We start from the raw sequence: 144,179 nt of genomic DNA, 5'->3' as shown, positions 1-144,179 counted from the left end.
TTGTTCTTTTTCGTCTTCCCGCAAAGTTGACTTCCGCACAGTTCTTTATGATGCTTTAGTTTTGTAAATGTTCATATAGCACCAACATCTCTTCTTCACATAACGATGGTTCATAAAAACGAGTTCTGTTTATTTTAACGAATGTTTATAGAACACAGACATATCTTCTTCACTTGACAAATGTTCATAAAACACCAACACATCTTCTTCTCATTACGAAAGTTCATAAAATACGAGTTTGCTTATTTTAACAAATGTTTATATAGAGCACTGACAAATCTTCTTAACTTGACGTTCTAGACGAATGTTCATTAAGCAGCAACACTTCTACTTCGCGTTATGCATGTTCTCACATCAGAAATAATTCTGTGTATTTTGACAAATGTTTATTGAGAATCATCAAATATTCTCAGCGGGACGAATGTTCATAGAGCACTATTGTACAAATAATTTTCCTGAAAACAATTTACATATTACACAACTGAACAATCAATAAATGTTTACAATACCAATAAAAATCTGAAATAAATTGTCATTTAATTAAAAAAAAACTCTTTCCCTTATCCAATATATATATATACATGGACTTTTATCTATAAAAATCAAACTCAATAATCATTGATACAAGTATATCTATGTCAGCAATAATGAGACACGATACCGAGTATTTATTAGACTGTTTTGGTAATACAACAGTCTCCATCGGCATAACTACGCTTCAATTAGTCATGCAGGGGTATCCCACTACGTGTATTGGTTAACACTGTCTTCACAATCTTGGACATGGTATTATTCATGGATGAATAACAAATAATAAAAAAACTACCCACATACAATGGACCTGGTATCAATCAAACAATTTAATTCTATGTCAAAAACATTGACAATTACATATAAACTATAAGAATATATTTATCTGACTGAATTTCTCAAAATTATTGGACTCTTCAAAATCATAATTAGACTCAGCTAAAACTTGGTACTCGGTTTCAGCTACTAATAGTTTCCCCGACCAGTCATTTGGTCTGCCACTTTTCTTGGAGTTAAATTGTTATTTCTGTTATATGGAATTTTTGAAAGACGACCTGAAATGTCATCATATTGTTCAGACAAATAAATTTCCCTATTTAGATCAAAGTTATTATATTTATTTATAGCACGGACTGGCTTAGTGTCGTAATTTACGTCTATTGTTTTGGAAGGCTTCATACTCAAGAGCTACTTGAATGGCGTTATCAATATTTTTTGCTTTGGCCTGGAAAATAGCCCATTCCATGTCAGCATCATTTAGAGAATCAATAAAACAATCACGTGCTAAATAATCCCTAACTTCCATTGGAGCTGATGGATACGCTAATCTTACTAGACGTTTTATGTCTTGGCCTAATACAGGTATTTGTTCCGTGCGTCCGCGTATTTTACTTTTCATTAGCGCCCTGTACATTTCTGCTTGGTTTCCTGGTTGAAAACGTGACGCTAAAGCGGCAGTCAGTTGTACAAAATCAGTCCGCATCTCTGGTCTTAAATTGGTTAAAATACTTTGGGCGGAACCTCTTAAGCTAGTAGCTAATTCTAAAGCTTTCTCTAGGTCAGACCATTTATTAATTGCTGCAATTAATTCAAACTGAACTAAATAGTCTTCCCAATTAGTCTCTCCATCATAAAGCACTGGTTTCTTTTTGTAAAAGTTTTTATTTGGTAAGTTTATATCATAATCATGGTCAAAAATTGGTTTATTGCTAATGCCAGAATAATTTAAATTACTGGTCATTTCATCCTGAGTACGGTGTTCATGGTCGGTCCTGTTAACCCCAACTCTGAATCGTCCGCGGGACGTCAAAGGTAATGCTTGGTACGTTGCCCCCATATTATGGAGTACGCCCCGGTCCAAAGTCCTAGGTATATCTCCCGAATCCCTTCTGGATTCACAAGACGTCGCGACTCGTCTTGTTTTCCCGGAGTCTCCCTCAGCAGAACCCTTTGCCTCGGCAGTTCCCTCTGCTCCAGCATAACCCTCTGCTATAGCAGTACCCTCTGCTATAGTAGAACCCTCTGCTTTCTGACTCCAAAACCCATACCTAGACCTGGCAGCATGGTTATAAAGAGTGCTTGACTCTTCACCAAGATTCTGTTTTACCGGCCACGTCGCATTTGGTTCCAAATGCACAACCGTTGCCCTATTTGAAACTTCCTTATTTTTCGCTTGGTCAATGGTCACTTTCGTTGATGGTGATAGACCTCCTGACAATGGCCTTTTGTCAGTATGATGTATACCATCCTTTTCGTATCTATCTGTATTCTCTTGTGAGGGCCATTGATCTTGGTTCACTCTTGAGCTTATCTCTCCGGTCGGCGTCAGATCATGGAATATTTCACAGGACCGAGATCGGGGGAGTACTGGTCTACCCTGGGCAGTTAACCTAGGTGTTTCAAATTTATTTTCCGCGCTATCCATTTTACTTATTTTCATTTATGCCTTATCTTAAATATTATTAAACTTATTGTAAGAATATAAAATTTCAGGTACGTGCCTCCGCTGCCACCACTGTAACGATAACCGAGCGGTCAGGCTTTGGTGTTAACTATAAATATTGGAACCCTTAGTGTGTTGCTATAAGAATGGAATATATGAACTAAAGTTATAACTGGCGACTCTTCTTTGGTAACGTGGATCTCTGGTATCGTGGTATTCGGGTAGATCTACAGTTGGTTCTGTATAGGTTTTGTGGTACGTTGTGGTATTCTGATAGATCTTGATTTGGTTCCGTTTAGGTTTTTGTAAGAATAACAGACTCGTCGAATAAAAATCAACTTGTATTTACGTACAATAAATATCAGCAATTCGTACACATAATAAATAACTTAAGTAACAATATTCTAGTTTAACAAATAAATACCTTACTCTATTAGAATATCGTAAAGAAAATGGATAGCGGAACTATAAAACATAAATACCTAGAAAGTTTACGAACAAGATACTAGTAGTTTGGTAATCGGCAAATGGTAACGGAAATTCAATGTCAAAAGATAACGTTTCTCTCGAGAAGTTATTCTCTAAATACAACTTGTTATGGAACTAACAAGCCAACATTCTACGGAAAAAGTCTGGTTATTACTTAATCGCTTGTGTCACTTGCCCAGGGTAAAGTCGTACTGAAGCCTTTTTGGCTTACTCCACTGTATTTATACTTTGGTAAACCATTACCAAAATGGTTTAACATTTACCATTTCGGCTTACCATTTCCGCTTACCATTTACCTAAATTACCAAACCCAGAGCCGACGTCATAGAAAAATTAGGCTATGACGTCATTGGTGTACTTAAAATGAAGTAAACAATTCACAGCTGTTCCGATAGTAAAAACATGGACGTTAAGAATAATAAAAAGTTAACAATGTTTACACAAAGTTGTACAAAAAATATAAAATAAACACAGTCATTTAACGGTAAGGTTTTAACAACATCATCACACAATTTTAGGGAAAACAAGTTCCATTTCAAGGAACCCCCATTTTGTTACAGTATCATACCATCATAACATATATGAGAAGAACATAACCCGTGTCATGCCAACAACTGGTTTTTGAATAAATGTGTGTAGTTCCGATGCAAAGACCCTATAAGTGAATCAATATTAACGCCAAAATATGCAATTTTTAATGACCTGACAACAGTATCGTAACTATATCCCTTCTTAATAAGTCTATTCAAAGGTTTTGAGGTGAATACTGACACATTTGTGCTTTATAAAGAATATTTCCATAAAAAAATGGATGTGAAATACCTAAACGTATAAGAAGTCTGCATGTTGAGCTATATTTACGAATGATGTCCTTATACCGATGATAAAATTTAGTAAATGTTTTGACTGGTTTGTGATATCGAAAACCCTGGTGTAATAATTTTTCAGTAATACATAAATTTCTCTCTTTAAAATATAAAACATTGTTACATACACGAGCGAATCGTACAAGTTGAGTTATATTCTAATTCGTCAGCTCAAACGCATATAAAGTATTTATAAAATAAAAACAAACACTTGTTACATAGGAATAGCTCGCCAGCATGTGCAGCTTACTGTTAAATTTTATTAAAATAGTGAGTCCCGATGTCATGATATCGGCAACACCGCTGCGTAGTACACGACGGCCTACAAAATAGAACAACAAAATCAGAAATCATATATACATATAAATATTAATAATCAAACAAACAATGTCCTACTGATAGTATAAATATCTATCTATCTATGCGTGAAAACATTTCAAATATACAAGCATCTTAATCCGGGTTGGGGAGGGGGTCTTTAACCTAAACTAAGCTGCCTTACTGAACGGTATACGAGCTTCGAATGACCATATATCTTAAATCACTTAAACAAGACAACTATTCGCGCTTTAAAAATCCCGTGCTATTTACATAACAAATATCATACTCAATATACTTACGCAATGCGACAAATATTGACCAATCCGAAATATCATATATTTAAAAACACAAACCTGTTCATCCAATATAAACACCAATAGATGACCACTATGCGGACACACAATCACGTGTGATTGTTTACATGATAGAAAACACGTGTATGTTCAACTTTAATAAATACATATATATAAACACCGTAAGATGGTGACAAGGGAACGTAACCATCTAAAAATGGATAATTAACGATAGGAAATGAAAAATCATCTCTTTTATCATAAATTTTAGTATTCAGCTTTCCGTTAGTGATATAGATATCAAGATCGAGGAAAGGGAAGTGGTCTTTGTTAGTAATAGCTTTATTTAAAGTAAGTTCAACAGGATAAATTTCTTTAATATACATACTGAAGTCGTCATTATTGAGAGCCAAAATATCATCCAAATATCGAAAAGTATTATTAAATTTGTTTATCAGATGTTGTTTCGATGGGTATTTGCTTATTTTTGTCATAAATTGTAACTCATAACAATACAAAAACAGGTCCGCAATAAGTGGTGCACAGTTAGTCCCCATTGGAATTCCGATAATCTGACGATATACGGAATCCCCAAAGCGAACAAAAATGTTATCTAGTAAAAATTCAAGGGCATATATAGTATCAAAGCATGTCCAATTGACATAGTTTTTTTGTTTATTGCTACTAAAAAATGACCTAAAAGAGTTTGAACATATATATTCACATTCTGACTTTTTAAATGCCCAGTTAATAAAGTGTGTGAATTTTTTCTTAATGAGAATGTGAGGCAATGTGGTATACAGGGTAGAAAAATCAAAACTTTGAACAGATTTAAAATCACCAATATAAGCATGCAATTTATCAAGTACTTCCAACGAGTTCTTTACACTCCAAAAGTAATTAATTCCACTATTTTCGAAGGCCTTATTTGAACAATTTATTATCAGGTTTTTAATTGTACAAAATGTGCTGGTAAGAAGAATAGACAATTTAGTAGTGGAACAATGGCTTGAAGACGAAATAAATCTATATTTGTAAGGTGTTTTGTGTAGCTTCGGAAGCCAGTACATAGTTGGGACTTTCATTGTATTTGGCTCTGCTTGTAAAGCGGTAGCTAAAAGTTTATGTTTGTTACAGATGTGGTTATCTGAAAATGGAGTCAGTTGGAATGTTGGTGAATTGGTGAATTCTTTTTTCAGAACCTCAATGTAAAATTTACGTCAAACAATAATAATATTATTATCAGCTTTATCGGCCGGGACAAAAACAAATTTCTTGGCTAGTTCTTTTAGTTTATGTTTGATACGAGAAATAGGTTTTTTGTGGTTATTGTTAATAGTAAAATGTTCTTTAAAATGATGAATACGTATATCAACTATCTTCATTACTGCATTAAAAAAAGAGTCCAAAGATTTTTTTGTCAGCTTTTTCCCGTTTTATCCATTTCATACAGTAAGTATGGAGTGAGTCGTGGATGATATTACGACACTAATTCCAATTAATAATTGACGGGGGACGATATTTAGGTCCTTTACTGAGGAATGATTTTCACTCTCGGTCTTGAACGATGTTAAGATCTCCTGTTATAACATGGGAAATGAGTCCATAAATATATTCGGAGGTACTACAATTACATGAAGTAGGTGTATTTTTACTGATATTAACATCTTTACACAGTTGACTATAATTAAACACAAATTTCCGGGTAGATTTCTTGTAAATATAACAAAGAAGAGGTAGCTCAGTATTGTCAAAATATCCAGGAATTTGTTCTTTAACAGAATGGTCGTTAAATATACCGGCAATATTTACAAAATCAAAACCTTTATTGACATACTTTATTTTAATAAAATGTATTTATGATCTTCAGGGCGATCAATTTTGGGAAATAGTTCAAAATAACAATATGCCATAATAATTTGAACAATTTCATACTTAGGACTGCTATATGAAATTGTGTTGCAATCCTCCAAAATTTGTTTAACTTATTAACCGGTAATGAACAGAGTTTTGTTAACAGATAATGTCTGCCGTTGTTTTTTGAAATAGAAATTAGGTCCGAAATATTGGTATGATTTGTCCGATATTTTCTCTGATTGCGATTTGTCCTACGACCGTGAGAACGGTTTTTACGAACAGTTTTAGAAACTATATCCAAAATGTTAACGGAATCGGTTCTAGATATATTACCAATTCCCATGATATTATCATTAAGACCGAGAGGGTAGACTGTCTGTAATTTTTTAATCCAATTTAATTCAATTATTTTCCGTGATCGTACAAACTTTGAATGAGATTCACTAGGCTGCTTATTTACTGCTTCTAAAGGTTGAACTGCTAAATATTTAAAAGGATGGTTGTGCTTCTTAAGGTGTTGGTACAATGTAAATGATACTTTTGAGTTTATTGGGTCTTTTAAAACGATACAGATGTTCTTGAGCGCGTTTAGATAAATATCGTCCAGTTTCTCCTACGTACTGAATACCACATCCCGGTTTGTTTCATGTGAGTAAATACATAATACTGTTTGTTTTTTAAGTTATATCAGTTTCAAAATTCAAAGAAAATGTGCGACCATTAAACGTGGACCTAACCGTATTGTTGGTGGAAAGACGGGGACATCTAAGTAATTTTTTTGCATGACACTTATCGATAGAAGAGTAACCATGATTTGTATTGTTAAAAATGTTAGCGATGGTAGTATTTTTAGATAACCGATTTTGAAGATTGAGACGTGTAGATACCCTTTGAACAAGTTTAGTATTTAATATTTTTCCATTTCTAAGCTTCATAATTGTTTTTTGTTAGTGAATTATATTATAAAGGAGCAAAGACTGGCGTCCAGAATATAAACCAGTTTACAATAATTTAAGTTATGTAAAATTGATAAATCTGTTTGGCTAAAAATGTCAAACGCTATCAGTATTAATTACCCGAAAAAGATAGGGTATATCAGGGTAGGACTGATGGCTGACTAAATAGTAGAATGGGGCTGAATATTGAAATACTACTTTTTGATAAATATTCCTAAAGTAATGAACTAGAGCAGTTCTCGCTCGGACACACACTCCATAATCTAGTATGTTATAAGAGGGAAACCTGAAGCGCGGGGAGGCACTCAACTGCCTCCACACGGCTTTAAAGACAAACTCTGTAAAACATAAAATTGAAAATGGAAATGGGGAATGTGCCAAAGAGACAACAACCCGACCATAGAAAAAAACAACAGCAGAAGGTCACCAACAGGTCTTCAATGTAGCGAGAAATTCCCGCACCCGGAGGCGTCCTTCAACTGGCCCCTAAACAAATATATACTAGTTCAGTGATAATGAACGCCATACTAATTTCCAAATTGTACACAAGAAACTAAAATTAAAATAATACAAGACTAACAAATGCCAGAGGCTCCTGACTTGGGACAGGTGCAAAAATGCGGCGGGGTTAAACATGTTTGTGATATCTCAACCCTCTCCCTATACCTCTAGCCAATGTAGAAAAGTTAAAGGCATAACAATACGCACATGAAAATTCAGTTCAAGAGAAGTCCGAGTCTGATGTCAGAAGATGTAACCAAAGAAAATAAACAAAATGACAATAATACATAGATAACAACAGACTACTAGCAGTTAACTGACATGCCAGCTCCAGATTTCAATTAAACTGACTGAAAGATTATAATTTCATCATATGAACATCAGGCACAATCCTTCCCGTTAGGGGTTTAGTATCATACCATCATAGCATATATGAGAAGAACATAACCCGTGTCATGCCAACAACTGGTTTTTGAATAAATGAAGCTTGCTTTATAAACAGACTCATTGCTCCCGAAACTGCTATAATAGTGCATTTACAACTGACTACGAGTCTGTTATACTGATATTTTGTAAATTTTATTTTCAAGTAAATACCTAATGAATTGACTCACTTCGCCTCATGTCTATAATGTTTCTAGCTACAACAAGTTTAGGGACACTATCAATGATAAGAAAGGATTCATTTTTAGCTTTACAGTAAGGCTGTGCCTCATCCCAATATTAAGTTTTGGTCGTGTTAGTAGGAAAGGACAAACATATCTTGTTAGATTCATGATAAGCATATCATGGATCAGAACAGCCATCTGAAAAATAAATAAATTGTATCATATAATTCGGACACGTCCTCCTCTTTAGCCTAGTCTGGACATAAATACAACAAAGCATTATGGCGCATACTATATTGATGTCAGACACGTCCTCCGCTTTAGCCTACGAAAAATACATACAACAAGGGGTTATGGCGCGTAATACATGCATGTCATACACGTCTTCCTCTCTAGCCTACGGGATATACATACAACAAAGGTTAATGGCGCGTTATACCTGTATGTCAGACACGTTCTCCTCTCTAGTCTATGGACATACATACAACAACGGAAAATGGCGCGTAATACATACATGTCAGACACGTCCTTCTCTTTAGCCTACAGGACAAACATACAATAAAAGGTTATGCCGCGTAATACATGCATGTCAGACACGTCCTCCTCTTTAGCCTACAGAACATACATACTATAAAAGGTTATGGCGCGTAATACATGAATGTCAGACACGTCCTCCTCTTTAGACTACTGGACAAAATACAGCACAGAGTTATGGTGCATAATACATGCATGCTATGAAATAATTACCCTACCTACAACAAAGGGTTATAGCGTGTAAACCATGCATGCCATACACGTACTCCTCTCTTGCCCTCGGGACATACATACAACAAAGGGTTATGGCACGTAATACATGCATGTCATACACGTCCTCCTCTCTATTCTTCGGTAAATGCATACATTAAAGGGTTAAAAGCGTATAATACGTGCATACCAGACACGTCCGCCTATCTATGGGACATACATACAACAAAGGGTTATAGCGCGTAATACATTATTGGCATACACCTCCCCTCTCTATTCTTCGGGAAATACATCCAACAAAGGGTTGAAAGCGTGTAATACATGCATACGGGACAAGATACAGCACAGATTTATGGCGCGTAAGACATGCATGCTAGGAACTTCTTACCCTACCAAAATCAAAGGGTTATTGCGTGTAATACATGCATACCAGACACTTCCTACTCTCTAGCCTACGGGACATACATAATGTACATACAATAAAAGGTTATGGCGCGTAATACATGCATGTCATCTCTAGTCTATGGGACACATATACAACAAAGGGTAATAGCCCGTGATACATACATGTCAGACACGTCCTTCTCTCTAGTCTACCTGACATACATACAACAAAGTGTGATGGCGCATTATACAAGGATGACAGACACGTACTCCTCTCTAGACTACGGGACATACATACAACACAGGGCTATGGCGCGTAGTTCATGCATGTCATACACGTCCTCCTCTCTATTCCTCGGAAAATACATACAACACAGAGTTATAGCGCGTAATGCATGCATGCCAGGAACTATTTACCCTACCTACAGCAAAGGGTTATGGCGAGTTATACATGCATGCTGGGAAATACTTACCCTAACTATAGTAAAGGGTTACGGCGCGTAATTTATGCATGTCAGGAAATACTTACTCTTCCTACAGTAGATGTTTATGCCGCGTAATGCATGCATGTAATGAACTACTTACTCTACCTAAAGCAAAGGGTAACGGCGCGTATTACATGCATGCACGAAACTATTTACTCTACCTACAGCAACGGGTTATGCCACGTAATACATGCATACCAGTTACTATTCACTTTACCTACATAAAAGAGTAACTTTTAACTCTAACCATAGCAAAGGGTTATGGCGCGTAATAACTGCATGCCAGGAACTATTTACTCAACATACAGCAAAGGGTTATGGTGCGTAATAACTGCATGCCAAAAACTATTTACTCTACCTACACTAAAGGGTTATTGGGCGTAAAACATGCATGCCAGGAACTATTTACTCTACCTATACTTAAGGGTTATTGGGCGTAAAACATGCATGTCAGGAACTATTTACTCTTCCTACAGCAAAGGGTTACGGCGCGTAATACATGCATGTCAGGAACAACGTACACTACCTAAAGCAAAGGGTTAAGGTGCGTAATACATGCATGTCAGGAACTACTTACTCTTCCTACAGCAAAAGGTTATGCCGCATAATACATGCAAGCCAGGAACTACTTACCCTGGTAAGAGACCAAGTCTCCCACCTTTTGCGGTGCTATTATTGTCAGTTTTTGTCCTTGAATTGAATCTTCTTAAGCACCTCATATCTTAGTTTTCTATCTTATGTCTTGTGTACATTTATATGTCTGTTGTACCCATGACTTGTTTTCTTATCCATGGCGTTATCTGTTTATTTTCGATTTATGAGATTGATTGATTGTCCCTCTAGTATCCATTATATGTTCTTTCAAAAGTTGAATTCTTTGATTTATAGTTATATTCTTTTGATTACATTGGTAATTTTTTTTTTAAATTGAAGTAGAAACAAAATCTTTTTCAACGCATGCAACATTGTGTTTTGTTGCAACGTCTTGGCAACATGGGATGAGTGTAACAAATGAAGACAACAGTAGTATACCGCTGTTCGACATTCATAAATCGTTAGAGAAAAACAAATCCGGGTTACAAACTAAAACTGAGAAAAACACATCAAATGTAAGAGAACTTCGACACAACAGAAACACAACATTAAAATGTAACAAACAATGTAATTTTTCTGACTTGGTACAGGGTATTTTAAGAAAAAATGGTGGTATGAACTTGTTGTTTTGACATGTTAAACTTCCCGCTTTAATGGCAATATTAATTATAAAATTAAAATGACAACATAACATCACTACAAAAGTCTAAAAGTCTGAAAATACCAGTGTTTGTCTTAATGTGCATGAATTTTTACTCGACATTCTCCAATGACTTGTGTCTTAATTTTTCTTGACAAACTCTCATTTATATTAAATTTGTATTCAATTTACCCGACACATTCTTGACATTCTGAATATGGTCTTAAAATTTCTTGACAAATTCTTGACATTTGAATACTGTCTAGAAATTACTCGACATATTCTTGACATTCTTATTTTTTCTCAGGATGGCTTGACATATTCTGAACATTCTGAATTGTGTCTTTAATTTGACAGTTCTGAGCTCTACAATTCATGACCAATATTCATGATATAACTTTAATCTTGATTTCTCTTTATATGATATACTGTTGTTTCAAGCAAGGATGTGTATAGTAAGACAAAAATACTATACAAATCCTGTTTCAAGTTACACTTCTTACAACAAAATTAAAAGTTCGGCATGCAAAGTAATTGAAAATTTAGGTATATGAATATTTTTACAAATGCAAATATGGTTATGCAATCTAAAACATAAAATAATTTAAATGTGGGTTTTTAGATAATTACAAATTTTGATTCCTAAATCTTGTAATTTAATGATTAAAACCAATCATACTGTAGACATATTTCACTTAACATTCATAATTTTCAATGTTAATATGGTAAATAATTATTGTACCAAAATTTGGTTTATATAAATAGCAAATCATGATGATATACAAATCATTCATTTAACAGAAGAAAAACATGTGTAATGTCATCTGTTGAAATACACATGGACAGGATCATGAGGATGTTCCCCATAAAATTAAGGTTTTCCACACCCCAGAGTACACACAACTGTCAAATAGAAATTACTTAGGCTAGCCATACAAGTTATCAGTTGACCGACCATGCCACTACAATTTAAAAAGTTTGTTGATAGATGAAAATGAAATTCATCATTTTGATGAAAAAAAAATTGAATTAAAATTTCACCATAAAAACATAAAAACATAAAAAAGTTGAATAATTCCCAAAGATTAAAAGAAAATTATTATCTACTCAAGGAATAATAAAATAAAAAGGTATTGAAATGGGCCCATCAATGATTTCTATAGAAACATGGTTTCTATAAAACAGACATGCATAATATAGATTTAAACATTTTTTTTTCTTTTCAGGAAGGAGGAAATACCACAAATATTTATCTTGAATAAAAAATTATAAAAAAAAACTCCTTTTTAGTCACGCAAACCCAAAAGATAAATTATGGGATCCAAAAGAGACATATGGTCACATTTTAAAACTGCCTACAAGACACCTATTTTAGTGAAGAAAATTTGACTGGCCGTTTTATGGATGGCAAAAAACTAAATGCTGTTTGTCAGTAACTTCGACTTATATTCCACGTGAAAACAATTAATTAAATGTTTAATAAAAAATAAATCAAAATTAAACTACATGGGGGGTTATTCAGGGTATCCAAACTTAGTTGCACCAAAAGGATTCAGCAAATTTGACAAAATCCGACGAGAACCACAAATACAACATCAAACTAAGCACATAAATTTGGGATAGACAAGTACCGTAACACGTCTTCTAGTAATTCGAATTCACACTCAGCAAAACAGTCACAATTGGGAATAAGTCACGTTCGGTAATTAAAAAATAAGACGACGTAATGACAAACCACAATCTACCATGTGGTAAAAATGTCCTTAGCTAGTTTGGTCAAAGACACATGGTATGGATCAACTAATTCGTGGTGGTGACAATACAATTTAAGGAGTGTCCTCTTCATAACTTTGTTGAAGCAGTTTCTGTGTAAGGAGCACACTCCTGTATATGAAGTCCGTATAGTGTTAACAAGCACGAGAATAACGTATCAATTGTGATATGTAAACACCATACGAAGGGGCAGAGGGTATGTTACTGCTGAGAAATGGGAAATTGATAATTGGGAAGTTGAAATCGTCCCGTTTATCATAGATTTTCTGGTGAAGTCGTCCATCCGTGTCAATAATCAGGTAAAGTTCAAGGTATGGATCAGTACTTCTAGTATCCTTAATTTCAAGCTCACTGAGATATATGAAATGCAGGTATTGGCTGAAATATGTGTCATTCAATGATATGACATCATCAACTTATTGGAATGCAAAAATAAAGAATTTCGCAAGTTGCTTTTTGTGTTTGTATTTTAGAAGGTTTTGAATGCATTCTGCTTCATACGAGTAAAAAAACAAATCAGCTAGTAGGGGTGCACAATTAGCACACATTACTTTACCGACTGTCTGTTGAAGTATGAATCCTCCAACTCAACAAATATGTTGTCGATCAACAGTCCAGCATTTTGATAATATCATCTATAGTATATATTCTGGTAGATTTAGTGTCGTTCTTCACAAAATAGGAATGAATTTGTGTAACCCAAAACAATAAATTTGTATCTACGATTCCTATTTCTATAAAAAAAAAACACAAAAAAACTATGTTTAATGAGATGGTGAAGCATGGGGAAAATAGTGTAAAGCGTAAACAAATTAAAAGTCTTTATGTTGCTTCAAAATTGCAAAGGTTGAGCATGTTGTGATCGAAGATTAAGCAGTAAATTAAGCAGCACTGGTGGAATGTATCTCACCACAAAATGTTTGAAGCCCATCTTTAACTGTAGACAGAGTAGTAGTCGGTACTATATAAAGATGTTCTATCGAATAGTTTGATGATCCAACGTATAACCTTGTGTATTTCACATTTGGAATTATCGCTTCTGATTTTACTGAGACATCAATGTAATTCATTGAAACCAATGACAATGTTAACATATTTTTTTTAGATCACCCCTGTCTTGTTCGTACTCGAATAAGATAACAATATAAATAATGATAATGATAATAATGAGAACAAATGCGTTTAACTAGGGTGTATAGATTTCACAACTGCAACAAGTGTATTACGATATTTCCAAACTCGAGACAGTTAAATTTTAATTTTTAAAGCGCAGCGCAAGGCTTGTCGAGCTTTTTAAATAATTCAAATTTAACTATTGAGAGTGTAAAAATAACGTAATCCACGAGTTACAATGGTTGAATCTATTTCTCTATTTGCTTTTTAACCTTCCTTTTTAAAGTTTGAGGAAAGTTGTGTACTTTCTTATGTAATGCTATCAGGCATGTTCGCTTTTTCATGACGTCACGATAAGAAAATTCACAAGAAAACAAGAAAATTGTAAGTCACAATTAAATTTCAACCAATCATTTGATTTGCCCAGAACAGATTTTTCACAACTCAAGTGAGGAGAAATGTTTTTCTCACACTGGTCAGGAAATGTGAAAAAAGCATAACAATTAGAGAAACAAATATCATATTTCAAAGTAGTGAATACATTCTCACTGGTAAAACATCTTCTATGACTGATTGATTAACAAGTATTTTGAGTATGTACACGGTTTGACTTGGATGGATAAATTATATCATATGCTCTTATTTCTATATATTGTTGTTTATACACATTGTGACTTAATGGATGGAAAGTTGTCCCATATGCACTAATACCGCATCTTCTTATATCTATGATGTGTTGATTACCAAGTATTTTGAGTTTGTATTAATTTTTACTTGAATTGAGAGTTTTCTCATTGGCACTAATACCAAATATTTGATTTTATCTTATTGCTACTCATTTCAAAACCGTATCATCTATTCCTATTTCTATGACTTGGTGATAATACACATTATAATCTGAAGGGAGATATGTCGGATTAGCACACATACAACATCTTTTCATATCTATGGCTGGTTATATAGCAAGTATTTTGAGTGTGTACAAATTGAGACTAGAATGGATGATCATTGCTACTCATATCATATTTACCAAATGCATGTAAAACAGACTATACCTTTCCATCTCCTGTAAGAGTAAACTTTGTTCCCTGTTGTACACGAACTTTCGTTATAACGTGTAATAGGAAAGTTGAAAAGTCTGCATACTGCATTCACCAAGTTATATTCAAAGCTTAAACATCCATCAGTTGTAGTGCAATGACTGGCACAGTACATGGTATCTTTAGTATTATATTTTTTTTTAATCCGACCCTCAATCATTAATATTACATTCTTAACGTTCGTAAATGACACTCCACCTATCAGAAAACCCAGTTGCAAAAATACCTGAAAAAAATGAAAAACATTTTTGCATTTCTTCGCTAATATATATCTATAACATGATGCATGGTGTGTACAAAATAATATATATTATCGTTAACTAATTTATTAAAACTTGTCGGAATTACCTACTACAAGTGCGTTACAGTATTTCCTCACTCGAGACATTTCAATATTTAAAGCACGAGGCTTGTCGAGGTTTATAAATAGTTATTATTTAAATCCTGAGAGTAGAGGAATATCGTAACACACGAGTTATAATAATGGAATCCGCTTCTCTTATGGTTGTTATCCGTCCTTTTCCAAACTTTTGCAAAATGTGGTGTTCTTTATATGTGACGTCATCGGGCATGATCACTTTTTTCATGACGTCAGCATAAATAAATGATAAATTCTAAGCAATCATTTTCAACAAACTGATAGATTATTAGTGAGGAGAAATATTTTCTTACACGGATCAAGAAATGTACAAAAAGAAAAACAATAATAAGAGAAAAATATGTCTTCACAAAAGATCAACACCGAATTATAAAATAATACAAACGTCGAAAACGCCATAGCTGTTGTTATGATGAAAGACAATATAAATATACCAAAAATAATTCGTACTAAACAGTCAAAAACGAACTGATAATATAGACTCAGTGAAACTACTTTGGAATTTCAGCTGCTTCTCATTTATAACTCATAGCCTAATGCGTGATAGAGCAGAATTTCTCCTCTAGAAAACAGCTTCAATTGAAGCGAAGTTGTATGTCATGTATATCTTCTCCTTGCTAGTATATCATGTATATCTTCTCCTCGCTAGTATGTCATGTATATCTTCTCCCCGCTAGTATATCATGTATATCTTCTCCTCGCTAGTATATCATGTATATCTTCTCCTCGCTAGTATATCGTGTATATCTTCTCCTCGCTAGTATATCATGTATATCTCCTCCTTGCTAGTATATCATGTATATCTCCTCCTTGCTAGTATATCATGTATATCTTCTCCTTGCTAGTATATCATGTATATCTTCTCCTCGATAGTATATCATGTATATCTTCTCCTCGCTAGTATATCATGTATATCTTCTCCTTGCTAGTATATCATGTATATCTTCTCCTCGCTAGTATATCATGTATATCTCCTCCTTGCTAGTATATCATGTATATCTTCTCCTTGCTAGTATATCATGTATATCTTCTCCTCGATAGTATATCATGTATATCTCCTCCTTGCTAGTATATCATGTATATCTTCTCCTCGCTAGTATATCATGTATATCTTCTCCTTGCTAGTATATCATGTATATCTTCTCCTCGCTAGTATATCATGTATATCTCCTCCTTGCTAGTATATCATGTATATCTTCTCCTTGCTAGTATATCATGTATATCTTCTCCTCGATAGTATATCATGTATATCTCCTCCTTGCTAGTATATCATGTATATCTTCTCCTCGCTAGTATATCATGTATATCTTCTCCTTGCTAGTATATCATGTATATCTTATCCTCGCTAGTATATCATGTATATCTTCTCCTCTCGCTAGTATATCATGTATATCTCCTCCTTGCTAGTATATCATGTATATCTTCTCCTCTCGCTAGTATATCATGTATATCTTCTCCTCGCTAGTATATCGTGTATATATTCTCCTTGCTAGTATATCATGTACATCTTCTCCTCGCTAGTATATCATGTATATCTTCTCCTCGCTAGTATATCATGTATATTTCCTCCTTGCTAGAATATCATGTATATCTTCTCCTTGCTAGTATATTATGTATATCTTCTCCTCGCTAGTATATTATGTATATCTTCTCCTTGCTAGTATATCATGTATATCTTCTCCTCGCTAGTATATCATGTATATCTTCTCCTCTCGCTAGTATATCATGTATATCTTCTCCTCGCTAGTATATCATGTATATCTTCTCCTTGCTAGTATATCATGTATATCTTCTCCTCGCTAGTATATCATGTATATCTTCTCCTTGCTAGTATATCATGTATATCTTCTCCTCGCTAGTATATCATGTATATCTTCTCCTCTCGCTAGTATATCATGTATATCTTCTCCTCGCTAGTATATCATGTATATCTTCTCCTTGCTAGTATATCATGTATATCTTCTCCTCGCTAGTATATCATGTATATCTCCTCCTTGCTAGTATATCATGTATATCTTCTCCTTGCTAGTATATCATGTATATCTTCTCCTCGATAGTATATCATGTATATCTCCTCCTTGCTAGTATATCATGTATATCTTCTCCTCGCTAGTATATCATGTATATCTTCTCCTTGCTAGTATATCATGTATATCTTATCCTCGCTAGTATATCATGTATATCTTCTCCTCTCGCTAGTATATCATGTATATCTCCTCCTTGCTAGTATATCATGTATATCTTCTCCTCTCGCTAGTATATCATGTATATCTTCTCCTCGCTAGTATATCGTGTATATATTCTCCTTGCTAGTATATCATGTACATCTTCTCCTCGCTAGTATATCATGTATATCTTCTCCTCGCTAGTATATCATGTATATTTCCTCCTTGCTAGAATATCATGTATATCTTCTCCTTGCTAGTATATTATGTATATCTTCTCCTCGCTAGTATATTATGTATATCTTCTCCTTGCTAGTATATCATGTATATCTTCTCCTCGCTAGTATATCATGTATATCTTCTCCTCTCGCTAGTATATCATGTATATCTTCTCCTCGCTAGTATATCATGTATATCTTCTCCTTGCTAGTATATCATGTATATCTTCTCCTCGCTAGTATATCATGTATATCTTCTCCTTGCTAGTATATCATGTATATCTTCTCCTCGCTAGTATATCATGTATATCTTCTCCTCTCGCTAGTATATCATGTATATCTTCTCCTCGCTAGTATATCATGTATATCTTCTCCTCTCGCTAGTATATCATGTATATCTTCTCCTCGCTAGTATATCATGTATATCTCCTCTTCGCTAGTATATCATGTATATCTTCTCCCCGCTAGTATATCATGTATATCTTCTCCTTGCTAGTATATTATGTATATCTTCTCCTCGCTAGTATATCATGTATATCTCCTCCTTGCTAGTATATCATGTATATCTTCTCCTCGCTAGTATATCATGTATATCTTCTCCTTGCTAGTATATCATGTATATCTTCTCCTCGCTAGTATATCATGTATATCTTCTCCTCTCGCTAGTATATCATGTATATCTTCTCCTCGCTAGTATATCATGTATATCTTCTCCTTGCTAGTATATCATGTATATCTTCTCCTCGCTAGTATATCATGTATATCTTCTCCTTGCTAGTATATCATGTATATCTTCTCCTCGCTAGTATATCATGTATATCTTCTCCTCTCGCTAGTATATCATGTATATCTTCTCCTCGCTAGTATATCATGTATATCTTCTCCTTGCTAGTATATCATGTATATCTTCTCCTCGCTAGTATATCATGTATATCTTCTCCTCGCTAGTATATCATGTATATCTTCTCCTCTCGCTAGTATATCATGTATATCTTCTCCTCTCGCTAGTATATCATGTATATCTTCTCCTCGCTAGTATATCATGTATATCTCATCCTTGCTAGTATATCATGTATATCTCCTCCTTGCTAGTATATCATGTATATCTCCTCCTCGCTAGTATATCATGTATATCTTCTCCCCGCTAGTATATCATGTATACCTCCTCCTTGCTAGTATATCATGTATATCTTCTCCTCGCTAGTATATCATGTATATCTTCTCCTTGCTAGTATATCATGTATATCTTCTCCTCGCTAGTATATCATGTATATCTTCTCCTCTCGCTAGTATATTATGAATATCTCCTCCTTGCTAGTATATCATGTATATATTCTCCTCGCGCTAGTATATCATGTATATCTTCTCCTCGCTAGTATATCGTGTATATATTCTCCTTGCTAGTATATCATGTATATCTTTTCCTCGCTAGTATATCATGTATATCTTCTCCTAGCTAGTATATCATGTATATCTCCTCCTTGCTAGTATATCATGTATATCTCCTCCTTGCTAGTATATCATGTATATCTTCTCCTTGCTAGTATATTATGTATATCTTCTCCTCGCTAGTATATCATGTATATCTCCTCCTCGCTAGTATATCATGTATATCTTCTCCTTGCTAGTATATCATGTATATCTTCTCCTCGCTAGTATATCATGTATATCTCCTCCTTGCTAGTATATCATGTATATCTCCTCCTTGCTAGTATATCATGTATATCTTCTCCTTGCTAGTATATCATGTATATCTTCTCCTTGCTAGTATATCATGTATATCTTCTCCTCGCTAGTATATCACGTATATCTCCTCCTCGTTACTCTATCATGTATATCTTCTCCTTGCTAGTATATCATGTATATCTTCTCCTCACTAGTATATCATGTATATCTTCTCCTCGCTAGTATATCATGTATATCTTCTCATCGCTTGTATATCATGTATATCTTCACCTCGCTAGTATATCATGTATATCTTCTCCTCGCTTGTATATCATGTATATATTCGCCTCGCTAGAATATCATGTATATCTTCTCCTCACTAGTATATCATGTATATCTTCTCCTCGCTAGTATATCATGTATATCTTCTCCTCGCTAGTATATCATGTAATTTCTCCTCGCTAGTATATCATGTATATCTTCTCCCCGCTAGTATATCATGTATATCTTCTCCTCGCTAGTATATCATGTATATCTTCTCCTCGCTAGTATATCGTGTATATCTTCTCCTCGCTAGTATATCATGTATATCTCCTCCTTGCTAGTATATCATGTATATCTCCTCCTTGCTAGTATATCATGTATATCTTCTCCTTGCTAGTATATCATGTATATCTTCTCCTCGATAGTATATCATGTATATCTCCTCCTTGCTAGTATATCATGTATATCTTCTCCTCGCTAGTATATCATGTATATCTTCTCCTTGCTAGTATATCATGTATATCTTATCCTCGCTAGTATATCATGTATATCTTCTCCTCTCGCTAGTATATCATGTATATCTCCTCCTTGCTAGTATATCATGTATATCTTCTCCTCTCGCTAGTATATCATGTATATCTTCTCCTCGCTAGTATATCATGTATATCTTCTCCTTGCTAGTATATCATGTATATCTTCTCCTCGCTAGTATATCATGTATATCTCCTCCTTGCTAGTATATCATGTATATCTTCTCCTTGCTAGTATATCATGTATATCTTCTCCTCGATAGTATATCATGTATATCTCCTCCTTGCTAGTATATCATGTATATCTTCTCCTCGCTAGTATATCATGTATATCTTCTCCTTGCTAGTATATCATGTATATCTTATCCTCGCTAGTATATCATGTATATCTTCTCCTCTCGCTAGTATATCATGTATATCTCCTCCTTGCTAGTATATCATGTATATCTTCTCCTCTCGCTAGTATATCATGTATATCTTCTCCTCGCTAGTATATCGTGTATATATTCTCCTTGCTAGTATATCATGTACATCTTCTCCTCGCTAGTATATCATGTATATCTTCTCCTCGCTAGTATATCATGTATATTTCCTCCTTGCTAGAATATCATGTATATCTTCTCCTTGCTAGTATATTATGTATATCTTCTCCTCGCTAGTATATTATGTATATCTTCTCCTTGCTAGTATATCATGTATATCTTCTCCTCGCTAGTATATCATGTATATCTTCTCCTCTCGCTAGTATATCATGTATATCTTCTCCTCGCTAGTATATCATGTATATCTTCTCCTTGCTAGTATATCATGTATATCTTCTCCTCGCTAGTATATCATGTATATCTTCTCCTTGCTAGTATATCATGTATATCTTCTCCTCGCTAGTATATCATGTATATCTTCTCCTCTCGCTAGTATATCATGTATATCTTCTCCTCGCTAGTATATCATGTATATCTTCTCCTCTCGCTAGTATATCATGTATATCTTCTCCTCGCTAGTATATCATGTATATCTCCTCTTCGCTAGTATATCATGTATATCTTCTCCCCGCTAGTATATCATGTATATCTTCTCCTTGCTAGTATATTATGTATATCTTCTCCTCGCTAGTATATCATGTATATCTCCTCCTTGCTAGTATATCATGTATATCTTCTCCTCGCTAGTATATCATGTATATCTTCTCCTTGCTAGTATATCATGTATATCTTCTCCTCGCTAGTATATCATGTATATCTTCTCCTCTCGCTAGTATATCATGTATATCTTCTCCTCGCTAGTATATCATGTATATCTTCTCCTTGCTAGTATATCATGTATATCTTCTCCTCGCTAGTATATCATGTATATCTTCTCCTTGCTAGTATATCATGTATATCTTCTCCTCGCTAGTATATCATGTATATCTTCTCCTCTCGCTAGTATATCATGTATATCTTCTCCTCGCTAGTATATCATGTATATCTTCTCCTTGCTAGTATATCATGTATATCTTCTCCTCGCTAGTATATCATGTATATCTTCTCCTCGCTAGTATATCATGTATATCTTCTCCTCTCGCTAGTATATCATGTATATCTTCTCCTCTCGCTAGTATATCATGTATATCTTCTCCTCGCTAGTATATCATGTATATCTCATCCTTGCTAGTATATCATGTATATCTCCTCCTTGCTAGTATATCATGTATATCTCCTCCTCGCTAGTATATCATGTATATCTTCTCCCCGCTAGTATATCATGTATACCTCCTCCTTGCTAGTATATCATGTATATCTTCTCCTCGCTAGTATATCATGTATATCTTCTCCTTGCTAGTATATCATGTATATCTTCTCCTCGCTAGTATATCATGTATATCTTCTCCTCTCGCTAGTATATTATGAATATCTCCTCCTTGCTAGTATATCATGTATATATTCTCCTCGCGCTAGTATATCATGTATATCTTCTCCTCGCTAGTATATCGTGTATATATTCTCCTTGCTAGTATATCATGTATATCTTTTCCTCGCTAGTATATCATGTATATCTTCTCCTAGCTAGTATATCATGTATATCTCCTCCTTGCTAGTATATCATGTATATCTCCTCCTTGCTAGTATATCATGTATATCTTCTCCTTGCTAGTATATTATGTATATCTTCTCCTCGCTAGTATATCATGTATATCTCCTCCTCGCTAGTATATCATGTATATCTTCTCCTTGCTAGTATATCATGTATATCTTCTCCTCGCTAGTATATCATGTATATCTCCTCCTTGCTAGTATATCATGTATATCTCCTCCTTGCTAGTATATCATGTATATCTTCTCCTTGCTAGTATATCATGTATATCTTCTCCTTGCTAGTATATCATGTATATCTTCTCCTCGCTAGTATATCACGTATATCTCCTCCTCGTTACTCTATCATGTATATCTTCTCCTTGCTAGTATATCATGTATATCTTCTCCTCACTAGTATATCATGTATATCTTCTCCTCGCTAGTATATCATGTATATCTTCTCATCGCTTGTATATCATGTATATCTTCACCTCGCTAGTATATCATGTATATCTTCTCCTCGCTTGTATATCATGTATATATTCGCCTCGCTAGAATATCATGTATATCTTCTCCTCACTAGTATATCATGTATATCTTCTCCTCGCTAGTATATCATGTATATCTTCTCCTCGCTAGTATATCATGTAATTTCTCCTCGCTAGTATATCATGTATATCTTCTCCTCGCTTGTATATCATGTATTCCTCCTCAGTTTTATACAAATAAAATACAAAAAAAAACCTAATTCGTGTTTTTAGACAAAAGATTATTACTGCAATCGATACTAGGTTTATGTAAATTGTATTTGAAAATTGTTTAAGTTCCGATTTCATATATAAATCTTTCTATAAAAGAATTTTGAGTCATCATAAATCTGTATCAAAATAAGAAAGCAGCTTCCGCGGAATATGATAACTCTCCCATATCATGGATATCTATCGCAAAAAATGTGAATTTATAAAAAATTGTAAAGTAAATAGTATCTACTCCTTTATGTCGTTGCATGTGATCCAACTAATGTGACAATTTTCCTGTAATACATTTGTTTCATATACTGACGTCAAATAGTTCTATAATTTTTTCTGAATGCCAAAAAAATTCTAAAATTGTGATACATAATGAAACAAATAAAAAAAAATGATTTTAAGGGAAGTATAAAATCGGCTTTGAAAAGAATGTTTTACAATTTTTAGGCAAAGACATATTCAAAATGAAAACAATTTTGTCAATTTCCACACTTTGTATTGAACTTTCAAAGTAATTAGAGTATACAGATGATCTTTAGAAAAAAAACTTTGTTGAAAATGTCAACTTGATTAAACACTTCCAATACAGATTATCATTTTGTAACGGCCGTTAATGTTGTTTTTATATTCCCAACATATTTAAAACTAATAATACGTTAGTGACAAAATCTAAGACAAATATTTTACTATTCAGACAAACCATTTTGAATCTGTATATCACATATGTACGCTGGCATTTAGAGAAATATTATGTCGTTGATTTACTGAAATATATATATAAAAAACGTTGTGGCATGATTGTCAATTAGACAACTCTCCACAAGAGACCAAACGACTAAGACATGAACAACTACGGGTCACAGTATGGCCCTTATTAATGAGCAAAGCCCATACCTCATAGTCAGCTGTTAAATGCCCCGAAATAACAATGTAAAGAAATTCAAATGAGAAAAAGCACGGCCTTTTTTATGTTCAAAATATGAACGAAAAACTATATGTAACACAGACACAAACGACAATCTTTAAATTAAAGGCTCCTGTCTTATATTTGTCCATCTGATGAGCTAAGCCTTTTTCAAGTGATTTTTATAGTTCGTTCTTATGTTGTACTGTTAAAGTACTGTCCCAGGTTAGGGGAGGGTTGGAATCCCGCTAACATGTCTAACCCCGCCATATTATGAATGTATGTGCCTGCCTTAATTCAGGAGCCTGTAATTCAGTGGTTGTCATTTGTTTATGTGTTACAAATTTGTTTTGCGTTCATTTTTTTATTTATATAAGGCCCGTTAGTTTTCTCGTTTGAATTGTTTGACATTGTCAAATCGGGGCCTTTTATAGCTGACTATGCGGTATGGGCTCTGCACATTGTTGAAGGCCGTACGGTGACCTATAGTTGTTAATGTATGTGTCATATGGGTCTCTTGTGGACATTTGTCTCATTGGCAATCATACCACATGTTCTTTTTTATACATACATAGTACAATTTATGGTGTTTCATTTCCACGTGGTCGAAATGTTATTAACGAGGTATACAAAGTTTAAATAACCAAAAACTAAAACCAAAAAAAAATCCTCCAAAGACTGTGATATTTTTAAATGTTATTCGTTGAACGAGATCGTTACATCTATTTGTTTGAAATTTTAATGGAAAATAACGGGACAAAAAAACGACTTAGGTCCCCATTACGTACCAAAAATATCAACTATATTGTATATTGTTATAAAATATTAAAAACAACACGTTTAATAATTTTATGCGTCCGAAGCGCTTTTCTGGATTGACCTCCATCAGAAACGCTCAAAGCCAAACATTTGAAATCCGAAGATATATAAGAACCAAAACCATTGAAGAGCTATATGATAAAAACAAAATACCTAAAATAAATAGCCAAATTCATCTAAATTTAAAAAAATAAGATGTGGTATGATTGCCAATGAGACAACTGTCCACAAGAGACACAGACATTAACAACTATAGATCACCGTACGGCCTTCAACAATGAGCAAAGCCCATACCGCATAGTCATCTGAAGTTAACTTTTCCTGAGGAAGTTGAAACTTTAGTTTCGTAACAATTTCAAAATTTATAATCGGACAATTATAATTAAGTTTATTAAATCATGTATAAAAAAGGAAGATGTTTGTGATTGAGAAAGAGACCACCATCAACTGCCAGATGTAAAATTTGATCAGGAGGGAATGTTATTAGATATTGTTATATCAGTCTGTTCTACGGTAAATAGTGCAGACTGAAAAGCGGCTACATTTAGCAGCTACAAGCATTTGTCCGTTGACGCTTTCACGTAACGTTGACATTTTATATTTAACTTAATTAAGATATCGAAATGATCACGTGGTTTGTTGTATAGTCAAATCCTCTTGGTACGTATTATTTTTTGGCTTACGTTTGAATTTTTCTTTTATATCTCCAAACCCGTTTAAAGCCAACAAGACAAAGAAAAAAACAAATGTAGATATTTGACATTAAAAGCCAGACGTGTAATTTAGTTTTACCTACTATCGTTGAACCTTCTGAGCAGATCTCTTCGGGGAACCTTTGTTTTTGGTTTGATGTCGTCCTATTGGTGACCATACATTGAATCTTTTTATCAATTTAGTTTTGTTAGAAAATGACATATTTGTAGGCAATTCTTTACATCTGAAGGACGAAACTGTTTTGAAGATTATTTCAAAGGCAGCGACACAGCTTATATTAAGCGTTATATCATTGATAAAAATGAAGAAAAAACAAATTGAAAAAAAAAGGATAATAAAAAGCCGTTGAAAGACATTTGTATAATAATCAACATATTAGCAACTACAACATTGTATTCCTGCAGACAAAATTACTTTCTGAACTATATTCATTGATATTTGTACTGACTGATAAGTTGAACTCGAATCGTAGGCTTGATTCTGTATATTTAGTTCCGTCCCTATCTATTGAATATCTGGCAGCAATACTTGTTAACTTGTCCTTTACAAAAGATATTTGTTTAATTACTTTTAACAATAATCTACTTTTATAAGATGATGACGAACATTTTCAAGTCAATTTTTCAGAATATAATGTAAACTTTTTCTTTCATAAAATGAAATGAAGTTTATCAATAATCTACTTTTATAAACCTAAGATGAAAATGAACATTTTAATTCATTTATTCTAAATATATTTCCTGTCGAGCTGTCATATCGTTAAAGAAGTGGTGCATTAAAATTGTATATCCTGGTTGAAGGTTGGAGTCTTTAGTTAACTTAAACACCATGCATGTAAAAATAGTGTATATATAATATAGATTCTCAGAAAAGACTTTAATAGTACATTCAATAGAACAATTCAAGGCTTGCCTGAAGAAAAATGTAAACAAAATCGTTTGGTTTTCATGTCAGCGTGTTTATTTGTTAAACATGTAGCGTATGTATAAAGAAAAATCACAAAAAATCTGAACACCGACTAAAATTTAAAACAGAAAGTCTTTAATTAAATGGCAAACTCAATAAGAAATATACCCTAATGCCAATATTATTGCGTAATAAACAGTAATATTTCGATTTTTCCATTTCAGTCTTTACGGGGTTGCAAATTAATCAGATACCAGGATTAAAATTTTATATATACGCTAGATGCGCGTTTCGTCTACGAAAGACTCATCAGTGACGCTCGAATACAAATATGTTTAAAAGGCCAAATAAAGTAGTAAGTTGAAGAGCATTGAGGACCAAAAATTCCTAAAAGTTTTGCCAAATACAGCTAAGGTAATCTATTCCTGAGGTAGATAAGCCTCAGAAATTCAAAATTTAAAAGTGTTGTTAACAGTTAATTTATAAATATGAACATTTCAATGCGATATGATGACTCAAATCAACACAAAAATGCTGACTACTTGGCTGGTGATGGTTAATGAACTCATTATTTGGAACGAGATAATTGTTGTCAGATATTTTCCATTAATCGTAATAACTTCTTGTCTTTGAAAGTGACATAACTAAACTATCACCAAGGTTGCGCTTACAGGATCCACACGATGGGTGCAGCTTTTGGCGAGGTTTGTTTACTCAGTAATCAGTTAGCTTTGTGTGTTTTACTATTGATCTTTTTTATTATTTTTTTTCTATTTTTGCAATGGTGTAATTTTCAAAAACTCTTTACACAGTCATCAATACTCTAGGGGCATTAACGTTCATTCAAACACGATTTTATTGATTGAATTGTCAGCTAAAGTGAAAACAAAACCTGTTTCAGAATCAAATGCATTCTCGCTTATATCTTAACTAAAACTTGTGATTGACAAATCAGTTCTTTAACAAGGGGAATTCAAACACACGTTTGGAAGTAGGAACATTGACATAATTAGATTCTGAGAGGATTGGTAATTTGTATATGTTAGATTGGTTGAAGTTTGTCCGTTAAATTGTTTCCCTATAAAACGAAATATAACACAAAAATGGTTTTTTGTTCTTAAAACTTTACAATATATCTTCATCGTTAGAAAGAACGTCATAGAGCTTTAATGTCACAACCAAGTTGCGTTAGTTGATGCGCATGTACAATAGGCTGCTTGTCTTTAATAGATTGTAAGGAATATTTATTGATATATTTATTTTGTATTTTATATAAATATTAAGTTGTTGATATTCTGCTATGTAACCTCTTTATACATGTTTCTATTCACACCTTCAAACTAATAAATGTTAAAAATGTCCATCTGATTCAAAATGACTTCAATATCATTCCTAATATTAATTACATCTCTTTATGAATGGGACAATCACAAAAATACTTGAATTTTCTCCCTGGGTTTATACTATTACAGGACAATTCTGCTGTTAGACAATTACTGGTACCCGAATGTATTATCAGCTCAGTTGTCAGATATTCAGCACTTGACACTATAAATATTTCATATTTGGTATATCATTCTGACCTTTGACTTTTAATGCTCAGTTACTTCGGGTTGATGTTGCCCTCCAATTGCTTTGAATCGAGCGCAACTATCAAGACAAAACATGACTCTTTTTACTGAATGATAAACCTTGTGTTATTAGCCTGATACATTTAGACATAGTTTATTATGCTAGAATGATAAACTAATACATGTAATAACACAAATGAAAAAAAGATGAAAACCAAAAAAGAAGAAAAATCCCGCATTCTAAAAGCAAAATTGACCATTGAAAACTAATAATTATAAAAAAGATATGATGACTTCTTATTGTTATTTTTTTGAGATCCATTTTGAGGATAAAACAATGTTGATATAATGCCTGTACATTTGGTTCAATATACAATACATGTATGAGAATGATCAACTGTTATACAATAAACACTGATCACAATTTATCAGTGAATATGAGATACACATTATTATAAGTTACCTCTGTGTTATTTAATTTATTTAATTCATTTAATTGTTCTCTGTATTCTAGCATATTTGTCATATATGTACTGATCACAATTTATCAGTGAAAAAGAAATACACATTATTATAAGTTACCTCTGTGTTATTTAACTTATTTAATTCATTTAATTGTTCTCTGTATTCTATCATATTTGTCATATATATACCTTGTAATATGCTATAGCCATGTTGATGCTAATGCAATACGGATTCATTCATTCATTCATTATCCTGGTAAATATATATTGTTTTACTTTACTTGTAAATGTACAAATATTTGTTTTTGTATTTCTATTCCACGTGGATTAAACGGTATAGTTAGAATAATTATTTACGTTAAAATCTAGATTCACTTCGGTCCGTGTAACACTTATCAATTCAAAATTTATTAAGTTATATAAGAGATTTAAATCAACTTATTTGATGCCGGTTTGAATAGGTTTAAATATATTTTTTTAAGAGATGCACAACCGTAAAATTTCTGGATACTGTTATCCCATATAATCAGTGTCTTCTTTTACTTATCTATTTTGTAATTTAAAATGATTTGACATATGTCATTCTATTTGTTCCTAGCTAAGAATGATTATAATAAGAGCCGTGTTTACAGGTACCCCTCTTTTCGCCCCTTTTCTATTTTTGATATCGTAATCAAAACTTTCAAAAAGTGAAAAAATAAAAAAAAAGATTTAGTATTTTCAAATTTCTATCAAACTATCAAATATTTAAAACGATATTTATAATTTTAACATTTTAATTATTTGGTTAAAATTTTTAAATCTCAAAACTTTTACACAATTTGGAATTTTAAAACTTTGATCAAAATTCCAAAATTTTAAAATTTCATAACGTTTTAAAACTTTGAATTAATAGGTATTACAAGGCCCAACTTCCATTATATAAAAATATGAGAACCATAGATCAAATGTGTCTTAAAATAATGATTTTTTAAGACATGATGATAGAAGAACCCAATAAGAAAAGGAAAAGTCATTTTAAGATAGAGAATACCATGGCAAAAAGAACCCAATAAGAAAAGGAAAAGTTATTTCAAAATAGAGAATACCATGGCCAAAAGAACCCAATAAGAAAAGGAAAAGTCATTTTAAAATAGAGAATACCATGGCAAAAGGAACCCAATAAGAAAAGAAAAGCCATTTTAAAATAGAGAATACCATGGCAAAAGGAACCCAATAAGAAAAGGAAAAGTCATTTTAAAATAGAAAATACCATGGCAAAAAGAACCCAATAAGAAAAGGAAAAGTCATTTTAAAATAGAAAATACCATGGCAAAAAGAACCCAATAAGAAAAGGAAAAGTCATTTTAAAATAGAGAATACCATGACAAAAGGAACCCAATAAAAAAAGGAATAGTAATTTTTAAATAGAAAATACCATGGCAAAAGGAAAGTCATTTTACAATAGAGAATACCATGGCAAAAAGAACCCAATAAGAAAAGGAATAGACATTTTAAAAAGAGAATACCATGACAAAAGGAATAGTCATTTTAAAACAGAGAATACCATGGCAAAAAGAACCCAATAAGAAAAGGAAAAGTCATTTTAAAATAGAGAATACCATGACAAAAGGAATAGTCATTTTAAAATAGAGAAGACCATGGCAAAAAGAACCCAATAAGAAAAGGAATAGTCATTTTAAAATAGAGAATACCATGACAAAAGGAAAAGTCATTTTAAAATAGAGAATATCATGACAAAAGGAATAGTCATTTAAAAATAGAGAATACCATGACAAAAAAAGGAAAACATAGAAAATGTAAGTAAGGTATGCTGTTAATAGTGTCATGTGCCGAATAACTGACCACTGAAAAAAACTAAAACCTCCACCGAATATAACGAGTTAACCAGCAGCAGTACTGACACCGGAAATGGAAGAAGATCAAAATAAAACATTTTTTAAAAGAGCATTCATAATGGGATCGGCACGCGTTTTTTTATCCGTTGTTTTAAGATGTGGAAAAATAAAATATGAAATAAGGGAACTGTAATTAGTATCATATCATTTCATCCTTTTTCACTAGTTTTTCTGCTGGTTCTTGTACTCATGAAATATTTTTTGTTTTGTTAAACACACAGACAATCTTTATCTAAGAAATAAATGGCAAGAGGGAAAAAAAATCAGTTTTCCTTTGACACAGAGAGTATAAAAGATAAAAATACAACATTTTATAAATAGGCATTCCCAATGAGGTTGGCTCGCGGCAATTGTGCCGTTCTTTCTAATCCTTGTACATGAATCGTTTGATTTTTTCAATGTTAGATAGAAAAAAAAACTATTTTTTTCTATTGAAAAAATGTAGAAAAAATGTTCTTTTAACCAAATTTAAATTGAAAGTCTATGTTACTGACCTTGTAGTAATACAGCAGCGATAAAAACTGAAAATGTTAATACCATTTCCATCAGCTTTTCCATAATACAAATCTCAAACAAAACGTGAATTCACTTCTTTATATTATCAAATGACTTTCTTTTATTCCTTAATTATTCTGTTTCAAAAACTGAATTGAGAGACATTAATTCAACTGTAAGCATCAATTAAAAATATGTTGAAAAATTTTCTATTTAAATAGTACGTAGCTTATAATAAGACTAAATCAGATGATATTGTTAAACTGTAAGGTAATGAAACACATAATTATAAAATCCATCATTCTATCGACATTATCAACCAATAACTATATCACGATGTATGATAACTCATCAAACTACATTGAGAGTGTAGGTAAAGGTAGAATCTTTGGTCAGCTGGCCTGTCAGCTGAACCATGATGTTATTATTAGGTGAGGTATACTACACTCCTGTCGGAGTAGTCACACCCGTCTCTATTGTTTGTCTTTGTCTTTTTTATTTTAAGGCATGGCGTTGTCAGTTTATTTTCAATTTATGAGTGTGACTGTCCCTCTGGTATCATTCGTCCCTCTTCTACAGATAGCTAGAGTGCAATAAAATATATTATCCACGTTAAAAAAAAATAGATTTGTTATCTGTCCGACTAGTCTACTCTTAAATGAAGGTAGTTTACCTAACTTATAATGACTTAGCAGTTGAGCTAGCAAGCAAACTAACCAAAGATATTACCTTTTCTTACATACTCAATGAATTCAGCTGTATTTATGATTATATTAGAAAGTCGTATTTTTGGTTTGAGGCGAATTTTATTATGTCTATTTATTGTTGGCTCATCGTTGTCAATATAAATAGAATATACCGTTTGTTTCCGCTTTGAAAGGTTTTACACTTGTAATGTCTTGGGGCCCTTTATAGCTTATTGTTCGGTGCGAGCCAAAGCTCCATGCTGAAGGCCGTAACATGACCTAAAATGGTTTACTTTTATGAATTATTACTTGCATGGAGAGTTGTCCCATTGGCAATCATACCACATCTTCCTATATCTATATATAATGTGATTGTTATACACGTGACAGGTGTAACTAGCTTTAAAACAAGGTTAAATCGACCATTTTGTACATAAGGAAATGCCCCAACCGGGAATATGATAGCTGCTGTCCGTTTGTTCATGTTGATGTGTTTGATGTATTGATGTTGCCATTTGATAAGTTTCGTTTCGTTTAAAATTGTCCTCGGATGTAAGCATTTTTGTTTTAAAATTTTTACACAAGAAACTAGTGACACACTTACCAATTATAAATTCATGAGTTCCTTGTCTTTATTTTGATATAAAGTACAAGAGGGTGGCATAACAGTGGAAGGTTTTGCTAGGTATAGAACAACATTTAATCCATCATGTTGTTTGCAAAGTGCTCGTCTGGAATATGACAGTTGTTTACCATTCGTTGCGCTAATTGATAAAGCAAGTGAATTCTAACCTTTGTCAGCTTTAATCAAAGGACTTCCTATGTAAGAATTTATCTTAGAGTTTGCAATTTTTGACTGACCTTTTTATATAAAAACTGTATTCCATCTTCCTGATTTTCATAAATACTATTCAATATTTACGTTTGATGTATTATTTTTACAAACAAAGCTGTTGTGACATAATAGGTTCATCAAAATATTCATCTGTTGAAACTGTTTGCGTATTAACTCGGTAAAGCGTTCTTTCTTATTTAGAAAGAAAAATATTTTAATCCGTTACGTAATGGTTATACACAAGGTCCTGTAATAGGGGTCGACCGGGACGAAGACTAGGTATATGGCCTGCAACCGGGAAACGAGGGTGAATAAACTATGTCCTCGTTACTTATACATACCGTCTTTATGGTATTTTGTTACATATTTTTGTAAACATGTCTTTTACTTTTGCTTATGCGATTTGGCTATATTTCATTTTGGTTTTTTCCTATAATGGAATATCTGTTTATTGTGATTGATGACTTGTGTCTCCATTTGTTTCTATTGTATTTGTTTGCTTTGTACACACTTTGTTGTCAATAACATGGAGTTTTATGCGAATGTCATTGAGTGAGAAGTTTTGCTAACTATAAAACAAGTTGAATCTAACATTTTCTAAATAAGTAATTTTTTTTATTTTTATTTTGACTTTGGACATACAAGACTGAGAATGATTATGTTCACAGTAGAAGCGCTAAAGGTTCCAGAAGGTCAATCAAACTTATAGATAACAAATAAACCTACAAAGCCATTGCTAAAAAAAGACAAACAGACAAATAATTATACAAAGGACACAGCATTGAAAACTAAATTCTAAACAATGACTCCACCAAAATTTAAGGAAGGCACATTTTTATTAATATATATCTGAGGTAAAATGATTGAAATGTACAATTGTGTCAACTACGTAGATAGGTCCTTTCAAATTCCATAACGACAGTAGTATTAATGAAATACCCTAGCCGTTTTAATTACATTACCTATATTACCTTATTTTTCCAGTTTCCAATAAAAGAGGGGCGAAATATACCAAAGGATCATTCACAAAAGTAGAAAACTGACAACGTCAATGCTTAAAGCAATTCTATTTGCATTTTATTATGGTTGAAGCATTAGTTTTTGAATAAATCGAATCAAATGTGTGTTGATCTGCAATATTGTTTTATTTTTTTCAGCTACTTACTTTAGCTGATCTTCAAATGTTTATGACTAGAACATCACTAATATGGCTAATGTAAAATTAACGCCCATCTATCATACCCGAGAATATATTTAATATATGTAATTACCAACACCTTTTACAACAGAGCACAGTACGGTAAAATAAGACATTATACGCCTAAGATCATGGATTTTTGCTATGCGTTATAGACTGATTGACAAATTGCAATGTTAGTGTTTAAATTAATCACTTTTTTTCAAGAAAAAACATACCATTTAGTTACCATTAAAATTTGATACCAAAGAGATTAAGCAAGATATCAAGTCTTATAATTTGGCTTATTATAGCCCATATTCGTATAAGGCCTAATTTACATACTGATAATTTTGTAAATATGAGGCCTTCATTGTTATCTTCATTAATTATGCTAGTTAAAAAATGCATTTCATGGATTTTTTTATAGAATCAGATTGATAACAAGCTCGAAAACATTGTTTAAAAAGTATTGCTTGCTTTGTAGAGTCATATGTTGTATGATTGCTAATAAGACATTTTTTCACAGGATATCAAAATGACACATTCATTAACAACTTAAGGTCACCGTACGGCTTTTAACAATGAGCAAAGCACATACCGAATAGTCAGCTGTAACAGGCCAAGAACAGGTTTCTATAGTTTTATATTGTAGAAATTATTTACTTTCGTCTTTGATTTTTAACTTTAGAGTTGACGATTAAGCTTAAGTCATGAAAATTAAAGAATAAAAAAGAATGTGGAAAAATGTCCTATAACCGAATAGTATTAATTTCAGATTAAAAGTTTTAAAACGTGAAACCTACACACGGATTACTTGATACCATCTCTAGTTTTAGTGGGAATCCTGTAACGTGTTGTGAATGATGAGATTGTAGGTCCACTAGTATATTTCGTATGTCCTTAACTAACAAAAGCATTTCATTTTATTTACCTCATGATATACACAAACAAAAATACCATGTAATTAAAACTTATGAAACAATCAATAGTGTTATGAAGACTTCACTGCTCTAAGGGGAAAAATCCACATTTTTTACAAATCTTTTGTGAAAACTTTCCTTTAAATAAAATGGCAGATTGCTGGATTTATATAAAACGTTTGGACAAAAACAGTAAATACTTGTGTATGATTCTTTTAACAACACTAAAACAGGTCGTGTCCCTTTTTTGTCCTAAGGGAACATGTTCCACCTATTTTCGTATTCACTGTTAAATATTTTGAAGACATGTCACATCCTCTCAAGGACATATTTGATGAGTGTGTTCCTGAATGATTTGCTGGCTTCATGTAGACAAATATATTATATTTACTTGTTTCTGGCGACATGAAAATAGAGGACCATATACTAAATGTGTGAAAACTATGCAGATTTTAAATGAATTCAAAACATTTAATTGTCAAAGAACTTAGTGTTATGTAAAAGGAGGGATTTGTTGTATCCCCAGGAGGCCCATCACGACAGGAATTTATTTACTAAATCATTAAACTAGTTAAAAAATGTTATAAAAAGGGTAATACCATACTTTGTTTATCGATATCACTTAATAATTTTGTTTACCTTAGTACAAGTTGAGATATTATCAAAATGTTATGTTTATATATGTTTTCAGTTATAGTTAAGTTAAGTTATGTGTTGAGCTGATTTGAAATTCTAAATTATGCAAACGACTCTTTAAGCTACAGTAGTGACGTTGAATAAAACACATCAAACAAACATGAACAGTTTCATGACGAAATTGCTGCATGAAACGTTCTTGTTTGTATTTTTCAATTTAAATTTCATTTGCATGGTCTGAATTAGTTTGTTAAAAAAAGATAATCATCGTTAACGTCTGGAGCTGTTGTATGTGTATAGAGCTTTCAGATAAATTTTAACAGTTCAAAGACTGTACACGTCCAAACCAAATTGATCGTTATTCGATATTTGACTTCACGATATAATGAAATGCAATTATAGAATGTCAAAATTCATTCTATTCAAATAAGTCTGCTTCAAAACATTTATAATAGTAAGTATTAAAAACAAACCATTTAGACAACGAATGAAAAAGACAATGTTGCCATCATAACTTAGATTTTTTGTCAGGTGTTCTATTTATTTATGTTCACAAGACAGAGACAATGATGTTCAGGGTATGCAGAGAGACTGGAAAAAGTAGAACATGCCTATTGAAATTGAAAGGATTAAGTAGTAGTTCATTTAAACTTAACGAGTTACATGTCGGTATCTTTTTTATTAAATGTAAACTAATCGTTTTAGTACATACCAAAATGTTTTGTAAATTGATAACCATTAAGGTGGTATGTGAGTCTAAAACAAAAATGATAGAACTTGTTTATACTTTGCCAAAACGTAAAATCTATTGATACATGTTGAAAAATATAATAAAAAAGATAGGTCACCGCACATTTTCTTAAGCTACAGGACGGGACTAAATGACACATTTTGTATGGATTATACAGGAAAAAACACCCTTTTGTGATTAGAAACTAAACAAAATGTTAGAATTGTTAAATACTTTAGGAAAAGATAGCTTTCAGACACTGCTTTGAGAATATCAAAAGAAAAGATTGGGTCACCGTACGTTTTTTTTCCGGCTAAAATACAAAATAGAAAAATTCCATGTAGAATCCATCAGAAAATCCAGTTAAGAGTTACCTCCCCTTAAAATTCTTATTTAAAAAAAAAAAAATTAAAACAACCAAAAATAATTAACATTTGCAAAAATATTAATATTTATAATTTATATTCTTATAAATTAATTCTTATAAATGAAAATTCACATTAAATATCTGCATTCTTGCATCAAATTTTGCTAACTGGATGGAAAATCTGGACCTTTGGTTCTCTGATTTTTACAATTCAAGATATAACCTTAAGTTGAAAATTGACAGAAAATTATGATATGCAACTGTCTAAACAAACATAAACTAAAAAAACATTACTACATGTGTATCAGTTACTAACATACTAGCTCTAGACCCAACTTACACTGCTTGACACATTATATCTGCATAATTCCTTATGTACAGACAGGGGCATTACTTAAACAAGTAACAATTAAAATTACCTATACAAGTAATGTTGAAAACGAGGCTTATTTAAATATAACTTATATAAGTTATTTTCTGAATATTATTTGTATAGGTGACCAAGAATACAGATTTTTCTAGCTTTAAATAATTTTCACAGTTATCTGGTTATTTTCCCTTGATATATAAAAACTAATTCTTCAGAAACACTAATTAACTTTCCGACGCACTTATCTTTCATACCGAAAATGGGTCAAAGATTGGTCTCTTGGGACTATTAAATTATCATTTTCCTCTAAAATCTTGAAGGTAGACTGATATAAATAGATAGATACTTGTGAATTAATTAAGACAGTTATTTATAATTTGTAACCTAATTCAATTACATATGTGCCTTAGATAAGTGTAATTGCTATTTTTTTCAAAAATGTTTAAATAACTTATTCAAGTAATATTTTTGTCATTATTTTCAAAGTAACCCTTTATCTCTATACTTCTCTCAAATCTGATAAATTCGTTATTTTATGATATAAAATGTTGTTTAAAATCATGAAAACTACATTTAGTCTCTATTTCTTTTGAAAATTAAAATAACTCTATTAAGTAACTTTATTATTTTTAAAATAAAAAATTACTTATATAAGTAATTAAAAAAAATAACTTGTTTAAGTAACGCCCCTGACTGATGTAAGGTGTTAAGTATCATACCCTCATAACATATATAAGAAAAATATAACCTGCATTATGACAACAGCCTATTTAAGATTTCGGAAATTAGATTTTTTGCCCTCATGTATTAAACATATATAAATTGAATCATGCAAGAAAGACACATGCTTATTTTGTAAAAATGATAAATATTTGATTATGCAGACATCAAGGCTCTTACTACCAATGTTATTTCAATTAATCGGGCGGAGCGTACGATTTAAATCGCATTTGACAGTCTATTTGAAGAAGTGTGTGATAAGGATGATGAACGTTATACTTATCAGTGTCACCAAACAGATATACAAATACACCGAGTTTATTATATGGGACGAATAACTGGACACTTCATTTATGAGTTTATCCTGACACACCTGTCCATAAATTGACTGCCTTACATGAGCGAACCGGTTAAACCCCGCCCAGTCAAGTGAAATAAATCAAGTCATACAAATAAAACAAAATTAAAAATTTTGTTATTTTTATATATAAAAAAAGAAAGTTAGGAATATGACAGTTGTTTTTCATTCATTTTATGTCTTTGAGCTCTTGATCACGCCATTTTATAACTGACTATATATCTGATTGTTTTGAAGTTTTTTGGAATCGCTGTGTTCGTTGTATTGTTTTTTAGTGTTTGTTTATGAACAAGGCTGACCTTAGGTTCTCATTAACATTTTTTTAAGTACGTTTATTTACCATGTTTACCGTTGAAAACATCATTTTCAGTTATTAAGTAAAACAGTAGATTTATGCTTACAAATGACTGTTTGGCTGGTAAACCGGTTCTTAATTGTGAATATACAATCAGTGCTGTAGAATCTTTATCAACATTGATAAAGTCAACAATGCTACACAGTGTGACCTTGTCTTTAATTATGTCAGCAGGTTATCTGTGTACATGATTCCAGAACAAATACACTTTCTAGAACCAAGAACTTTACTGGAGACTTGCAGCCAATTCATATTCTCACACTGTATGTTATATAAATATTGATGTGTCTATCACATGCCACAGTACCAAGAAGGATGTGGGTCAACGATGAACGGACGCAAGTTATATCGGATATGTTCCTTACGTCGTAACTACAATCCCCTTCCCTTTCCTGAATGTGACCTACCGAATTAGACTATTTACCGGATTTGTTATCACATAAGCAACACGACGGGTGCCGCATGTGGAGCAGGATCTGCTTACCCTTCCGGAGAACCTGAGATCACCCCTAGTTTTTGGTGGGGTTCGTGCTGTTTATTCTTTAGTTTTCTATGTGTTCTCTTGTTTTTCTGTTTGTCTTTTTCATTTTTAGCCATGGCGATGTCAGTTTGTTTTAGATTTATGAGTTTGACTGTCCCTTTGGTATCTTTCGTCCCTCTTTTATATTTACCAGTGATTGTAACACAATTTGACGTTCCCTTGCATAATGTCAGCAAGTGATATGTAATTTCATGATTTTCAACAAAATCATCACTGTGGTTACTGGCATCAAGAGCATTATATGATATTGCAGAAAAATAACACTCTAACACTGGAAGTTATAAATAGGTATCTGTCGATCACATGCCACAAAATCGAGAAGGAGGTGGTATCAATGGTAAATAGAGGGCACATTTCACAGCCGGAGCTGTATGAAGGTATGTGCCTTGTTCGTTTTATTATCACTTTCCAGCTATGTTTTCTGTTGTTTGTTCGAAATGATTACATTGCAGAATCTCTAGGGAATACTCCGTATAATTGAATATAACTATGTCTAATATTTGTGATGAATAAAGAATATATTACTAAATTTTAGCTTAATGTTACATGCCTTTTTTTTCTACAGGTTCTGTTTTTGTGTATGTGATCAAAACGCGATAAGTGATACTATATGTAATAATGTGTAATTAAATATTGTTAGAGATTACCAAAGTTCCGAAATTCAAAAAGACTTACACAAGAAAGAATAAACTGTAAATGTATTTCTTCTAAAATTGGAATAATCATGTTTACATCACCTGAAAGTCCGATCAGTACACGAATAAGTCGTCTCTAGTCTTTTTATCAGTGGTCAATCTAATTTACCACGATACATAATCCACTATTTTACTAAAACCAACTTGGTTTTGAAGTTTTAAAACAAACTACATTAACAAGTGAAAAGTCTGAACAAATATGGAACATATCTTAATTGATAGCAGGCAAACTGTGTAAACAATAAAATAAATCGACTTGGAAATTTCAGAAAATTTACTGAAATATCTATTTATTGTTTATAGATGTCAACTGTATGACCTCTTAATTAGGCCTTATAGAGATGCTAAATTCAAAATCACGATTAAAGATCAAAATTGGTTTACCACAAATCAGTTGTAATTATTGTATCGATTTCAACATGTTTTGGTCTTGTATGTTTCTTGCATTTAAAGTGCCTTTGTTTTATCAACCTCAGTGTTTATTTGCTTAAAAACAGGAATATATTTCAAAGGTACACCTGAGTCATACACTATCTGTAAATAGTTTTGTAAACATAAAATTTAGAATGGCTTTGGGGAATGTGTCAAAGAGACAACAACCCAACCATAGAACAGACAACAGCAGAAGGTATCAAATATGTCTTCATTGCAAGGAGAAATTTTCGCACCCGGAGTCGTCCTTCAGCTCTACACAATTGTAATTTATTTATTTTTGTTCTTTAAATCGTGAATTGATCGACGATATCGACAGACAAGACCCGAAACTGTTGTCTTGTTCTAGGTCCCGTATATCTTTCCCCAAGTTTCCAGTTGAATACGATCTATAAATATTTTGCATTTATGGGTTCTAAGTTTACTAAAACAATTTAGCGGTCTACAGTGAGTGTTTCCGTGCTGATGGAGAGACTAAAGAAGCCTAAAAGCAATTGATAGAGTAAGTCGAAAGAAACAGATAAGGCTACTGCTAAACCATTAAAAAAGATTGATTGATTGATTGATTGCTTTTGTTGTTTTAACGCCACTTTTAACCACTGCATTTAGGCTTCGTGGCGGCCGTTTTTATTGGCGAAGGAAGCCGGAGAGCATGGAATAAACCACCGACCTTCGATAGAAAAACTGACAGTCCTAGTCAATTGACATTGGAGTCGAGTACACCCGCACGAGCCAGGTTCAAACTCAAAACCTCATTCTAATCAAAACAAACCCAATGATTTCGTTACCATAAAAAACATAAAACCTTAACTAAATTTGTACATATATATACAGATTTGGTTTTGAAGTTAAATTGTACCTTAAGATATAAAATTAAGAATGGAAATGGAAAATGTGTCAAAGAGACAACAACCCGACTATAGAAAAAAAAACAACAACAGAAGGTCACCAAAAGGTCTTCAATGTAGCTAGAAATATCCGCACTCGGAGGCGCCTCTCAGCTGGCCCTTAAACAAATATATACTAATTTATTTATAACTTACTTATAAGGATAACAAATCTTTTTTTTACGGAAGTGTTTTAACCGTGACAGAAAATTTAGAAAAGATCTAGGTAAACTTCCCAATCCTTTAAACAGACTTATCCTCAAAGGTTACCAATTCAACACTGAAATAAAATCATTGAATATTTATTTGGTATACATTTTGATTTTGTTAACAGTAAATTGAAAGCTAACTAATCATTTCTTGTATGTTACATACCTATACACATTCATGGATCTACAATCTGCTGATAGCTGTATCTTGACATTGCACAAAGTCATGTTTTTCTCTGACTGTTTATGACGGTTTTACACGCAATTTATTGCATGTTGGATGTGTATGGATTGATATTTTAGTCTTAGATGCATGACTTATTTATTAGTTGTTAGAGGCTTTGAACTAGCTGCCAGTTAACTTCTCATATCTGTACCTATTGTCCTTTTTTGTTGTTAGAATGTACAAGTGCCCGTCCACGTGCATTTGCTTTTTTTCTATCTGACGAGTTAAGCCTTTTCAACTGATTTTTATAGCTCGTTCTTATGTTGTACTGCTATACCTTTGTCTCAGGTTAGGGGCATGGTTGGGATCACGCATCACATGTTTTACCCAACCACATTCTCTATGTATGTGCCTATTCGCCTTTCCCAAGTCAGGAATCTGTATTCAGTGGTTGTTGTTTGTTGATGTGTTTTAGATTTGTTGTTTTTCGTTCATTTTGTATACATAAATTAGTTTTCTCGTTTGAATTCTTTTACATTGTCATTTCGGGACATTTTATAGCTCACTATGCATCATGGGCCTGGCTCATTGTTGAGGAGTACGGTGACCAATAGTTGTTAATTTCTGTGTCATTTGAGTATCTTGTTGAGAGGTACCTCATTGGTTATCATTCCGCAGCTTCCTTTTTTTCATATCAACCAGAACCATTGGGTGATCGCAGGTGTCTCTGAAGGGTTAGCAGACCTTGCTCATTATCCTGCTGTGTCATTTTGATCATGGAAGTTCTAACCCGGTGATCAGTCTAATTCGATTGTTCATATATTAAAAAAGGGGGCCACGATTGTAGGTCCGACGAATGGAAAATACCCGTTGTCACCATGAAACAGACCATAACGACAAAAAAATGTGTGCGTGTGTCTGTTGAATTACAGAAGGGTGATTTCAACTTCACCACAATTGGACTGAATAGTTTTCTTGTGAGCAGCAACCTCTTTCAATGAAATAAGGCTACGAAATAAAAGCTCCGGTATGTCATAACTTCCGGGAAATAGATACTTCGTAAGCAGATGCTGTTCAAATGTTGCTATCTAGACATGTCACAATAGGGAAGCTGGAAGTATTTCCTCAATTGTAAAAAGTTAAATCACAAAAATACTGAACTCTGTAGAAAATTAAAAAAGGAATGTTGTCCCACAAAATCAAAAGCACAAAACACATTAAACGATTATATAGCAACTGTTATATTCCTGATTGGAACAGATATTACCTTAAATCGGTTAGAGATTAAATAAATCTCCTACTGCAATTTAAGTTATTTAAACGGCGAAAACTTGTCCTTGAAATGGGAAAGGACGAACAAGTAATAGCCTGAACTGTATAATTCAACGGTATGAGAAAGCATTTTTTGAAAAGTGAAGTCTGAACTTAGTTGAAAGTTAATTTCATTTTTTTATAGATTAAAAGCATGCTAATGTATAAGTATAGATTGATAACATCACCACGCACAAAAAACACCTTCACACATTATACTGCAATCAGCTATTTCACTATACAGATAAAGCTATACGTATAAACGTTAGCTTTATACGTCAATGACCTCAACTCACATTTATGCCCCGCCTACTTACAACGTCACGTCAGAACCATGACAACGTGTAGTAACAATGGTCAAACTTTTATGAATTTAAACTTGTTATGTCTTCAAATTGGTAATTTATATACCATGATTTATCAAATGTTATTAATTAGAGTTCATTTTCCCTGTCTTTTTCCTTAAAATGTCAATTTTGTACCGCCTGGACTACGCTCAAAGGGAAATACCCCCAAATAATACCCCAAGAGGGAAATTCTAAACATTTTTTTTTAACAATATTTGTTTCATATTTTTATTATTTTTTTTATTTTTTATCGATTTCGTATAAAACAATATACGTATAATGCCTTGAAATATGAAAATTATTTGTATTCGGCACGAAACGGGAAAATGCTCGGTAGAACCTCGCATTTCCCCCGTTTCTAAGCCTCATACAAATAAATTTCATATTTCAAGACACTATACATATATTGTCTAATTATTATTAAAGGACCCAAAATATAAATGCTACGTTAAGAATATGTGCTTTAAATACATGTTGGATATTCGGGATCTTCTGGGTTTATCCATCATGTCCATGTAATGCAAATTTAATGAAGTTGTTTATTAAAAATATGTTAATTTTTTAAATTTCCACCACCATTGTAGCAATAAACAAACTTCACCCACATATTGGATATACTTTTCTCAACGTAATCGGTATTCAAGAGCTTTCCGTTGCAACTCAGTCTGTTTAACGTCATCAGTGTCTGAGTTGACAGTTGATAAACCAGGGGTATGACAAAGAACGTCTGGTAGTTTTTATAAAAAAATCATCGTAAGAAAGCAAAACCTTGTTAACAAATAAGCAATATAAACTTTACATAAAATACAGTTGTTATCCATTTGTTTGATGTGTTTGAACTATTGATTTTGCCATTTGTTTTTTGGACTTTTCTTTTTGAATTTTCTTCGGAGTTCAGTATTTTTGTTTTTTTTTTACTTTTTACACAATCATATTGAAGTAAATGAGGAATAAAAAGAAAACTAAAATAAGCGATCAGTTTCATTTATTGAAAAAATGTTATATAAGCAGATATAAATCTAAAGTAATCACACAAGCTATATAAATATAAGCATTTAACTTATACAATTCTGCATATAAAAAACTGATTATTCGTATTAGAACAGAATACAATAAGCATGATAAACACTGAATAAGCTGTTTTAAAATAAAATTACATATTTCAAGTTAAAAACAAATATTAGGGACATGCTTTTTCATTAAAATAACAACTTTCAAATCTCTCAATTAAGAATTAACATGCGATATTTTGGCTTGATAAACTTCATTGATTTGAAAAGAATAATACACATTAGTGTTTGTTATGCATTTTATAGTTACTAATTTAAACAATCAAAGACGAATGTTATGATAGGTGCTGCTGTCAAAATAATAAATGTATTATATATAATTAACTATACAAATTTCTAATGTGTTACATTTTAAAGAAAACTACATTTATGACAATTTTGCTGCACATTAAAAAAACAGAACCAACCTTCTGAGGTTTGTCGATGAGATTAGACTGATTTTAGATATATCTTCTTATCATAATACATGTAACATACTACCATTGTTTTTATCCCTAGTCCGTTATCTTTTTTATTGATTCTAGCATCGCTGTAGGCGACTTATTACAGGCAATGTTTTTAATTGCGTTTTCAAACCAAAAGATGCTTTACGCATTGTTAAGGGATGTAGTATACTATTCAGGTGCATCCAAGTTCAATGTGGAGTTGTAATCTGGATTTATTAGACGATTTGTTTACAATGTTAAAGACTTCCATTACAAAACTAAAGACGAAGTAAAATTAAACAATTCTTGAATATTAGAAAAGGAAACTTTACATAATAGTAATAAATAATACATCAATGCATTTGGTTAAATTAATCAATATTGGTTATTATAAAAGCTTATAGAGTTTTAAACTAGAAAAAAACAATAACATAGACAAGATGAAGAAAATGTTCAAAAACAAGAACAGAAAGAGATAACAAAACATTAAATACGAGAACAAATAATACTGAGTACTGTCACATAAGGATAAGAGTCCCACCGAATTTCCTTTACAAAATTCTCGCAATATCATGAATTAGTTATCAAATATTTACAAATGATCAGTGATTCGCAATAATAAATGAGTGAATTTTTTTCTGCATCTAATTAAAATAAAACACATGACGAAATACAGATAATGTACAAAGCAAGTTTTAATCTAGATAAAAAATTAGGAAAAAGTATGGTAAATTGAAAAGGTACATATACTAAATTAGCACAAGTATTGACTCCCTTGTTTGTTCACCAAAACAATACACATCTTACAAATGGAGGGCAGAATTAGCTTATGCTGACCGATCTTGAATGGATCAATAATGAGGTGGTGTTTTATTTAAAAGCGCAGGAAGATCATCCTTTTTATTTGTGTGCAGTTTCAATCATTCGTATTCGTTTTTTCAATATTGGCTCAGCATATTTGAAGAATTGTATTTTCTTTTCAATTTATAAATAAATGGAATAAATTACACAAACAAAATACCAAATCATAAAATTTGTTTTCAATCCTTGTATAGTGAGGGTTGGCTTGTTTCGAATTAAAATGCATGATATAACCGATTGTTTGATGCAAAATATTGAATACATTTTTGTATTTGGTAGTCATTATAACGATATTTACACATAATAATTTCTTAGTGACAAAAGTACAATAATTTGAAAATTTTAATCAATAAAAATAATAGTAAATCTAGGACTCAAACTTTTCGTGTGCATGGTAATTTATGCGTGAAACTATGCGCAGTTAAATGCCCGATCAACCTTAAGCTGTTTACCAAAATTGAAATATAGAAAACGTGGCTGACATTACCAATTAGAAATTTATCCAACAAAGGGCAGATTGAATGGACTTGATAAATTATTGGAAATCGTTCGTGCTGCAATGAAGAGAACAAAACTCATTTTGTTTAGGTGGCTATCGAGGCTTGGATAAGAAAAATAAGAAACAATTGCATGAGAAAAATAACGATATGTTTTCAGTTCTTCCAAAAAATTGGCCACACAAATTTTACCAAATACTTTTTTTAATTTAGAGTATTGCAGTCATCATGAGTAGTACAAAACAAATATCAATATAAACAATTTTCTTTCAGGAAACTTGTGATGAATATCTAGAAGTCTTAGTACATGTAGTATATTATCAGATTTACTGCAAATATGATGTACACTATATATTTGTCTTATACTAAGAGATTTTGTAATTATTATATTTAAGGATAGAATAATATTACCAGAACCAATTTAATCTATTATCATTATTGTAGGATTTGCATATTAAGGAATACGTTGATATGATTGGCCGAAAGGACTTCCGGTAGCTAATCTTGACCTTGGTTATTTTTCGATAGACGCCATTGCCCGAACTTACCAATGTAAACAAGATGGTTGTGATAACTACAGCGACGTTTTTTTAAATTTTCACTGCAAGTTTATCGTTACATAAAATAATACACAAAAACTTTCGTTTGAGTGATAAGAAGAGTTTTTGCAGTTCAATTTTTATCAAATTGTATTGAGCTCATAAACATATGTTACATCAACCAACAAATATATTCATACGCTAGTCATATTCAATGGCATAAATATACAATTAACGTAAAATAGAGGTAGCAAGTATGAAAACAAAAATACATATTGAACATCTCTAATATAAAAGAATTATATGGATTACACGTTTTTAAAAGGAAATTATTAGTGTATAAACTTGACCAAGTCACTCACAAACATATCATACAACTCATTTGGACTTTCAATTGTGTGTGAGTGACTTGGTCGAGTTTATACACCCATAAATTCCATTAAAAAGGCGCCTTATCTTTTTACAAACTTTGCAGTGGCAAGATAAACCCAAATTATCCTAATCGAACAAACTATCATACGAAATGAATATACTACATATATCTGATCAACCCCAATGATATCACGTTTGTACTACATATATTGCAATGCTTGCATTCATTTAATGTAAATTTGTTCTCACTCTTTTGATCTCTCAATGTGAATAAACAGTTTAACTTTAAACAATTTTGACATTCTTAAATTGAGAATGTTTGCACAAAGTTCAAGCAAACAGGATAAAATACAGCTAGAATGGTAGCTAAGTCAAAACAGATCTGATAATGTGTTTTCAACTATGTCTATATGCTTGCCAATGTTACTAAAGGCCTGTGCAATTTTTCGCAAAGTCGGTTTGAGACTGTGCATCTTACAAAACTTGGTTCTCCATTCTTCTAAAATATCTTTGTTTAGTTTTACCAAATCCCTTTCAATCGTGTGCCTGTAACTTATCTGTTCCCAAGTCTTTAACTCCATTTCTAGTTCGATAAGAAATTGAAGAGAGTTGTTTCCAATTATTGGAGCTAATCTGTCAATGTGTTCCTCTGTAGGAACCAAATCCCACTTCTCAGGTTCTTTATCTATAATTTGAAAAATAAAAAAAAGTTTTGATTTTCATTCCAAATAAGATATTTAATATGAAAATAACTAGAAATGTGTTGCCGAAATTAGTGCATACATGCAGCATAAAGGTATTCGATAAGTGTATGTAATGTCAAAATTTAGTTTTAACATAAATAATGTAACCCATTAATTACTAATCTATCTCAAAGTATGAGATTTGTGCATGTATGTTATTAGAACTATTGTGATCTTATATTTTCCAACCCAAGATGGCGGTATATAAGTTAAAAGTAAAATTACAAAAATACTGAACTCAGAGGAAAATCAAATCGGAAAGTCCCTAATCACATAGCACAATCAAATGACAAACCACATAAAAAACGAATGGACAACAACTGTCATATTCCTGACTTGGTACGGACATTTTCTGATGTAGAAAATTGTGGATTAAACCTGGTTTTATAGCGCTAAACTTCTCACTTTGTACGAAAGTCATACCGAATTCATTTATACTTACAATGATGCATAAACTAAACAGACATAATAAATGAAATAGTCGAAATCGGGTACAGCAGTCATCATTGTGTTACAATTTTAAAAGAAACCTTTTCACAGAACACAAAAGCATCTATCAAATTAAAAACACATTCCTTGCTTCGCGTGTCTGACGTCAGAAAATGTATACGTCACATATTGTTGTCGTTCAATGTAGTACTCTAACTATGTATACACTTTAATGAAATATGATTGACGTAATGCGGGGTTCACACATTGCCGATTATTGCTCCCGTTTGTGATCAGACAGCGATACGACACGAAAAGTGAAAAAGTCGGATTAGTATCCTCAATTATCTGGAATGTCCTATTATTGTCTGAACGCAGTCGTTTTAGTTCGTAACAGATTCCTACTGGTCGGGAAGGGTCCGAATAGTTCGGCAAAGCACCCCGACAGTTAGGTGCGTCCCGTAACATTCGGGGAAACTCAGCCGATTTTGTCTAGTCAGATTACAATCGTGCCTATGTCGTGACAGATTCTGCTGTATCGGATCGAATTCCTAACAATGTTCTGTGTATTCGGGACGGTGTCCTGTGGAACGGGAATGATCTGGAGAAGTCCCGACAATAACAGAATACAATACGACTGAGACCAGACAAAGCCGTTTGCAATGCGATAGAGCGGACCGTGAAAGGATTACGTTCTGACAGTACCTGATCATCCCGATTATGCCGACAGTTTTCGAACGGATAACTCCCGTAATGCGGGGTTCACACATTGCCGATTATTGCTCCCGTTTGAGATCAGACAGCGATACGACACGAAAAGTGAAAAAGTCGGATTAGTATCCTCAATCATCTGGGATGTCCTATTATTGTATGAACGCAGTCGTTTTAGTTCGTAACAGATTCCTACTGGTCGGGAAGGGTCCGAATAGTTCGGCAAAGCACCCCGACAGTTAGGTGCGTCCCGTAACATTCGGGGAAACTCAGCCGATTTTTTCTAGTCGGATTACAATCGTCCCTATGTCGTGACAGATTCTGCTGTATCGGATCGAATTCCTAACAATGTTCTGTGTATTCGGGACGGTGTCCTGTGGAACGGGAATGATCTGGAGAAGTCCCGACAATAACATAATACAATACGACTGAGACCAGACAAAGCCGTTTGCAATGCGATAGAGCGGACCGTGATAGGATTACGTTCCGACAGTACCTGATCATCCCGGTTATGCCGACAGTTTTCGAACGGAAAACTTCCGTCAGTGTCGGTTCACTGTCTTGTCACTATCTGATCTCTGTCGGATTACATTCGGTAGAATCGGGACGCGGTCGTGACAGACTCGATCGAATTTTACCTGGCGAAAGATACAAATCGAATTTCCATCCACGATTCGCAGGATCTTGATCAGACTTTTGACAAATTTTAATCGGGAATGGTCCTGTCAAGGACGGCAGTAATATTCGTGAATGTGTGACCCCAGCTTAAGCGTCGGTTCACTGTCTTGTCACTATCTGATCTCTGTCGGATTACATTCGGTAGAATCGGGACGCAGTCGTGACTGACAGACTCGGTCGAATTTTACCTGGCGAAAGATACAAATCGAATTTCCATCCACGATTCACAGGATCTTGATCAGACTTTTGACAAATTTTAATCGGGAATGGTCCTGTCAAGGACGGCAGTAAAAATCGTGAATGTGTGACCCCAGCTTAAACAAATACAACATGTTGTTTAAACTTCGTCAGACACTACTTAATGGCGTGCCATTATCAAATCTATACCGAATAGCACATTGAACCGAACTCATGAAGAAACAACAGATTTTGTTAACAATTTAAATTTTACAATATAAATGCTGTTATTTTGATATATTTAATAACAATGTAATACTATCACAGTTAACTTCGATATGATTTAAAAAAAATAAAAAAAAAATTATTCTTTTGAATTTTTATTTTTAAATTGATTCGATGGTAAACTTATTACATGTAATTAAATTATAAAGCTTTAATTTTAGAAGACTGGTTCGTCACCTGGTATAGTGATTAATTCAGTAATTAAAAATAGACAATGAAGGAGAGCCAATAAACTGTAAACCTTTCTTTATAACATTGAAATCATGTGCTATAATGATTAATATATGATGTTTTTTAAACATTGTGTTAACAAAGGTATCACATATAGGGTTCAAAACATGAATGAATGCTAAATGCACCTAAATGATTTCTACAAGAGGTATGAAAGGAGTTAGGTCGATGTAAAAAAAGAAGGGTGAATCTACAGTTGTTGCACACAAGACCATGTGAATTGCATGATGACACTTGTGTTTTGACAAAAGTTAGCGCTTTTACTTTACATTAGCAAATGATTTATAAAAGCTTTTTATTAATAAAGGGAAACATTATATTATAGAAAAAAAAGGTTTGCATCGAGGTCAACGGGCATTTCCCCTAAAATAACTATAATAATTATAAAGTGCTGACATGAATTATCATTGAAATGGTCATAAATATTAATTAACTGTTTACAAAACTGTTTATCTGTTGAAATACTAAGGCTTTATACCTCAGGAATATATAACCTTAGCTGTATTTGTCATAACTTTTACGAAGTTTAGTCCTCAATGTTCGTCAACCTCGTGCTATATATGGCCTTTTAAACATTTGTTTATTCGAGAATTACTGATGAGTTTTTTTTGTAGACGAAACGCGCGTTTGCCGTATATACAAAATGTAATCCTGATATCTCAGATGAGTTTATTTACATTGATATCACACTCGAGTGAAGTGTTTTTTTTAAACTGTACCTTGTTTTTAGTAAGACACACACCCCATGTGAACAAAAAGAAGATAAGGATGGTACTAAATGTTGGAAGCAAAAATATTCCAGTATACATTGTTATAATAGCTTCACAGGGGAGATGAGTTTATACATTTAGCTCATTAGTTTTTCCCTTTCGCGTCAGATCTTAAGAGATACAAACTTTACGAAGTAGTATCAGTTCATATCCCCGTGCCTGTAAAAAATGCAAATAACATATACTATGTTAAACAGTGTACATATAAACAAACTTAATAAGTGGAGGAATACGTACTCTTACAAGGTTATTTTAAACCAGTAGTATGATCATTGTTGATTTTTGATACAGTTGTAACGAATTGAAATTGCATACTAACAAGGACAGAAAGTGTACTCACATGTAATAAGTATGTTGTCAAATCAGTTTATCAAAATAAATAGTGAATATTTCACCGAACGATATTGCTTATATATGTCAGTTGTACAAACTATTTGAAGGACTCACCAAAATCAATAACATCTCCTTTCACCAGCTGCAAAAAGAATTAAAGACAGCTATAGTGTGGCATACCAAAATCAAAGGTTAACCAGTAAATCGTTCAAGGGCTATAAAGTTGGATCGAGATAATGGTATTGAGTTGAACTAGTTGTTGCATCACTACCTTAGCTGAACCAGCAATGTGTATGTTTTGTAAATGTATTCCATCAACGAATTATTATAAAACAAGTTATACCTTCTGCTTAGTTGCCCTGTTATATAAATAGTGATTCAATTCAAATATCAACAATCAATTCAAGTTAAAACGTGATATAACGAATTTGATTTTATATGTACTTTTTGTGTAATTGATTCATTAATGTTTACCTTGCAAAGTTTATGGATATTTCCAAATTTGCAAGCTTCAGATGCGTCTCTGATATTTCCAAATGTCAATGCAAATGTATCGCGACATTTTTTGAATACTTCAAATTGCCACGTCTCTGAATCGTTACTGAGTAAAAGTTTGTCCAACTCAGTTGTTTCCAATCCTAATTGTAGTGCTAGTTCTCTGGTTGCGTTTATACTGTACACCAATGATAATCGTCGTAGGTGTAGATCTGATGGTCGTTCTTTCAAAAACTCCTCATTTGTAACTGTAATGACAAATGGTATATACTGATATTTATGATACAATTGACTTTCCACCATAAATGTATTTGATTGAAAAAGATGCTCACCGTACACTGTTGAACATAGCGTAATTTGCAAATTTAGTTCTACAGGAGTTTTAGTATGTGCAAATTGTAATAACACTTTTTCATTCAATTACAATTTGTTAGGCTACTTTTGAGTGAAACAGTTCGTAATTGATCTATAATTCAAATTTTAAAAGACACAAATTATAGAAATCATTCATAATTTTACTTATCACGAATAACATTTGTAACTACTATGGAAAAGAAGTACACATTTTCTTACAAATGCTATGTTGTAATTATATTACATAAACAGAACGAATTCGGTGGATTATTGTCTTATTTATTCAAAACAAAAGTACACACAGAGTTTCTCTTGAAGACGATCTATTGGATTTGAGTGCATAACTTCACATGTTGCAGCAAAGCAATAAGGGTAAGATGGTTGAAACGTAATATTGATTTTTCTCTAATTCTTCCACAATTTATCCCTTTCTGCGCCCACTGTATAAAAAAAATAATCAACGTGTGATTCGTTTGATCTCAGTACTTCATTTGTTAAAATCCAATTTTGACGAAGATTTTCTTGTTTCCTCTGAATTTCCCTTTGTGACGGCATGAACAAAGGCGACAATGTCTGGTGAGTTTATAAACAACGCATCACACTCGATGCAGTGGTAGGATCTATATTTAACATTAAAAAAAAAAACAATTCAGTCGGAACATTACAAAACTCAAATTACGATCGCAAATTATGCAAAAAAATATGAGAACATACAAATATGGTTTAGAATCAGAATACAATACCTGGACACCCTGGTTCACAACTGTCTTCCTCCTGATAAAAATAAAAAAATAAAAAACAATAAGTATTTCAGGACGGTCTACTGGAAATCATTAATGTGTTACTTGTATATCCCGGAAAATATATATCAATATATAAGAAGATAAGATTAACAGGCATCTAGGAATAAATACATAACTTTGAATGATGGAATCATTAAGAATGTAATCATAATTTTACACTGGCTTGTGTTTTACGATTCATTCTATTGTATTTGAATTATTTTAGAACTTGACTACCCTTTGCTTACCATCGTTATATTGTTTCATATTACACTGTCTTATGAATTATTTTAGAAAATCAAACCAATTATCAGATTTATTTTTGTTTTCGTTTTCTAGAGTACTTTTGAGGTGACTCTTACCTTTCCTGGTATCCACGATTTGATCATGTGTATGTTGTGTTCAATATCATGTGTAGGACAGTTCCAATATTTGCCTATATTTGCAAGACTTTCGAATGGTAGGATGCATGGCTTATCTGGTGAGTTACAACATACCCTGGTCACAAAGGATGCGTCACTGTTATCACTCTGATCACAGCTGGTTCTTATATACAGCTGACTAATTTTTTCCAAGGCAGATGTTAAACATTCATTGATACTGGAAGCAAGATCCCTCATTATGAGTGCGTTTGTTTTAGCATGAACAAGACGGACAGTTATCTTGTCATCTTCGCAAAGAATATACATATCCAAGAAAGGATCAATTGTGAACACTCCTGACCTGTGGAACAGCATTTCCCTATTGGTCTCTCTGTATCTCTTCACCGACCAGACAGATAAGCAGTAACTTATAAATCGGAAGGATAATGCAGGAGGTATCATCAATGATGTCGATTGAAAAGCTATGGCGATATTTCGTTGTGTGATGTCGGCTGAATGGAGGTATCCGGAATCATCACTACCTCGTACCATACTTGCAACATAGTAAAAGTCTGCATGTATACGCATTCGGCTAGTATCGTATCTCTTTGGTTCTACCAATATGTCCAGATGGGTCATAACAGTTAACAGATAATCTTTGTCTGTGTTGAATTTTGCATATTTCTTTCTCTTCCAAACGCCGTCTATTGCGTATTTTGAAACCACGCCATTCGTTCCCATTACATCCCACATTTCTTCTCTTTTTTTGTCTCCCTTGCAAAACTGCTTGTCTGTAACAATTGATTTAAAGGCATCAATGAGAAGGGTTGGAGACAAAATAATACGGTCGTCCAATTTAGGTTCATCAAAGTACAGTATTTTGCCAATTGAGTGTTGAAATTTCAGAAAAACCTTCAACTCATCTTCTGACAACGGTCGTATAGGCTGCAATGCATTTATTTTCTTTAGGTGCTCTAGGGTTATCAAGGTACTGTTGCTTCTGATAAGCGATGCAAATTCTAATTCTAAAGGGATAAAGCATTTTGGAAGCAATTCACCCCATGTTGGTTGCCTCTCTGATTCGCTCATGATAATCTTTTTTATCTTCTCCATTTTTGTGTCATTTTCGTCTTGAGCGTTGACAAATATTTGATCCTCAATCACCAAATGCTGCTCTAATGGCGTTTGTTGAAACATCTTGTAAATTTCTGTAAATATTTCATGTCGTCTTTCTTCAACATCATGCTAAAACAATAGAACATTTTTACGTTACACTATATATTTGACCACAACTTCCTTTTGATGCAATTATCATCGGTTTATAAGGAAATGCATAGTTACAATCACACAATTGCCTGTATAAGGACGTTTTAAAATGGTGGTGATGACTACATATGCTTGTGACTAACCAAACAAATACAAAGCCTGCCTCATACAGATGTAGAAATGCAAATTGGTATGTACAAGAAAATGTATGCACTAGCTATAGGAAACCTACATATGGAATGAAACATTTTTGTTAAATGCAATGTTCGTCAGAGACAAAACAACCAACTATGAGTTTGGAATGTTTTGGAATATAATTTCAGATTATATTTGGCTATTTTTTTTTGTCAATTATATGTTAACGTTAAACATTTGCATTAACAATAAGCAGTAAATTAATGACAATAGTAAAGAAATTCTTCTTCTTTCTGTCTTTACATGTTTACGTAACATCAATATAAAACAAAGTCAAAACATGTCACCATTCCCATTGACGGTAAACAACCAAAGCACTGTAACATACTTACAGCTTTAACCTGATCTTTGTGCGTTAAAACCACCATAATTTTAGGAAATCCCTGATTACTTCCCTTGCAGTATGTCACAATGGTGTTGATCCAGAATAGTAGATAATCTGTAATAATAAACAGGAAAAAACGAATAATACATTGGTGAACACTGATCAAGGACGTAATTGCTTTCCATTTCAAATCCAAATTCTCCAATAATGATATATATTCTGAAGATGTTAAAAATGTCAAGTGTTCGTTTATATATTTATGAAAAACTAAATTAAAATTTGGTGTTTTAAACTTAACAGCTACTTCATGATAGTGTTTATACAAAAATAAATATATATAAATACCTCTTGCTGTTTTATGTTGACCCTTTCCTGGAAGATACTTTTCATACGGACAGGGATCATCTAGTTTTCTACTTCCATCCAATACTACCATGTAAATAGCTCTGTATGTTAGAAATGTCTGATGAGTTGAATAGAAAACATCTTGCCCTCCAAAATCCCAGATAATTATTGGTGCTATCTTTTTGTTGTGCAACTGCTTTGCCCCAACTTTAGAAGACATTTTTAAAAACTTTTCTTGTGAGATTGACACTTTGACTTCTTTGACTTGTTTTGAAACCCCGAACATATTTTTCAGCCTTCCGATAACTCCAGGTTTAGTAACAGTATGTACATGCATCTCACCACTGAGACTTGACTTCTCTTCAGAACCGTTTGAGTCATCAATTGGTTTGTCATTGATACGGTCTCCGTCATTCGACAAATAAGAAGTGTGTCTAAAATCTAAAAAAAAATCACAAAAACATATATGAAATCAAAAGAACCAAAACAAAAATATATAGGTATCAGACTTGTATTACAACTCCAGTGTCCGGTGCATGTCAAAACATGGAGGGAAACAAAATAGTGCATTTTTTCTGAATTTTTTTCTGATCTTAAATTTTTCTTTTTGATTATAGGTTTATGCTGAATTGAAACATACATATAGACTTTTAAAAAAACCTTGCATCTTTTGGGGGATATCAATCCAGGAAAGTGGAAGGATATCATGTTAACTTGAAGTGGTGCCACCTAGTGAAAACAGCAAACAGAATTTAGAAAATAAATGTTTTGACTTCAGGTTTACGTTTTTATTCTTCGTGGCATGACCCACTCTTTTTTCTCGATTAAATCACAATTTCGCATAAGTACATACATGATATGAACATGGTTTTTTTTCTATGTAGCATTTTTCATTTTTTATTTTCAAAGATCAGCTGTTTTGCATGTAGACCTATGGAGCAGTCAATTATAAGACTGCAACCTATAGGTACGTAATGTTCATTGATTAGAGGTACTGACTTTTCAATGTATAACTATAATACATTTACTGATTGAAAACAAAACTTTACGACAAAAGAGATGATTTCGGCATTCCAATTGTGAACTTTCCATTTCTAAGTAGCAACATTCCAGCAGCACCTGCATACGGTGTATATATCTCTAAATTGATACGATATTCCCGTGCTAGCATTTCCTATCATTATTTTCTTGATATAGGGTTGTTGCTTTCAAGGAAGCTTTTAAATCAAGAGTTCCAAATGGTGAAGTTGAAATTATCTCTTCGTAAATTTTACGGACGCCATCACGAGTTAGTTGACTGTAATGGAATAATCGTTTCCAAATGATATCAGATATGTTCCTTACGTCGTAACTACAATCCCCTCCCCTTTCATGAATGTGAATTACCGAATTAGACTATTTACCGGCTTTGTTATCTCATAAGCAACACGACGGGTGTCACATGTGGAGCAGGATCTGCTTACCCTTCCGGAGCACCTTATATCGCCCCTAGTTTTTGGCGGGTTTCGTGTGTTTTATTCTTTATTTTTCGTTGTTGTGTCGTGTGTACTATTGTTTGTCTGTTTGTCCTTTTCATTTCATGGTTTTGTCAGATAATTTTCGATTTATGATTTTGACTGTCTCTCTGGTATATTTCGTCCCTCTTTCACACAGTATTGTCACTAAACAGGTTTATTTAGTAAGAGGTGTACATGTATAAAACTATGCAATCAGTTTTCACACTAAATTTACCCGTTTTTGAGTTGATACATGTAACGTTTATGGACCGCTATCGCATTCAAAACTCAATGCCACTTATTAAAATTAAACAACAATGCTTTAGGTGGAAGAAGGACAGATATTCTTATATAAATAATTTCTCGCGAAAAACTTTGATTTTTTCTGTCATTAGACCTCTCATAGATTACCTTAGCCGTATTTGGCATAACTTTTTGGAATTTTGGATCCTCAATGCTCTTCAACTTTGTACTTGTTTGGCTTTATAAATATTTTGATATGAGCGTCACTGATGAGTCTTATGTAGACGAAACGCTCGTCTGGCGTACAAAATTATAATCCTGGTACCTTTGATTACTATTAAGTGTATTTTACCTTTTCGTTCTAAAATAAGGTAAAACTTTTAATAAGTTTTAGTTCTGTTTTCTACTTGCATTATTTTCATTCTGCTTTTTGGTTGGGTTGCTGTCCCACCGACGGATTTCCCGTTCCCATTACAAAATTTATATTTGCAATCATAGTTGTTAATTGTAGCAATCGATTAGAGAAATTTAATTTTAATAAGGCAATCATATGTTTTACCAATATGTATTCGAATTTTTTTTATCACCACACAGTAGGTTGCTTTCACCATTTAAATATTACAAGGTTGCATGTGAAAAATTGAAATCCAATTTGACTTTTTTCAAATTGACATGCTGCCGCAATTCAAAATGACTATCTTACAGAAGAAGAGAAAACATTTCCCAAAGACAAAAAGATATTTTCGGGCAAATTCCTATTGAATTATGTATGAAATGAAACATAGATAATGGTCTGTACATCAGTAAAATTCGACCCAACGAAATAAATGACAAAACTACATATACAGGTAATCATACGTAATTTTAGTATATAACAAACCATCATGTTCTGACCATTCTCGTGCTGTGTCGGAAATCAATGTGTCATTTGATTCACGTCTAACGTTTCTACTGCTTTCTGGCAATGATATTATGTGTGCGCCGACTGGTATATCTTGACTGGTTTGTGTTGTATCATCTAACTTATTTTGTTTCGTTATTTTTTCTTCTTTCAAAAGGGATCTACTAATGAGTATTTCTTCTAAGGAGAAATCTGAAATTGATAGTTATAATGGTATCATATTATTAGGATTAAAGAGAATTTTTCCTAGAGGTTATTGATGTTTATCCTATACTTATAAATTATACACTTGACATAAATTGGCTCACATAAATAGACAAAACACAACCATGATGTATTACGTTAAAAATTTATAACAGGATTCAACTATATAGACAGTTAGAATACATCCGTACATTGTATGTCCTGTGTTTGTATAAGAAGTGTTAGTTTTACCTTGCAGTCCACCAAGCCAATCCTTTGATTCACGGTCCATGTATGAAAGACCATTGTATAATTCGATCCCATCGGTTGAAATCCTGAATCTTGTAGGCCGTTTTCCGACAAGATATCTCGCTAAAGTTGTCTTGCCTGTGCCCTGTTCGCCTGCTAGCATAAGTCTTGACTCAAAGTGGGGATAACTTTCTTCTTTCAATAGGCTAGAGAATACCTGGGCTGATTTCTTATCAAATTTTTTAACTTCAGTTGGAAGACCTAAATTTCAATTATCTAAATGTCAGTTCTATACATAAAATAGATATATGAATCTTTTCATGTTCATTCAAAAACTTTCAAAAGATGTTTATACATGATATATAACTGTGATGCAGAAAATAAGTTTGACACAAAGTAAATCATATCTATATCTTTTTTAACACTACTGCTTGAATCATATATCTTGGTAACCATGAAGCGGGGCTCGGCCTATCCGTATCTATGTTAGCTTCAATGGGCTTCAATTTTGTAGTTTATTTAAATCTGACAATTTATTTGATGTTGAAGTACTTGGGAATCTCAAATCATAAGCATTTACTGGTTGCTATAATATCAATTATGATTAGTTCTGCTAATTTTTGTTTTGGCATTTTACTGAGTGTAGTGTCCTATAGAAGATCATGTATTTATACAAAGATGCACTTGCACGTTTGAATCACCCTCTCGTTTCCTTTTTGAAATTTACTGTAAATCTAATTCTCTGTGGGAAATTTTGTCCTGAAGATTTTTCATATCAACTTTTATTATTAAATAAAGTTATAAAATAAATAACAGAGATTTTATAGGATTTAAAAATCGTTTTTTTTTTTTGTATTTTATGAAATAATGACAAGAAAACAAGGTGTTAGAGACACTTCACTTATTAAAGGATTCCGAATATCTAACAAAAAGTCAACAACAAAAATCAGCGAAATCTGTAAAACTTTCATACAAAACATACGAAATAAAATACTTATTTCGTAATGGTATGTTACCAAAGAAATCTATGATTTGTCATATGATTTTATTATCTAAACTATGTTTACTGAACTATAGGAAATCGTCATTCATATTATTTCAATTCACTACATTACGGTTGAAGTATTGTTCTTATTTTGCTCATTCATTTGCCAGCCTTTTATAGAGAACTGAAATATGAAAATGAACGCCTGTTTTAATATGTGCTGATCTTTCAAACATTGTAAATAAATTATTTTTATATCATAACAAATCTTACTTTAATTGTGTTTGTTGGATAAAAATTACTTCCTGTTACAATACAATGTGTATTTGATAGCATACGAATATTGTTTCCCCTGACACTAATCAGCTTTCATTGAAATTTATGAATTAGAAGAGGTAAATGGTAGGATGTTGATAATTGTTTAGTACATAGAAAGGGAACTAACTAAGGTTTGTTATCTTGAAAAGTAAATGGCGTATATGACTTATTTGTATGCTTATAAATGATCGCTTCACATCTTGGTATAAATGATTATTATATGTACACTAAGATCGTTACAAAAGTTTTTTTTTCAAATTTAACAGCTTTTAAGATGAGCGAAATATAGTATTGATGTTTTTGGCATATATTTGTTCAAATGACAACATGTTTAATAATACTGTTTCTTTTTTCGTTATCAACAAAATTAGCAACCCGACGATCAGCATGTGAAAGATTGATAAGATATGAGCATCTAAACAAATATTTTCACTTAATTGTATTTCAAGTACAATTTCATTTAATAATTTAAATCAATTAAACACTTGGAAAACATGTAAGATTGGTGTGCTATTTATAAATAACAGAAAAAAACATATTCAAATTAACCAAGTAACATTATGCTCAACAGAAATAAGAAAAAGATTACAATTGTTTTTATCAACATAATCAAACTAATAAGAGTTGTCAAAATGTTTCAATTTATTCTTACAAGTTCTGTTTACTTAATGTCAAGAGGTATAATGTATGTGAGTTGGGGGGGTAATTTCTTTTAATACCCTTATTGCTGACAATGATTTTGCGATAATTTTATCAGCGCATTGGTCAGTACGTCGGTATTGACATGATTTTAACCATAATTTCTTAAATTGTCCGTTGATAAATTTTAAATAAGAAAAAACATTTTGTATCTCCCCCGTGCACATATTACATAAGGTATTTTCGAGTATATTTTTTCTGTCTTTTTCAACGGTACCGGTTCTTATACATCTTTGGCTTTCAATTAAATAGATTTTAAGCGTTCCTGATGCAGGCTAATCGAAGACGCTCTTCATATGCAGGGCATTTATACAGTGTTGATTTCAATGTGTCATTGTATTATACTTTCTTTATCCTGAATAACCGAGTTGACTTAACAACCCATACGATTCATGGATTTAGAGGTATATGTAACTTACCAGGTAAAAGGGTATTTCCATATTCCTACAAAAGAAGGGTCAGACAAAAATATCCAATTTCAGTTTATTAAGATTAACACACGTTTTCATTGTATTTGTCCTATAGTTAACATTCATTTGTGGATAGTGTTGTCGTTAGTAATCATACTACGTCTTCTTTTAATGTTGCATATGCCACATGTACCTTTTGTACATACATATGGTCAATATTCCTAAAGCACCTCAAACTGAGGAACTAAAGAAGGGCATAAACAAATAATTTCTGTGTATCGAAATTGGACATATTTCATTTTTAAACAGGTGACTGATATTTGACGTTTGTGCTGATTTGGAGAGCAGGGAATCATATACCATAGATGAAAACATACGGAGCTATCAAATATATGTATTGTGTAAATAAGTGTATATCAATCTCGAAAAGTCGCATCACGAATTACAGCTGGTTAAACAATATACAAATAAACAGACAAACTTATTTTTAAAAAATACGTGAATTGCTATATGTTGATGCACAGCTTCAATAAACAAGGATGATTGAACCCTTTACAAACAAACTGTTCAACTTGTCAGCTATACAGATACATATACTGCTTATTTTAAGTGACATGAATCTTGTGAAGCAACAAAGAAGATGCTTTCTCTCTAGAAATAGCTATTAATAATTATCAAGTATTGTTTATGGGCATTGATAGATCCCAAATTTTGGATCATTTTTCTTAAAGTACTTGTGAAACGACAAAGGGATTCTTTACCTTGAAAAGCCGCATGACAATGGTATTATGGATGTGCTACATTATGAAATAAATAGCTCATAATCAAACGAAAAATGGACCAAATTATCAAATGTTTAGGTTTCATCAAATTGCGACTATTTAATTAAGAACAACCTCAAAAACAAGTCTGAAAATAGGGAAAACAATCTGCAAACATCGCCATGAAACATATGCAAAACGTAACATATATGCAATCTTCCAATGAAGTAAAAGGGATCTGTATTGAAAACTGAATGAGTTTCCCCTTTCAAAACATTTAGAAACACAGTTGGTGGAATTTACTTCGCAAAATAGTCATCCGCTTTTTCTTACCCACCGACAATACCAAATGATCTTCGAATAGCAATTTTCTCTGTCTTTGATTTTTAACGTTCGTTCAGAATCAAACTTTTTTATTACATCATATCCTGGAAAAATGGTGTACCTTTCGTTTTTTATTTTATTTTGTATATGGCACAACCCCTCGCGCATTGAAAAGCAAGAATATGGTGTTCAAACAATAATACAGGGAACATGTTTGTTGGCGAGAGTTTGCTGTCATACATTTTGATTTGTTGCCTACTTGCAATGAATAGTACATATGTACCCAACTGTTAAACTGTTTTGTGATGTCAGCAGACTACTCTTAAAAATATCTGTTTTCAAGAAATTAGAAACTACTTAAAAGGTGAAATATCTATTATTTACCTGTATTAGCTTTATTATTTCGGGGTTTCCGCTGGCCACATCTATTGCCTTTGCACCCTGATATATATATTTGATTTTAATTTTGTAAAACATAACAGAAAATCAAGAGCTACTTTATAAATGTCTAACATAATTTCAAAATTATTGGATAGAACTGAAATCCGTTCTAACAACAACGCTTCATTGTTGTTTTGATCATGTTATTATCAGTCGCTGCCTCTTTTGCAGATACATTTTATATTGCAGCAAAACCATTTTCATACAAGTATGATTTTTCCAAAGTACAATGTTCTTTCTTATTCCAGGTATAGATAACCTTAGCAGTACTTGATACATTTTTATTCAAGTCTTGGTCATCAATGCTCATCATCTGTGTACTTGTTTGGCTTTATAACTTTTTTTATCTGAGCGTCACTGACAAAAATGACTGATGAGTCTTATGTAGACTAAACGCGCATATGGCGTATTACATTATAAACCTTGAACTTTTGATAACTATTTACTGTTACGTGATAGTTTATCATGTACAATTTAAACATTGTGTCTTTACAAACGAAGTACAAAGTCCAAATATATATTGCATTCCGTATTGCCCCTAAAACAGTATCCAGTAAATGTATATTTTGTTGAACCTGCAGTAATTGCTTAAAACTACTGCTTACGGATTATACATTTCAAAGGACATATTTAGTGTGTGAATTGATTTCAATATTTTACAATCAATGATTAAACAGCAAATTAATAAGACAAGATTATCGTTGATGTTCTTTGTAAATATAACAATACTGACTGAATAACTTTTGATACCATATGAGGTGTAAGATAAGACAGTTTTTTAAATAGAGATTTAAGTTATATAAATACAGCAGTGTCAGTAAATATCAACATTTTAAACAAGAAGAATCCTATATCAAACCTTCCTTCATTAAGAAATAAAAAAACAATGGTTAGAACTCCTTCAGACACAGATGATCCTCCGTGGCCTGTTTGTCGTTAAGCTTTTATTGTGTCTTATGTATACATCCATGCCTTTCAAATGTTTAGTTTGGAGATCTCTAATAACGGGAAAGCGATCAAAGCTTTTCGGACGGACGAACAATAAGAATTGTATTTTTTTCACACAGAGGAATGGTTGTGCTTGTGCTATGTTTGTTCGCAAATTTGTTTTATTGCCAAACCGTAGGTGACATAAGTGAATGAAAGTTGACGAAGCATTGAAAGGTTTATTCTGTAATGTAGAAATCAAACCATGACTCAGATCTATCATCTATAACAAAAATGTATGTTGACTGGTACTTACTTCGTTATTTATTATATGTGGATCACAATCTTTGATTAACAAATATTCGACTATCTGACGATGTTTGTCTCTGGAAGCGATATGAAGCGCAGTATCTCCTTCCTTAAAAAAATAGTGTTCGATAGTATCGCTTGATAAAATCATTTGTTGTTTGTATTCATATATTTTAAAATTGTCTAACACAAATTGTGGTTGTCAATAATAAATTGTGTTAATTTAAAAAAAATGCAAGGTTCGAAATGTAACTTTTACAGCAACATAATCATATTGCTCTACTTGAGTTTAGTAACAAATGGACAAGGAATTGAGCAAACATCTTCAGACATATGACATAAAACTCCAGTGATGGAAAATTTCATAATATTTCAAGCGGGTAAGTAAATTGGAAGTGGATAACAACAGGGGGTAGAGGTGGAGTGGTCACAAGAAGAAAGTAAAATTGTCTTCATATATTCTAAAACATTTTCAGGCAGTTTCGAGTAATAAATCGTTTGTTACTTTATATAAAATATAAGGTTTGTACCATTATATTCCCAAAAATTTACTTTATATTAAATATATGGTATATACAATAATATTCCCCAAAGTTTACAACGACAACATATTAGGGCATTTACAATAACACACATGTAAATATTTTACAAGCAACCTCTTAAAAGTTATGCTGGTAATAATTTTTGGATTCGTTGTCATTGCCTTTTCAAAATTATTACGCGTACAGTCCATTTCCATAGTTTCCAAAATGTAAACATATGATTACTAGCATTTCTCTTATTTCAGCGGTGATCCATAAATCTTTTTTTCAATTTAACAAAATAAAATGTTTTAGTCTTTTCACCTAATAATATTTTTATGTATTGTTCAACCAAATATATTTGAAGGCTGTCCTCTATATATTTAATGAGAAATTATTCAGCAAGAAACCTTTTAATTATTGTCACCTATTTTTAATTATCGTACGTTTTTAACCGGTTTTTTCACACAAGATATACCACAAAAAATACCGAACTCCGATGTGCGCCATGAGTGCATTATACGCCGGTCAATTTTATAAATAATAAAGTTTCATAACTTCCAAATGTCATATCAGAGATTAATAATACACAAATGAAGAAAGGTTATTCAAATAAATATATACCAACATTGTTTCAGTCACTTTTAAGTTATTTTCGAAAAACTCGAAAATACCTGCTTTCTAAGAACATTAAGAAAGAAAAATATTAATACTTGTAAATTGATAAAAATCAGATTGGAGCTCACCTCAATAGTTATATACATTTGAGCGTGTGTGAGTTATTGTCAAACATGTTGACCACAATTAAAATTCAATCGGAAAGTCACTTATCAAATGACAAAATCAAAAGCTCAAACACATCAAACGAATGGACAAGAACTGGCATATTCCTTCTTTATCACGGGTCTTTTCTTTTGGTGACAATGTTGGATTAAAGTTGAGAATGGAAATGGGGAATGTGTCAAAGAGACAACAACCCGACCAAATAAAACAACAACAGCAGAGGGTCACCAACAGGTCTTCAATGTAGCTAGAAATTCCCGCACCCGGAGGCGTCCTTCAGCTGGCCCCTAAACAAATATATACTAGTCCAGTGATAATGAACGCCATACTAATTTCCAAATTGTACACAAAAAACTAAAATTAAAATAATACAGGACTAGCAAAGGCCAGAGGCTCCTGACTTGGGACAGGAGCAAAAATGCGGTGGGGTTAAACATGTGTGTGAGATCTCAACCCTCCCTTATACCTCTAACTAATGTAGAAAAGTAAACGCATAATAATACGCACATTAAAATTCAGTTCAAGAGAAGTCCGAGTCCGTATAAATACAACAATATATACAATGTGACAATAATAACAATGTTAGCCAACTGATATTCCACACTTTTCAATTTCGAAAATATTCAATTATACTCACATCTATAATTGTTTTCGTTGTTTTATATAAATGACTTAACATTTCGGTATGGACAGATTGAATGAATGTGATTCATCTGCATTTCTACAAATTGTTATTTCTATTCTCATGCATCGGATCAAGAAAGAATGCATTTAATTTTTGAAATGTATCAAATCAAAATCAAAACGAAATTCAGCATAAATGACCTTTGAACATTATTCGGATAATATATGATAAAATGAAGTTGTTGATGTATATTTCGTTTTAGATTCTTATACACTCATCGAATATAAATTGGGGTATTCTACTGTTGTCTTTATTGACAAGAGTTGTTGAAAAGAAAACACATCAATTTTTTTTATCTACAATGCATTACAAAACAAATCATTTGAGTGCTGGCCTACGCTGTACGATGCATGTTTTACTTTATTCGTGTACTCCTGTTTGTTGAACAAGTAGAAAGTACAGGTGTTTTAAATTTTTATGGTAATATCGTTTGTCCCCGTACCGGCATCGTTAATTTATTACAAAGACTAAATTTGAAAATAAAGATGTATTGTTTTTGTAGGTTGATACAAAATAAATGTTGAGTAAGCTAGGGATTTATTGTTATTACTCCAGATGGTGCTACACCCACTCAGATTATTGAAAAGTTAGATAGGATATATGGAAATGTGTTCAGTAGTGAAGCATGAAAACTCAGAAACAAGGTCAATCTGTTACAGATTATGGTATGAGACTTGAAGACATTGCACAAAAAGCTGTTGAAAAAGGTCAAATTAACACACAGGCTAAAAAGGACATACTTTGATCAAAGCTCTGGTCAGGTCTCAAAGATCACCTTTGCAAAAACGCGTTATAAGTATGATACTGTTGAAATTCAAACCTGAGATCACCCCTAGTTTTTGGTGGGGTTCGTGTTCTTTATTCTTTGGTTTTCTATGTTGTGTCATGTGTACTATTGTTTGTCTGTTTGTCATTTTCATTTTAAGCCATGGCGTTGTCAATTTGTTTTAGATTTATGAGTTTGACTGTCCCTTTGGTATCTTTCGTCCCTCTTTTGAAAATGTTGATCAGTTTTTGAAAGAGATTGGATCTATTGAATTGGACTTAGGCCTCAGGTTCTGACAATAATATTCAGCATCAACCTGCGGTTGTTAAATAGTCAGGTATCCAAGAGTTGATAAAGTCCATGACGCTCTTGAATTCTCGAACAAAATCATTTGAGGGGAAGTTAAAGAAAATAAAAGAAAGTGATTCTGATGATAATACAAGTTCTTCAAAAAAATCAATTTCGTGGCCAAGGTCGCGGAAACTATCGAGGGTCTAATAGAAGGGGAAGATTCTACAATAACCGTAGCTGACGTGACCGTGGCTTTGCGGGAAATCAACAAAACCAGAATTATGATTCTCATACGAACGGTTTAAACAGGTAAAAGTATCGGTAGAGGGGCATATCAGAGACTTGTATAGGCCTGATGATGTGCCTAGTCCCAAAGTTGTTGATACTTGTACGCAGAGTATTCTGCGTATGATTGGTTTAGCAAATGAATAATGTATTTACATTAATAATACAAAGTGCAAGGCTTTTATTGATACAGGTTCCATTATATCAACAATATTTTAAGGTATGTTGAATGATTTAACACTTCCAACTGAATTGAAAAGTTTAGATGACTTTCGCTTACCAATTAGTGTGGAAGGAAGTACCACTTTGCAAGATTTAGGTTACATAAAATCTAACATAAAGGTTGATTTGTAAAGCAACATTATATGATACCATTGTTGGTTGTCTCTCTTACTGATTATAACAAAAATGTACCGGTTATTATTGGTACAAATGTAAATAGATTGTTAGATACATGTTTTATGGTTGGTAGACAACAAACTAACATAGATAAGATCCCAAGAGGATGTGATATTGGTTTTAATTTTATTAAAGATGAAACAATAGGTCAAGTTAACTCTACAAATAAAAATCCCATCAAGCTCAAATCTTTATCTTTCTTAAATGTATTTGGTTGAGCAAGGTTGGTGACACCAGAAGCATGTACAGTAGTGACTGATAGTTTGTCACTTGTCGTGTTCCAGTTAAAATATTTAACATGAATGTCAAAGCTATGGTAATAAAACCTAAAACACACTTGTGTTCACTGAATGAGGTTAAGTTTGTCCGTCATGTTGATTTTCAGAGTGCTGAAAGCACTGTTAAGGATGAGAAAAGTATTTTGTCTGATCAGGAGTTGTCAACTCTAAGAATTATCTTAGATATTGTGGATGTTCCTGATGGTACTAAACTTAGATTAAAAGGTTTAGTAAGTGAGTTGATGTCTATTCTTCCAAAGGCCCAACTGACATTCGGCTCACAGATCTGATGGAACACGAGATTCAGTTATCAGATGATAATTAAACCCTTTCGACAACATAACATGCGTATTCCACCAGTAGTGTTCGATGAGGAAAGAGAACATGTACGTGAAATATTGGATGCGGGCTGTATAAGGTAGTCAAACAGTCCTCATGCTAGTAACGTTGTTTTTGTTCGGAAAAAGGACAGTTCTTTGAGATTATTTTTTGATTTTAGATCTTTAAACAAGAAGACAATTTGTGACAGTTATGATTTGCCCCGCATTGACGAGACGATTGCTTGTAAGTACTTAACACGAATTGATCTTCGATGGGCATATTGGCAAATGGTCAATAAATCGTCAGCCTAGCACAACACCGCGTTTTTATTAGTTTTTTTGGGGTTCTACGAGTTTAATAGGCTCCCATTTGGTCTAACAAACGCAGAAGCATCGTGTTAGACGACATTGTGGTGTTTTCACGTAACATAGATGACTATTTTGCTAGGCTTGAGTCTCTCTTTAGTCGTCTTAAACACCATGGGTTGAAACCTAAGGGGGACAAATGTGATTTTTTAATTAGGACATTAATCTTGGTGTTATAGCATCCGCTGACGGTATCAAGACCGACCCAGGGAAAGTAATAGCAATCCAATATTGTCCATCTATAAAGAACATTAAGGATCTTCGTAGATTTTTAGATTTCAGTTCCTATTACACATGTTGCATGAAATTCATTGTAGAGACTACGTTAAAATTGCAAAGCCTAGAATTGACCTATTTTTTGGTCACACTACGAACAAAAAAACCTCAGGTCTAAACGGAAGAAGTGTAGTAAGCCTAGTCATTGAAAATGGGGTGCTGTTGATCTTAGTATTGAAAAGTTAAAAAAACCTACCAGATCTTGCAGATGCAGATTTCTCATTACCTTTCCTTGTAAACGTTGATGTAAGTGGTACTGGTTTAGGTGCCGTCTTTTACCAAGAACAGGATGGTAAAGAACGGCTGATAGCTTACGCTAGTTGTAGTCTACTTGGCCTAGAACAATTATATACAGCCCGTAAAAGAGAATTATTGGCGCCTACATGGGCTGTTACTCATAAGATTCATGATAATCTCTTTGGTAGCAAGTTTACTGTTAGAACGGATAATAATCCACTTACACGCGTTCTCGGTAAAGCTAAATGAGATGCTACCGGCCATAGATGGGTTGCTGCACTGTCAAACTATGATTTCAGTATTGTGTATAGAACAGGCAAGTCAAATATTGACGCTGACGCTCTTTCTAGGCTTCCGTCCGATAGTAAAGAAGTTTTTAGTGAGGTAGTTAAGGCTATTTGTAAATATATAGTATTAACTCCAGATACAAACCCTTCTATTAAAACTGTATGTTTATCATATAATAAAATCAGTTCATAGACAGCGATAGTTAGATTTTTGCCGATACATTCAAATTCTCTGATATAGAGTGGATGTTTGAGCAGAGGCAAGATCCGTGCATTAGTAGAGTTTAGATTTAGTTATTATCGGTAATGGACTCACTAAGCGTCAGATGTCTCGTTAAACAAATCTTGTCTAAAAATGACAGCGAGAATGGGAAAATGTGTGTCTAAAAGACAAGGTTGTATATAGAAAAAGATAAATTAATCCATTAATTGCACCTTTTTTTCAACTAATATTACCTTTCATTTACCATGAGCTAGTACTGACTGCTCTGCATGACGATGTAGGTCACCAGGGGCGCGATCGTAGTTAATCACTTGTAAAAATAAGATTTGATTGGTCAGGTATTGATAGAGACGTAGAGAGGAGTGTTTCGAACTGTCAGGACTGCATAAGTGCAGTAATCCTGCATTATTGGCCAATATATGTTCTTTCTTCCATTTGGAGCTCATTTGTATAGATTTTCTATCTCTTGAGCAGTAAAAGCGAGCATATGAGAATATTTTGGTCATTAGATTATTTTACGAGGTACGCACAAACTATACTTACGACGCATTATCGGGGAATTTTATTCAGCACTATTCTTTTTCCTCTCGATTTCACAGTGATCAGGGACGAAATTTTGACTGTAGACTAGCAGGCATGACAAAATTCCGCACTCCTCCGTATCATCCGCAAGGGAATGGTCAGTTTAATATGTTGCGTACTCTTGATGACGAAAAGAAATCCAATTGGAAAGTATATGTTGCACCGTTAGTACATGCCTATCACTGTATAATGCAACAAAACACGATACAACTGGAAACAGCCCATAATATCTGATGTGTGGTTGGCACCCACGCCTTGCTATTGACGCTTTTATAGGCAACCAAACCAGTCTGTTACAAAATATCACACTGCATACGTGCGTAATATGGAAAAAAAACCGACTGCAGTTTGACTATAAAACAGCTGAAAAATCAGCCAACTGGACCGGAAGACGGCATAAAACGCGATATGCTCTGAAAGTCAGACATTCAGTATCGGAGCCTAGTGATAGAGTTCTACTTATAAAATGTAGCGTTTAGAAGGAAGCATAAATACGAAAACAAGTGGGGTAACATAGGAATATGTTACTTCCCATTACTTCCATTCCCATTTTAAACCCTCAGTGTACCGAGAATGCTCAACGTACGCGAAATGTAGTTTCAAAGAAGAAAGTTTGTCCGTCTGTATTAGAAGATAAAGTTGTAGACTCTGATAAAACAGTGGACGAAATCACTACTGACGACAAAGTTGTTTCGAATACTTCATCTGAGAAGTCTGATTCTGATTTAGAGGAAGATTTTTCTGTTCACGAATGCCCGAGGCGTCGAGTAGATGTAATACCGCCTCTTAACCCGTTAGTGGATAAATTTCATCCGGGCATTTTTAATCTAGACGTAAGTCAGCGAACTAGTAGTCCTGACAGTAGTATTGAACAATCTGATGTTCAGAAGTCAGGTATTTTAGGTGTACCTGACTTCAGCAACCCAGTTTTCATCAGTAGTGAATCAGAAACCAGTTATGATAGTCAAACGTCAAGCATCTTTGATAGTCATACGCCGAGCGCTTTATATTATGTCCGACCACAGTCGGCGGTCAAAGAGACAAATGAAACCGCTAGTCCGTTTTCAAGAACATGTAAGATACTAGTATTTTAATGTTTCACCTTTTAAATATTTTTTTATTGATATCTTGAATTTAGTTTTATTTCTATTTAGGTTCATTTTTGTTTGTTTCACAGAAATGAATCAGCATACATATATTTACACGTCTAGTAGAGGAAAAGTTCTAAAAGGCAAAGTTAGTTGTAGAACGTTACGTGTAGTGCCTGGAGGAAAATTGGAAACTTTTTGCAAACAAACATATGATGATCTTAAAGATATAGACGGCCTGAAAATGGTGTATTTCATATCTGGAATACCGGATATTTGTTCTTTATAAAGAAATCGTAGATCAAATCATACAGAATCATTTCTTAAAAGAACTGACATGGGTTAGTTTGATCATGCATTAAGACTAAAGAATGCTATAGTAGATACAGAAACCAAATTAAAAAAGTATAAGTTGTAAGGTAGTTTTTGGTACTAGTATAACTATGAATTTCTGTTTTTGAAATTTACATAATTATATAGTCTATTGGAAAAACAAGTCATTTGGAGTATGAGAATTGCATACGATCAGATGCAGCTAGAACGTAACTCTATTCTACAGGATGTGAATAATTTTATTACAGAAATAATCACACAAATCATGTAATTACTCCATTTTTTCATTCCCTGTACATAAATGTAAGAGTGGGAAATTTAGATATTTATATAACAGATTAGTGGATTGGGTACATCCTACATTTGATTTGGCAAGAATTTGGATTGATCGTTTGTCAACGGCAATTCAAAGTAATGAGGGAAAATTTTGTTAATTTCATTTGACTTTTTGATATATGTTTTATTTATTTGAATGTGAATCCTATTGAAGAGTCCTGATTGTTGGCCATTGCTATATGGTATAGAGGCGTTTGCCGCATGCGCATGTATTTTGTCAAATTTCAAAAGGTTGGATATATAGGTTTCGAGATGGTTTCGAGACGAAACATTTTGCAGGAGGGGGTGTGTGTCACCGGATATATGTATCCATTTTGTTTCATTATGAAACATATTGTGTTATTTGTATTTTCAGTGTTATATGTTTCACATTCATATCATATTCATATTTCATATTCATGTTTCTTGACGATTTACGACAAATAGTTTTGCGCTGCGTATTTTGAAACAAACTATAGCTTTATACGCTATGTTTGGCTTTACATACTGAGTATTTAAATTAGTACAATAGAAAGTAAAAGCGATTCTTTATTATTATTTAAATGATATATATATAAATATTCATATTCAAATGGCATGAGTTATGCATGAACTCAAAGCGGCAATATTGATCATATATATATACTTATATAAACACTTTTCGAATTAGCCACTGGTCAATATCACATTAAGGAAGGGCGGAAGACGAGAGTCGCCACTGCAGGTACTTGTAACTTTGTTAATTCTTATAGCCATGTTTAAAATGTTTCGATTACAGTAAAAGTTATTTTAGCATTTCAAATATATAGCATTCAGCTTGGCTTGATAGCCGCATTTTGGTATATTAGTAAATGTTTGAATACAACTCTATTGCATGCGAATATTTTAGTTTTACATAGTGTTCATATTTATTGGAAAACATTGTAAACTTGGTTTACAATTTGTATATTTGCAGATTAATATAATAAAGTATTTAAACTGGACGACACATTCAATGCAGAAAATGGCCCACGCTTAGGGTTTATAGTGACTTAATCTTCGCCAAGGTCGGCGATATATTGTCGTCCTATTTTACCTGCGAAAAAGTAGTTAAAATATCGTTAACCGATTACGCACATACATGCACGAAACCGAAACAGAGTATCTTGAACCAAAACGTAAATCAACGATAAAAAATAAAGATACATGTAGGAAACAAATTATCACCAAAAAAAGATGAAAGAGTTAATATAAATACATCAAAATGACAAATAAATGTTTAAATTAAAATTTTAAATATTGAGATTACTGTTATTTGGGTTACATTACTGAAAGTTACTTTTTTTGCAAGTACACTAGGTTTTTAAACTTTCAGTTTACTCGTCAAATACCTGCGAAGGAAGTTAAATAACTTCATATGAACTATGAAGTTAAGAATGTTTAATTTTCCTTTTATGTTTATAACGCAATTAATTCCTATTCGAACGAATGCGGTTTTACACGATTGTCAAAGTTTGTATTATATTGTGCTTGTAAATTTTGACGTCCAGCATTACTGAAGAGACCATAATGTCCGTAATACACATAAAGTGCAATCAAATTAGTATTGGTCATGTCATAGCAAACAATGACATATGATGGTGATAGCAATATGAATAATCATCCACTTACCTCATTCTGTAAATTTATATTAATACCATGGTCGATTAGAAATCTAACAATCTCAGTTCGCCCGCTCCATGCAGCATTATGAAGTGCAGTATTACCATCCTGTACATAGAAATACTAAACGGTGTTAACATACAGTTGAATGCTAACGAATGCAACTGATATACACACTAACGTATGACAACATAATTTCGCATTTATCGTAGCTTGTCGACCCTGCAGCCGATATAATAATCAAATAAAATGATAACTGTTATCATTTTTTTTACTTGATAATAATAATAAGGTGACAATTTGTGATTGATGTCCAAATCTCGATAATGATTAAGAAAAATTAAGGCAATATATGTTCTGGACGCCGTAACGATTTCTTGTGCCGTTGTGTGTAAATTATGTCACACTTGACGACGAATATATTTCAATTGTCAACATGAACAACACAAACAAGCCGTCCTATATCCCCCGAATACTACCTACCTTAGAACAACTTATAAGTTACAGGAGTTGCATACAATAACTTAGAATGACTAGCCTTTTAGTTTGGGTTAAATTGCTAAAATGTGTATGCAAAGAAAAAAAAATTACTGATTGACTGATATGTTTTAAGATATTTCATAAAATATGCTATCATAGATATCTCGGAGAAATCCCTATGTTCATAATTACTCGAAATTAGGTATATTTATGATTTTATATTTTGCAAGTACACAATGTTTTTAAACCTTCAGTTTATTCGTCAAATATCTACGAAGGAAGTTAAATATCTTCATTTGAACTATGAAGTTAAGTATGTTTAATTTTCTTTTAATAATAATAACGCAATCAATTCTTATTCGAAATAATGCGGTTTTACAGATTGCCAAAGTTTGTATAGATAGTGCTTGTAAATTTTGACGTCCAGCATTACTGAAGAGACCATAATGTCCGTAATGCACATGAAGTGCAAACAAATTAGTATTGGTCATATCATATCAAACACTGACATATGATTGGTGAAAGCAATGTGAATAATCATCCACTTACCTCATTCTGTAAATTTATATTAATACCATGGTCGATAAGCAATCTAAAGATTTCAATTTGCCCTCTCCATGCAGCATTATGAAGTGCAGTACTACCATCCTGTACAAAGAAATACTAAACAGTGTTAACATACAATTGAATGCTAACGAATGCAGCTGATATATACACTAACGCATGAAAATATATTGTCGCATTTATTGTAGCTTGTCGACCCAGCAGCCGATATAATAATCAAATAAAAATGATAACTGTTATCATTTTTTTACTTGATAATAATATTAAGGTGACAATTTGTGATTGCTATTAAATCTCGATAATTGATTAAGAAAAATTAGGCCAATATATGTTCTGGACGCCGTAAGGATTTATTGTACCGTTGTGTGTAAATTATGTCACAAGTGACGACGAATACATTTCAATTGTCAACATGAACAACACAAACAAGCCGTCCTATATACCCCGAATACTACCTACCTAAGAACAACTTATTAGTTACAGGAGTTGCATACAATAACTTAAAATAACTAGCCTTTTATTTTGGGTAGAATGGCTAAAATTTGTATGCAAAGAAAAAAAATACAGATTGACTGATATTCATTTTAGATATTTCATAAAATATTCTATCATAGATATCTAGGAGCAACCCTTATCTTGCTACTTCCCTGGAGCGGGGTATTTTTATGATTTCACTTATTTGCTGGGACACATGTCTTTAAACCTTAAGTTTATTCGTCAACTATTTGTGACAAAATTTAATTTCTTCATTTGAACTAAGAAGTTAAGTATGTTTAATGTTCTGTTATTGAGAAAAAACGCAATTAATTCCTATTTGAACGAACACAGTTTTACAAAATGTCAAACGTTTGTAACAAATTGTGATTTTACATTTTGACATCCAGCATTACTGAAGAGACACTAATTTAACAAATGCATATTAAATGCAGTAAAATAATTATTGATATATAAAACATTGCCTTATGATATGTGTAATCAATCTGACCAATTATCCACTTACATTTTTCGGTAAATGTATGTCAATACCACGGTCGATTAGCAATGTAACGATTTCAGTTTGCCCGTTCGATACAGCAAGGTGAAGTGCAGTACTACCATCCTGTAAAAAGAAATACAAAGCAGTGTAAACATGCAATTGAATGCTAACGATTGCAGCTGATATATAAACTAACACATGACTACATAGTGTCGCATTTATGGAAGCTAGTAGACTCTGTAGCGGATATAATAATAATAAAAAAATGATAATAATTGTTATCAAGTTTTCACTTGATGATAATAATAAGGTGACAATTTGTAATAGATGTTTAAATTTCGATAATTGATTATGAAAAAATTAAGGCAAGAAACAGAGAATCTGAAAACCAAACCGTAAATCAACAATAGAAATATAATCTAATAAACAAATCATCACCAAATACAAAAGGAAAAAGGTAAAGGGTAATTCTATAAACCGAAATGGCGATAAAAAGTTCATTTTAAATTCAATATATAGAGATTAATTTAATGAGGAATCAACAGAAGCATATAATCGAGACATATTTAGTAAATATAAGTTAGTCTTGCCAGTATTAAGTGTGTATACAATTCTAACAACATCGAACCAGATGAAATACATAAGAAAAAGCATTAATTTACAAGAAACAATGTACACCAAGAAGAGTGATAGCTTATGGAAATCATGTTCAAGATATTTTTTTTTTAGAAACAGTCACTGATTCTACCTCATATTCAACATTGGAATTATTCAAGTCCAAAATTGTAAGAAAAGGAACCTATCATCTGCTTGAATGTTGGTAGATTAACTTATATGAGGTATTGAATTCATAGGTAATAAGACAAGTGAGGGATGTGGAGAAATATAATATACCCTGTGTTGAAGAAAAGTATTAACAAGTCGACTAGACATTCGATAAATATTTCAAAATCTGACATCATTTCTTCTTTTTTTCCAGATTTCCGACTAGATACGTGTAAAATGATAGAAGACCGCATGAAAACCAAAATTTGGATATGAGTTGATATTTTATGCGACGAATAATGCTGGAATATACACAGGGTATAATTTCTAGGTATGCATAAACAAACGAAAAGTTGAAATATTTCCTTTACAAATGCACTGGACGTCGTAACAATTTTTTGTACCTTTGTGTGTAAATTATGTCACAAGTGACGACGAATATATTTCAATTGTCAACATGAACAACACAAACAAGCCGTCCTATATCCCCCGAATACTACCTACCTAAGAACAACTTATGAATTACAGGCGTTACATACACAAACTTAAAATAACTAGCCTTTTAGTTTGGGTTAAATTGCTAAAATGTGTATGCAAAGAAAAAAAATCACAGATTAACTGATTTTTTTTAGTTATTTTATAAAATATGCTATCATAGATATCTCGGAGAAATCCCTATTGTGATAATTCATCGCAATAAGGTATATATCTGATTTTACATTTTGCAAGTACACAAGGTATTTAAACCTTGAGTTAATTCGTCAAAAATCTGCAAAAGAAGTTAAATATCTTCATTTGAACTATGAAGTTAAGTATGTTTAATTTTCTTTTTATGATAATAACGCAATCAATTTCTTTTCGAACTAATGCGGTTTTACGAGATTGTCAAAGTTTGTATTAGATAGTGCTTGTTAATTTTGACGTCCAGCATTACTGAAGAGACCATAATGTCCGTAATGCACATGAAGTGCAAACAAATTAGTATTGGTCATGTCATATCAAACAATGACATATGATTGGTGAAAGCAATGTGAATAATCATCCACTTACCTCAGTCTGTAAATTTATATTAATACCACGGTCGACCAGCAATCTTACGATTTCAGTTTGCCCTCTCCATGAAGCATTATGAAGTGCAGTACTACCATCCTGTACAAAGAAATACTAAACAGTGTTAACATACAATTGAATGCTAACGAATGCAGCTGATATATACACTAACGCATGACAACATATTGTCGCATTTATTGTAGCTTGTCGACCCAGCAGCCGATATAATAATCAAATAAAAATGATAACTGTTATCATTTTTTTACTTGATAATAATATTAAGGTGACAATTTGTGATTGCTGTTAAATCTCGATAATTGATTAAGAAAAATTAAGCCAATATATGTTCCTGACGCCGTAAGGATTTATTGTACCGTTGTGTGTAAATTATGTCACAAGTGACGACGAAAACATTTCAATTGTCAACATGAACAACACAAACAAGCCGTCCTATATCCCCCGAATACTACCTACCTAAGAACAACTTATTAGTTACAGGAGTTGCATACAGTAACTTAAAATAACTAGCCTTTTATTTTGGGTAGAATGGCTAAAATTTGTATGCAAAGAAAAAAAAATACAGATTGACTGATATTCTTTTTAGATATTTCATAAAATATGCTATCATAGATATCTAGGAGCAACCCTTATCTTGCTAATTCCCTGGAGCGCGGTATTTTTATGATTTCACTTATTTGCTGGGACACATGTCTTTAAACCTTAAGTTTATTCGTCAACTATTTGTGACAAAATTTAATTTCTTCATTTGAACTAAGAAGTTAAGTATGTTTCATTTTCTGTTATTGAGAAAAAACGCATTAATTCCTATTTGAACGAACACAGTTTTAGAAAATGTCAAAAGTTTGTAACAAATTGTGATTTTACATTTTGACATCCAGCATTACTGAAGAGACACTAATTTAACAAATGCATATTAAATGCAGTAAAATAATTATTGATATATAAAACATTGCCTTATGATTTGTGTAATCAATGTGACCAATTATCCACTTACATTTTTCGGTAAATGTATGTCAATACCACGGTCGATTAGCAATGTAACGATTTCAGTTTGCCCGTTCGATACAGCAAAGTGAAGTGCAGTACTACCATCCTGTAAAAAGAAATACAAAGCAGTGTAAACATACAATTGAATGCTAACGATTGCAGCTGATATATAAACTAACACATGACTACATAGTGTCGCATTTATGGAAGCTAGTAGACTCTGTAGCGGATATAATAATAATAAAAAAAATGATAATAATTGTTATCAAGTTTTCACTTGATGATAATAATAAGGTGACAATTTGTAATAGATGTTTAAATTTTGATAATTAATTATGAAAAAATTAAGGCAAGAAACAGAGAATCTGAAAACCAAACCGTAAATCAACAATAGAAATATAATCTAATAAACAAATCATCACCAATTACAAAAGGAAAAAGGTAAAGGGTAATTCTATAAACCGAAATGGCGATAACAAGTTCATTTTAAATTCAATATATAGAGATTAATTTAATGAGGAATCAACAGAAGCATATAATCGAGACATATTTAGTAAATATAAGTTAGTCTTGCCAGTATTAAGTGTGTATACAATTCTAACAACATCGAACCAGATGAAATACATAAGAAAAAGCATTAATTTACAAGAAACAATGTACACCATGAAGAGTGATAGCTTATGGAAATCATGTTCAAGATATTATTTTTTTTAGAAACAGTCATTGAGTCTACCTCATATTCAACATTGGAATTATTCAAGTCAAACTTCGTAGGAAAAGGATTAAATAATCTGCTTGAATGTTAATAAATAAACTAATATGGGGTATTGAATAATCATAGGTAACCAAAAGACCAAAATTTATATATGAGTTGATATTTTATGTCACGATTACTGCTTGAATATACACATTGCATATTTTTGAGGTTGGCATTAACAAACGAAAAGTTGAAATATTTCCTTTAAAAATGTACTGGACGCCGTCACGATTTGTTGGATCGTTGTGCTTAATTCGTGTCACAAATTACGAACGATATCATTAAATAGTTGCAGGAGTTGCATACCATTCCTTGAAATAATTAACCTTTTACAATGTAGTTTGGGTTATATTGCTAAAAATTCATATGCAAAGATAACAAATTCAAAGATTGACTGACATTTTTTAGTTATTTCATGAAATAAGTTATCATCCATAAAGATTTCTATTAGCAATTCCTATGATGCTAATTTCTTGGAGTTCGGTATTTTTATGATTTAACCTTTTTTCTTGGACACACGGTTTTAAAATCTTCAGCTATTTTTTTAAATATCTCCATAGAAAGTCAAATTTCTTCAATTTAACTATCAAATTAAATATGTTTAAATTCTTTTCGTGAGAATAGACGCAATTAATTATTTACGAACATATACGGTTTTACAAGGTTTTGAAAGTTTGAATTAGATTGTGCTTATAAACTTTGACCTTCAGCATGACTAAAGAGACAGATATTTTCAAAATGCACCTTACGTTCAATTAAATTAGTATTGGTTATGACATATCAAACATTGACATATGATTGGTGAAATCAATGTGAATAATCATCGACTCACCTTATTCTGTAAATTTATATTAACACAAAGGTCGATTAGCAACCTTGCGATTTCAGTTTCCCCCTTCCTCGCAGCCTCGTGAAGTGCAGAACTACCACTCTGTACAAAGAAATACCTAACAGTGTTAGCATGACATTTAATGATAAAAAATACGTTGATGTATAAACTAACGCATGACTACATAGTGTCACATTTATCGTAGCATGTCGACCTGGTAGCCGATATAATAAACAAATACCTATACCGTTATATAATTGCTATTCATTTTTCATTTGATAATAACATGAACAATAAAGTCACAATTTGTGAAATACGTTCAAATCTTGTTAATCGATTGAGAATTGTTAAAGCAAGAAACAGAAACAAAGTGTCTTTACAGTTACAAGTAATTCAATTATAAAATTTAAAAATAGAAAACAAATCATCACTATTTTAAAAGGTAAGTCATATTAATCTGTTTACACAATTTAACTGCCTTGCAATGTTTTTGATTGTACATGAATATGTTAATTAAGATTAATACCACCACCGATTAGCAACTTTAAGATTTCAGTTTGTCCGTTCAATGCAACATCGTTCGTTGCAGTACTACCATCGTGCATAAAGAAACTAATATCAACGCTAGAATAATAGTTAATGATCAAGGACGCAGCTGATCATGCTGATATCTTTAACTAACTTGAGACAATGTGGTGTCGCATTCATTGTTGCAAGTTGACACGGATGACGACATACGAATCAAATAACTAATTTGGTTAAAACTTGCTTTCGTTTTTTCAGTTGCTAATCATAATAAGGCGAATTTATTTTACGATTTTCAAATACCGTTAATCGATTGAGACAATTTAGGCAACATACAGAAACTGTGTGTAATAAAACCAAGATATATAAAAACAATATATAATAAAGATGGGAAACACTGGTGTATTTTTTATTCAAGTTGTTGAACAGTAAACTTATTAATAAAACTACATCTGTTCCACAATCTGGACCATTTAACGTTCTCAAAACATACAGACGGATAAATGAAAATACAATGCAACTTTGACGGTTACGTGCCATTTTGCAGTGTTACCTTTTTTTAAATGTTGTGAGAGATTCAAAATTGACAAATATATCAGAAAGCATTTATCTTAACGTAACAATGTACGCTAAAAATAGTGACAGCTCATTGAAATCGTGTTCAATGTATACAAGATCTAGAGGAAGACACTGATTCTACCTCATATTCAAAATTGTGATTATTTGAGTCAGATATAGTATGAAAAGGAATCAATGATATGCTTGAATGTTGGTGAATTACCTCATATGATGTAATGAATTCATAGGTGACAAGACAAGAGAGGGATATGGGACAAACTAGTCTTCCATGTATTGGAGAAAAATATGAACAAATAGTCTGGACTTCCGATAAATATTCCTAAATCTGACATAACTGCATCCTTATTTCTTCAAAATATCTGAATAGATAGGTGTAATTTGATATAAGACCACATGAACAACATAATTGAGGTATGAGTTGTTACGTTATGTTACGATTACTGTTGGTGTATATAATTCCTCGGAAATAGGTATATTTATGATTTTACTTTTTTGCAAGTACACAAGGTTTTTAAACCTTCAGTTTATTCGTCAAATATTTGCGAAGGAAGTTAAATATCTTCATTAAACTATGAAATTAAGTATGTTTAATTTTCTCTTAATGATAATATCGCAATTAATTCCTATTCGAACGAATGCGGTTTTACAAAATTGTCAAAGTTTGTATTAGATTGTGCTTGTAAAGTTTGACGTCCAGCATTACTGAAGATCTCATAATTTCCGTAATGCACATTAAGTGCAATCAATTTGGTATTGGTCATCATGTCATATCAAACAATGACATATGATTAGTGAAAGCAATATGAATATTCATCCACTTACCTCATTCTGTAAATTTATATTAATACCATGGTCCATTAGTAATCTAATGATTTCAGTTTGCTCATTCCTTGCAGCTGTATGAAGTGCAGTACTACCATTCTGTACAAAGACATACTAAGAGGTGTTAACATACAATTGAATGCTGACGATTGAAGCTGATATATACACTAACGCATGACTACATAGTGCCACATTTATCGTAGCTCGTCGACCCTGCAGCGCATATAATAATAGAAAAAAAAAATGATGATACCTGTTATCAATATTTTACATGCTAATAATAATAAGGTGACAATTTGTGATAGATGTTTCAATTTCGATAATTGATTAAGAAAAATTAAGGCAAGATATGATTGGACACCGTAACCATTTGTTGGACCGTTGTTTGTAAATTATGTCACAAGTGACGACGAATATATTTTAGTTGTCAACATGAAGAACACAAAAAAGCAATCCTATATCTCCCGAATACTTCCTAGAAGAAAACTTTTTAGTTACAGGAGTTGCATACAATAACTTAAAATAACTAGCTTTTTAGTTTGGGTTAAATTGCTAAAATTTGTATGCAAAGAATAGAAAATCTCAGATTGACTAATATTTGTTTAGTTATTTCATAAAATATGCTATCATAGATATCTAGGAGCAATCCCTATGTTCCTTGGAGCGCGGTATTTTTATGATTTCCCTTTTTTTGCTAGGACACATGTCTTTTTAACCTTAAGTTACTTCGTCAAATATCTGCGTCAAAATTTGATTTCTTCATTTGAACTGAGAAGTAAAGTATGTTATTTTTCTTTTGGTGAGAAGAGACGCAATTTATTCCTATTTGAAGGTATACGGTTTTACAAATTACCTAAGTTTGTATCAAATTGTGATTGTACATTTTGACATCCAGCATTTTTGAAGAGACACTTATTTCACAAATGCATATTAAATAAGTATTAATAATGTCATATAAAACATTGACTTATGATTGGTGTAATCAATGTGACTAATTATCCACTTGCATTTTTCCGTAAATTTATGTCAATACCACGGTCGATTAGCAATCTAACGATTTCAGTTTGCCCGTTCCATGCAGCAAGGTAAAGTGCAGTACTACCATCCTGTACAAAAAAATGCTTAGCAGTGTTTACATAACATTTAATGCTAAAGATTGCAGCTGATATATAAACTAATCTTGACTAAATAGTGTAGCCGATATAATAATCAAATAAAAATGATAATAATTGCTATGAAATTTTCTCTTGATGATAATAGTAAGGTGACAATTTGTGATAGATGTTAAAATCTCGTTAATCGATTAAGAAAAATTAAGGCAAAAAACAGAAACAGAGTATCTTAAAAACAAAAAGTAAATCAACAATTTAAAATAAAGATAGGAAACTAATCATCACCACTTACCAAAAGAAAAAAAGTAAAGGGTAGTCTTATACACCGAAATGGCGATATTAAATTGAATATTAAAGTCCAAATATGGAGATTAGTTTAATGAGGAATCAACATGAGAATATAATCTAGACATATTAGTAAATATCAGTCAGTCTTGCCAGTACGAAATGTACATACAATTTTAACAATATCAAACCTGAAAAAAATACATCAGAAAATGAATAATTTAAAAGAAACAATGTACACCAAAAAGAGTGATAGAAGAGGGACGAAAAATACCAAAGGGACAGTCAAACTCATAAATCTCAAACAAACTAATAACGCCAAGGCTGAAAATGAAAAAGACAAACAGACAAACAATAATACACATGACACAACATAAAAAACTAAAGAATAGACAACACGAACCCAACCAAAAACTAGGGGTGATCTCAGGATAGCTTATGGACATCCTGTTCAAGATATTTATTTGTTTAAGAATAGACAGTCACTGATTCTACATTATATTCAACATTGGAATTATTTAAGTCAAAAATCGTAAGAAAAAGAACCTATGATCATGATGATATGCTTGCATTTTGGAAAATTACCTAATATGAGGTATTGAATTTATAGGTAACAAGACATGTGAGGGATATGGAGCAAACTAGTGTACCCTGTATTGAATAAAATTATTAACAAGTAGACTGGACATTCGATTAATATTCCAAAATCTGACATAATTTCATCCTTCTTTTTTTAGATTTCCGATCAGATAGGTGTAATTTGATATAAGACCGCTTGAAAACCAAAATTTGGATATGACTTGATATTTTATGTCACGAATAATGCCGGAATCTACACATGGTATAAATTCTAGCTTTGCATAAACACAATAAAAGTTGAAATATTTCCTTTAAAAATGTTTTGGACGCAGTAACGATTTGTTGGACCGTTGTGGGTAAATAATGTCACAAGTGACGACGAATATATTTCAATTGTCAACATGAACAACACAAACAAGCAGTCCTATATCTTTTGAAAACTACCTAAGGAAAACTTATTAGTTACAGGAGTTGCATACAATAACTTAAAATAACTAGCCATTTAGTTTTGGTTAAATTGCTAAAATGTGTATGCAAAGAAAAAAAATCACAGATTGACTAATATTTGTTTAGTTATTTCATTCATAACATATGCTATCATAAATATCCAGGAGCAATCCCTATGTTGCAAATTCCTTGGAGCGCGGTATTTATATGATTTTACTTTTTTGCTAGGACACATGTCTTTTAAACCTTAAGTTTATTCGCCAAATATTTGCGACATAATTTGTATGTCTTCATTTGAACTAAGAAGTTAAGTATGTTTAATTTTCTGTTCGTGAGAAAAGACGCAATTAAACGTATATAGTTTTACAAAATGTCATAAGTTTAAATCAAATTGTGATTTTACATTTTGACATCCAGTATTTTTGAACAGACACTTATTTCACAAATGCATATTAAATGCAGTAAAATAATTATTAATAATGTCATATAATACATTGACTTATGATTGGTGTAACCAATGTGAATAATTATCCACTTACATTTTTCCGTAAATCTATGTCAATACCACGGTCGATTAGCAATGTAACGATTTCAGTTTGCCCTTTTGATACAGCAAGGTGAAGTGCAGTACTACCATCCTGTACAAATAATTACAACGCAGTGTAAACATACAATTGATAGCTAACGATTGCAGCTGATATTTAAACTAACGCATGACTACATAGCGTCGCATTTATCGTAGCTCGTCGACCCTGTAGCAGATATAATAATCAAATAAAAATGATAATACGTGTTATCAAATTTTCACTGGATGATAAAGGTACGGTGACAATTTGTGATAGATGTTTAAATTTCGATAATTGATTGAGAAAAATTAAGGCAAGAAACAGAGAATCTGAAACCTAAACCATAAATCAACAATAGAAAAATGATATATTGAACAAATCATCATTAATTACAAAAGAAAAAAGGTAAAGGGTAATCTTATGCACCGAAATGGCGATAAAAAGAAAAATTTTAAATTAAAAAAACGGGATTAATTAAATGAGGAATCAACAGGAGATTCTAATGCAATTATTGTGTAACAATTGTTCTGATTGGATGACAGCAAGCGTAAAATTCTCTATCTCCTTGTCTGTAACTAAGGAAGCCGACATTTTGAATTTCGGAATGTATAGGCATGTTATTTCTACAATAATAAACAATAAACTCACTTCTTGCGTCTAAAAATCTTCTTTTTATCAAATTTTATTACATTCTGAAGCGACACAGAAGCCATAAAACGCCCGTTGTTTATGTTTGACGCCGGAAGCATACATACGACATCATGTAGTGTAGGGACCAAAGAAGATACATTTTTTTATGAATTTAATTTCAATTTTAATTATGAACTTGTTTTGCATTAGAATAGAGATAACTGTATTGTATTTGAAGCTTTGCGAACGTCCATCGGTACTTTTACTGTCGAAAATACCCGTTTACCTGTCTCCGCTCCGCGTCGCCAGGTAAACTAAATTTGCGACAGTAAAACTACCGATGGACGTCCTAAAAGCTTCAAATACAATACAGTTATCTCTTAAATATAATCTAGACATATTAGTTAATCTAAGTCAGTCTTGCCAGTATGAAATGTAAATACAATTTTAACAATATCAAACCTGATGAAATACATCAGAAAACATTAATTTACAAGAAACAATGTACACCAAAAAGAGTGATATCTTATGGAAATCATGTTCAATATATTCATTTGTTTTAGAATAGACAGTCACTGATTCTACATTATATTCAACATTGGAATTATTTTAGTCAAAAATTGTAAGAAAAGGAACCTATGATCTGCTTGAATAATGTAAATTAACTTGTATGAGGTATTGAATTCATAGGTAATAAGACAAGTGAGGGATGTGGAGTAAAATAGTATACCCTGTGTTGAAGAAAAATATTAACAAGTAGACTACACATTCGATAAATATTTCAAAATCTGACATAATTTAGTCTTTTTTTCAGATTTCCGACGAAATAGGTGTAATTTGATATAAGACCGCATGAAAACCAAAATTTAGATATGTGTTGATATTTTATGTGACGAATAATGCTGGAATATTCACATGGTATAATTTCTAGGTTTGCATAAACAAACGAAAAGTTGAAATATTTCCTTTAAAAATGTTCTGGACGCCGTAATGATATCATGTACCGGTGTGTGTAAATTATGTCACAAGTGACGACGAATATATTTCAATTGTCAACATGAACAACACAAACAAGCCGTCCTATATCCCCCGAGTACTACCTTCCTAAGAACAACGTATGAGTTACAGGAGTTGCATACAATAACTTAAAATAGCTAGCCTTTTAGTTTGGGTTAAATAGCTAAAATTTGTATGCAAAGAAGAAAAAATCACAGATTAAATGATACTTTTTTAGTTACTAGTATTTCATAAGATATGCTATCATAGATATCTCGGAGAAATTCCTATGTTGATAATTCCTCGGAATTAGGGATATTTATGATTTTATATTTTGGAAGTACACAAGGTTTTTAAACCGTCAGTTTATTCGTCAAATATCTGCGAAGGAAGTTAATATCTTCATTTGAACTATGAAGTTAAGTATGTTTAATTTTCTTTTCATAATATTAACGCAATCAATTTCTTTCCGAACTAATGCGGTTTTACAAGATTGTCAAAGTTTGTATTAGATAGTGCTTGTAAATTTTGACGTCCAGCATTACGGAAGAGACCATAATGTCCGTAATGCACATAAAGTGCAAACAAATTAGTATTGGTCATGTCATATAAAACAATGACATATGATTGGTGAAAGCAATGTGAATAATCATCCACTTACCTCATTCTGTAAATTTATATTAATACTATGGTCGACAAGCAATCTAACGATTTCAGTTTGCCCTCTCAATGCAGCATTATGAAGTGCAGTACTTCCATCCTGTACAAAGAAATACTTAACAGTGTTAACATACAATTGAATGCTTACGAATGCAGCTGATATATACACTAACGCATGACAACATATTGTCGCATTTATTATAGCTTGTCGACCCAGCAGCGGATATAATAATCAAATAAAACTGATAACTGTTATCATTTTTTTACTTGATAATAATATTAAGGGGACAATTTGTGATTGCTGTTAAATCTCGATAATTGATTAAGAAAAATTAAGCCAATATATGTTCTGGACGCCGTAACGATTTTTTGTACCGTTGTGTGTAAATTATATCACAAGTGACGACGAATATATTTCAATTGTCAACATGAACAACACAAACAAGCCGTACTATATCCCCCGAATACTACCTACCTTAGAACAACTTATAAGTTACAGGAGTTACATACAATTACTTAGAATGACTAGCCTTTTAGTTTGGGTTAAACTCCTAAATTGTGTATGAAAAGAAAAAAAAATACTGATTGACTGATATGTTTTTAGATATTTCATAAAATATGCTATCATAGATATGTAAGAGCAACCTCTATATTTCTAATTCCCTGGAGCGCGGTATTTTCATGATTTCACTTATTTGCTAGGACCCATGTCTTTAAATCTTAAGTTTATTCGTCAAATATTTGTGACAAAATTTAATTTCTTCATTTGAACAAAGAAGTTAAGTATGTTAAATTTTCTGTTAATGAGAAAAAACGCAATTAATTCCTATTTGAACGTATACAGTTTTACAAAATGTCAAAAGTTTGTATCAAATTGTGATTGTACATTTTGACATCCAGCATTACTGAAGAGGCACTAATTTCACAAATGCATATTAAATGCAGTAAAAAAAATATTGATGTATAAAATATTGACTTATGGTTTGTGTAATCAATGTGACCAATTATCCACTTACATTATTCGGTAAATTTATGTCAATACCACGGTCGATTAGCAATGTAACGATTTCAGTTTTTCTGTTCGATACAGCAAGGTGAAGTGCAGTACTTCCATCCTGTACAAAGAAATACAAAGCATTGTAAACATACAATTGAATGCTTACGATTGCAGCTGTTGTATAAACTAACGCATGACTACATAGTGTCGCATTTATTGACGCTAGTAGACCCTGTAGCGGATATAATAATCATATAAAAATGATAATAATTGTTATCAAGTTTTCACTTGATGATAATAGTAAGGTGACAATTTGTGATAGATGTTTAAATTTCGATAATTGATTATGAAAAAATTAAGGCAAAAAACAGAGAATCTGAAAACCAAACCGTAAATCAACAATAGAAATATAATATAATAAACAAATCATCACCAATTACAAAAGGAAAAAGTTAAAGGGTAATTTTATACACCGAAATGGCGATAAAAAGTTAATTTTAAATTTAATATATAGAGATTAATTTAATGAGTAATCAACAGAAGCATATACTCTAGACATAGTAGTAAATATAAGCCAGTCTTGCCAGTATGAAAGGTATATACAATTTTAACAACATCGAACCAAATGAAATACATCAGAAAAAACATTAATTTATAAGAAACAATGTACACCAAGAAGAGTGATAGCTTATGGAAATCATGTTCAATATATATATTTTTTAGAGACAGTCACTGATTCTACCTCATATTCAACATTGGAATTATGCAAGTTCAAAATTGTAAGAAAAGGAACCTATGATCTGCTTGAATGTTGGTAGATTAACTTGTATGAGGTATTGAATTCATAGGTAATAAGACAAGTGAGGGATGTGGAGTCAAATAGTATACCCTGTGTTGAAGAAAAATATTAACAAGTAGACTACACATTCGATAAATATTTCAAAATCTGACATCATTTTTTCTTTTTTTCCAGATTTCCGACTAGATAGGTGTAATAAGACCGCATGAAAACCAAAATTTGGATATGAGTTGATATTTTATGCGACGAATAATGCTGGAATATACACAGGGTATAATTTCTAGGTATGCATAAACAAACAAAAAGTTGAAATATTTCCTTTAAAAATGCACTGAACGCCGTAACGATTTCTTGTACCGTTGTGTGTAAATTATGTCACAAGTGACGACGAATATATTTCAATTGTCAACATGAACAACACAAACAAGCAGTCCTATATCCCCCGGATACTACCTACCTAAGAACAACTTATGAATTACAGGCGTTACATACACAAACTTAAAATAACTAGCCTTTTAGTTTGGGTTAAATTGCTAAAATGTGTATGCAAAGAAAAAAAATCACAGATTAACTGATTTGTTTTAGTTATTTCATAAAATATGCTATCATAGATATCTCGGAGAAATCCCTATTTTGATAATTCATCGCAATAAGGTATATATCTGATTTTACATTTTGCAAGTACACAAAGTATTTAAACCTTCAGTTTATTCGTCAAAAATCTGCAAAGGAAGTTAAATATCTTCATTTGAACTATGAAGTTAAGTATGCTTAATTTTCTTTTAATAATAATAACGCAATCAATTCTTATTCGATCTAATGCGGTTTTACCAGATTGTCAAAGTTTGTATTAGATAGTGCTTGTAAATTTTGACGTCCAGCATTACGGAATAGACCATAATGTCCGTAATGCACATAAAGTGCAAACAAATTAGTATTGGTCATGTCATATCAAACAATGACATATGATTGGTGAAAGCAATGTGAATAATCATCCACTTACCTCAGTTTGTAAATTTATATTAATACCATGGTCGACTAGCAATCTAACGATTTCAGTTTGCCCGCTCCATGCAGCATTATGAAGTGCAGTATTACCATTCTGTACATAGAAATACTAAACGGTGGAGACATACATTTGAATACTAACGAATGCAGCTGATATATACACTACCGTATGACAACATATTGTCGTATTTATCGTAGCTTGTCGACCCTTCAGCGGATATGATAATCAAATAAAAATGTTAACTGTTATCATTTTTTACTTGATAATGATAATCAGGTGACAATTTGTGATAGATGTTTAAATTTAGATAATTGATTATCAAAAAAATTAAGGCAAGAAACAGAGAATCTGAAAACCAAACCGTAAATCAACAATAGAAATATAATATAATAAACAAATCATCACCAATTACAAAAGGAAAAAGGTAAAGGGTAATTGTATACACCGAAATGGCGATAAAAAGTTAATTTTAAATTCCATATATAGAGATTAATTTAATGAGTAATCAACAGTAGCATATAATCTAAACATATTTAGTAAATCTAAGTCAGTCTTCCCAGTATGAGAGGTATATACAATTTTAACATCAAACCAGATGAAATACATAAGAAAAAGCATTAATTTACAAGAAACAATGTACACCAAGAAGAGTGATACCTTATGGAAATCATGTTCAAGATACTAATTGTTTAGAGACAGTCACTGATTCTACCTCATATTCAACATTCGAATTATTCAAGTCCAAAATTGTAAGAAAAGGAATCTATGATCTGCTTGAATGTTGGTAGATTGACTTATATGAGGTATTGAATTCATAGGTAATAAGACAAGTGAGGGATGTAGAGCAAACTAGTGTACCCTGTGTTGAAGAAAAATATTAACAAGTAGACTGGACATTCGACAAATATTCCAAAATCTGACATAATTTCATCCTTCTTTATTTTAGATTTCCGGTCAGATAGGTGTAATTTAAAAGTTGTATACAAAGAAAAAAAATCACAGATTGACTGATATTTGTTTAGTTATTTCAAAAAATATTTGTAATCCAAATTGAAATTTGTTAGACTGTTGTGTGTAAATTATGTCACAAATGACGACGAATATATTTCAATATTGTCAACACAAACAACACAAACAAGCTGTCCTATATCTCCAGGATACTTCCTAAGAAAAACGCATCAGTTACAGGAGTTGCATACAATAACTTAAAATAACTAGCCTTTTAGTTCGGGTTAAACTGCTTAAATTTGTATGCAAAGAATAAAAATCACAGATTGGCTGATATTTGTTTAGTTATTTAATAAAATATGCTATCATAGATATCTAGGAGCAATCCGTATGTTCCTTGGAGCGCGGTCTTTTTATAATTTCACTTTTTTGCTAGAACACATGTCTTTTTAACCTTAAGTTTATTCGTCAAATATCTGCGACAAAATTTTTTTTCTTCGTTTGAACTGAGAAGTTAAGTATGTTTAATTTCTTTTCGTGAGAAGAGACGCAATTTATTCCTATTAGAATGTATCCGGTTTAACAAATTATCTTAGTTTGTATCAAATTGTGATTGTACATTTTGACCCAGCATTTTTTAAGAGACACTAATTTCACAAATTCATATTAAATGCAGTTAAATAAGTGTTTATAATGTCATATAAAACATTGACTTATGATTGGTGTTATCAATGTGACTAATTATTCACTTACCTTTTTTGGTAAATCCAACGATTTCAGTTTGCCCTGTTAATACACCAAGGTGAAGCGCAGTACTACCATCCTGTACAAAGACATACTAAGCAGTGTTTACATAACATTAAATGCTAAAGATTGTAGCTGATATATCAACTATGCATGACTAAATAGTGTGGCCGATGTAATAATCAAATAAAAATGATAATAATTGTTATACAATTTTCACTTGATGATAATAGTAAGGTCACAATTTGTGATGGATGTTAAAATCTCGTTAATCGATTAAGAAAAATTAAGACAAGAAACAGAGACAGAGTATCTTAATAAGAAAAACTAAATCAACAATTTAAAATAAAGATATGAAACAAATCATCACCACTTACCAAAAGAAAAGGGTATTCTTATACACCGAAATTACGATAAAAAAGTGAATATTTAAAGTCCAAATATGGAGATTGATTTAATAGGGAATCAACAGGAGCATAAAATCTAGACATATTAGTAACTATCAGTCAGTCTTGACAGTACGAAATGTATATACAATTCTAACAATAACAAACTAGATGAAATACATCAGAAAAGCATTAATTCAAAAGAAACAATGTACACCAAAAAGAGTGATAGCTTATGGACATTCTGTTCAAGATATTCATTTGATTTAGAAGAGACAGTCACTAATTCTACCTTATATTCAACATTGGAAAAATTTAAGTCAAAAATCGTAAGAAATGGAACCTATGATATGCTTAAATATTGGTAAATTTCCTAACATGAGGTATTGAATATTTTACTTTTTTGCTAAGACACATGTCTTTTAAACCTTAAGTTTATTCATCAAATTTCTGCAACAAAATTTTATTTCTTCATTTGAACTGAGAAGTTAAGTATGTTTAATTTTCTTTTCGTGAAAAGAGACGCTGTTTATTCCTATTAGAATGTAGACGGTTTTACCAATTACCTAAGTTTGTATTAAATTGTGATTGTACATTTTGACATCCAGCATTTTTGAAGAGACACTTATTTCACAAATGAATATTAAATATAGTTAAATAAGTTTTATTAATTTCACATAAAACATTGACTTATGATTGGTGTAATCAATGTGACTAATTATCCACTTACATTTGTCGGTAAATTTATGTCAATACCACGGTCGATGAGCAATCCAACGATTTCAGTTTGCCCGTTCAATGCAGCAATGTGAAATGCAGTATTACCAACCTGTACAAAAAAATACTAAGCAGTGTTTACATAACATTGAATGCTTAGGATTGCAGCTGATATATAAACTAATCATAACTAAATAGTTTAGCCGATATAATAATCAAATAAAAATGATAATAATTGCTATAAAATGTTCACTTGATGATAATAGTAAGGTCACAATTTGTGATGGATGTTAAAATCTCGTTAATCGATTAAGAAAAATTAAGGAAAGAAACAGAAACAAAGTATCTAAATAACAAAAACTAAATCAACAATTTAAGATAAAGATAGGAAACAAATCATCACCACTTACCAAAAGAAAAAAGTAAAGGATATTCTTATACACCGAAATGACGATAAAAAAAATTATTAAAATCTCGTTAATCGATTAAGAAAAATTAAGGCAAGAAACAGAAACAGAGTATCTTAATTACAAAAACTAAATCAACAATTTAAAATATAGATAGGAAACAAATCATCACCACTTACCAAAAGAAAAAAGTAAAGGATATTCTTATAGACAGGCTTTTTCGATTATCCCCCTTAGTTAGAGACGCAACTCCTAGATGTCGTCGTAAACAGCGCCGCCATTACAACCATGAAAAAATTGTAAACAAGCCTTTATTGTCAATCGATCTTAACGAAGAAAATCAACATAATGTCAACAGTAGCAAAAGAATGGAAACCTCCGGGTGTTGATAAAGTCAAAACATGGATTGACGACATGCGTGTATGGCCAAATATGATGTAAGGATATATTTACAACTTTCTTGTGGAGTCGAAAGCAGTTAACGGTCACGAATGAAAAACTTTAAAAGCCTTCAAAGCGTTAACTATTTTCAAAGTGGAAACGTTGGTGTTACATTGCATTATATTAACAATAATAAGACAATCATGTTTAAAGGAGAAGTAAGATCGTCTCAAACAGTTTCAAGAACAAATGAGGTATTTGTACTTTGTAATGCAGATGGCTCAATTTTCAGATCTGCAGTGACATCACAACATGTAACTGACCAATCAATGATTAGAATTTGTGTAATGTAAACAATGTTGAGAGGTGATGCGAATAAGAGTCCTCTAGACTTTCCATAGACTTCAATGCAAATTAATGTAATTGATATATATTGTTACCAGTTGAATATAGTAAGTTTACTCTTTTAATATTGTTAAAGACACTATATAATATCTCCATTTTGATTTTTAACATACTATAACCTCTGCTTAAAAAATAATTGGCAATATAACTAATCAGTAATCACCTTCAAATGGATGAAAAATCTAGAGGATTCCTGTTCGCATCACCCCCTGAAAAATGTTAATGCCAGGATGTCCGGATATGAGAATAGTAAACGGGTGGTGTTCGTGTATGGCTGGTCAAGGCCATACATGTAGTCATGTTGGGGCTTTTTTGTTGAAAATTGAACATGCAGTTCGAAACAATTTGACAGGTATAGCATGCACGGATAAAAATGCAAAATGGAATCGTGGAACAACAAGAAATGTGGAACCAAAACCCCTAATGAACATTATTTTTAAAAAATCGAAAGCAGGGGAAGATATAATGGACAGTGACGAAGATAATAACATACCAGGTAGTCGGGATACACCAATGTATACATTGGATAGAGAGTTTAAGGAAGCAGTTAACAGTTCTAAACTACTTCCTTTATTCAGCATCAAAGGAACGACGGCAAGTAAAAGTTTAACATGTAAGCCTTTCACTAAGGATATAATTCAAGAAGATCATGGCGATCATACAGCCTTAGACTCATGCGGAAAGTGTTCTAATTTCGTAAATACGTTTCTCTCACTCCTGCTAAGGTCCAAGAGTTACATATGAACACCAAAGGACAGAGTGGAAGTTTGTTGTGGAAGGATGCCAGAAATATACGCCTTACAGCTAGCCGTGCTAGCAAAGTTCTAATAAAGGAAACTACAGATTGCTCTGCATTTATCAGAGAACATTTGTACCCTAAGTTTACAGGGAAAAAGTTTACACGATATGTCAATGAGCAAGAACCTATTGCGAAAAAATATTTACAGTCTGAGGGCCATAACGCTATTGATCATGGGATGTATGTGATGTATGTGTCGTTGACAGAAAATTGGCTATCAGCTAGTCCGGATGGCATAATGAATGGGGACACTATACTGGAAGTGAAATGCCCAATTAACAATGTTTTGTACCGGGTTACATAAAGCTTAAATTTGTATTTGGAGAAGTCCAGATGATAACATTCTTATAGATATAGCTTTTGAGGAAGATTATATTCAGCAACTAGGTTGCAGATTAAGGACGTTCTATTCTAATAAAAGGCTGAACAGAATAGTCGATGAGATTGACAATGATCGTCTTGAACTGAGTAGAATATTTAGAAATTTTATGAAGTAATTAAATTTAAAAATTGCACAAGCTGATTAAATTATTTCTATTCTTTCGTTTAATTTAACTTAGGTTAAACCTTTCACATGTTCATTTTAAGTAGTGACTTCCTTTTTTAAAATATGGCAAATATAAACATAAAACGGAATAATATTGGATATATTTTGGAGTCAATAAGAACAGATTTATGTATGTACATTTGAATCATTAAACAGTGACAAGCAAATGTAAAGAAAAATAAAATTATGTTTTATTTTTAATTTATTTTTTCCTGTTATCAGTTGTAGTGCATGTATATGTACAGGTGTGATTGCCAATAAGACAGCTTCAATAAGTATCAACAAAATAAGCAAAACAACAATGTTAACTAATATACATGTACAAATGTATGTCACCTGTCTTCAACAATGAGCCCCCCCCCCCTTATGTACAGGTGTGGTGTGATTTCCAATAAGACAACTTCAATTATAAGTATCAACAAAAAAAGCAAAACAACAATGTTAACAAATATACATGTACAAATGTTTGTAACCTAGATAAACAGTCTTCAACAATGAGCCCCCTTATGTACAGGTGTGGTGTGATTGCCAATAAGACAACTTCAATTATAAGTCTCAACAAAAAAAGCAAAACAACAATTTTAACAAACATACATGTTCAAATGTATGTAACCTAGATAAACAGTCTTCAATAATGAGCCCCCCCCCCCCCCCCCCCCAGAAAAGCATATTTGAAAAATAATTTTACTTAAAGCTACATGTTGTATAAACTGATGAAATGTCCTGCATTATACAACTAACGTAGGTATATTTATTGAAAGAGAAACTCATTCATGCACTATTTAGTTTAGTAAATATTATGCCTACATTTGTAAATATAGATGTATACATGTATCCAACTGGTATGACACATAATGATGATTGATTGTTTTTAATGTCCAGTGGCAAACATCAATTGAACTATAAGGTGTTAGGTTAATAACAGAATTGTACACATGAGACCAAGTCAAAATAAACTATCTGAATAAAAAACTTAAATTTCAGCAAATTCATCAGGTTCTCTTATTAAGTCTGATCTTAAGTTCACAAGGGCTGACCATACAAGAAGAATGTCATCAAAGTTTTTCAAGGAGGACACTGGAACAGTACTACTTAGAATTTTGAAAACTTTAAGTTTACGAATCGCACGCTCCACATGAATTCTTACTCTTGCTATACGCCTGGTTGTTGTTAAGTCCTCATTACTAAGTTGTGGTTTACATTTTGTAAAGGCTTGAATATTCAGTTTGACTCTGAGTGGGAAACGTAAATCATCAATTGTGAAACCCCTATCTGCCTTCACCTCGTCTCCTGTCAAAAGATACTGACAAAAGCCACTTTTTTCTACTATGAATTTATCACTTGCCCTACCTCCAAAAGCCCGAGATATAAACACTATATGTCCATGAGGTGCAATGCCAACAAGATATTTTGCAGTATTATGTGACTTGTAGTTACTATAAGTCTCTGACCTACTCTTAAGATTTGTTGGTCTCTATATAAATGTCTCAGCACAATCAATTATCACAGTTGTACGAGGATAATTTTCCCGAAAAGATTCGGGAATACAAGCTCGAATTGTTTCTCTTGGAAGCCAAACAACCAAGTCTTTAAGTTGTTCAGCAAGAACTGGCATCCAAGAATTAAATAATTTACATGCCAAACTTTTTGAAATACCAAAGCGACGTCCTAAATCATCAAATATCAAATGAAGTTTTAACCTCATCAGTACAAGCAAAAGCTGATCTGCAATATCTAGTTGAACATTGAATTGATTGTCTGCACGTAGTAATTCCACTAAAGTAAAAAAAAACTTCCTTGGTTACACCAGTATATAATAAGGGGTCACTGTCGGTCACAATGTTCGTATTTGCTGACATGGTCCCCCCTTCTATTTTACCCTGAGCACCTTTCTCTTTTGTCAATAAAAGTTTTGTCTGAGTTGATGTTGTCTGCATGTCGGACCATTAATCAGCATAGGGATGGTCGTCATGAATAAGAAAGTCCGTCTCATCATACTGTACATTAAAACTACATGTAGCCTCGGGATACGTTTCATTGTCATTATTTACAGAAATGTCTAGAGCTTCAAAACCAGTAGAGTCCGACACATTATCGTCATCAGAATCATTCTCATAACTTAATTTTAGCTTTTTCACAGCCGTTTCACGACGTGCTAACTTGCGTCTGTTGGGTGTAACTTTACTGTCATAACCAAGTTTTAATTTTGGAAACAGATTTCCTTTTGACGGTGCACCATCAAGAAAATGTTCGGAACCTACATAAACATGTTTTGGCAAAGTGTTTCCGTTAATTGCTTTTATCCACTCGAGTTTTGTTAATTCGTCAGAAGGCATCAAATGAAATTTGTATGGGATCAAACAAATTGTGTAATTCACACATTGATTTTTTCCACATCTGGAGTTTTCTACGATTATTTGTACAACTATTAACTGCACAAGAATTGCCTCCACCTTTTTTTATAACTGTTGGCGCTATCCATAGTAAAATAAATTAATAAATGAAAGAAACACAAATGTAAACAGAAAATCGATAATGTTTTGATCAATGCACGTGCTTTATTTTTCACGGTTGTAATGGCTGACCGCTCACGTGAAAGGTTAATGGATGCGCCCATGTTTTCTAGGTCAGTTGTAGATAAACTCGTCTATACACCGAAATGACGATAAAAAAGTGAGTAATAAAGTTTAATATGGAGAATAATTTAATGAGGAATCAAAAGGAGCATATAATCTAGACATATTAGTAAATATCAGTCAGTCTTGCCAGTACGAAATGTATATACATTTTAACAATATCAAACCTTATAAAATACATCAGAAAAGCATTAATTAAAAAAAAAACAATGTACACCAAAAAGAGTGAGAGCTTATGGACATCCTATTCAAGATATTCATTTGTTTTAAAATATACAGTCACTGATTCTACATTATATTCAACATTGGAATTTTTTAAGTCAAAAATCGTAAGAAATGGAACCTATGATCTGCTAGCATTTTGATAAATTACCTAATATGAGGTATTGAATTTATAGGTAACAAGACAAGTGAGGGATATGGAGCAAACTAGTATACCTTGTGTTGAAGAAAAATATTAAAAAGTAGACTGGACATTTGACAAATATTCCAAAATCTGACATAATTTCATCCTTCTTCATTTTAGATTTCCGGTCAGATAGGTGTAATTTGAGATAATACCGATTGAAAACCAAAATTTGGATATGATTTGATATTTATGTCACGAATAATGCCGGAATATACACATGGTATAGTTTCTAGCTTTGCATAAACACAATAAAAGTTGAAGTGTTTCCTTTAAAAATGCCGTAACGATTTGTTAGACTGTTGTGTGTAAATTATGTCACAAATGACGACGAATATATTTCAATTGTCAACCCAAACAACACAAACAAGCTGTCCTATATCTCCAAGATACTACCTAAGAAAATTGTGTTAGTTACAGGAGTTGTATACACTCACTTAAAATAACTAGCCTTTTAGTTTGGGTTAAATTGCTTAAATTTGTATGCAAAGAAAAAAAATCACCAATTGACTGATATTTGTTTAGTTATTTCATAAAATATGCTATCATATATTTCTAGGAGCAATCCCTATGTTCCTTGGAGCGCAGTCTATTTAGGATTTCACTTTTTGCTAGGACACATGTCTTTTAAACACTAAGTTTATTCGTCAAATATATGCGACAAAATGTTAATTATTCATTTAAACTGAGAAGTTAAGTATGTTTAATTTTCTTTTCTTGATAAGAGATTCAGTTTATTCCTATTAGAATGTATATGGTTTTACAAATTACCTAAGCCTGTATCAAATTGTGATTGTACATTTTGACATCCAGTATTTTTGAAGAGACAATAATTTTACAAATGCATATTAAATATAGTTAACTAAGTATTAATAATGTCATATAAAACATTGACTTATGAATTGTGTAACCAATGTGACTAATTATCCACTTACATTATCTCTTGAATTTATTTCAATATCATGGTCGATTAGCAATCTAACAATTTCAGTTTGCCTGTTCGATGCAGCAATGTGAAGTGCAGTACTACCATCCTGTATAAAGAAATACTAAGCAGTTTTTACATAACATTGAATGCTAAAGATTGCATCTGATATATAAACTAATCATGACTAAATAGTGTATATTATAATTAAATAAAAATGATAATAATTGCTATACAATTTTCACTTGATGATAAGAGTAAGGTGACAACTTGTGATGGATGTTAAAATCTCGTTAATCGATTAAGAAAAATTCAGGCAAGAAACAGAAACAGTGTATCTTAAAAACAAAAACTAGATCAACAATCAAAAATAAAGATATGAAACAAATCATCACCACTTACCAAAAGAAAAGGGTATTCTTATACACCGAAATTACGATAAAAAAGTGAATATTTAAAGTCCAAATATGGAGATTGATTTAATAGGGAATCAACAGGAGCATAAAATCTAGACATATTAGTAACTATCAGTCAGTCTTGACAGTACGAAATGTATATACAATTCTAACAATAACAAACTAGATGAAATACATCAGAAAAGCATTAATTCAAAAGAAAAAATGGAACACCAAAAAGAGTGATAGCTTATGGACATTCTGTTCAAGATATTCATTTGATTTAGAAGAGACAGTCACTAATTCTATCTTATATTCAACATTTGAATTATTTGAGTCAAACATCGTAAGAAAAAGAACCTATGATCTGCTTGAATTTTGGAAAATTACCTAGTATGAGGTATTGAATGCATAGGTAACCAAAAGACCAAAATTAGGTATGAGTTTATATTTGATGTCACGAATACTGCCAGAATATACACATGGTATAATTTCAAGGTCTACATAAACAAACGAAAAGTTGAAGTGTTTCCTCTAAAAATGTTCTGAACGCCGTTACGATTTGTTGGACCGTTGTAAATTGTGTCACAAGTTACGACGAATATCTTACAATTGTCAACATGAACAATACAAACAATCCGGTTGTGTGTAAATTGTGTCACAAGTTACGACGAATTTATTTCAACATGAACAACACAAACAAGCCGTGTTATTTCCCCCGAATACTACCTACCTAAAAACTGATATCTTTCAATTGTCAACATGAACAACACAAACAAGTCGTCCTATTTCCCCCGAATACTGCCTACCTACGAAAAATGTATCTGTTACAGGAGTCGCATACAATTACTTAAAATAACTAACCTTTTAGTTTGGGCTAAATTGCAGAAAATTTGTATTCAAAGATAAAAAATTCATAGATTGACTGATAATGTTTACTCATTTCATTAAATATGTTATCATAGATATTAAGAAGCAATCCCTTTGTTTCTTATTTCTTGGAATCCGGTATGTTTATGATTTTACTTATTTGCTAGGACACATGGCTTTTAAACCTTCAGTTTATTCGTCTAATTTCTGCAAAGATAGTCAAATTACATCATTTGAACTTTGATGTTTTGAAGGGTCAAGGATACAAAAATTTCAGCAAAAACTTAAACATTTATTTTGACAATTCAAATTTTATTCATTACTGTATTAGTTGTTACTTTATTATATGGTACAAAAATTAACCATGAAAATCAATCCGTCTTCGCTCCAGATGTTTTTTTTTTAAATGCACCTTGAAAAATCTCCAAATAATCTCCCTTTGGTTCAAAAATTGCCAGTTTTGTGGCATTATAATTGAAACATATTTTTAATTTGTCGGTAACCTATATTTGTTTTATTATTTCTTTCAAATAAGCTGTACTGAACTGAACTATTGTAAATTTTAAGCGATTTATATCAATTAATTTATTTCTTTTTTTTTATATAACCTTTATTTCTCCTTTTAGTTTAACAAAAAAATGGACCTTTACGACAATGTATGCATCTTTCGGAGGCAAATTGTGAGCTTAAATGAACGATGACACCATTTTTTTTTAATTTCATTTTTCTACTTAGGACATGATAAGGTTCATTTGTAGAAAACTATAGCGAAATCCTATACTTAGGGAACAAGATGTATACCCGCGAGCCCCCTTAAGTATGTTTATTTTTTTTAAGAATAAACGCAAATAATTCATATTCGAACGTTGACCGTTTTACAGGATTGTCAAATTTTGTATTAGATTGTGGTTGTACATTTTTACGTCCAGCATTACAGAAGAGTCAATAATTTCCTAAATGCTCCTTAAGAGCAGTCAAATAAGTATTAGTCATGTCATAACAAACATTAACATATGATTGGTGAAATCAATGTGAAAAATCATCCACTGAAATTGTTCAGTAAATTTATATTAATACTCCGGTCGATTTGCAACCTTCCGATTTCAGCTTTCTCTTTTAATGCAGCAAAGTGAAGTGCCGTACTACCATCCTTACAAAGAAATATTAAGCAGTGTTAACATTACATTGAATGCTAAAAGTTGAAGCTGGTATATAACATAACGCATGACAACATAGTGTCGACATATTAATCAAATAACTATACCGGAAAATAATTGCTATCAAATTTTCACATGCTTATAAAAATAAGTTAATAATTTGTGAAAGAAGCTCAAATCTCGTAAATCGATAAAAAAAATTAAGGCAAGAAACAGAAACAGAGTATCTGAAAACCAAAAAGTAAATCAACAATGGAAAATAAAGATAGTCAACAAATCAACGTCACTTACCAAAAAAAGAAATAACAGATAGTATAGATATACCAAAATGCCAAATAAAATGTCCAAATATCAAATTCTAAATATAAAGATTAGTTTAGTGATAATTCAACAGGAGCATACAATCTAGACATTTAAGTAAATACAAATCAGTGTTGCTACTCTGATGTGTATTTACAATTTTAACAATTTCAAGACAAAACCGAATTCATACTTCTACAGGTAAACCATATCAATAATTCTGCAATGTTTTGAATTGTACATATATATGTTAATTTAGATTAATAACCCCGCCTAGTAGCAGCCTTGAGATTTCAATGTGTTCGTTCAACGTAGCATCGTGACGTGCAGTACTACCATTCTGTATAAAAAGACTGATATCAATGCTAACATAATTGTTAATAATCACGGACGCAGCTGATATCATCAACTAACTTAAGATAATGTAGTGTCGCATTCATTGTTGCAATTTGACACGGACGACGACAAAATTATGAAATAACTATTATATAGATATAGGAAGATGTGGTGTGAGTGCCAATGAGACAACTCTCCATACAAATAACAATCTAAAAAGTAAACCATTATAGGTCAAAGTACGGCCTTCAACACGGAGCCTTAGCTCACACCGAACAACAAGCTATAAAGGGCCCCAAAATTACTAGTGTAAAACCATTCAAACGGGAAAACCAACGGTCTAATCTATATAAACAAAACGAGAAAGTGGTTTATTTTTTTTTTTTCTAGCTAATCATAATACGGCGAAATTCTGTTTTTAGATGTTCAATTACCATTAATCGATTGTAACAATTTAGGCAACAGCTAGAAACTATCATAAAACCAAGATATAAATTAACAATATATAACAAAGATGGGGAAACAAAGAAGTATTTTTTATTCAATTTATTGTTTTAACTTTAACAGTGAACTTATTAATAAAACTACATCCGTTCTACATTCTGGACCATTTAACGTTCTGAAAACTTATAAACGGACAATTTCAAATCGTATGCAAGAGGGACGAAAGATACCAGAGGGACAGACACACTCATATATCGAAAATAAACTGAAAACGCCATGGCTAAAAATGAAAAGGACAAACAGACAAACAATAGTACAAATGATACAACATAGAAAACTAAAGAATAAACAACACGAACCCCACCAAAAACTAGGGGTGATATCAGATGCTCCGGAAGGGTAAGCAGATCCACATGTGGCACCCGTCGTGTTGCTTATGAAATAACAAATCCGGTAAATAGTAGCAATCGGTAGGTCACCTTTATGAAAGGGAAGGATATTGTAGTTACGACGTAAGGAACATATCCGATATCATTTGTGAAACGGTCATTCCATAACGGACAACCAACTCGTGATGGCGTCCGTAAAATTTACGTAGAGATGATTTCAACTTCACCATTTGGAAATCTTGATTTAATAGCTTCCTTGTAAGCAACAACACTCTATCAAGAAAATCATGATAGGAAATGCAAGCACGAGAATATCGTATCAATTTGGAAATATATACCACTTTGACGGTTACGTGCCATTTGCATTGTTAACTTTTGTAAATGTTGTGAGAGATTTGAAATTGATACATATATCAGAAAACCATTTACCTAAAAGTAACAATATACGCCAAAAATAGTGATAGCTTATGAAAATCATGTTCTATGTATTCATTTTTTTAAGGAAGACACTGATTCTACCTCATATTCAGAATTGTATTATTTGAGTCAAAAATCGTAAACAAAGGGATCTATTATCTGCTTGAATTTTAGTAAATTACCTTATATGATGTATTGAATTTATTGGTGACAAGACAGGGGACGGATATGGGGCAAAATAGTGTACCCTGTATTGTACCAGACATAACTGCATCCTTATTTTTTTTTATAAATTTCCGACTAGATAGGTGTACTTTGATATTACACCACAGATAGAACATTATTTGGGTATGAGTTGTTACTTTATGTTACGATTACTGTAAGTGTATACTCATGGTAAAAGTTTGAGGTTGGCATACACAAACGTAAAGTTAGTGTCTTTCTTTTAAAAAATGTTCTAGACGCTATCACGATTTGTTGGACCGTTATGGGTAATTTGTAATTTGCTAAATTACCTAGCCTTTTATTTTGGGTTAAAGTGCTAAAAATGTTTATGCCAAACATAAAACAAATCTAAACATTGACGGATAATGTTTAGTAAATTCATAAAATATGCAATTATAGATATCTAGGAACAACCCCTGTGTAGCTAATTACTTGCAGTTGGTTATCTTTGTGATTTTACTTTTGTGCTAGGACACATTGATTTTAAAACTACAGTTTATTCATCAAATATATCAAAGAAAGCTGTATCTCTTTCTTAGAACTGTGTTGTTAAACTACGTTAAGAACGTTTAAATAATTTTGTCGTGAAAATAGACGCAATTAACTTCTATTCGAAGGTGTATTTTTTTGGATAATTAACGCAGGTGATATATAAACTAACGCATGACTAAATGGTTCGGCATTTATCGTAGCATGTCGACCCTGTAGCCGATATAATAATCAAATCAATATATCGATTAGTAATTGCTATCATTTGTTCACTTTATAGTAATAATAAGGTGACAATTTGTGATAGACATTCAAAGATCGTTAATCAATTGTCAATAACATTACATGCAAACATTACTTTGGGTATGAGTTGATGATGCATGTTACGATTACTGTCAGTGTATACTCATGCTTTAATTTCGAGGTTGGCAACGTAAAGTAAACACAGACAATCCGTCCTGTTTCTCCCGAATAATACCTACCTAAGAAAAACTTATCTTAGGTAGGTATAAGACGTGTCACGGTACTTGTCTATCCCAAATTCATGTATTTGGTTTTGATGTTATATTTGTTATTCTCGTGGGATTTTGTCTGATGCTTGGTCCGTTTCTGTGTGTGTTACATTGTAGTGTTGTGTCGTTGTTCTTCTCTTATATTTAATGCGTTTCCCTCAGTTTTAGTTTGTTACCCCGATTTTGTTTTTTGTCCATGGATTTATGAGTTTGAACAGCGGTATACTACTGTTGCCTTTATTTATCTGTTACAGGAATTGCATACGATTACTTTAAATAAATAACCTTTCATTTCGGGTTAAATAGCTGAAAATGTGTATGCAAAAATTAAAAAAATCACAACATCGACTGATAGTTTTTAGTTGATTCATAAAATATGCTTTCATAGATGTCTAAGACCAATTCCTCTGTTGATAATTCATTTGAGCTCTTATATTTATGATTTTAATTTTTTGCTTTTACAAAATGTATAATCATAAGCTCATACAAAATTTGAAGATATTGAAAAACGATATTGGTTCGAATAACAACTAATTGCCTCTTTTCTCACGAAAAGAAAATTAAACCTACTTAACTTCATAGTTCAAATGAAGACATTTAATTTTCTTTGCAGATATTTGACGAATAAGCTGAAACTCGAATGAATTATCAACATAGGAAGTGAAGTGCAGTACTACCATCCTGTACAAAGAAAGACTAAGCAGTGTTAACATAACATGTAATGATAAAGAACGCAGATGATATATAAACTAACCCATGATTATATATAGTGTAGCATTTATCGTATCACATCGACCCTGTAATCGATATAATAACTATACCGGAAAATAATTGCTTTCAAATTATCAATTAATAATGATAATTATGTGGCATATTTCCATGGATGTTCAAATCCGTTATCGATTATGAAAACAATAAGGCAAGACATAGAGAAACAAAGTATATTAAAACCATTAAGTAAGCCAACAAGAACAAACAAAGCTTGGAAACAGATCATCACCACTTACCGAAAGAATTGAAGGATAAGGTAAAACACCGAAATGGCGTTAAAAAGCGAATTTCAAATCTCAAATATGGAGTTTACTTTATTGAAGATTCCAAAGGAAAAGAAAATCTTAACATGTTTGTAAATACATAACAGTGTTGTAAGTATGACACGCAAACAAAGTTTAAAACAATATCAAACAAATACCGAAACGTAAGACTTATCATCAAAATTACAAAGTATGTTTTGACATAATACTTTAAATTTCACAATAACATGATTTCCGCATCTTAAAAAAGACAATCGTGTAAGATTTACAATATAAAACTAGAAGTTTTGATTACTTAATGAAGAATGAATGAAAATATATGAAATGTCAAATGTTTATATTATTATTAAAACTCACAACGTGTTGACAGTTTATATTTGCTCCTCCATTTAAACACTGTTCTACGTTCTCCTTGTCTCCACGCCCAACAGCAAGTATGAGATCCTTTGACACAAGATATAAATTAGTCAGAACTGTTTTAATGTGGATGCATATCACATTACCCCATGTTTGATATTGACATACTAATGGATTTTACCATTATCTTAAATTATTATTAATGAACATGCATAATATACACATCATGATTTAAAAAAAAAACGTAGATACTAGAAGAAAGTAAAATGACGGATTAATGAAAGAAGCGTTTGCAATTCTCGGGCACCCATAATACTTGATAGTTTTCTATGGAACACCACGCATGTCTTATGTTGATCTTCATCATCGTATGTAGTCGATAAAACGGTGCATACGGTGGTCAACACATTATATGCAGTGGTAACAACATTATAAGCAGTAGACACAACAACACATGCAGTCCCAGTAATAGTTTTGGTGTACAGTCATGGAATCACATCATTTGAAGAACGGATCTCGATCATAGGTTCCCGGTGTACGTCGATCTGAGTCTTACATATTTATGAAAAACGGCACTGGATATTGACTTACGACATTTTAAAAGTAGCATTTAACTTTTGATTGTTTACTATGATATGAAATCGAGACATACAGTATATATAAATGTCATTCAATATTTAAGTAGTATTAATCATTATAGTAAAACTATATTATGCAGTTGTATTCCTGAAGTTAGACATAACTTTTATTAATGCATTCAATTTTTAGTTACCTCATTTCCATGGAATGAATTACCCCTAAATCGGTAAAATAATGTCTGTCCCATCTGCAGACAGAAGCAGGTCTTATTTCGTCGATTTCAATCGAAGTAACTAATTAAATGGATTCGATAACTAACTGTTTCATTTTGTTTTCTGGAATATTCAATTACGATTGCAAATTATGCATTAACCAATGCATATAATGGTTTGACCATTGCATATAACAATGATATACAGCATAAAGCAGCCGTTGCGTATTATTGTTGTTATGGGTGAAATTCTTTTGATTGATAGCATCCTTAACTTGGTACACTCTCCCCATTAGAAAGGTTCAGTATAAGTAGACATCTAATGCCAATCTAGTGCGTTCACACTTAAACTATACAATATAATAGTATATAATATATGAATTATGATTTCAACGGTTATCTTGTATAGTGTTCATGATATAGTCTAACTGACTAAACTGCATGGCTGTAATGACGAAACCATCTGTTTACATGTAAACCATCATACTAGGTCTGCACCTGATAAACAAGTCTAAACAAGTTTAAATTCAAAACAACGTTCAAACCTATGATTTCGTTAAAGAAAAAACGCATTTTGATACGTGTGCATGCAAAACAAATTTATTTGTGGTAGGGTCTAAATATAGCAAAAACAACGTTTTCCAAACGACCAAGAAAGCGAAAAAGTATATTTTAACATGTATTAGTTTCGAACACCACTAGATATGTGTTTTACCTCGCCAAGCTGTGTCCGTCTTTCTTCTGAGCTCATTGTGAAAATTCTGTAAATAAAGCTGATATCAATGTACTTTCAAATTATCATTTATTAATCTCATCAATAGAATAGGAATAAATAAATGAAATATATTGATACGTCATAAAAATAGATTGAATAAATGATTCTAATTCATTGATGATTATATACTTACTATAATCGAAAAAAATGGACCGTTTATTCATACATGATCATCTTAATTTGAACTATTGTTAGATATGTAATAGACGAATATATCATAATGAATGTGACAGCATACATGTACGTGGTCCTTCTCGACACTAATTTAATAAACGATACAATATGATTTTGAGACGATAGATAACACTTTAGAAAACAGTAAAAAATCTTTCATTACGGTCCTTTTAGTACTGCGTTAAATGGTACACACATAAAATACAGCTTACCATGAGAGTTGGAGCTCTAGTGATATGCAGTTTGTTAGAATGTTACTTTGCATGTTATTGGTTTTGTTTTGTCAAATGACTGATTGTTTAAAGATCGATTATATAATTAAGGGTAAGGAAAACAACACTTCACATGAATATAACATTTGGTCCTTCAAAAGGGCAATCAACATAAATACTACATCAATTGATCCTATTTTACTATTATAACATCAATAGCATTTGTGTTCGTTTCATTTCTATTTTATTTTGTATCAGACTTTTATCTTTGACTAGTGTTTAATGCAAGAGTAATCCATTGGTAGTTTTTCATACCCTGTGCGTGAGACTGCTGAATCAATCTCTGGATATTTTTTTTCATCAATAAAGATTAATTGATATTTTATGCTTTTACATTGAGTTGTCTGCATTGAGTAGATTGGGCAGATACCAGTTACTGAGTCAAAAGAATTCCACATCATGCTGATGGAATGATATCATATTTGATCTATTTCAAAATGACCAGTACTATTTGTAAATCGTATTTATAATGCCGTGATGAATACTCCCAATGTGGATTATGTACTTTTTTATTTCGTGTTTACTGTTTCTACATTGTGACCTGGATGGAGAGTTGTCTCATTTACACTCATATCACATTTTCTTATTTATATTTATCGCATAGGTCAAACACTACGTGACGGTGACTGTAAAATCAGAGAAGTATCGAATTCAGCCATTTTTCTCCAAAACGCTGTTGTAGAAGTCTTTGTAGAATGAATGAATGAAGCACACCCCTTTTAATGAAGTTCGTGTAGTGTGAACATGCACAAATGTAACATATGAATCTGATGTACAGTAGTTGTCGTTTGTTTATGTAATATATACGTGTTTCTCGTTTCTCGTTTTGTTTATATAGATTAGACCGTTGGTTTTCCCGTTTGAATGGTTTTACACTAGTAATTTTGGGGCCCTTTATAGCTTTTTGTTCGGTGTGAGCTAAGGCTCCGTGTTGAAGGCCGTACTTTAACCTATAATGGTTTACTTTTTAAATTGTTATTTGTATGGAGAGTTGTCTCATTGGCACTCACACCACATCTTCCTATATCTATATGAGATTTGCAAACGTCATACGATGGGAGAAATGGTTTGTTTATGGTATCGTTGCTGTTATTACCGCCGGGTGAAATGGATGTAATGTGTGTAAATATCAAGAAAACAATCAAGATATAAGGGAGACCTCCGAATTCTGATAGTATCATTACACTCAAGAGCAATTTATTATTTCAGATGCAAGCACTTACTTAAATATTGGTTATGGAAGTTTCATAAATCTAACATAAATGTTGTCGTTCAAAATGGACAGTAGAACTATTTATCATATCATTCTCGTTTTGTTATGGATTTCAGAACCAGGATGGTTCTTTGCAAAGTTGGATTTCTTATTACCTAAAGTAAATCGATTCAAGAGCGTTTTACTAAAAGCTCTATTTAATGAGATGATGCATTCGATCTTTCAATCGGTTATAGGATTTTTTTAAAATTCAAATCATTCTTAGATTTAAGAATAAAGAAGCATTAGGTTGTTTCAATTGCCTTTGTTTGGATTTTGTTAAGATCAACATAAACATAATATTTTACATTTCTTATGTAAATCATATTATCTATATTTGGCAAAACCAGCTTCATACTGCATGATGACGATACAATGTATAATGCATAACCTGTCACGTAGTTCATCAAAGTTCATTTACTTTGTTACGTTCATGTGTTTTCTGAGTCGCAAATTAAAATGACACAAAGCTTAATTAAAGGTTTAAAGTTTACTAAACCATTACATCAAATTTAAGAAAAATACGTACCTCAGCAAGAAATCAAATCACACATGATCAAGCATTTTTAATTTTCTTACCATATAACACAGTTACATCTTAATCCATTTATTTCGGCAATCAATCAGTCAGAGATAGTTGTGTACATGTTGAAAAAGAAATCTTTCGTCGAAACTAGTCAGAAGAATTCTTTAAATTTAATTTAAAAGTATTCACTTTTGTAATAATACAAACCGAAAACAAAGTAGGTTACTTCCTGTTGAAGTGATCCAGAAATTTTAAATAATGGCTGACAAATGAACAAATGATAAAGGATTTAAATAAAATATATTAAATAATACATTTTGTAAAGGGAAATTTATTCATCAAGAGGTTTTTTTTATAGAAGGAGCACGAAACTCCATTAATATTGGCGAACAAAGAAAAACGGATAAGCAAATACACAAATTATTTGCAATTAATATTGCCTTTTTTTGTAGAAGGCCATCTTGTTAAGAAAGAACTTATCTTTTTTTTCTAAAAACACAATTTTAAAAGTACTCTAAGTGTAATGTTTGTCTCTTTATTTGTTGCAGTTAATAAACAAACACAATTTAACTTTAAGAAAGAATGAATTTTTTATATGAAATAAATGAAAAAATTTTGAAAACACAGTATGTCATGTGCCACCCACTGACTGGTTTTTCCATGGACACCCTCTTAATTCTATAGAATATTTACAGGGGAAGGTTGAGATCTCATAAACATGTTTAACTCCGCCGCAATTTTGCGCCTTTCCCAAGTTAGGAACCTCTTACCTTTGCTAGTCTTATATGATTTTTAATTTTAGTTTTTTGTGTATAATTGTGAGTTTAGTATGACGTCTATTATTACTGTACTAGTATACATTTTAAGAGGCCAGCTGAAGGAAACCTCCAGGTGCGGGAGTTTCTTGCTACATTGAAGACCCATTGGTGGCCTTCGGCTGTTGTCTGCTCTATGATTGTGGTTTGTCATTATGTCGTCTAATATTTTAATTACCAAACGTGACTTATTACCGATTGTGACTGTTTTGCTGATTGTGAATTCGCATTACTACTTGTCTATCCCAAATTCATGTATTTAGTTTCAATGTTTAATATTTTTTTTGTAATTCTCATCGGCTTTTGTCAAATGTGTTGAATTCTTTTTTATTATATTTATGTGTAATGGTAATGAAAATAAATTACCGTCTTCATTTTTTAGATTTGATTTTGTTCAAGTTACATTTAAAACAAACCGGACATGGCTTTATAATATAGTTATTGCTACCTTAGTTGCTATTAATAAGTATTGAAATGTGCATTGTTATGAAATGCAATATCAGTATTTAGTTCAAATATAATCTTAAATAATCCTAGTTCTATCTTAATTATTCTAATGTTACGTCATTTTTCAATTTTTAATGATCTGTTTTACTAATTCAAATGACGTCATTTTTTTGTCATTTTTTACAATTTCAAATATGACGACACTTGGCATTTAGGTTTAAACTTATTCGGACGTGTCTAATTTTTGTGTTGCAAATGTCTGGTTATGTAGTGTATTTCAGTTGTTTCCTGTAATTAGTTAATACTTCATTCACTGATGAGTCTTACGTAGACGAAACGCGCGTCTGGCGTACTAAATTATAAACCTGGTGCTAACTATTATCATGTACATCTTTTGTATAGTCATTTTATAAAATTTACCGTTTGCAAAAGTATAAATCATTCTAAATAATAGGGATGTTCTGGTAACTAACAGAAAACCCTGGTCGTTTTTGGCACAACTTTTTTGATCTTTTGGTCCTCCATGCTGTTCAACGTTGTACTTGTTTCGGCTTTCGAACTTTTGTATCTGGGCGTCACTAGTAGGTCACGTGTGGACAAAATGCACTTCTGGCGCATTAAAATTTTGGACTGTTGCCTTTTGTTGGCTGTTGTTCGTGTGTTTCTTTGTCAATTGTGTTTTCCAATTTATTCATATTGTAGTCCTGTGGTGTTGTGTTGTCATTTTAATGTTATATTTTACATGGCCATAAAAGAGGAGGTTTGGCATGCCATAAAACGAGGTTCAACCCACCCTTTTTTGCTTTAAAGATGTCCTGTACCAAGTCAGAAATATGGCCATTGTTATATTTTTGTTCGTTTTTGTGTGTGTTACATTTTAACGTTGCGTCGTTTGTTTTCTCTTATTTTTTAGTGTAAATTCACATTACGATAAGACGTGTGTACTTGTCTATCCCAAACTCATGTATTTGGTGTTATATTTGTTATTCTCGTGGGATTTTGTCTGATGCTTGGTCCGTTACTGTGTGTGTTACATTTTAGTGTTGTGTCGTTGTTCACCTCTTATTTTTAATGCGTTTCCCTCGGTTTTAGTTTGTTACCCCGATTTTGTTTTTTGTCCATGGATTTATGATTTTTGAACAGCGGTATACTACTAATGAAATGTATATCACCTTTTTATTCACCCTTGTTTTGCTTCATGTACACAGAAATAGAAAGTTTTCAGTAAAGAAGGTCTGTTGAAAAGATGAAAATATACTAGTAAAGCGCTTTAGATAAACATAAACTTTTTTTTGTACTGTTCATTTAAGCTTTGAAAACAATTATTTGTATCCGATGTACTGTATTCATCTACCACAAGCATGGTTACAAATATTCAGTAATTGCAACTCTTTAAGGAATACAAATTGTACATGTGAAGTAAACTTGTTTTTTCGTAAATTACTTCCATCGAAGGTAAATAAGGTTAGAAATCTGACCACCATTCATATGGTATGTTCATAAATGAAACTGTTTTGTGGATGAAGCGCAAATGACTTGTAGAAAAGGCGTAAATCCTTATGAAAAACGCAAATATCTATTCAAATATGCACAAAATTTCCGATAGAATTAACGAACATCTCGCGCCGAAACATTTTCAGATAAGAAGCATGGTTAATGAAAAAATGAAAAATAAATTGGGAGTCACCTCAGAGATTTTTTGACCGCTGCAAATGAGTGCAAGTAAGCTGTATGGAAATTTAGGGAACATGGCCAAAAAACTTCCCTGATTGAATTTTCACAGAAAAAAAAAGACAGAATCTGCTATTTTTTTCATACTAAAAAGCTTGATGTCACTTGTTTATAAATTGCAATAAATTTTTTATCCCTGGCCATTCAAGAGATTTTTCGACCTCTAAAAATAAGTTCAAATGGTCTAAATGTAAGAAAAACAGACTGAAAATCTATTTGATTGCATTTTCAAAGCAAAATAAATGACGGAAGTTGCTCATTTTTTAATACTAGAAAGGTTGATGTCTCTTTTTTATAATGTTGGACTAAAACTTGGAATCACTGGCCATCGAGTAGGCTAAATATAGGGAAAACAGACATAAAATCTATTTAATTAAATTTTCAAAGCATAAAAGTTGACAGAAGTTGCTTTTTTTCAAACTGAAAAGCTTAAGGTGGTATAGGAGTTTAAATTTTAGCGCCTTCTGCGCAAGAAGTTGCGCATCTGATATCGACATTATATTTGTTGTCGTAAATGAAATACTTTGTACCAAGATGAAAATAAAACATAATTCTCTTCATTATGTCCTTCAATTAATCGGGTTCACTTTTTTTATTTAAAAAAAAAATCAAATACACATCTTTTAATAATAACATTTGGCAGTGATCACTTCCGGCATGCACGTAAAAGCAAAAATGGACACAACAAAAGACGTTGAGATGTTTGCATTGTTCAACGGTGAACGGCTTTTTACAATAACTACCTTGCTGCTTAGAAAATATAGAACATGAGCAGCATTTTGGTGTACTAGGAGGTAGTTTCACATAAATCACATACATAGAAGGAATCCTCAAACAGTCGTGTTGACCCGTCGACAGAAGAAGAAAAAGGTATAATTTCATGTTTGATGCGACTATCGTAATATCTTTATATGTAGTCTGCCTCCTAAAAATACCTACCATTAGGAGTGTTAAAAGACGCCTTTCAACGAAGAAACCTGTAGAAAGAATACATAATTTTATTGAAAGTAGACGAAAAGTTAGAACACAATCAAAGAAGTTCTCAGTCTCAGACATAGTTTTAGAAGACCACCCTTATTTGATTTCATCATCACTGCAAACATCATCTACATTAACCAAATATCCTATATGATTTATTTCATGAATATATTCCATCTGATCATGTCCCCCTAGACCATTGTAGATTCCTGTGTAAATTAGAGTATTTGGCTAGTCAGCTGAAAAACTATATAGGGTGTAACAAACCCCTTCATTTGCACGATGCCAGGGGTGTTAGATGCTATGGCGTCTCAGGAATTTTGTGGTCGTTTAAACAAAATAATTAAATTAAGGAAGACGCATTACACTGGTGAAAACAAGAGAGGCATAGGTGTATTTAATGTCAACACTAAAATAGCTACAGGTTAACATGCATTTAACAATGTTTAGTTTTATGTTTATTACAGTAAGAAAGTTTATGAATACACACGTAATATTAATTTAATAGTATCAAGGGACATCAGTTCCCCTTACCAGGTTTTAATTGTAATGAATATCATTGAGCAGAACAAATCGTCCCACTTGTGAAAAGTGTTAACTTAAATCCTGTCAATCATGTCAATGTTCCTTCGGCCAACTTGTCCAACTTAATGGAAAAATGCAAAATTAATGCTAAATGAATATATAATTTTCATGTCTGCCAACTCTCCCAACTTTGGTTGGCATTAAAGTCAAAGAAATACTAATAGTCACTTCTTTATGCTTTATTTCAACAAAAAGAAAAGATCTACAAATTAAATATAAGATGTGGTATGTTGGGCAATGATGACATCCCTTCACAGAACCCAGTGTGTTACATTTTAGTGTTATGTCGTTGTTCTCCTCTTATATTTAATGCGTTTCCCTCGGTTTTAGTTTGTTATCCCGATTTTGTTTTTTGTCCATGGATTTATGAGTTTTGAACAGCGGTATACTACTGTTGCCTTTATTTATGAAGTTGAGGAACTTTAACTGCAGATTTCATTTAATATTTACTGGAAGACAAACTACGTCCATATATAAGTAATATTGTATTATACAAATATAAAATACAAATACAAACTTTAACCACAGATGACAGAGTGAATATTTATTTATCTAATGTTTTCATAGATATTGATTTTATTAATGAGTGGGGTGGGAACATGATGAATATACAACAGGATTGCATCTTTTTAATCAAGTAGGGCGAGTTGGCAATGCTTAATTCATCAGGATTAATCTATTTCTCACAAGTGGGGCGAGTTGACAGACCTTATTTCAAAGTGATTTGTACCCTTTTCATAAATGGTGCAAGTTAAACAACCCATTTTCAATTTATTTTTCACAAGTGGGGTCATGTGGTAAATCTAAGTTGGTCAATTCTTCAGAAAGTGGTGCAAGTTAGCGAAAAAATGGGGCGGTTTGCCAGTGTGGGGATTCTTCATGGATTCGATATACATCCTGATGTCTAGGAGATCCGATTTTTTTTATACATGTGGCATAACTTCATGGGTGTATTTGAATATAAAAAAGAAGATGTGGTATGATTGCCAATGAGACAACTCTCCACAAAAGACCAAAATGACACAAAAATTAACAATTATAGGTAACTGTACAGCCTTCAACAATGAGCAAAGCCTATAATGCATAGTCAGCTATAAAAAACCCTGAAATGACAATGTAAAACAATTTAAATGATAAAAGTAACAGCCTTATTTATATAAAAAATGAACGAAAAACAAAAATGTAACACATAAAAAACAACAACGATTGAATTACAGGCTCCGGACTTGTGGCAGGCTAATACATACATAATGTTCACTATGCTGAATTTAATATGAATGAAAAAAGTGGGTTTATGTTTTTTAAGTGCAAGTAAATGTTGAAACGTGTCCAGATTTAAATGATTACATATGAAGTTCTCATAATCATGATACATGTAATTCATTATATTTCAAAATATCCAGGTATGATACATTCCGGCATCGGAGGAACACAGTTGAGCAACTTTTTGTCTGTACTCAACATACATGGCATAGATTTCAAGGCATTCAAAGCGAGAGAAAATGAAACTGGAGCTGCTGTAGAAGCACAAGCAGAGATATCTGAGGAAAAATACTTACAAAAAGAAATAAACCAGTCATTTACAGGCTTAACATTTAAATTAGACAGATACAAGCTTATGTTAAACTGGACATCTGTGTTGCATTGTTACTTATTTTAAAATTTATTTGAATTGAAAATTGAATACTTAAAAAAAGTTCACCTATATGTATTATAATTTTAATATGAAAATTGATAAAAAAAAAGGAACTTCACCATTTTTACATCTTATATAGACTTTGAAGTGAATTTAGACAAAGGTCATTAGATTTTTCAAAATGAGAACTGCGTTTAAATGTAATTATCAACATGATTAAGAAGCCTCGACATTTTTTTCCATGGAGATTATTTGGGCATGGTCCATTGACTTGAAACAACTTTCTCTCTTAATTATCATGATTTTAATATATGTATTTTTAAGCAGAGGAAAATGGTGAAACACAAACAGGTATATCTGTATCAACCGACACATGCTGGCAGAAGAAAGATCCTACAATAGTTTGTCAGGTATATATGGTTTGACAAGTAATTTCCGCCTTGTACAAATACTCATAAACTATTACTATTGAATTATGTACAAAATGAAGTCAATTGAGATTCTACATCGATTAATATTCCACTGACCTGGATTTTGGATTTCATAATTATCAATAACTTAGATAATTAATATAGACAAAATTCTGTTTGTCGAACATAAAATTGAGATTTAAAATAGGAAAAGTGTCATGTAGACAAGAACATGACTAAGAGCAAATACAGCCCAAGGCCATCTATATAATTCTTCAACACAGCAGATAGGGATTTAGCTGGTCTCTTAACCATTATCCATACTTCTTGAGTGAAAATAGAAGTACACTAAACTCTGAATCACATAAATGAATCTTGAAGTGGTTGCGATAACATTACATTGGTTTGCATTTATGACAAAGAGGGATCACTGTTGTTCTTACAACAACTTCCCTGTTTACAAAAATAAGCTTATACGCATGGAGATTTTTTTTTTAACTATTTACAGGTGTTTCAACTTTGATAGGGACGAAAACAGGAAAAGTGGTGGATCATCGATTAAGAATTTCCTCCTGTAAAATATGTGAAAAGACCAAAGCGTAGGAGATGATTCCAAGGATACATCAATGCAGAAAAAAATGGAGTGGATCTGCTAAGGTAGTCTCCGAAAAATACAAAACAAATAACATTCTATAACACAGATGTTCATAATAAAGTTTTCAAAAAAATTGCAAAATTATGACTTTGAAATAAATTATAAAAATACAGATATTGTACACATCAAAATTACAAGTACTGTCATTCATAAGCTCAGATGTGTATTTTGAATTATATATATATCATGTATATAGGGATTGGGACAACATCCCTAATGCGCCTCGAAATGAGGAACTCAAAAGTCACGTGTAGAGAAAAAATCTCTGTGTAGTGATATTGGACATGTTTCTATTTTTAACAAATGACTGAACTTAATTATTTGTGGTGATTAGGAAAGTATAGGAACATAGAATAAATGTGTTAAAACTATGGAGCTATTGAATGTGTTTTAAGTATTACATTTTCAAATAACTTATTGTGTTAAAAAGGGGATATTTTACCACAAGGAGCCGCATCACAAAAGGATGATCGGGGTTTGCTAATTTACGGAAAAAGTAATCTCACTTCGTACCCCAAAAATTTAACCACATATGTGAAAATGTCACAGCTTCGAAACGAGCTAACATACATATTCAAGTTTACGATATGGACTGAGCTACAGGAAAAAACGTTACCATTACCGCCTATGTAAAAACAATTACAGATATTGACCCGATTGTCATCTTTTTATAGAAGTTGTAACTTTCACAGAACTTAGTAATAAAGGTCAAATTATCTTTTCCTGATTTTAGCTTTTCTCCTTGTTTAGTCCAAGCCCTTTCATTATAATTGAATTTTCGATGAAACACGTATTAGTTATTTGACATAGAGTTCTGTTCAAAGGGAGATAACTCATTTTTAAACTTTCCCTAGTTTACTATACAAATAAATATATACAAATATTTTATTGGCACAAACTCAATTACAATAATTGGCAAAGACCCATACAACTAGTATACAAACAGTAATGATGCAGCAATTAAACAATACTACATAGCATATCATTTGGCACATTTTGAACAATGAAATGTGCTGTTATAAATATATCAATATATATACGAGTTAATTTATAAGAAGAGACTACCGACATAAGTATATTGTATGTTATAGCTTTAAATTGTTCATATTACTCATTTATAAGGACATTTTTCCGTAATTCAAATGATTGATTAATAAAAGATGATATTAATCTAGTGTTTTTCTACACTTGCTATTAAGTAGTAGTTTGATATATTCATCCTCAGTTTTGGATTGTTTATCATAATTTTTAAAATAGGACAATTTTGATATAAGAACATTTTTTTGTGATTCATATTTTGTGCAGTGCAAGATAAAATGTTTTTGCCTTCTATATTGTTGTTATGACATTATTTGCACAACCTTTCTTCTCTGTTGACTTGCTTGTTTCTACCTCTTTCAATTTCAAGATTGTGTGTACGTAGCCTTAGTTTTGCCAAAGGTGCCCTATTTTTAAAAAAAATTAATTGGTCAACATAGTTTGCCCGTTTATTTGAAAAAGCAAAAATGTTGAAAAAATGATAATTTTGATGATTCTGTAATATAAGAATATATGAATTCTGCTCTTGAAAAATTTGTTCATGAATTAGTTGTTTTATTTGGGCAAGAATAGTTGTAATAGGTACCTTAAAAGATGTTAAACATAAGAAACCCAGATTATGGTTACATTTATTCATATTACTTGTCCATATGTTGTTTTCTCTTGTTTGAATAAATATATATGTTCCGAACCATATGAGTATTTGGACCATACGCGTATGGTCATGACCATATGGGTATATACTCATATGGTCCGACCATACGCGTATGGTCGGACCATACGCGTATGGTCGGGGTAATTAACACTCTGTTACAGTTTACTTTTAATACTTCTAAACTCTTCATATGGTATGACCGTTCATTCAAAAGACGCTATCATATAGGTAATTTTATCGTTATATTATAATAAAAAGATAAGCTTAATAAAAATAAGAACTTTCACATTGTTAATTTTACTTAATTGTCAAATTTAAAGTAAACACATTTTATACCGATGGTCATTACCGATGGTCATAACCGATTTGTTATTACGAGTAAATGGCAATATGTCGACTAAAAAATTAAATTCCAAAAATTTCTTAATGAACTGTTACATAAGAAGTCACTGGAAAGTAGCATACTATTAGTTTATTTAAGTTGTGTTGTGAAGATGGTGTATTGCAGTCAACCATTTTACGATATTTGAGATCTAGAGCTTCTTAAAAACACTGTAGACATCAGAATTGCCAAAGACCTCGGTATCACTGTACGCAGCTGCAAAAAAGGCTTGTTTTTCACTCGCAAACAAAATGTGTAAATGAAAAAGATCGTGCACAAAATTGCAAATGCAAAAAAAGCTATGATACCGTGTGGAAGTGAATGTCATCCAAGCCTACATGCACTAATGTAACTAGCGATGAAAACTAACTATGGCATCAATATTAAATTTTTACGTAGTTTTTTTTTATTATAAAATTAAAAAATTGTCATGTTTTAAACCATCACTGTTTTTTTTAGATAAAGTTCTTGTATTATTGAAACGTTTATAATGTAATTTGGAAAAATAAATATACCTATATGGTCCAAATACTCATATGGTCCGGCCCGTTAATAACCAAACGAGTATTATACTCATATGGTCCGACCATACGCGTACGGTCGGACCATACGCGTACGGTCGGACCATATGAGTATACGCATATGGTCATGACCATACGCGTATGGTCCAAATACTCATATGGTCCGGAACATATACAACATGTACAAGAGGGACAATTTCTGGTATACATTCCTGCAAATTTTTTCTTAGAGTATGGAGCCAGATATGGTGGTAGAAATGCTTAAAGGACTGGATGACAAAAACATCTTAATTTCACAGGTTGTAGGTGATGACGACTCTACTGGTTTTGACAGGGCGAAATTATTAATGCCAAATTCCTCAATGGTCAAAATCAGTGACAAAACCCATATCAAACACAATATAATAAAAAAAGTAAATGATTTAAGGTCAAAGCATAGAGGGTTGTCAGGGATGGTTGCAGAATCAATAGTTAAGAATGTGTCATATGTATTGGAACAGAATATTGGTAATTCCGAATGTCATGCCACAGTCAGACCATATGTATGGTGACCACCAATACTGCACAGAAAATTGGTGTGGATATTTGAAAAACAAACACAGCTTTATCCACTCAAACCTTCCTTATGGAAAATATTTATCTTCCGCATCACTTTAATCAGACCTAGAAAAGCTATTTTTAACAAATAGTACCACAGTCGGACAAATTATCCAAATTAGGGTCTTCACAGGCAGATGAGAGCGTCAACAATATAATAGCTTCAAAAGCTCCAAAAACTAAACATTTTTCCTCATCTTCCAGCCTGAACTACAGAGTCAGCTCTGCTGTACTGCAGAAGAATGAGGGATATCATTACATTTCAGAGGTAATAGCATTATTTAAATCCTGTATTTTATTCAGTTCTAGCACACATGACCTTCATTTGAAGATATCTTCTTACAGGAGTTGATGCCTTTCATTTTTTTTCTTCATCTTAACCCTTTTTTTCATCTTTAAGGAAACTAAACCTAAATTAAAGTACCTTTGGTTAGGAAAATAGTTCAACCAATATCATATTCAATTATGTTAAAATGGAGGAATTCTCAATTAACCTATTATAAATGTTATTGCCCTTAAAATACTTACTTTTTCAACAAATGAACATAACTAACAAGATCCACACAGATTGGTTGGCTGGGCTGAATTGTCAACTGAACATTATCTCCATACAATAATTATTTTTTCTCAATAATGATAAGATTTGTCAAGATTTATACAAATTAAAGAACTTTTTCAAAAATCAAGTTTAGAAAAAAAAGCCATATCAAGTACAGCTAAGGCATCATTAAAATTAATTACCAATATAGTTCACACAACATTATAAGCAGTCAGCCCATCATATGATGCTTTATAATGTGCATATTATCTAAACCATATTCGTGTTTACACTATATAATAATTTTGTAAGTAGTATAACGTAATCATATGGACAAGAAACAAAATGTTTTGTTTACTGTCTAGTACTTATATTGACACATATATGATGTGAATAGGAAGTACACCACTAATTCATGGTCCCATTGCTTTCTATGTTAAATTCCTCCGTTTCAAGCAGGCACACCTCTTTTATTTTAAGTTCAAATAAAGTGGCAATCATTGCATTTCAAAGCAACACTTTATGGTGTCTTGTACTGAAAAAATCAACATACCTTACATTGCATATAAGAAAGAACTGGTTCCCGGAACTTCAGATGTACCAAAACAGGTACTTCAGATCTGACAAACAGACAAAATGTACCCTCTTTTTAAAATTTGGTGCAGTTTTTTTACTATTCAAAATTAAAAGTCCAAAAGTGTTCTACAATGATCACCAGTCCTTCATCTTTCATTTGATACCAAAAATACCTAAATATTCTACATATTTTGAAAGTTACACTCATGCGTAGGAACTATTTTGTGTTAAATATGTACTACTTTCTGGTATGTGCTTTCTGGCCGGGCCTGAATTGTGGTGTTACACCTATAACAGAACCAAACTTGCTATATTGACTTGAGCATTACTTTATTTCATTCTATGATCTATTTCAAGCAATAAAAAACATATAAAGCCTTAGTCCAAATACTATTTTATTAATTTAAAGCTCAAATTGGACTGGTAGTAACATATGGGTTATTCAAAGAAAACTGCATATGTATATTACCATTGGCCAATATATTTTTTTTATTCTCAATATCATTGTTTTATTTATTAATTTCTATTAGGAAAGCTATGTGCTTACTAATAGTCATATTTTTATCAGAGGTTCTTCATTAAATAACAATACATTAGTCCAAACTTAAGACATAAATGAGAAATTATCCCCCCTTTTTTCTTGAAATTGAAAAAAGGCTTTTTGTTTGCATGAAATATAATTCTGTGGTAAAACATAGATTAATAAGAGCAATTTATATATCCCTCAGCTAGATAACTTGCTAAACTGGTCCAAAATTACATGTACAGTGAGATTTAAGAATTCTTATATGAGTATATACCATTTGCCTAGATTGTAAAAGGCTACCATAAGAAAAACAAAAAAACTTGAAAAATCATGAGATTATTTTGACCAAGAGCTATTTTGTTCCATAAACAAGTCATAAAATACATGTTTTATTGATATGAATCAGAAAAAATGCAAAAATGAGAACTTGGAGTCAAGTCTTAACTGCATGCATGTTGTATGACCATAAAAGGCTAACATATTTGAGTATGCCAATTTAAGAGCTTAAATTTCCCATAAGCAGGACGGTTGACCCAAAAAAGATGATTAGACATGATTACTAACATCCTATTTGACTTATTTTCATTGGAATAGGTACAACTTCTAAAAATTGGATTTCTGGTGATTCTCTGTAATAGGAAGTACACCACTAATTCATGGTCCCATTGCTTTCTATGTTAAATTCCTCCGTTTCAAGCAGGCACACCTCTTTTATTTTAAGTTCAAATAAAGTGGCAATCATTGCATTTCAAAGCAACACTTTATGGTGTCTTGTACTGAAAAAATCAACATACCTTACATTGCATATAAGAAAGAACTGGTTCCCGGAACTTCAGATGTACCAAAACAGGTACTTCAGATCTGACAAACAGACAAAATGTACCCTCTTTTTAAAATTTGGTGCAGTTTTTTTACTATTCAAAATTAAAAGTCCAAAAGTGTTCTACAATGATCACCAGTCCTTCATCTTTCATTTGATACCAAAAATACCTAAATATTCTACATATTTTGAAAGTTACACTCATGCGTAGGAACTATTTTGTGTTAAATATGTACTACTTTCTGGTATGTGCTTTCTGGCCGGGCCTGAATTGTGGTGTTACACCAATATGGATTACCTTTCTTTTATTTCAGTTAAATACATCTATAGGACTATCACCAGTAAATGAGACAATACGAAGAGGTTCAAAGCTTAACCTGCAGAGATCGAAGAAGAAAGCAATGACCCAAAGTAAGGAATGGAAGAAGAAGAGAATATTTTTGAAAAAGAAAAGAGCCAAAAGAACAGTATTGTCTGAAACGAAGGAAGGAACAACATACCAAAGTTCAATCGGTAATTTTAGAAAGATTTCAACACATATAAAAATGTTGAAATATTTACATTTTAATTTGCACCTATGTGGTGTAACACTGAGGAGATGTGCTATGAATACCAATGTGACAACTATCAACCAAAGCGGTGTTGACATAGGCAATTATTAACAATCCTATGACCTTCAACAATGAGAAAAACTTAAACATTACAGTCTGCTATGAAAGGCCTTGACCTGAAAAATATGTAAACATTAAACTACAGGGTCATGTTTGTGTGATTGCAACACCCATTGTTGTTCAATTTCTATAACATAACTTCAAAAAAGTGGTACATGAAGATCCAAAACTGTGATTGACTTTGGTATACATGTATTTATATATCTATAACTTTTTTCTAACTGCACAATTTGATTAAAAATCAAAAATGTGTCATTGAATGACATGACAGATTTCATTCTCATTTGCATGCCACATCTTAAATACATACCTAACATTCTGGTGATAAGAGTATGAAGAAAGAAGCATTTTGAAAAAAAAACTGATTCTTTTAAAATCAATATACCTTTATAGTATGAAATTTGCTTTTAAAACCAGGTTTAAAGATTGATCAGAAGAAAGATGACATAGAAAATATACCAGATATGCCAGATGATAGCGACCAAGTTGTAACTACTAATGCACCATTAGTTGTTTTTGATTTGGAGACGACTGGTCTCAGTAAGTAGAAAGCCCAGAAATCATATCACTGGTCAGACTAAAAGGAGATATTCGAAATAGTCATATGCATTCTTTATGCTTATCTGTAGGTCATCATTTTTTTGTTAAATGATATGTTAAGATTCCCTTTTAATGAAAATCAGTCATTTTAAAATATACTTTTGAATAAATAAGTTTTTCAACGTAGAACTAGTAGGGAAATACCACTTCTTACATTTGATTATATATTTAAGACGTAAAATTGCAGTTTTAGAACTTATGATGAATGAATTTTAATGCTTTAAAAGAAAATCTGAAATTAAAAACTGTTTCTTATCCTGAATTTTTTTTTCAGGTAGATATTCAGATATTACTCAAATTGCAGCTTGTAATCTTGTACAGACCTTCTAAAATTCAAACTGACCACACGCACGATACACGCACGCACGATACACGCACGGTGAATGCACGATACACGCACGGTACACGCACGATACACGATACACGCACGATGAGCGATGAGCGTTACACGGAGGATTAGCGCAAAATGAATGATGAATGATGAACGCACGATACACGCACGATGCACGATGAATGATAAATACACGATACACGCACGATACACGCACGTTGAGTGATTCATTGACGACTGAACAACGAACGTTTTTTACACGATTCTCAAAGCTATTTTATTTAGAATAGTATTTAAAATTGATATGAATTTTCATTAAAGGCAATACTTGTAGCTGTTTTGCCGATACCACATTAATAGATAATATGCTATTTTGCCAGCTCAGATTCAAATAACTTAATTAAAGTTGGCTATTTTATAGGCACCGGAAATATTTTTGAACTTGGACAGAAGCTCATAACAATCAAAATATAGTGTCTTGATTTTGTTCAGCCTCACCCTGAGAGTTCAAGTTTACGGCAAACGAAGGCGAGACATTGTGTTCCGCGAAACTCTTACTAATTTTATTTCATACAGTTAAAAATCGAGATTTTATTTTTATGCATACAATGTCCGACGCATTATATCTACAGAGAGTGACCGGTTCAAGAAATTATTTTAACTAACATGTTTGATATAACTGATTGCAATAAATGAATGATCTATGTATTTTTACATGCTATATATTTTTTCACTTTGACGGATATATTTTATAAACGATTATATATGTATATATCTAAAAAATATTGTAAGCTGTTTTCGTTTTCACTACAAGCATAGCAGAAATTATTTGATTCTTTTATGTTAACATTCACTGCAAATTTTTGTAGTTCTGTACATATATACTTATCAACAGGACATATTAGGTTATAATTTCACCAATAAATGAGTAGTTGAACAATCTTTAGAACGTGTCGGTTTTTCCTTGATATTGCCGAAAATCAGTGATCCGACTGACACAAGCGAACTGACATAACACCTGATTAAACAATCATAATTTCTTTTTTTAAGTTACAAAGTTCCTTATATATTATCCATTGTTATCAGAATCGTATGTGTTAATTGAGAGCAAAAGATATGTCGTACAAATTAATTAGAACTACCTAAGAAAATGACATTTACTAAATAATTAGAAAATTCAAACATTTGTAATACCAAATACTTCATTATATACTTCTGAAACGACTTTTCGTCCTGAATATGCATGAAATGTTTGCCACTGGACGTTTAAACAACCACTGAATAATCAATTAATCAAATTTTGATCTCAGTAAAAATGACTTCAACAATATAAGACACAATTGGTGTCTGTTGTTTGTTTGTACAGTAAACATACTGAATGTGTTTATATTCCTTTCCAATTTAAAGTATGTAAGAAAATTCATACATATTTTCAAACATCTTAGCTGACACTTCAAATTTCTAGGAGGTGAGATTCACGGGATTTTACCTAAAACACTTTGGGAAAATGCAATTTTTAATTCCAATTTGAAACCTAACGGTAATAGATATCCCAAGGTTTTTTTAAATGCATGTCTAATTTGATAAGGAGATCTGAAAAATATATCTCAATGGTAGTTGAAATTATTCAGTGCAATCATTTTGTGTCCGTCGTTGTCTTTCATACATATCAATGAATTGGTGTATCCACTGTTTGCTGTTCGTAATCTGTTGTTTATGGAAGTCAGGCCTCGCAATTGATTCCAAAATTTAAGCTCCCACTTAGGTAAATTAATGATCATTTATAGGGGAGGGGCTATTTTTCTCGATGCAAACATTATTTTCCTTCCTGAAAAAAAACCAGCTTAACAATTTTCTATATATTTTCATTAAATCATAAACCGATGATTAAATGATTTTTAAAAAATTTAAAAACATATTTTTATGGTAAATATATCTAAATGTCTGGGTAATTTTCCTCTCTAAATAATTATTTTTTTTCATTTTTTAAGGTAATAGTGTTATCAGTTATGTAATTTGACACGTGTCTTATAGTTCAGTGATTTTCGGAAAAATTAACGAAAACCGGCACAGGCATTGTTCAATTATTATCAGTGATCTTTTATTGATTAAATTTGAATATATGCATTAAATATCAATCTCAATCTAGATAAGAAATTTGTTTACACTGCACATCACTCTTTTAGTCCTTAGTAGCATATTATAACATATTAGTGCACTTATGAGTCCTTAGCCGTGTTAAGACGCACCATTGTCTGCTCTTTGGTTGGATTGTTGTCTCTTTGACACATTCTCCATTTCAATCCTCCATTTTATTCAATTAGTTGTGATTCTCTTTATCTCTCTGTTTTATGTTTTTGCAGACAAAAACAATTCGCAGAATTAATCTAAAATAGCAGACATTAAACTCTTTCTTTTAAAAACTTTTAGCATTTTAACATTTTTTCGAGATTTAACCATTAGATTAAGAGCATATTTCCCTTCTTTTTAGAAATTTGGCTTGATACCGTATGGAGATTTTTGTTCCAACTATTATGAAAAAATTAACGACTTTTTTTAACTAGATAAATATTCAACAAAAATACCGTTTTTTCTTAAATCAATTTCTTTTAACAAAAATCAATTATTAACAAAGAATTGTTACACAAATGTAGGAAGAACCCAATTTTGTAACGAAGATATTCCTTATCTCTTTATCGAAATCTGCATATCTTTATATTTTGAAATATAAAATGTTAAGGGTGTCTGCTCAAAGGACAGAAATGTCCAAGAAACCGAAATATTAGTAAATGTCGAATAATTCAAACCCATTTGTCTTTTAAATTTAGCACATGAAGATATAATTTTTAGCACATATACACATGTACAAATTGATTTTGTAAAAAAAAAATCACTGTCGGTCTAAAACTGTATCGCATGCCCATAAATGTCCTAAAGCTTTAAATGTCAGATCATGAGGGTCTGAATGGGGATTCAGTATTTCTGTATTCTATATTTTTAGGCAATTTGTTTTATAATTCGTTTTACCTTTTGCCGATCATTCTTTATTCCATATATTCTAGTACCTCATCATTTTCTTTTCTATTTGTCTGGTTATTTTTTGTATTCTTTATTTTTTTGTCTATAATTTCCTTCTATAAACCCCCATTCACACCCTCATGTATAATGGAAGACGATAAACATTTTAGTATACATACCACCCGTTGTCACTTTCACCTGACATACAAATCACATATTGTTATTACGGCCCGTTATTTCCACCTGGACACAGGACTTATATAATATATATATTACGTAATAATAACGGATATAGTAAATTCAGTAGAATATAACATGTAACAACACACTGACTTCTTAAATGTATTTTGAACTGACAATTGTAAATAGTATTTTTAGTTATTTTAAAACTAAGAATGAAAATCGGGAATGTGTCAAAGAGACCACAACCCGAAAAGAACAATTGACAACCGAAGGCCACCAGTTATATTTGCTCATGTTTTTGTTTCGAATAAGGCATAAGCCATTGTATTTTCAGAAAATCTCTAAACGGGTAATGAGAGTTTAGCGACCTTGACTTGCTAACAGTCCTAGCACTGTCTCTAAACATTGTCCAATTTAAGAGCCTATACCAATTAAGGGATATGCTACCTAGCTTTTAGAGTTTACAAAAATATATATTTCAGAACCAAATTTTGGCTTCTTTATATTTATACCAAAATTGAGTGCAAGGCAGTATTTTGTCGAAGAGAACTATTACCCAAAGTGCAACATGCGAGAAGAAGTTTCATTTCCCTTATTGTTTTTACCCAAAGTGCAACATGCGAGAAGTTTCATTTCCCTTATTGTTTTTAGTGATGTGACTAATCTTTCGAGGTTACATCACGGAAATATATCTTAAATAAAAAGGTGCAATTGGGTGCATCCCTAAAAAACAAATTAAAAAAAATGCTTTATATACTGACATTGAAACAGATATACTGCTCATAATAATTGCACATATGTAGACTTTAATTAAGATATCCCGCGTTTTATAAACCATCGCACTCCATTGCGCCAAAGTCGTCAGCTTGAGTTGTTCTTGGAGCGTTTTCACAAATTCTGGTATTAATACTTTGTTGTTTCCAGTTAATCGCCATTTTAAATACGCGTTTTAAATATTTGCAAATGATACTTGTCCACACATGAACATGTTGAAGCTGGTTACAAGGTTTCGGTTTCAATACATATTCGTACAATCGTTCTTAAAGTTTATGAAAATACATGTTGAAGTTTTGATAACAAGAAAAAGATGTGGTATGATTGGGGATGAGACAACTCATCGCAAGAAATAAAATGACACAGAAGTTTTCACCATAAGTCACCCCACGGCCTTCAACAGTGAGTAATGATTGAACACACCACAGTAATTATTTCATAAATTATCTCATACAATATGTTAAACAGACAATTTGTTAAAAAAAAAATGAGGAAATAAATCAATAAAATATTCCTGTTGATACTATCTTTTAATTGAAAAAAGCTTCTGTCCAAAAAAAAACCAGGACAGTTTATGAATCTTATAAGTGTTTTAAAACTTCTTGATACTATCTTATGATTATTAACAAGCTTCTGTCCAAGTTTAATAGAAATCCAGGATAGTTTAAGAAACGGTCATTAAAATTTCAAAGACGCCGACGGAATGTAGAATCGCTTAGTCTCGCTTTTTCGACTAAAGTCGAAGACTCGACAAAAAACATACAAATCAGATTTCTTTCTGACATACGGGCGCACTACGCTTTTTTATACGCCCGTCAACATTTTGACGGGACGTTTTATGGTATACAAATGTCCGGCGTCCGTCCGTCCACATGTCGCACTGTAACTTGAGAACCGCTTATCCATTTCATGAAACTTAACATAGTTGTTTCTTATGATGGTTTTCGGAATTTACTCATATTTTTAGTGAAACCATTTGTATTTACACGCATCTTTGTCGGAATTAAAATAAAAACAAAACACTTATAAATATATATATATTCCTTTTGTCTCCGTATATCTTACATAAACATTTTAACAAGCTGACCACACTCTTATTTATAAGTTGGCGTACATCAAAGTCGTGCTCCTATGGCAAACAATTTTGTTGCAAAGGAAATGAAACAACAGCAACATTATTTGTCCTTTTCATCATTTTAAATACGAACAACACATTAATTAAATATTTGAAGCATAAATCTTTTCGATACAGTTGTTTTAAATCACTTAAAATAAAAAAGATCGTTATTGTTTAATCCGTTGCTATATATATATATGTTATTTGGCACGTGTCAAACGGTTCATTGATTTTCGGCCTATCAAAGAAAAACCGGCACGTGTCTAAATAATGTTGAATATCTCGTTTATTTATGATTATTTTTCTGTAAAATTTGAAATTTATGCATTAAATATCAATCTCTAACACGATATATAAAAATAATACATATAACAGCACTCCTTCTATTTCTTAGTGGCATTGTATAGTCAAAGCCTTAGTGCGCTAAGGATTCCTTAGCAGTGTTAAGACGTACCGAAAAAAAACAACATCCGTCATTCTTTAATAATCATAGAAGGTTAACAACTAGTTTGTTTCCCGGTCGTTATTGAAATTCTTGACAATACCTTAATATTTGTATGTTCCGAGATGTTTTACAGAGGGGACCAACCTAGTCAGTAACAACTTACTATTGTGAATTATTTTTCGGATAATAATCTTTTAGACATACATTAAAAACGGTGTCATTGATAGGCAACCATGAACACAATGAAAAATGAATCCGTGAAAGTGTTCCATGTTTATTCCATTCAAGTAAAGACTTGTTATGATAATACATGTATATTTAACTAATTTATAAAAAAAAAAAAAAAAAAAAAAAAAAAAACAAGATTATATCTTAAACTTGTAAATCCAATTTCAAGTTTTAAAAGTTCCTCAATTTAAAATAATACATGATATATTTGCGTGATCTTATATTTGTTTAATTAAAATAATGCCTTCAAATATATGTAATGTTTATTTTTATTCAATTTTCCACAAAACATTTTAGCTTAGTTTAAATGAAATTCAGAACAGAGAATTCAAACACTGTTGAAGAGAATATACATATTCGTGTTAATTCGCCTCAGTTTAATTTGTTAATTCATGTTTGACATTTAACATTTTAATCCGCAATCCACATTTACCCGACAATCTTGTATATTGTATTTTCTCAATGAAATAACAAACGTGCATGTGACCATCAGAAACTAAGACAAAAATGATATTTATAATGGTATTTATCAAAACTTAAATATTTCGAAATATCTTAGTAGCATAGGAATTTGCCAAATAAGCTAAGAATTATAATCTACCTAGGATTTACAACCAAGGATTTGTATAGTTTCTTTTCAATAAAATATTGTTGGTGTTTTTGGCGACTATAGCAGCAACATTGCCGTTATTAAATAAAAATATTAAATTTTCGCTATCTGATAATTATAGCCGCGGGTTAAAATGTTCATTAGAATGTATAATATTATACTATAATGAACATTTTAGAATGACATGAAGTTCATCTTCAATAGTAGAGCTACAACACATGTCATCTCGTGGACTTCTTTTCTTTCATACTTTCCAGTTTCTATTTTTTTAGTGGAGCTACCCTACATTTAAATTTTGCAAAAACACATTTGTTTTTAATTGACAGAATATCTTTAACAAATACCAGTTGGCCAACAGTATATTATTTTTAAGTCCATTTTCGCTCAGTTGAATAGAAATTCCAATTTTAACTCTTCTGTCGTAGAAATGTCAATATCATGTTATTGTTTGTACGTACAACATGTATCATTATATCAAAATGTGTCAGTCCCAGCCAAGATTCACCGAATAACCACAAAATCTTTACAGATGATAAAATATTTACACAAAAAGTCATGAATCTGTATGAACGTTATGTACGATGAAGTTAATTAAGAGTCTACAAGAAAGTAAGTATGACTGTAAATTTTATTTAAAGCCGGAACATACATATATATTATATATATATACATATACTTTAACCGCTCTATAACCGACTATCATATAAAAACCGCAATGTATGAACGTTACACAATTAGAGATGAACGTTTCACAAATGCACGTTATTTAATCTACACAATTATACACGATTGACGAACGCACGGTTAAGAATGAATGATTGATGAACGCACGATACACGCACGATACACGGTTAAGAATGAATGTTTGATGAGCGCACGATACACGCACGATACACGCACGATACACGATTAAGAATACACGATGCACGCACGTTACACGGAAAATACACGGAACGATGAATGATGAACGCACGATTGGTACACGCACGATACACGCACGATGCACGCACGCAACACGCACGATACACGATGAACGCACGGAATAATGGTCAGTTTGAATTTTAGAAGGTCTGTAATGTAGACAGAATATTCAGTCGTTATATTTTCCTTAACCAGCCTATATCAGCAGAAGCCTCTATAATTACTGGATTAGCTGTAGTTGGTAATAAGATGAATCGCAATGGTTCATTGGTTCCTTACAAACTACCCCATGGAGGATTGACTGACTTTTTAAAGTTATATATCCGAATTTAAAGACAAACCTATATTAATAGGACATAACATTAAAAGATTTTATTGACATGTTTTATTTAATACATTGTCCCCTCTAAATATGTGGAATGAATTTTCTTCATAAATATCTTGTTTTATAGATTCTTTGAATTTGTTTAAACAGGTTGTTCCTGGTTTAGCATCATACAGTCAGTCTTTTTTAGTTAATAACTTACTAGGACAAGAGTATGAGTCACATAATGTCCATGATGCAAGATTATTGCTCAAATTAATAACTGACAAGGGAAATATTTCCAATTACCTTGATGATTTAGCTTTTTCACCAAACTATCCTGACCAGTACCATTGGCAGTTGTGCAATTTGAAAACATATTCCAAAGTAATAAAGGAAAAAGTAATTTCAAAAGCTATGGCACTCAAAGCAGCTAAATCAAAACTGAAATGATGCCATTTCAAAATGTCTATAGATAGAGGTGGTAAAAGGGGGTTAATGGCATTACTGTCAGAAAAGTCAGTTAAAACAGGAGATGTCAGAGTGACAAAAAACAAGAACATATTACAAAAAATATTTGAGTACTTTGAAAAACAATGAATTTTGGCCTACATCAACTTTTAGTACAGACACACATGTATAATTATGAGAATTTTTGATATAACAATGTATGAATGTGAATGTACAATTCTTTACTTGGCCTACATCAATTATTAGTACATGTACATGTATCATAATGTTAGATATGCCAATGTATGAATGCATATGTGGAGTTTTTTACTTGGCCTACATCAAATATTAGTACATGTATCATAATGTTAGATATGACAATGTAAGAATGCATATGTGGAGTTTTTTACTTGGCCTACATCAAATATTAGTACATGTATCATAATGTTAGATATGACAATGTATGAATGCATATGTGGAGTTTTTTACTTGGCCTACAACAATTATTAGTACATGTATCATAATGTTAGATATGACAATGTAAGAATGCATATGTAGAGTTTTTCACTTGGCCTACATCAATTATTAGAACACTTATCTTAATGTTAGATATGACAATGTATGAATGTATATTTTGAGTTTTTTACTTGGCCAATATCAATTATTAGAACACTTATCTTGATGTTAGATATGACAATGTACGAATGTGTATGTAGAGTTTTTTACTTGGCCTATATCTATTATCAGTACATGTATGACAATGTTCGATATGATTTTATAAGACAGGGGATATGATTTATTTTACTTGAACTGCATTAATATTAAGAGATGATGATAAAAGACAGATGGTCCGAGACCACAATTATTTCGTATTGCATTTTTTTTAGAACATAAATGAAAATTAAAAAAAAACACCTGCGCTTTCTCAAAGAAACTTTTACAGTGTGTTGTACTACTTTTGGGACAAATAATATCAAAATTATAGAAAACTTCAATTCTGGACACATTTTTTTTAACAGTGTAATTTCACCCCCCCCCCTAACTTGCAATTTGAGGCATTAAACATGGAGAAATAAATGTTGAAGGGGTATTAAAATTAATGGCAAGTAACCCACTGTCAACACTATTCGTATTGTGGTCTCCGACTAGATTAGATATGGTTTTTTTTTCTTGTCTTACATTAGTTATTAGTTCATGTAAAACAATATTAGAGAAGATTAATAAAAAAAAAGTGTATGTGGAGTTTTTTTACTCTGCATATATTAGTCATAAATACTAAATACTTGCATGACGATGCAGATATGATGATATAAGACAGTGGATATGCGTTAATTCTTTTGCTTGGCCTACATCAATTAGTTGGTTATATATAGTACTATGGATAGTTATATAAGACTGTGTATATAATATTTTTTTCTAATTTTGCCTGTCATTAACTGCCTGTCCATTGGCATTGTAGAATATTGATATCAATTATTTCATTTGGCCTATGTGTCCAGGTGTGTATTATTAAAATGATTATAAAACTTTCTTTTAAAATATGGTGAAGTGTGTTTAGTAGATTTCTAACATGTATTTGATGCAGCATAAGCTGTATAAAATATTTAACTGGCTGGAGAAAATGTATACCGGTACATAAATAGATAACTTTGTTTACTCTCTACACAAACATGAATTTTTAAGGAATTTATTTTTTTTGTTATAAATGATAAAGAATATAATAGTTCTACATACAGTGACTTTTATTCTCGGTACATTATAATTAAAAGAAATTTAATTCTCACATGACCTTTTAAGAAATAACTTATTCCAACTTTAACTGTTAAAACATTGAATCATCATTGTCAGTCCTTTCTCCTGTAAATTGGAATAATATGCAGGTGTTTAATTTTTCAGCTACTAGTCTTTTTGTTTGGGCTTGGTAAATTTTTGAATGTAATATGACATTTACATGCTTTATCCAACTCTTCCCAGTAACAAAGTGCATTGACAACTTACTTGTAGCATTTTGATAATGTTTAATTCATAAAAAAAATGCTACAGAACCATATACATTTTTTATTTTTATGTTTGTAGGTATAACTTTGAGTACTAACAGTCTGTTGTCTACTTGGTCATATTTGTGTCGGACTACACCTGTGTTTATAGTACTGGCAATAAAAAAATTGTTATCATTCTTTTTGCCTTATTCTATAGTTTCTTAATTCTTTAAAACAAGAGTGCAGACACACAGGTCAAGGTCAGATGAATCATGCCAGGCATACATGTACAGCTTAAAATCCTTCCATACAACAAATAAAAATGACCTATTGTTTACTGTTTAAGAAAAACAGACCAAAACACAAAAACTTAACACTCAGCAATGAAACATGAAAATGAGGCCAAGGTCAAATACAACCTGTGAGATTGACATGTACATATTACAAACATTCCATACAACAAATATAGTAAATTTATTGCAGTATAACAAAAACCACACCAAAACACAAAGACTGAAACCATTGAACCATAAAATTGAGGTCAAGGTCAGATAACACCTGTCAATTATTCATGTACACCTTACAGTCTTTCCATCGACCGAATATAGTACTAGACCTATTTGATAATGTATCTGAGATATGGACCTGACCAATACAACTTAACCTTGTTCACAGATCCATGAAATGAGTTCGAGGTCAAGTGAAAACTGTCTGACAGACATGAGGACCTTGCAAGCTACGCATATTCCTAATATAATTACTCATAATAAAAAAATTAACATTACAAATATTCCAACAAGTAGTCACTGAACCATGAAAATAAGGTCAAGGACAATGGACAGACGGAAACTTCAAATCACAAAGTATCTATATACAAAGTATGAAGTATCCACCTTCTAAAAATTTAGATATAAAGCTTTTAAGAAGTTATCTTATGCCGCTGCAGTCTTTGGATCACTATCCCTATGGCAAGCTTTCTGCCACAAAAGTCGCAGGCTCGACAAAAACACTTTAGTCCAAATAATACATAATTCTGCCTGCTCTGGTTGTATATTACACAACCTGTCAATTTTCAACCTTCACACAAATATATGTGCAGTTATTTACACTCAGAAATATAAGTTACAGGACATGTTGCAATATCTTGATGAGACAGCAATCAAGCAACACAAATATACAACATAGATATAGAACCTATATAATGTGTACGGAAAAATATACCAGCTGATATATATAAGATTTTCAACTAAACAAAAAAAATGTATTGCAGAAAATCATCAAATTTCAGAGAATCGCGTTTTCTGGTTTTTATAATTTTTTTGTTTACATAAAAACAACAGGGGGCATGACCCTTTTTGGGACGTCGGGATCTGGTGTTTTTAAGGCGAAGTGTACGTAATTGCACGCCTCTAGCGGAATACTGGATTAAAAACCTTTGTCGTTAGTTACGCAAGTTATCTCCCTTACTCCAAGAAAGGACACACGAAAGGGAAACTACTTTCTGCGGTCTATAATGAATCCATCAAGCACGCCTGTGCTGTCTTAGACCTCAAAGAAATTATCTAAATAACACCAATTAGAAATCACAGCATTCTGTACGTTGTTCTGTGTGCAGCCTGACATAAAAACACTGTTTTTTGTTTTGTTTAAGACGCGTAAGAGAAGGCATTTTGTGTTTATTATATCAACAGAAAGAAAAAAAACGCCTCACAAAAAAATTATAAACAAATAAACAAATAAACATGTAACAATTTTTCTTCTATTGATATCAAATTATTTAAAATGAAACCTGAATTGACCCAACAATATATATATATCGTTTTAAAAAACCAGTCTTGAACGAAAAGCACAGTACTCAACGTAAAGTTGTATAGCTAATAGGTTACAAATAATTAATGAAAGACGTGTGAATTTAATTGTTTAATTAAAAAGACGTTGAAATGTTCGTATTTTGTGCAATTGAAAATTTAAGGACATGATCGTTATATGAATCAGACGACACCAAAAGAATAATTTGACCACTAGTGCAAAACTTACCAGTCGGAAGAACAAAGACGGAAAACAAACATCATTCAAAATAAGAGAATGTAAACATTTATTTTCATATTATAATCTTTTAATAGTAGGATCTTTATCGGAACTCCGGGATCGGGTGTTTTTAAGCTCGGGATTTCGGGATTGACCCTTTCGGGATCCGGGAATTCTATTTCCGAATTTCGGGTAGTCGGGATTTAAATTTTTTTTAATTCGGGACCTCGCCGGATTTCGTGTTTTTAAGCCTGGGATTTCGGGAACTGGATCCCTCCTTCCCTTCTCCCTCTATTATGGTTAAAGAAAAGAGGTCAGGGAAGTTTTGTGATACTTGAAACTGCAATTTAATATTTAGTGGAATGAGAGGTGAAATGTGTTCAGACTATTACATTTCGATTTTTTTTTTTAAATTTTAACCAAAGTTTACTGCAAGGGGTGTTTAACGACCTCGATGATTATCCATGAGGATCTCGCACTCGGTCAGCTCTAGATTTTCACCCAGTTCATGATCATACAAGAGTTGAGAAGCCTGTGGTTTACCAGTCTTATAATATGAGACTTTGGAGTTCATATAATTAACATTCAACGTTTTTTTATCGAATATTTCAAGCCGGGCTTTTTGACTATCAATGTTGACCCCCCCCCCCCCTTTTTCCAATGGATTGGATAGAATGATTGGATTGCCGCCCCTATTTCAAACTGAAGTCCTATAAACTGACTGGTTTTCGAATTTGTTAAAAGAAATAATTTGTATCTCTATTGATGATAATACCGTAATGCCGAAAACATTCATTTGTTTCCGCAAATTCCAATCAACAGCTAGAAATATATTCATGATTTTCAATTTTAGTAACTCGAATAATTCAAGCCCTTTCCATGTCCGATTTTCTCCCACACGAGAAATGTAGCATTCGTACATCAGCTGAATAATACGACTGAATTATTCGGGTTACAATTTGTGTAAATCCCGAATGCACATAAAAGTAAAGGTCCAGTCCGACTTTCGGAAATGGACTGTTGTAGATTTCAGATTGATTTCCAGAAATAAAAATCATACAAAAATGTTTCACACAAATAATCGTCTTCAGACGTGTAAAGTTATACAACGGTTACTAGCCGGTCTGGATTGTGATAAAAAGAAGCGCATGCAATGCATAATAATAATGTCGTGGCTCAGGGATGTGTTGAATTATAGAAATGCTTATGCGGCACAAAGATAAGATTAATTTACCCAAATGTACTAAGAATTACCACACAACTTAAATTTACTTAAAACTTTAGGATGTTATGTTTTTAAGCCCAGGATTTCGGGATAAGGACCCCTCTGACCCCCCTCTTAACAAAGCATTAATACAGATATATTTCCTAGATAGTGCATAAATTGCTTTTTCGAACTCCTTAAAAAAATCCTTCCAGGCCTGATGTAACGGCATTTTCAAATGAGTAGTTTCATTTTGCATGTTAATATAGGGACAAAATTACCAACTTTAATGTAATTGTTTAATTTGTTTCCATAGCAACCGTTTTTTATTAGTGTTTTTAAAGTCTATACTCTTGCACCTTCACATCATTGATAAAACATTAATAAATTTCCACCATTTGAGCCTGTAAGTGTCCCTTAATTGAATATTTTCAAGAAATATCGGTAAAGTTTCCATGGAAACCGAAATAAAATGATATTTTTCTTTCTTATATGCACGGTGATCTATATTTTTTTTCGTGTTTTTTTAAAGCTTATGGAATCAGCACTTCATCTCTAAAATATATCAAATTTCTATTATTTGTTTTTTATTGAAAGTATGACTTTAAGCATAAAAGTTGACTAATTTCCCTATATATCTATACAAAATAAGCCGAAATTTATGGTTCACGTAATTTTCTTATATGGCCCGTGACCCCCAATTTTTTTTTTATATTTTCACTATATACCTAGTAGGGATCAACTGTGCAAAGTTTTGGAAAAATCTATCATTTTTATTTTAACCCACCATTTTCTCGTAAAATGCCCTGTACCAAGTCAGGAAAATGGCCATTGCTACATTTTACTGTAGTACATGTCTGTGTGTGTTACATTTTGGTGTTGTGTCTCTGATTGTCGTACATGTAGTTCTCTTATATTTGATACGTTTCCCTCAATTTTAGTTTGTAACTTGTATTTGTTTTTTCTCTATTGATTTATACATTGTGGATTGCGGTGTACTGCTGTTGACTTTATTTACCATAGAAGCAGATCATGCAGATGTTAAGTACAAATTCAGAAAAATAATTTTTTATGCATCGGGAAGTTTGTTCTCAACATATATTTTTAAACGTTTCCCAGGGAATTAAATAAGATTTGGAAGGGTTATTAAGTACTATTTGCAGATACACAAGTTGAATTTAGGGGTTTCCCATGGTAAAAACAAGGACTTAGCCATTACTTTATTTCAAATATCATCAACATTTCGCTTGCAATTTTCATTTGGAAGAAATAATTAAAACTTCATAGGATTACTTTTAAGTATTATTTGTAGATATACAAATAACATATATAATTTTACCATTCTGATCTTCTGGTCAATTTTGTTAAACAAGGACTTATCTATTTATGTGTACTCTGTATGTCTCCTTTCTCAGGAGTACCACCATGCGATATGGTGTGAATAAGACTTTCTGTACATTGAACAGGCACATATTAATATAACATTTGCAGTAGTTAGGCTGTGATGGTTCTTACTACCTTATGGTTTATTACCTTCCAACTATGTTGGAGAGGGGCACTTCGGTAATGTTTGATTGCGATAAGAAGTCGCTATAGCTATTTCCCTGGCATTTTATATGTTTTGTATATTTAATCCAAAATAGTGCTTCTCATAAAACATTTACATTTTCATAGTTTGCATGGTAAAGCTTGGACAGAATAATTTCTGCAATTGTATTTTGTTATAAATGTTATAGTTCTATATGTATTCATTTGTGAACTCTAAATCTAACGAGAAGTCGATTATCACAGAAACATGTGCAACACGATTTGTATGAATAGTCCGTATCAACCTTTATGAAGGAAGATAAATGTGACGGGCTTTGTATGTACATAACAGTCCGTCATCAAATTAGAGATTGCAGTAAATTTGATATGTTAACACAAAGTTGGTTCAGATTGGTTAAATCCTACTATCCTATTAGACATGTTAGATATGAACATAGTTATTATCCTTTGAGTTTTCTTTGTTTACAAATGTAGACTCTAGATAGTGTTATATACCTAATATATAATATGTCTTCCAGAGGAAGTTTTTTAAGAGGTTGAAATAATATTGTAAACAAACTTTTAGTCATGAATGGACCAGCTGCAAAGGTTAAAAACTAGTATGTCTGAGGCTGTCAAGAGAATACAAAACCCACTTATAAGCACAGGTGCACTTTTAGAAAGTTTTCATCTAATGTCTCTAACATATTAAAGAAATGCACTACGAAATAAATGTGTTCTTGAGCCAATTGCTGATCAGTTAACAGCAATATTTAAACCAAGGCCTTGTAAGCCTTTTAATTAAAAAAAAACAGTTTATGACAAGATCGGTTTTCCTGTTTTGAGTTTTGTTTTTCTCTCATAAAGTTTCTGTAGGATCAAATACATTGTAGGAGGGTCACGAAAAATTTAAAGAATAATGCATGTAATGTGCACAATACATTTGTAAATACAGAAACTGTGCATTACGATGAAAACAATTGGGTGTTAAATTATAAGAAATACAGAAAAATGAAGACAAACTAGCAATATAGATAAATGGTATAAATATTACTCTAAGATAGAAATAAAGGACCGTCAATCCAGACCATCATTTCTACATTTTAAGTGTACATGCTTAACCAAAAATAAGACAACTGCAATCCAGGCAAAATCACCCGCATTCGCATTAGATTATTCCAGGTTTACAAAAAGAACATTTTGTTTGCATATGTTATATAAACCGCCTATTTAAATTCAATTCATTTGTATTTTCCTATCAGTTTTCCCGCTTTTCGTGATTTGTACCACTGGACTTTAAGCAACCAACGTTCGCATTAGAATATTCCAGGTTTACAAAAAGAACATTATGTTTGCATATATTGTATATACCGCCTATTTAAATTCATGCATTTGTATTTTCTTATCAGTTTTCCCGCTTTTCATGATTAGTACCACTGGACTTAAAGCAACCAACAATCCAATCACATCCATCTTTCGCATATTTGTCGGACCTTTTCTAGTGTAAGATAAGGGTGAACCAGCTTAATAAAATACCAAAATGAAGATCGTTATTGATGATTTGATCTGCACTACAGTATTCATGAAAAGCAGTTCACGTGCTTGACTGTTTTGAGTTATTCACTTTTCAGTCTTCTCCGACGTCAATAACAGGCTCAATATTTTTAGAAAGGACTTACTACTTTGACAATGACAATTGCAAAAATAAACTTTATTTAGTTTTGAAAATGCAGTTATTAATCATTCAACTTTTTCTCAATGTATTAAGATAAAAAATATTATTTTAATGATCCGATATTATTGTTATGGCAAATTACGACAATGTAAATAACTTACGATATCATTGCAAAACTTTAAGCGCAGACAGCTTGACAATTTAACTTGATTAGCTTTATAACTATTTTGATATGAGCATAACTGAAGATTCTTATGTAGACGGAACGCGCGTCTGGTGAATTAAATAATAATCCTGGTACCTTTGATAACTATTAGAAGCCGCCCGTCCGCCATGCATTCTGAAATCAATTACCAATTTTTCCTTCGGACGTCCGTTTAAAAATACAAAACTTTTTTTATATATTAAAACAAAAAATAATCACATATAAATATTTAGATCTGCATGCAATCAGAATTATTAATCTCATTCAATTTAACATTGGTAAATTTCTGTCCTCGTGTAGGTGATATGTAGTTTTTTATGCTTGATAATATTTGAGAAAGATGTGTAATGCAATTATTTTTTATGTTGCTATTCCAGCTTCCATTTATTTATGTTATCTTCTTTGTTTTTGCATTGATACTCAATAAGATACATTTACACTGCTGTAATTTCTTGAAACAAACCAATACAAACCACTGTTTAATGAGACAATGCATTTGATCTTTCCATTGAGCATGGAGGATTCTTAAAATACGTTTTAATTTCAAAGTAGAATTATGTTGATTTAATTCCCTGTGTTAACATTTTTATGTGATTATCTTATAGATAATATTTTACATGTCTAATGTTATCACATTATTTGTCTTTGGCATACACAGCTATATACTTGACGATAAAAAGGAATATATAAGCCTGTCTCGAAGTTCATGGAAGTTTATCGTGTTTCGATTCTTTTGACGTTCATGTGTCGTCTGTGTTCACATTGACTCGCGTGCCTTTTAAAATCACATACAGAATAATTAAATGATTTTTTTGTTTAAATTAAGTTTATCATCAAACTTTGAAAAAATACGTACCTCAGTTTAAAATCACCTCACAAATGATCAGCCATCCTTGAATTTCTTTCCTTATGTTCTTGTTAAAAGCAAATCGTCACTACTAGTTACACAAAATTCTTTAATTACATTTAAAGGTATTCATTATTGTAATGATACAAAAAGTAGGTTACCGTCTGTTTAAACAATTTTAAATAATTGCCAACTAGTGAGCAGATGACAAAGGATTTAAATAGAATATGTTATTTAGTACATTTTTTAAAAAGGTTAATCTAGTCAAAAGTATGACCTGTTTGTCATTAAAGGGAGACGAAATACTTAATAAATATATAAATAGATAAGTCTTGACAAACGATTTTCAATTCATATTGTACATTTGTTTTTATAGAAGTCCATCTTGTGAAAAAAAACATTTATTCTTTATCAAAAGACACATACTTAAAAGTATGCTTAGGTAATATATCCTATGAAATATGGTAACATATTTCGTTTGTCCCGGTTTTCATTTAATTCGAAGTAATTTAGTACACCCCCTTTTATATGAGATTTCGAAGAAACTCTTCACTATGTGCGGTGAATATAGATACTAACTTTATTCAAAGTAAAGTTTACAAAATCAATTATATTTGACAGATTTAATTAGATATGTTAGCTACACGTAACATATCTAAATGGTAAAACAAAAAAATTAATATCACTGGAAAGAATAGCGAACCAAATCTACCATCAACACCAGAGTCAACTGCGGGATAAACATAAGACACTTAATAAAACAATCAACCCGTAATGTCCAGAAAGGAAATTGGAAAAATATTATCTATCATGTTTTACTATAAAGCATTACTATAAAAGAGGGACGAAAGATACCAAAGGGACAGTCAAACTCATAAATCTAAAACAAACTGACAACGCCATGGCTAAAAATGAAAAAGACAAACAGAAAAACTAAAGTACACATGACACAACATAGAAAACTAAAGAATAAACAACACGAACCCCACCAAAACCTAGGGGAGATCTCAGGTGCTCCGGAAGGGTAAGTAGATCCTGCTCCACATGTGGCACCCGTCATGTTGCTTATGTGATTACAAATCCGGTAAATAGTCTAATTCGGTAGGTCACATTCATGAAAGAGAAGGGGAATGTAGTTACGACGTAAGGAACATATCCGATATCATTTGTGAAACGGTTATTCCATAACGGTCAACCAACTCGTGATGGCGTCCGTAAAATTTACGAAGGGATGATTTTAACTTCACCATTTGGAATTCTTGGTTTAATAGCTTCCTTGTCAGCAGTAACCCCAAGTAATGCAAGCACGGGAATATCGTATCAATTGGGAGATATATACCCCGTATGCAGGTGCTGTTGGAATGTTGCTACTTAGGAATGGAAAGTTCACAATTAGAAAGCTGAAATCATCTCTTTTGTCGTAAAGTTTTGTTTTTAACCCACCCTCATTGTCAATTTCTAGATGTAAGTCAAGATATGAAGCCGACTTAACTGTATCTGTAGTATCCTTTATCTCCAATTCGATGGGATAGATGCGTTCCACATAGTCACCAAATTTTGAATTGTTTAGTGAAAGAACGTCATCTATATAGTGGAAAGTAGAGTTAAAGGATATTGCTAACTTCTTATCTTTCTTTATAATACTCGTCCGCTGATTTAATAAAAAGTCAATGGTAGTTATATGTTTTTCTACATTTAAAGACATCGTATCGCTTTTCTGCATTGGACCAAGCGGAAGGACATGCTTTTTTAACTGAATGAATTACAAGAACAAAAAACATGCAAACATTGCAAAAGCGTTTCTGTTTTGGTCTTTAAATGATGAAGCCTAGCAAATGGAAAACCTTTTGATATTTTAGGTTACTTTTTAATGATTGTATGTATTTGAAAACTACGTCAAATTTTGTCAATTTGGTCTGTCGTCTATGTTTTTTAATCAGACATGGATGTTATAATATTATGTGATATCAAGGAGTGAGTGACCAAAACATTTACTAACTACGAATTTTCTACAGAACATAATAGCACTCATTGATTTTTTACAGTAGCTCAGATTTTTTTTAGAGCCTGTAATTGTTTATAAGGGCAAAAATAGTATAGCACTGTTCGAGAGTCAGAAATCGACTGAAACAGGATTACAGAATAAACCCGTTACAACAACAGAAGAACAACGAAACGACACACTGAAGTGCAACCAAAAACAAACGACAATGCAGCACACAAAGAAACGAACTATCTTCGTTTTGATATATATATAAGATAACAATTGCCATTTTCCTGACTTTACAAGACATTTTAAGAAAAAACTAATGGTGGGTTGAACCTGGTATTTTGGCTATACAAACCTAGCGCTGTTATAGCAATGTAAATACAACACTACATTGACAAGATTACATGACAGGAGTTTAGTAACAAATAAATACAAGAACATTCAGAACAGACAGACAGACTAATATACAAATACACAATACGTTACTCTATTTCGACATGATAACCACGGAATTAAAACGAACACGTACAACAACATAGGATAGCACACAAACACAGAACAACATAACCACGAATGGTCCGTTACAAAACTGGATCAACGCCCCAAAAATGGCGTCACAAATAAATTTCTAAACTAGAGGCTCTAAAGAGCCTGTGTCGCTCACCTTGGTCTATGTGAATATTAAACAATGGACACAGATGGATTCATGACAAAATTGTGTTTTGGTGATGGTGATGTGTTTGTAGATCTTACTTTACTAAACATTCTTGCTGCTTACAATTATCTCTATCTATAACAGTACTTTCTG

General features: G+C 32.0%; 4 protein-coding genes across 4 annotated transcripts; 1 reads left to right on the top strand and 3 right to left on the bottom strand.

The window, feature by feature from the left end:
• Positions 1–46,872: 46,872 nt before the first annotated feature.
• On the bottom strand, positions 46,873–56,074 carry LOC139503972 (uncharacterized). Its single transcript, XM_071294018.1, has 8 exons — positions 56,011–56,074; positions 54,983–55,423; positions 54,645–54,751; positions 52,852–54,096; positions 52,451–52,481; positions 51,333–51,601; positions 50,973–51,000; positions 46,873–47,186 (listed from the first exon to the last, which is right to left on the bottom strand). Exons 1-8 carry the CDS (start codon positions 56,072–56,074, stop codon positions 46,873–46,875), a joined length of 2,499 nt encoding a protein of 832 aa, XP_071150119.1.
• Positions 56,075–72,618: 16,544 nt separating this feature from the next.
• Positions 72,619–89,275, bottom strand: LOC139503971 (putative ankyrin repeat protein RF_0381). The gene is made up of 12 exons (XM_071294017.1): positions 89,162–89,275; positions 87,551–87,649; positions 86,536–86,634; positions 84,222–84,320; positions 81,260–81,358; positions 79,337–79,435; positions 77,755–77,853; positions 76,740–76,838; positions 74,949–75,047; positions 73,934–74,032; positions 72,914–73,012; positions 72,619–72,633 (listed from the first exon to the last, which is right to left on the bottom strand). The coding sequence occupies exons 1-12, from the start codon at positions 89,273–89,275 to the stop codon at positions 72,619–72,621; spliced, it is 1,119 nt and encodes a 372-aa protein (XP_071150118.1).
• Positions 89,276–95,646: 6,371 nt separating this feature from the next.
• LOC139503970 (uncharacterized) lies at positions 95,647–96,610 on the bottom strand. Its single transcript, XM_071294016.1, has 2 exons — positions 96,479–96,610; positions 95,647–96,147 (listed from the first exon to the last, which is right to left on the bottom strand). The coding sequence occupies exons 1-2, from the start codon at positions 96,608–96,610 to the stop codon at positions 95,647–95,649; spliced, it is 633 nt and encodes a 210-aa protein (XP_071150117.1).
• A 22,830-nt stretch (positions 96,611–119,440) lies between these two features.
• On the top strand, positions 119,441–131,919 carry LOC139503969 (uncharacterized). Its single transcript, XM_071294015.1, has 5 exons — positions 119,441–119,714; positions 119,897–120,072; positions 122,579–122,777; positions 123,353–123,475; positions 131,615–131,919. The coding sequence occupies exons 1-5, from the start codon at positions 119,441–119,443 to the stop codon at positions 131,917–131,919; spliced, it is 1,077 nt and encodes a 358-aa protein (XP_071150116.1).
• The last annotated feature ends 12,260 nt before the right edge of the window (positions 131,920–144,179 follow it).

The sequence above is a fragment of the Mytilus edulis genome, chromosome 14 (assembly GCF_963676685.1).
Source record: "Mytilus edulis chromosome 14, xbMytEdul2.2, whole genome shotgun sequence".
Taxonomy (NCBI): domain Eukaryota; kingdom Metazoa; phylum Mollusca; class Bivalvia; order Mytilida; family Mytilidae; genus Mytilus; species Mytilus edulis.
The sequence above is the reverse complement of the archived record's forward strand: the minus strand, read 5'-3'. Positions and strand labels throughout refer to the sequence as shown.

What these genes read in the sequence shown, in the direction of transcription:
- LOC139503969 (XM_071294015.1), top strand. Translation starts at nt 119,441, where the DNA reads ATGGAGCCAGATATGGTGGTAGAAATGCTTAAAGGACTGGATGACAAA. An exon ending in TGTATTGGAACAGAATATTG is followed by an intron (nt 119,715 to 119,896) that starts GTAATTCCGAAT and finishes TTTAACAAATAG; the next exon opens with TACCACAGTCGGACAAATTA. An exon ending in AACATACCAAAGTTCAATCG is followed by an intron (nt 122,778 to 123,352) that starts GTAATTTTAGAA and finishes TTTTAAAACCAG; the next exon opens with GTTTAAAGATTGATCAGAAG.
- LOC139503970 (XM_071294016.1), bottom strand. Translation starts at nt 96,610, where the DNA reads ATGCAGACAACATCAACTCAGACAAAACTTTTATTGACAAAAGAGAAA. An exon ending in ACCCCTTATTATATACTGGT is followed by an intron (nt 96,148 to 96,478) that starts GTAACCAAGGAA and finishes ACATTTATATAG; the next exon opens with AGACCAACAAATCTTAAGAG.
- LOC139503972 (XM_071294018.1), bottom strand. Translation starts at nt 56,074, where the DNA reads ATGGAAAGTTCACAATTGGAATGCCGAAATCATCTCTTTTGTCGTAAA. An exon ending in TCAACATAAAACAGCAAGAG is followed by an intron (nt 54,752 to 54,982) that starts GTATTTATATAT and finishes TTATTATTACAG; the next exon opens with ATTATCTACTATTCTGGATC. An exon ending in AATCGTGGATACCAGGAAAG is followed by an intron (nt 52,482 to 52,851) that starts GTAAGAGTCACC and finishes TATTTTTATCAG; the next exon opens with GAGGAAGACAGTTGTGAACC.
- LOC139503971 (XM_071294017.1), bottom strand. Translation starts at nt 89,275, where the DNA reads ATGACCAATACTAATTTGTTTGCACTTTATGTGCATTACGGACATTAT. An exon ending in ATACAAACTTTGACAATCTG is followed by an intron (nt 87,650 to 89,161) that starts GTAAAACCGCAT and finishes TTCTTTGTACAG; the next exon opens with GATGGAAGTACTGCACTTCA. An exon ending in ATATAAATTTACAGAATAAG is followed by an intron (nt 77,854 to 79,336) that starts GTGAGTCGATGA and finishes TTCTTTTTACAG; the next exon opens with GATGGTAGTACTGCACTTCA.